General features: G+C 43.0%; 1 long non-coding RNA gene across 1 annotated transcript; it reads left to right on the forward strand.

Annotated features, from left to right (window-relative positions):
* The first annotated feature begins 8198 nt into the window (after positions 1 to 8198).
* Positions 8199 to 68559, forward strand: LOC117366324. The gene is made up of 3 exons (XR_004540558.1): positions 8199 to 8364; positions 55106 to 55190; positions 67295 to 68559. It is a non-coding gene; the product is annotated as an uncharacterized LOC117366324 (long non-coding RNA).
* Positions 68560 to 144179: the final 75620 nt, after the last annotated feature.

Consider the following 144179-nt stretch of genomic DNA (forward strand, 5'->3'; position numbering starts at 1 on the left):
GGAAAAATTGACCAATGGTTAAAAAACAACATGCTTTCCTGGAAGATAGCGAACGTCACGCCGATATTTAAAAAAGGATCGAGAGGAGTGCCAGGAAACTACAGACCTGTGAGCCTCACGTCTGTCCCTGGAAAGATGGTTGAAGCACTGATTAAAGATAGCATAGTCCGGCATTTAGACACACACGACCTGATGAGAGCCAGTCAACATGGATTCAGGAAAAGGAAATCATGTTTGACAAATTTACTTCAATTTTTTGAGACAGTGAACAGACAAATTGATAGTGGAGAACCGGTGGATATTATACACTTGGACTTCCAGAAAGCGTTCGATAAGGTTCCACAAGAAAGACTTCTCAGGAAACTACAAAGCCATGGAATAGAGGGAGATATACTAAGATGGATAGGCAAATGGCTAGAGAACAGAAAGCAGAGAGTGGGCATAAATGGGAAGTTCTCAGACTGGGAGAAAGTGACTAGCGGTGTACCCCAGGGCTTGGTACCTGGGCCCATATTATTTAATATTTACATAAACGACCTAGAAGAGAAAACATCCAGTGAAATCATCAAGTTTGCAGACGACACAAAGCTATGCCGAGCAATCAGATTGCAGAAGGATAGCGACGAACTACAGAGCGACTTGAGTCAATTGGAGAAATGGGCAGAGAAATGGCATATGAAGTTTAATGTGGGAAAAATGCAAAGTGATGCATTTAGGCAGAAAGAATATGGAACACAAGTATAGAATGTCAGGTGCAACTCTGGGAAAGACCGAACAAGAAAGGGACCTGGGCGTACTGATAGATAGGACCCTGAAACCATCGGCGCAATGTGCGGCGGCGGCGAAAAAAGCAAATAAAATGCTAGGCATGATAAAGAAGGAAATCACAAGTAGATCGGAGAAAGTTATAATGCCGCTTTATAGAGCAATGGTCAGACCACACTTGGAATACTGCGTCCAGCATTGGTCTCCATACCTAAAGAAGGATATAAAACTGCTGCAGAGGGTGCAGAGACGAGCAACGAAGCTAGTGAAAGGTATGGAGAACCTGGATTACAAGGAACGACTTAGAAGACTGGGGCTGTTCTCCCTTGGGAAGAGGAGACTGCGAGGGGAGCTGATCGAGACTTTCAAAATACTGAAAGGAATCGACAAAATAGAGCAGGAAAAACAGTTATTTACAATGTCCAATGTGACACGGACAAGAGGGCATGGACTAAAGCTGAGGGGGGACAAGTCCAGGACAAATATCAGGAAGTTCAGTTTCACGCAGCGGGTGGTGGATGCCTGGAATGCTCTCCCGGAGGAGGTGGTTGTGGAATCCACTATTCTAGGATTTAAGGGTAAACTAGATGCACATCTCCTTATGAGTGGCATAGAATAGAAACATAGAAAAAGACGGCAGAAAAGGGCCATAGCCCATCAAGTCTGCCCATTCTAATGACCCATCCCCTCTGTCCACTCTAATGACCCACCCTCCCTGCCCACTCTAGTGTCCCCCCCCCCAGCTTTACCCTCCTAGAGATCCCACATGTACATCCCATTTACTTTTGAAATCTAGCACGCTGCTGGCCTCAATCACCTGTAGTGGAAGTTCATTCTAATGATCGACCACCCTTTTGGTGAAAAAATACTTTCTGGAGTCTCCATGAAATTTCCATCCCTTGATTTTCAGCAGATGCCCTCTTGTGGCCGAGGGTCCTTTAAGGAAGAAGATATCATCTTCCACCTCGATACATCCCGTGATATATTTATACATCTCTAACATGTCTCCTCTCTCTCTTCATCCCTCGAGTGAGTACAGCTGCAATTTATTCAGCCTTTCTTCATACGGGAGATCCTTGAGCCCCGTGACCATTCTGGTTGCCATCCGTTGAACCGACTCAATTCTCAGCACATCTTTTTGGTAATGTGGTCTCCAGAATTGTACACAATATTCCAGATGAGGTCTCACCATGGATCTGTAAAACGGCATTATGACTTCGGGCTTCCTGCTGACAAAACCCTTACAGATACAACCCATCATTTGTTTTGCCTTGGATGAAGCCTTCTCCACCTGATTGGCAGTTTTCATGTCATCGCTAATGATCACTCCCAAATCACGTTCTGCTTTGGTCCTGGCTAAGGTCTCACCATTTAGTGTGTAAGTTCTGCACGGATTTCTGCTGCCAAGGTGCATGACTTTACATTTTTTAGCATTGAAGCTTAGCTGCCAAGTCGAGAACCAGTGTTCCAAAAGAAGTAGGTCCTGCGTCATACTGTCGGGCAAAGTGTTTTTACTTACTAAGTTGCATAGTTTGGCGTCATCGGCAAATAATGATATTTTACCTTTAAGCCCTTGAGTCAGGTCACTCACGAATATGTTGAAGAGGATCGGGCCTAAGACCGAGCCCTGCGGCACTCCACTGGTCACCTCCGATGTTTTGGAAGGCGTACCATTTACCACTACCCTCTGAAATCTACCACTTAACCAATCAATAACTCATGCAGTTAATGTTTCCCCTAATCCCATCGACTTCAGCTTGTTCAATAACTTGAGGTGTGGGACGCTATGAAAAGCTTTACTGAAGTCCAAGTACATGACATCCAGGGACTCCCCTGCATCCAGCTTTCTTGTCACCCCGTCAAAGAAGCCAATTAGATTTGATTGGCAGGACCTTCCCTTGGTAAATCCGTGTTGGTGGGGATCCCGTAGGTTCTCTTCGTCCAGGATCGTATCTAATTTCTGTTTGATTAGTGTTTCCATGAGTTTACTCACTATGGATGTGAGACTCACCGGTCTGTAATTCGCAGCCTCTGTCCTGCAGCCCTTTTTGTGGAGTGAAATAACGTTAGCTGTTTTCCAGTCCAAGGGGACTCTTCCCGTACTCAGGGAGAGATTGAAGAGCACGGATAATGGTTCTGCCAGGACATCACATAACTCTCTAAGCACTCTGGGGTGTAGGTTGTCCGGTCCCATGCCTTTGTTTACTTTGAGTCCTTGATAATTCACAGTAGACGCTGCTGGGCGTGAACTCGAAATTTTGAAACAGGTCTTCCGAGCTTTTCCTTGTCTGTAGCTGTGGACCGGATCCCGGTGCCTTGCAAGTGAAGACTAAGCAGAAGAATGATACGGGTAAGGGTAAACTAGATGCACATCTCCCTATGAGAAGCATAGGGTGATATGGGGACTAAATCTATGGCAGGGTACACCTGGCGGGGCCTCCCATGTGCGGATTGCCGGATTTGATGAACCTAGGGTCTGATCCGGAGTTGGCAATTCTTATGTTCTTATCATGAAATCTCAAACTATTTTGTTTCCTTGGAAGGATAACCTTTCTCTAAAATTTCCCTTAAAAATAAATAATATGCCCCTCCAAAAAGTCACAAAAATCAAAATTCTGGGGGTTACTTTGGATCAGAAACTATCATACCAGGACCATATTAGCCAAGTGGTCGAAAACTGATTTTTCAAGCTCCGCATGATTAGATCATTGGCAAAAGTACTTGACCCCTCATCACACAATATTCTCATTCATTCCCTTATCATTTCTAAGTTAGACTATTGCAACTCTCTCTTCAAAGGCATCACGCAGAAACAAATAAGATACATATAACTTATACAAAATTCTGCTATCAAAATTATAACAAACTCCAAGAAATATGACCATGTCACACCCCTTGTAAGAAACGTGCATTGGTTGCCAATTTCTCATCGAATCTCATATAAAATCACACTTTTAACATTTAAAATCTGTCTTAATCACTTCCCTATCTTCCTCGATAGATTGTTAATTCCCTACTCTACCAGCAGAATACTACATTCAAATGTTCACAACCTCCTTGCAGTTCCTTCTTTAAAAATTATAGCTACAAGGCGCCATGAGATTTTTTCAGTCACTGCGCCCCAGCTTTGGAATACACTCCATAATTATCTTAGAGAAGAATATATATTAGTCAAATTTAAGATGTCTCATAAAACCTTCTTATTTAAGGGCACATTTGAAACCTAAATCTACTTTCCTTAGGAAAATCAATAGGGACACCAGATCTATGGGGTCATGCAGAAAACCCAGTAAAATCAGGATTGCATATCCATTAGGAGCAATCTAGTTTTAGGTGGTAAGAACATGTATAAATGCTAGCATTTCAGCCATTTTTGCTTCCTTTATCCTGGCGCAAATCACACCCCGTAACTATATTTATCCAAGGCAAATTTAGAAAAAAAAAAAAAAAAACACACTTATGTTTTTAACCAACACAGAACAAAAAACAAGATTGGAAAATCACAAATATTGTACTTAATTCTTATAAGCAATTGAAACACATGTTTCAGCCTATTTTTTCATTCATTATTTTTATATAGTGAAATTTTGTCTTTGCTTGATTTAACTGGCTTCAGTCACTGTGTACAATACATTTTATCACAAATTAATTTTTAATGAGCAGCTGGATAGGGAATTAAAAATGATCAGTTTCCTACCAAAACCAATCTTAGCTGACAGCTTTTAATTGAGGAAAATGATTTTATTAATATTTGCCTAGGAGAGAATCAGCATTTGCTGTCCATGGAACAATTCATTTACGCTGATGGCTTCAAAAGCATGATTGGAGCATTTATTCCATAAAGACTAACAGCAACAAAAAAAGGGACTTGTTTTATGTGGATCAATAACCTATTTCTTCTAATTATAAACTCTAGACCTATTAGAGTATTCCTTGCTAGTTCTCTCCAAGGGAAGCAACAGAATTTATGAAATACTGAAGAGATAAGGAAAAATGTCAAGCGATTTACTCATGCAAAAACTGCACTAAGCAACGCAACCACTAAGAAATATCTTTAAAAAAAAAAAAATCTGACATAGTAAACAGGGAGAGTGTGGTTCAGTGATTGAACCCTGAGGCTGCAGGTTCAAACCCATGCTGTTCCTTGTGACCCTGGGTACGCCACTTAATTCCTCCCTCCCCCATTGCCCCAGGTACATTAGATAGATTATAAGCCCACAGGGACAGACAGGGTAAATTCCTTGAGTACCTGAATAAATTCATATAAACAATTCTGAGCTCCCCTGGGAGAATGAATAAAATCTACAAGGCAATATTAAAATAAAACTGTACCCTATATGCAGTTTAAATGAACATGCCCTGGGAATTTCTCTTCCACATATATTCCAAATGTTATTGCTAAATCTCTCTATCTAGATGTTATTACTGTTTCTCTATTTGTGCATATCTATTTATCCATATACAGTATCTACTAGGGTCATTTCATAAATAATGCACACTGTTTTTTTTTTTTAATTTAGATGTTTTATTTTTTATTTTTCATGTATTTCTTTACAATCCTTCAATATAGTCTCCCTGCTTTGCAATGACTGAGTCCCAACATCAGGGAAGCTTCATTATTCCGTCCGAGACACCGTTTTAGTTCAGTTGCTGAATGGCTTGAGTACTGGCGGAAGAAAGCTCTTCCAGAGCTTCAAAACAATGTCAAAGTCTGGTGGTCTCATGTCTGGACTGTAGGGAGCATGAGGTAATACCTCCCAGCTGTATTCACGTAGTTTTTCAATGACATTCCCTATGTGTGGGCGAGTGTTGTCATGAAGAATGAGTGGCCCAGCCAAGAGCAAATGAGGTCGGGTTTTCTGCATTTTTTGCAAAAAATCATGATAATACACTGCTGTGACACTTCTTCCACTTGGAACATTGTCTGTAATGATGATGCCTTCATGATCATAAGCAAAAATCATCATTTGTTTGACTTTTGATTGAGCTCGTTAAAATTTTTTGGTCGCATGGAGATGGAGCTCTCCACTCATGATTGAAAAATTAGTAAATACGGCTGGGAGGTGTTACCTCATGCTCCCTACAATCCAGACACGAGTCCACCAGATTTCGACCTTTTTACAAAGTTGAAACAACCTATGCGAGGACATCATTTTGCATCTCTGGAAGAGCTTTCTTCTGCCAGTACCCGAGCCATTTGGCAACTGAACAAAACGGTGTCTTGGAAGGAATAATGAAGCTTCCCGGATGTTGGGACTCAGTCATTGCAAAGCAGGGAGACTATATTGAAGGACTCTAAAGAAATACTTGAAAAAAATAAAACATGTAAATTTTAAAAGATAGTGTGCATTATTTATGAAATGACCCTCGTACATATATGGATATTTATCCAGAGAGAGAGAGCAGTAATATGTATCTAAATAGATAAATATACACAGGGTGAGGCAAAAAAATGTAATCCTTTAGAGATTTAGGGCTGGTTTCTCTAACCAGCGTTGATATCGGCGGCCACCTTAAAAGTGACCGCCGATCACATGTCAATCACTCATCGGTGCTGGTCTTAGAATTGCACCTATGGGAAAAATAGACACCAGAAATGTAGGCCAAAGTTTTCCAGGCCTACATTTCCAGCAACTATCTTTGCGTGAATCGCACCTATGTAGGTGCTTCAGGCTAGAGAGTTGCGCGGGGAGAGAAATCCCACCCATTCCCGCCTATCCCCGCCAGGATCCTCTCCGTTCCCACCCGTTCCCACCAGGATCCTCTCCGCCCCACCTGTTCCTGTCAGGATCCTCTCCGTCCCCACCCATCCCCACAAGGAATTACCTCCATCCCCGCCCGTCCCCATAAAAAGCAGCAATTACTTCTGACAGGATCACCAATTCCACAGTTTCTTTTGTGTTTGTGCTGATGTTTTCCTTGTGGAATCTCTTTGGTGGAACCCTTTTTTTGTTTTCTGTTCAGGTAATTAACTTATAAACCTCCTCTTTTACTGAGGCTGACATGTCCATTATATTATATGGACGAACCCTGCTTCCAAAGTCTTCCATCCCCGTGGGAGTCCCGTTGGCTAGAGGGGGATCACTGTGGGAGTCCCATGGGCCAGAAGGGGGTCTCCATGGGAGTCCCGTGGGTTAGGGGGGGATTCCCACGGGATTCCCGCTTTCCCCGTTCCCGTGCAGACCTCTACTTCAGGCCTCCTAATGCCACTTCTAGCATTTGCCACGCCTACTTCGGTGTTCAGCAGCCTACTCTTAGAGTACCCCCTTGCCAGTCAGGTTTTCAGAATATCCACAATGAATATGCATAAACTTGATTTGAATGCACTGTCTCCATTTTATGCAAATTTATTTCATGCAAATTCATTGTGGATATCTTAGAAAACCTGACTGGCAAGGGGGAACTCTAGGACTGAGTTGAGGAGCAATGCTCTAAAGCACTTGTGTAGGCGCAATTCTGATGCCTTTTATTTAGGCGCTGGTAGGCACTTCAACCTCGCTATTTTTTGCCTTTTCTAACAGCATTCTTCAATTAACTTACTCCCTATTTTACTAAGGGCCCCTTTTACCAAGGTGCGCTAGCGTTTTTAGCGCACACTAAAGATTAGCACTCGCTAACCACGCACTAAACGAAAAATACTAATGCAAGCACTATGAAGGCGCAAGCGTTTAGCACGTGCGGTATTGTAGCGCGTGCACGCTAAAACCCCTAGCACACCTTAGTAAAAGGAGCCCTTAGTAAAAGGGGTTTAAGCACGCAGTAAATATTAGTGCATGCTAATCATGTGATAAACGCTAATGCATGCATGTTATCCTATGGACACATTAGCGGTTAGTGCATGCATTGATTTAGTGCATGCTAAACGTGTGCTAAAACGCTTAGCGCACCTTTGTAAAAGAGGACCTTATGCATCAGTAGGGCGCTTACTGGCACCTAAGTTTAGGCGCCAGTTTTAAAATTTCCCTCTTTGCCTTTTTATGAGCAACGACTTTGAATTTCAGCAAAAAATATTTTGGATTTAGTCATCATACTTACATGTTACTATTAAACAACATTTAGGGGTCTTTTTACTAAGGTACGCTAGCCGTTTTAGCACATGCTAAATGCTAACATGTCCATTATTTCCTATGGACACGTTAGCATTTAGAGCGCACTAACTCGGCTACCGCACCTTAGTAAAGACTGTGACAGGGATCTGGCTAGTCCTGCTGAATCCAAGGGGAAAGTCCCTGTAAGCCCCAGTAAAAACCCAGTGCTAGGAAACATCCTGAGCGAAGTGAAAATCCTGTGAACAGCTTTAGGAAGGTGCCTGCCCCTTTAAGAGCATCCAAAGCTCAGGCTGTTACTGAAAGGACAGGGTCCTTTAAGAATTTGGCTAACCCTGCTAGGAGGGGGCATAGCTTGTTGCCTAGGCTCCCTTTTACAGAGCTTTCCTCTTCAGATAGAGAGGACAGGAAGCTGGGACAGGAAGCTGAGGAGAAGCTGGGAAGGAAGCCAGTCCTTCCAACTGAACCATGGCCAGCACAAGAAAGTTTCCCTGCAGATTGGGAAATGGAGGAACCAGAAGTCCAGCCTGAGGAACAAGACACGGAATGCCAGGTAGACTATGACCTGCCTAACTGGGAGGAACACTTAATGGAGTGTGAGTAGGCTATTAAGCCCAGAAGTTTTTCCTTGTTTTTTTTGAACTTTTGAATTTATGGTTTGGAGCAGTTTGTGCACTGCTCTGACTTGTGCTGGGAGCTGCAGAAGTTACACCAGAGCTTGTCTATTGGGAGGGCGGCAACACCTGTGGTGAACAGGCTCCTCTTCTCCCAACCTGTTGGGGATTTGGCTCTACCCAACAGGGACATAGTCAGAGCCAGAGCGAACATTTTCCACGAAAGTGGTGCTTGGTGCTTGGACTGTTTTGTTAAGCCATGAGTATGGCCAGAAGACTAAATTAAGGATTTTTGTATTGATAGCCAGGACTAACTCTGAAAGCACGGTTTGTGCTGGGGCGGAACTTATTTGCTTCCTTAAGAAGAGTGAAGGAAATTCTTGAAAGTTTGTTTTCCACTCGTGCCAAAATCCTGACATATTTTTATTGTTTGAAACTTTTGGATTTCATTAAAGTGGTTCTGTTTGAACAACCTGGACCTTTTGTGTACAATTTCTGGGATACAATAAGAAACCTGTGTTCCACTATCTTTATTTTAAACTCAGGACTAGGATTCAGCGAAGCCAGTTGGCCTAGCCAGGATCCTTGTCCCACAAGACCCAGTTAATTCTCGTAAGAAGGGCAGGATTAATTTGTCGAGGGTCCCTAGGCACACAAGTACACTGGGCACTCTGCCCCGCCCCACCCCACCATGCGCCCAGGCGGAAACAGGAAGCTGCGTCAGAGGGAAGCTTTGGGCAAGCAGCATCGCTTGCACAATTACAGTTCCCATTGCCTTTCTTACCCGCGTTGCTTGCTTGTCTTACTTTCAGTTCCGCATTGCCGATCGATGCTGGAGGGGCCCATCGCCATTTGGAAAAAAACAATGTTGATGCTCTCCTTCATCGGGCCCCCCTGACCATTTCGGGCCCTAGGCACGTGCCTACTTGGCCTATTGGTTAATCCTGCCCTGATCATAAGCTAAGTTGGATGTTACTAACATTTTAGCACTACTTTACAAAACTCAGTAAAATAATGTCATTCAAAAATACAAGTAACAATGTGTCAGAATTTTGCAGTCATTCTGAATGCTCAGTGTTCACCCCTAGCTTTAATCTAAGCCTTCAGTCGCTTTGGGAGGTTCTTAACGTCCTTGATGATCGGTCAGGATATCCCAGATCGTCTGCAGTGCTTCAACGAGTTCAGTGTTTGGTTGAGGCTTTGGGTGGAGCTTGTTTTAAATCTCCAACATTGCTTCCCAGACAAAAGTCTACATCGCTGTGATGTCATTCACACTAAACTGGTACCCCCTCCCTTTTAGAGAAAAAAAATAATGCTAGTTTTACAGTGGAAATTTTTTTGAATGTGCAAAAATCACGCCAAAAAATCCGTAGTTTAAAGATAATCTTATTTCACTAATCATTGCAAAAATCGACTATTGTAATGCTTTATTCAAAGGAATGGCCCAAAAAGAAATCAGAAAATTACAGATCATACAAAATACATCTATTAAATTAATTACTGGGGCCAAAAAATTTGACCATGTAACCCCTTTATTACAAAAAGCACATTGGCTCCCAGTGGGACATCGAATATTATACAAGCTATCTTTACTCACCTTTAAATCGTTATCATCCAAAACTCCATCATTCATTTATAAAGTTCTAATTCCATACACTTCTCAAAAAACTTTACGATCCAATCAGCAACTTTTATTGGTTATCCCCTCTCTCAAAATCATAAATACCAGAAGACAGTATATTTTCTCTGTCACAGCACTGCAAACATGGAATTCTCTCCCACTTTATTTAAGGGAGGAGAAAAACCTCGACAAATTCAAAAGCCAACTTAAGAGTTTTCTTTTTAAAGACGCTTTCAATCCTTAATTGAAATGCCAATTACTCTTTACAACTCCCTTTCACTTCAGTCAGCTATATATATATTTTGTTTTCCCATCCATTCTGTGTATTTACCCCTTTTGATCCCTCCTTTCCTATTATAAATTGTATTTCTTCCCCCTCTTTCCCAATGTTTCCTGTCCAAATTTGTCTAGTTTGTTTTAAAATGATTTTTAGATTTTATTATATTATTGTTAATTTTTATTATGTATTTTTTGTTATGTAAATCGCTTAGTAGTTATGATAGGCGATTAATCAAATATTGAATAAAACTTGAAACTTGGCCATAAACATAGTAATAACAAATAAAGCTGTAAAATTTAATGTTGAAATTTCGAGCAGTTGTTGAGAAAACAGCAAAGTCTGGGCAGGGCTGCTCAAATGAGAGACCACAGTCCATGATCCAGACCCTGCAGCCCTAATGGACCACATGCAGGAAGCCAGCACACCGTCATGAGAGGTGGAAGTAAAAAAAAGGGATACATTTATCAGTGTACACTTCTCCCTCCGTATTCGCGGTTTCAGCATTTGCGGTTTCGATTATTCACGGTTTTTAGCTTGCTGGCTCCTCCTCCAGCACTTTGTTCACCGTGTTTTGCCTCTCCTTCAGAAACAGGCCAGGTCTCCCACCAGGTTATTTGCGGTTTCACCATATTCACGATGGTTTTTAATAGAAAACAGGAAATAACATATAAAAAAGTTATTCGTGGTTTTTCAGTATTTGCGGTTCTATTAATCCCCTATCACAACAAATACAGAGGGAGAAGTGTAGAAAAAAAAGCATATACAGTATTTCTTGCTTTTTACATTACATTACATTAGTGATTTCTATTCCGCTTGTGCCTTGCGGTTCTAAGCGGATTACAATTAGAAGAGATCTGGACATTACTGAGAGAATTACATAAACAATGATTCAAGTAAGTTACATGTTATGGTAGAATATTACAAATTTAAAGATATCAGGAATTTATCCGAGAGAGTTACATAGCAAGATTCAGGTAATTAAAGGATACAGTGGGGAATGACATTAAATTCGGGTAACAGAAGAGAGTTACCTATCATTGAGGTTATTAAAAGATACAGTGGGGAATTTTTCTGATAAAATTACATAGCAAGAATCAGGTAATTACAGGATACAGTGGGAAATAACAATATATTCGGGTAACCGAAGAGAGTTACCTAACATTGAAGGTAATTACAGGATACAGAGGGGAATAACAGTATATTCGGGTAAAAGAGGAAAGTTATCTAACATTGAAGGAGTAGAGGTATTTTTCACATTTGCATGATTTACTTGTAGTTTTCCGCCCCCTCCATGGCGCTTGTGATGTGTGCCTAAATTGCGCTACAACAAGGCTTGCCTATGATTGATGCTCATGGATGCCTATGACAATAACTTTTCCTGGCGCATGCGCACACTTATGCTTCTTTCCGTGAACTATTCAGCACACATGTCAGTTGCTTTCTCCAAACGACTGGTTTAATGAAATTTCCATGAACGTCATTTGCATGCAAAGTCCTTTGAGTATCGCTCGTCATTTAGAAATCGGAAAATTTACCGGCACGATAACTAGGGTTACCATACTTCCGGGAAAACTCAGACATGTCCTCTTTTAGAGGACTATCCAAGTGTCTGGACGGGTTTTTTTTTGTTTTTTTTTTAATTCCCCAATTTGTCTGGGTTTGGCAGGGCTGGCTTACAGGGAGTCTGGTGGCTCTCCCCCAGGCCCCTCTTACCTTCTCGGCAATTCAGTTCAATTTTCTTTGGGCTGCCTGCAGCTCAGCAAGGTGAACCTGCTGCCTTCAGCCTGCCCTGGACGCTGCAGAGAGAAAGCTTCTGGGACAGGCAAAAGGCAGTAGGCTCATTTCTCTGAGCTGCCGGTGGCCTGAAGAAAATTGAATTGAAGTGCCAAGGAGGTAAGAGAGGTCTTGGGGAGAGCCACCAGACTTACTATAAGCCGACCCTGCCAAACTGGGTGCGATTGTGGGTCGGCTCTGTGGTGTGGGGGGCTGCAGAGAGAGAGAGAGAGAGAGGGAGGGAGGCTGTAAACATAGCTTTGTACTCTCATTACTTAATGTGGATGGGTGGGGCCAGGAACAGGTCATGTGTCCTCTTTTTTTTTCCCCCCCATCACAAATATGGTAACTACAAATACATACAGGATTTTAATGGAGACTTTTGAGCACTGGGTCCTCAATCTTGATTGTAAAGAGGCACAAAAACAATGACACCAAACTTCTTTATCCACAAGATGTAAACTTTTATAAGAGTCCAAAGGAGAGCAACGAAACTGGTAAAAGGGCTGGAACACTGCCCATACACCGAGAGGTTGGATAGGCTGGGGCTCTTCTCTCTGGAAAAAAGGAGGCTCAGGGGAGATATGATAGAGACCTTCAAGATCATGAGGGGCAGAGGGTGGATAGGGACAGATTCTTCAGACTGAGGGGGACAACAAGTACTAGGGGGTATTCGGAGAAACTGAAGGGAGACAGGTTCAAAACAAATGCAAGGAAGTTTTTCTTCACCCAAAGGGTCGTGGACACTTGGAATGCGCTACCGGAGGAAGTGATCAGGCAGAGTACGGTACAGGGATTCAAACAGGGATTGGACGGATTCCTGAGGGATAGGGGGATCGTGGTATACTGAGAGAGGTTCTGGGATGTAACACAGGTATAGAAAGCTAACCAGGTAATAAGTACAGAAACCCAACCAGGTCGTGCATGTGCAAGGCCGGAGGGTTAGGACTTCGATTGGAAAATAGGACTTCAATGAGAAAACAAGGTGGCAAGGGGGCCCCTTCTGGTGATTCAGACAGGTCGTGACCTGTTGGGCCGCCGCGGGAGCGGACTGCTGGGCGGGATGGACCTATGGTCTGACCCGGCGGAGGCACTGCTTATGTTCTTATGTTCTAAGAATGGAACCATCTTCAAATACATTTTATTGAGGTTAAAATTGTAGCTTTATACCTACAGTGGTAGACGGCTTCAGTTCTTGAGGGCTGCCAGCCTTTCTTGTTTTTAGAGTCAGCTCAACAATTTAGATTTGTGTATGTGGTCTATGAATTAGGCCAATTTGCATGCCTGTATATCCCTAAGAGCAGACCTGTTGGCTACCTCTATGTTTATGGTAAAACGCCTTTGCAAACAAAGCACTCCTTATTTCTAAAACTGAAGGATTTCATTGTTCAATATGAGATATTAATAACCAGACTTTTTTCACATTGAACCAAATGTATTTGCCATTACTTATGAAAATCCATGAAAAGCTAAGACCTTCTTACTTGCTTCAATGCCCATGGGTTTGTTTGAATTGCTCCTGAACCGTACTGCTATGAGCAAAAATGCATTTTAGCATCATAAACATGTTTCTTTGAAACATGTTTATGTCAGCAAAGAAATCAAAGGACCTTCAGCAATGACATTTTCATAATGCTTAAAAGAAATATTTATTTGTATAATGGGAATCCTTTAGATTTTTCACTGGATGCATTTTCATGGCCTTAGATAGCATGCAACTTTTTTTTTTTTCCACTTATATTAAGACACTGCTAATTTACAGAAGAGCTCTTAGATCACTCTCACTGTTAATACAAGAACATATACAGTATAGGTGCACAGAAACCTAAACACCTAATATTTGATGCTTTATTGTTTGTGAACCGCCGTGAACTTCGAAGAGGTATTGGCGGTATACTAATAAAAACAGTATTGCATTGTATTGTATTATCTCAGGGTACACTGAGGCATCCTGTGATAATTTTGGGATATGCAAGTGCTATCGATGCACTAAAAAATAAAAAATTACACCCCCTCAGATCGCGTTTTTGCACTATTTTGCACCATTTTTGCACCATTTGGTTAATCACACACATCACCAGTTCCAGTTATTTGGAAATATAATCTGCAGAGCCACGGCATCAAACCATCTTATAAGATAAGTGCAATATATTTATTTATTTATTATTTTATATTATTTAGAGCTATTAGATATTATTAACATTAGGTAGGAAAATATTTTGCACCAGGGACTGAAAAGTGATATGATGGTCCCTCTATGATCTTCATGTGGCTCGCATGCAAGAGATAAGACACTGAGCACTTTTCATTATCTTATATCTATATATATATTTATTTACAAATTTATTTCATAGACTATTTAATATTTTTTTTTTTAATAATTCTTTATTCATTTTCACAAATTACATTAAGTGTTAATATTTTCATTCACAGTAACAATAAATACATCACTTATAAACAATCATTGGTATATTACATACTGGTGATGTACTGGTGATCTTGTGACCGCCGGGCAGCGCTGTAAGGAACGTCATGAGAGGCGGAGTCGGGACACAGTACATTTTTTTGAAGTTAAAGAATTTTTATATTTAAGATATTTTTGTATTTAAGATATTTTAGTAGAAGCTGGTATTTAACCTGTGTATTTTCATAGCATATCGCTACCAGCAATTTGATTATTTTATACTTCTATCACTTTATAGGCCTAAAGTTAGACACACACAAAGGGAATCCAGCAGTTGAGTCCACAGTTAGCAGGGAAAACCAAAAAAATAAGGGACACAATGATCTTGATGAAATAAAGGCAGTCCCCGGGTTAAGAATGAATTACGTTTTTAAAGCTGTTTTTAAGTCAGATTCGTATGTAACTCAGAACTTGTAGATTTTAAGATTCTTGCTGCTTACCTCTGCTCCCAGCTGACGAAAGGGCCAACTGTCACAGTGTTCCCTCTAAGGTCATGCAATAATGGCACAACGGCACTCTGTTCTTAATGTGGCCATGTGTCATTCCTGAATCTGCTGCAGGAGAAGTGTAGGAGTCTATGCCATGGAAATACTGCTCAGTGAAATCAAATAAAGCCACAGCCGCGTTCTCAAGTACGAGTCGGGCGTCTGTAACTCGGGGACTGCCTGTATTTGAAATCTTCACAAATATAAGCGACGCAGGCAAATAACATAAGAACATAAGAACATAAGCAGTGCCTCTGCCGGGTCAGACCATAGGTCCATCCTGCCCAGCAGTCCGCTCCCGCGGCGGCCCAAACAGATCACGACCTGTCTGAATCATCTGAAGGGGCTCCCCTGCCACCTTGGCCTCCCAATTTGGTCCTGCCTTCCCATCGAAGTCCCAGCCCTCCGGTCCTGCACATGCACGACCTGGTTGGTTTATACTCATTACCTGACAAACTTTCTATACTTTTGTTACATCCCAGCTCCTCCCTCAGTATCCCATGATCCCTTTATCCCTCAGGAATCCGTCCAATCCCTGTTTGAATCCTTGGACCGTACCCTGCCTGATCACTTCCTCCGGTAGCGCATTCCAAGTGTCCACGACCCTCTGGGTGAAAAAGAACTTCCTTGCATTTGTTCTGAACCTATCTCCCTTCAGTTTCTCAGAATGCCCCCTTGTATTTGCTGTCCCCTTCAGTCTGAAGAATCTGTCCCTATCCACCCTCTCTATGCCCCTCATGATCTTGAAGGTCTCTATCATATCTCCCCTGAGCCTCCTTTTTTCCAGAGAGAAGAGCCCCAGCCTATCCAGCCTCTCGGCGTATGAGCAGTGTTCCAGCCCTTTTACCATTCTCGTTGCTCTCCTTTGGACTCTCTCAAGTACCGCCATGTCCTTCTTGAGGTGCGGCGACCAGTACTGAACGCAGTATTCCAGATGCGGACGCACCATCGCTCGATACAATGGCATGATGACTTCCCGTGTTCTGGTTGTTATGCCCTTTTTTATGATGCCCAGCATCCTGTTGGCTTTTTTCGAGGCTGCTGCGCACTGTGCAGATGGCTTCAGTGATGCATCCACCAGCACACCCAAGTCTCTCTCGAGTCTGCTGTCTCCCATCAATACCCCCCCCCAATTTGTAGCTGAACAACGGGTTCTTTTTCCCTATATGCATGACCTTGCATTTGTCCACGTTGAAGCGCATTTGCCATTTGTTTGCCCAGTCTTCCATCTTGTCCAGGTCTCTTTGTAGGTCCTCACACTCCTCCCTGGTCCTAACTCTGCCGCACAGTTTGGTATCGTCTGCGAATTTTATAACCTCACACTTTGCCTCCTTTTCCAGGTCATTGATGAATATGTTAAAGAGTAACGGCCCCAGCACCGATCCCTGTGGCACACCGCTCGTGACTCCCCGCCAGTCAGAGTATTGACCCTTTACTCCAACCCTCTGCAGTCTACCCGACAACCAGTGCTTGATCCATCTGTGCACATCCCCTCCCACCCCGTGGTTCCAAAGCTTCTTAAGTAGCCTTTCATGTGGCACCTTGTCGAAAGCCTTCTGAAAATCGAGGTAAATGATGTCTATGGGCTCCCCTTTGTCCATGCGACTGCTTATTCCCTCAAAGAAGTACAGCAGGTTCGTTAGGCACGATCTCCCCTTACAGAATCCGTGCTGGCTTGTTCTCAGTAGGCCATTCCTCTCAATGTGCTCGCAAATGCCGTCCTTGATCATAGCTTCCACCATCTTCCCTATAATTGAAGTCAGGCTCACCGGCCTGTAGTTCCCGGGGTCACCCCTCGATCCCTTCTTGAAGATGGGTGTGACATTTGCCAATTTCCAGTCCTCTGGTACCTCACCCGTTTTCAAGGATAGGTTGCAAACATGTTGGATTGTGCCCGCTATTTCCTGTCTTAGTTCCTTCAGAACCCTTGGGTGGATCCCGTCCGGGCCCGGTGATTTGCCGCATTTTAACCTGTCTTATCTGTTTGAGGACATCCTCCTTACTTACCTCTATGTGTTCTAATTTCTCAGCCTGATCCCCACTCATGAGGTCCTCTGAGTCCGGTATATTAGAAGTGTCTTCGCTCGTGAAAACCGACGAGAAGAACGTGTTCAACCTCTCAGCTACCTCTTTATCCTCCTTAATCACTCCCTTCCTGTCCCCATCGTCCAACGGCCCCACCTTCTCTCTCGCTGGTCGCTTCCCCTTAACGTAACTGAAGAATGCCTTGAAGTTTTTCGCCTCCCTGGCCAGCCCCTCTTCGTATTTCCCTTTTGCTTTTTTAACTTCCCGGTGGCATTCCTTTTGGCATTTCCTGTGCGCCTGACGGTTTTCCTCTGTTGGGTCCTTTTTCCAACTCTGGAAAGATACTTTTTTGTCTTTTATCGCCCTCTTTACTTCTATTGACATCCAAACCGGGTCCTTTGATCGCTTGTTCTTGCAGCCTTTCCTGAAACTGGGGACGTACATTCTTTGCGCTTCCTGCAGGGTGTCCCTGAATAGGGTCCAGGCGCTTCCCACAGTCTCCATCCTAAAGATGTTTCTGAGCTTCCTCCCCACCATTTCCCTCATAGCAACATAGTTCCCTTTCTTGAAGTTCAGCGCAGTTGTTGCGGTCCTCCTAACTATGGGTGTCCCTCTTTCTAATGTGAATCTGATCGTGTTGTGATCACTGTTTCCTAGCGGTCCTCCCACTTCTACCCCTCTTGCAGGCCCCCCTAAACCGTGTAGGATGAGGTCAAGAGTAGTACCCCCTCGCGTCGGTTCTTTGATTAGTTGCTCCATGAAGCAGTCCTTCACAGCTTCTACAAATCCTGTCTCCCTCGTGCAGTTGGAGTGACCCGTACTCCAGTCTATCCCTGGGTAGTTGAAGTCCCCCATCACTGTTACACTTCCAGTCCTGCACTCCTGTTTCAGTTCCGCTTCCAAGTCGTGTCCGACTCCCTCTGGTGTACCAGGTGGTCGATAGTAAAGCCCCAGTTTTATGCCCGCACCCTTGTTTCCCGGTAATTTGACCCATAGCGATTCCAGATCCTCTGCCTTTGTTGCCATATCCATCCTGATCGAGTGGATAGAGTCCTTTATATATAGTGCTATGCCTCCCCCCTTTTTGTGGGTCCTGTCCCTCCTGTAGAGCTTGTACCCCGGCAGCGCTACATCCCATTGATTTTCCTCTGTCCACCAGGTTTCTACAATCCCAATTATATCCAGGTCCTCCTCTTTGGCCACGACTTCTAGTTCACCCATCTTGGCCGTGAGGCTTCTTGCATTTGCGTATAAGCCCCGCAGGTCCCGTCGTTTTTCTTCCACCTTTGTATTTACCTGGGCCACTTGCCCTTGGATTTCTGGCAATTTTCCCACTCTCTGTGTTTCTGCTTTGCCCTCAGCCTTTACCCTCTTGGCTTCCTGCTTCCCCACATTCCTGCCACCCCACGTCTCCGCTTTTCCTCTGGGATTCCTAGCCCTACCGTCCCCCTCCTGGGCTATCATCCCGCATAACACACAGGGAAAATGTAGTATGGACCTGGTGCGATCTGTGTTTTGCTCATAAAAGGCCTTCATCTGGGGTCCAATCCTGCATTACCGCTACAATTATGGAATGCAGAAAAAGCATCCAGGGAACTGTGTGATTGTAGACGAAAAACCGCTAGCATGGGTAGCTCTATGCTGCTGATTGCTGACTAAGGGCTAGATTCACTAAGCAAACCGATACTGATCGGTTTGCGACCCCTTTGCAACCTGATTTTACTCCGGCCCGATTCACTTACCTCTGTGCCGATCCGATTCCGATCTGTGCATGCAAATTAGGGGAACAGCATGCAAAGTAGGCAGGGACGCGATTCACCAAAGAAATTTTTGAAACCGACTGGGCTGGCCGATCAACACAAAAAGCAACGGCTGGAGACCAGTCGCAAACGTCCTTTCCGACTGTCCTCGGGCCTGAAATCCCAGACCTGCAGCCTATCGCTGCCGAGCCCTGCTCTTGCCGCCCCCAACTCTCCTGCTCTCTGCCGCCCTTTCCCGCAGTGCAAGCCCGTGGTTTTAAAGCGAGGCTGCACTGTGGGAAGATTGGCAGAGAGTAGGAGAGTCAAAAATTGCCTGCATTTAATAGGCTGCTGCCGCCGGGGATCTGGTGCTGGGGAAAGCCAAACAAACAGCTCTGCCACCTTCCCTCTCATCAATCTGCTTTACTGTGCGGGGCAAAAAATTAGGGCGATGAGCCCTGTGACCCACCTCATCTCTCTGCCTAACAGCCAGCCTTTTAAATTAAAGTTGCCATCTTTCTACAAAAAGTCGGGAGAGCAGGAGAGTCGGGGCCCGTAAAAAAAAAAGCAAAAATGGACACAAAACGCATGCGCAGACCATTTGCAGGGAAAGCAGATGGTTTGCGCATGCGTCAGGATCGCACACTAGTGATCCATGCAGTCGGAGGGGGGGCGTTCCTCCGATCACCCTCATTTGAATTTTTGAATGTTGTGAATTGGTCGGGCCTGCTGGGATCAGCCACGGATTGGGCACAGAAATGAGGTAAGTGAATCCAGCCCTAAAAAGCCTAGATTGATATGCCTAAATGATCTAGGTGCCTAACTTCATTTTCTTAATTGGTTTAATTGGCATTGAAAATTGAAAGTGCCATTTAAAAAAAATCATTAAAAAGTAATTAGCTGGTAGGCACCTAATTCAGTAGGTACCTACCTCTTCGATGTAAGCATCGACACCGAGGTGCCTACCAGTAAGTAGGCATAGTTGTAGGGTTACCAGATTTTCTGTTTGGAAAATCCGGACCCGCCCCCAGGCCTGCCCTGTTCCTCCCATCCCCCGACCCATCACGCCCCCAATCCCACCCTAGCCCTGCCCCCATTGCCTGATCTAGTCAAGCATAACGGTATCCGCGCATGCATTACAGGGATCTCAAAGTCCCTCCTTGAGGGCCGCAATCCAGTCAGGTTTTCAGGATTTCCCCAATGAATATGCATTGAAAGCAGTGCATGCACATAGATCTCATGCATATTCATTGGGGAAATCCTGAAAAGCCGACTGGATTGCGGCCCTCAAGGAGAGACTTTGAGACCCCTGCATTATAACATTCCTCAGTCTTATTTACCATCCTTTTTAAAAATAATTCCAAGCATCCTTTTGCTTTTTCTGCCACACACTGGGCAGAAGATTTCAGCATAATGTCTACAATGACACCCCGATTAGCCAATATACCGTGGATTCCCTTGGTATATCCAGGAAGTTTATGCTTGTCTCAGTTTTAAAGTTATGACGCAAGAAAGTACCTTAGAAATTTCCAGATCAGTTTTAGTACACAGGGCACACTAACTAGCTTGAATACTTGCATGTAGGATATAATCTGACATAACTGATTGCATGATCTTCAGTAACATATTGAGGATAAAATCTTACTGTAATTGTTTCTCAGGAGTACTTAATGTGATGAGTAACACTAATGATATTTGTGCTGTAGAATCAGATAAAAGATGTTAAGTTTTAAATCACTCACCTACTCATGGTGCTATTCTCAGCTTAATAGGATGTGAGTCAAATATGCCATCTGAGTCAGCAGTCTCATCTTTATCTAAATTAGAGGATTCATTCCCTATTTATTAGCTTCCTGAAGAGAAGCAAAAGTCATATACTGAAGAAAGAAGCTAGGTTTTTCTATTGAAAGACACAAAATGTTACATGCTGTGCACTAGAAAAACAAAGCTCTGTGTGTGTGTGTGTGTAGAGAATGACACAGGAACTCAATTTTCCTGCCCGTCCTTGTCCCTGCCCCATTCCTGTAAGCTCTGCCTTAACCTCACAAACCTCGAACGCTTATGATTTTAAAGAGTTCAAGGCTTGTGCAGAGGAGGACAGAGTTTAGGCACTGGTGGAATGAGGCATTATGACATCACAATCTGAGCTCTAGAATGTTGCTACTTATGATTTTAAAGTGTTTGAGGCTTGTGCAGATGAGGACAGAGCTTAGGCACTGGTGGAATGAGGCATTATGACATCACAATCTGAGCTCTAGAATGTTGCTACTTATGATTTTAAAGTGTTTGAGGCTTGTGCAGATGAGGACAGAGCTTAGGCACTGGTGGAATGAGGCATTATGACATCACAATCTGAGCTCTAGAATGTTGCTACTTATGATTTTAAAGTGTTTGAGGCTTGTGCAGATGAGGACAGAGCTTAGGCACTGGTGGAATGAGGCATTATGACATCACAATCTGAGCTCTAGAATGTTGCTACTTATGATTTTAAAGTGTTTGAGGCTTGTGCAGATGAGGACAGAGCTTAGGCACTGGTGGAAAGAGGCATTATGACATCACACTGTGAGCTCTAGAATGTTGCTACTTTATGATTTTAAAGTGTTTGAGGCTTGTGCAGATGAGGACAGAGCTTAGGCACTGGTGGAATGAGGCATTATGACATCACAATCTGAGCTCTAGAATGTTGCTACTTATGATTTTAAAGTGTTTGAGGCTTGTGCAGATGAGGACAGAGCTTAGGCACTGGTGGAATGAGGCATTATGACATCACAATCTGAGCTCTAGAATGTTGCTACTTATGATTTTAAAGTGTTTGAGGCTTGTGCAGATGAGGACAGAGCTTAGGCACTGGTGGAATGAGGCATTATGACATCACAATCTGAGCTCTAGAATGTTGCTACTTATGATTTTAAAGTGTTTGAGGCTTGTGCAGATGAGGACAGAGCTTAGGCACTGGTGGAAAGAGGCATTATGACATCACACTGTGAGCTCTAGAATGTTGCTACTTTATGATTTTAAAGTGTTTGAGGCTTGTGCAGATGAGGACAGAGCTTAGGCATTGGTGGAATGAGGCATTATGACATCACAATCTGAATTCTGGAATGTTGCTACTTATGATTTTAAAGTATTTGAGGCTTGTGCAGATGAGGACAGAGTTTGCAGAAATGGGGCAGGGACAGGAAAAGTACTCGCGGGGACGGAACGGGAAATTAAGTTCCACATATGCATCAGAGACTTTTAAAAATTAACCCTTTACGATCTGGTTTAATAACAGGATGCCTATGTGAGAAGTCCAAAAATGTGCCAGTTTTAAGCCTATTGTAAGGGGTATGCCCTATAGCTCAATAGCACTCTTGCTGTTGCACAATAGGGCATCTATTGATAGTGTAAATTCTTGAGTAATAGTGTACCCTATTGAGAAATAGTGCAATATTGAACATTAATGCATACTAAAAATGTATAGCAAAAAATAACGGGGTTTGATATTCAACACAATTTAAATGGGCAGAAGCAGCTCCAGGCTAGCTAAATCACATGTTTGAGACTAATTGGTCATTTCCAATAGCACTTAGTTAGCACTGCTGAAAATACTGTAACCAGTTAGGGGCCGATTCTATAAACGGCACCTAAATTGCCTAGATCACGAAACTTATAAACTGCCTCTCGGAAATTAAAAACTAGATGTCCATCAACAAATTACAAGTAAAGGCCTCCAAAATGGAACTCCTTTGGATCCGCAAAGCACACTGTAATTACACCCGTCCCCCGCTATGCTGGGACTCAACTACCATAAATGCAAAAGACCAAGCATGCAATCTAGCAATATGCCTTGACTCCAACCTATTGCTTTCCAACCATATTTCTCAAATGATATCTTCCTCATTTTACTACCTGCGACAACTCTGAAAAATAAGGAACTACTTTTCTGAATCTGTCCACCCAGTTACTCTATGCCTTAGTCCTATCCCACATGTCCTCCCTCCTAGAGTCCCATCTTGTCCTCCCCCCACTCCCTAGAGAGTCCCATCTTGTCCTCCCCCTAGAGTCTAGGAGGACAAGATAGGACTTTCTAAGGGGGGAGGATAAAATGGGACTCTCTAGGGGGGTGGGGGAGGACAAGAAGGGACTCTCTGGGTGGGACAAGATGGGACTCTAAGGGGTGGGGGAGGACAAGATGGGACTCTCTAGGGGGGAGGACAAGATGGGACTCTCTAGGGGCTGAGGGGTGAACAAGATGTTCTATTCAACAGTCTCATGGCGAAGAACATCTGACGTCTCCAGTGTGTACAAAACACAGCAATCATACTTCCAAAAAAAACCTTCTGTGCTCATGACCCTGTCTCCCAGACTCTATCGTCATCTCACCGGCAGCCCACAGCCAAATGTTGTGTCTTCAAGGGCCTGATGCTAGCATTCAAATCCTTACACGATATGGTCCCTCCCCTCCTAGGATGAAATATGCCTCAAAACGCCCCCTGGTCATACCCTTCAACTGCAAACTGACAAATGACGTTCCTGCTCCCACTTATACCAATCCACTGGAATCAACTGCCGCCAAAGATTAGATCCCTTGAAGGACTCCTCAACTTTAGGAAAGCAATAAAAAAAATACCTCTTCACCTAACTTCCCCGCCCACAACCGATAGATTACAAAAAAATGTATATTTCTACAAGTTCCTCGGTATGTGATGCATTAGGATAAAAACTTGTATTGAAAAATCTCGCACTGTAACTATGACCAATTTAACCTGTAAACTGTATATTGGTTTTAGATTCCTAGTTTGTGTTGAGTTAGGACAAAAACGTGTATTGAAGAGCCATGTGCTGTAACTATGTAAAATTTCAACCTGTAAACGGTATACTATGGGGCTCATAATCAAAAGAGAAAAACGTCCAAAAATCGGCTTAAGTCGGCACTTGGATGAACATTGTCAAAACATGTCCAAATGCCGATAATGAAAACGGGTTTTGGACATATTTCTAAACAACCTAGGCCTTCATAGTGCCGCTGAATGACCAAAGCTAAACGGCGCATTTCAGGAGGAGTGTCGAGGGCGGGAGTTGGGTGGGAAATGGGCCGGCTTAGACTTTATTGTACAGTATGTATAAGCGAAAGTTATACAGCCCAGCATAGACGAAACTTGGATGTTGTAACTTAGACCATTTAAAACATGGTTTAAGTCACAAAAAAACACCTAAAGTCACCAGATAAGCACTGCAAACACATAATAAATATCTCCACACACTACCCCAGTGATCATCGACCCCCCCCCAACCCCATAAAAATTGTAATCACACCTTTAAAATTCAGCCAGGCAGCCTGGCATAGGAAAGCCTAGTCGTCCAGCACAGAAGCGGCTTAAGCCATCTTGGGGGTGGGTTAGGGACCCATGGAGAGGAGAACCCATGCCCATAAGCATAATCACTGCATTGATACTTAAACATGTGCACTCCCTTATACACTCCCCAAAACCCTTTTGTACTGCCATATAAGTGGCTCCTGCAGCCATAAGGACTATTGGGGTGGTAGATAAGTGGGTCTAGGAGATTCTGGAGGTGGTTTGGGGGGCTCACCATGACCTATAAGGGAGCTGTAGTGAGATGTAGTACCCTGTAAGGTGCCCCACTATTTAGGTGCCATGTCTGGGTGTTCAGTCCAGAAAAAAACGGTGGGTATTCAGTCCATCACTTTTCAGACTCCTCCCACGTCCAACAGGGCTTGTTCTAGGCGTTTGTGACTTGGACGAAAAGTTGGACGAAAATGTGGTATAAAGATGGACGATTTAGCGACTTGGATGATCAGATCAGCAGGACGTATAGTTAGATGATTTTCGAAACAAAATACATTTTGGATGTATTTTACGAATATGTGTCCTAGGTTGTTTTTTACTTTGGACAACTTGCAAATTAGACGAAAACGGACTTAGACGTTCCTTTCGATTATGCCCCTCCTTTAGCCTGTAACCCTTTCTGAACTTTTTGGGGAGGATGGGATAGGAAACAAAATGAACAGATCCATAAATAAATTGGCAGGTGCCTAGAAAAATGGTGCTGGCCTTGTGTCAATCACACTTAGATGCCATTTACAGAATTACAGCAGGCAGCGCCTACGTGTGTAAAACCTTAGGCGCCTGAAATGTAGGCCAGGGTTTTAAAGGCCTACATTTCAGCTGCCTAAGTTTTTGGAGAATCGGGCTTAGTAGCACCTAAGTCATGCTTTGTCCATAGAAATGCCCACTTAGGCGTTAGGCACCGCTAATCACCATGTGATGCCTATCTTTTATAGAATCGGATGGGCGTCTATCGCTCAATTAAATTTTTTTATTACTAATTATTGAGGCTATTAGGTATGTAATAATTGCCTAACTTTAGACACCTTTTATACAATCAGCCCCTTAGTGCTTAACTGCAAGCCAGCTATTTTGGGGGTATTTGTGGGGGCATACATGGCTCTTGACTGGTTAATAATAATAATAATTTTATTTTTGTATACCGCCATACCCAGAAGAGTTCTAGGCGGTTCACATTGGTTAGAACAAATTACAAGTGGTTACATGCCAAATTGATCATAGAGTTGCGAACAGCAAGGAGAAAGAAGTTACGAGTGGGTACATACCAAAATTGATCATAGAGTTGCGAACAGCAAGGAGAAAGTAGGTACAAGTGGTTACATTCCAAATTGATCATAGATTTGCGAACAGCAAGGAGGAAGAAGGAGGGAGAGGAGGGAGACGGGGTGGGGGGGAGAAGTTTTGGTAGGAGGGAGGAGGAGGATTGAAGAAGGGGCATTAAGGGTCTTGGTCTCGGAATAGGTGGGTTTTAAGAGCTTTTCTGAAGTCAAGGTAGTTGAGGGCTTTGAGGACCATTTGGGCAAGCCAAGGGTTTAGTTTGGCGGCTTGGAAGGCATAGGTTTTGTCAAGGAATTTTTTTGAGTGGCATAGTTTTAGGGAGGGGAAGGTGAAGAGTTGAATTTTGCGGGAGTTCTTATAGTTGTGGTTTAGGGTGAAGTGAGGGTTAAATGCCTATATTCAGCCTGTCTTTATGCGGTAACCTGTAGTTGGTTATGTGCTGAATGGTTTAACTAGCTATGCATTAGCCAGCTCTGCAAACCAGATATTGAATCCCAAAGTCTGTTCATTGAACACCTGGGAATAACACTAGCAGTGGGCAATAAAATATTGATTGCCGCCAGCTGAATATCGACCCCCCACTATGGTTTTTTTCCAGGTGTTTTAGCTCACATATGACATGATGCAGGTAGCGTAGTTAGACTGTGAGCTCACCGGAGCAGATAGGGAGAAATACTTGGAGTACCTGAATGTAAACCACTTCAAATAGAAATGATGTATAAGAAATGTAAATAAATAAATGTTGTTTCAATTGAATGCACCTCATGACCAAATAAGAACAGAAGTGAGGTAGGCCGTAAATGAATTTCAGAAGACTGTGTTGATAAAGAGCTAACTAAGACCCTCTTTTGCTAAGCTGAAGTAGAGGTTTCCACCATGGCCCGGGGTGCTAGAAGGTCTGACGCTCATAGGAATTCTATGAGTGTTGAAGCAGCATTGGAGCATTTAGTGCTCCAGGCCGCGGTAGAAACCTCTACCGCAGCTTATTAAAAGGGGGGAGGGGTATAAACTAAAAGTAGACACGCTATAGGGCCAAATGAAATACATCTGAGAGTACCAAAGGAGCTTAGTGAAGTTCTCACAGCTCCACTATCTGACCTTTTTAATGCTCCTTAGAGTCTGGAGTAATTCTGGAGGAAAGGAGAAGGGTAGATCTCCTTTTAAACAAAAGTAAGGAGTCTGAGAACCACAGGACAATTAGTCTGACCTCTCTGGTGAGTAAATTAATGGGAATTCATTTTAAAAAGAGGACAGTGAGGGTTCTGGATTCCAATAGACTGCAGGACCTGAGGCAGCATGGTTTTATTAGAGGTAGGTCTTGACAGACAAATCTAATTAATTTCTTTGGCTGGGTGACCAGACAATTGGATTGATGTGGTATACTTAGATTTTAGCAAAGCCTTTAACATATGAGCTTCAGGAGCAGCGTAGAGCATTCAGTGCACTGGCCTGCACTAAAAATCACTTCCACAGTTTTGTAAAAAGGGGTAAAAGTTAGAAACTGGATGAATGGAAGGCAACAAAGAGTAGTATTTTCCCTGGCAACTAGATTTCATCCTTAAGCAATGACAATCATGATTTATCATTAATAATAAAACCCTAAGCGCGCTTTCGCACTCCTACCTGCGTGATCCCTGCCTCCGTGATCAGTAGCTTCGTGGCCGGCAGAGAAATGTTAGGGCGAGTTTGTTGCGTTTGGCACATGTGCACATTCGGCGCGTGCGGCTTGTGGCAGTTTGCAGCACATGTGGTGCTGTCCTCACCTTCCTCCAGGCTGCTGGGATGCCTCTTCTTCCATCCCCGACGCCGGCTGACTTCCTACCGCTGCCGGAATGCCTCTTCTTCTCACTCCTGGACCAGCAGTGGCAGCAGCCATAATCTCCTCAAGCAGCCGTGGAATATTTACTAGGCTGGCCCACTTCAATATTGTGAGTCGGGCCGGCCTAGCAAAAGACCTGAGGCTGCACAGCCTAGCAGATGCTGAACAGGGGGAGCAGGTAAGGAAAAAAATGTACTACAAGGCTATTGCTGCACAGGGGGAGCAGGAATGCTGCTGCTAGACAGGGGAGAGGTAAAAGGAAGGGAGAAGGGCTGCTGCTGGACAGGGGGAGCAGGGAAGGGCTGCTGCTGGACTGTGGGGAGGCAAAAGAAAGGGAGAAGGGCTGCTACTGGACAGGGGAGCAGGGAAGGGGTGGTAGTGGGCAGCCGAGGAGAGAGACAGACAGAAAAAAATGACAGATAGCGGCCAAGGAGAGAGAGAGACAGACAGAAAGCGGCCAAGGAGAGAGAGAGAAAGAAAGACAGACAGACACATCTATTCTAGCACCCGTTAATGTAACGGGCTTAAAGACTAGTGATTTAATAAGGCTTTATATACTACCAAACATACAATCAAGGTGGTGAACATCATATGAGATAGAGGAAGAAAAGAAATACACTAATAGGAAAATGCTCATATTCAGACATAATAGAACTATTTAGAGCACGGATGTCCAACCTTTTGGTTTCTCTGGGCCGCATTGGCTAAAAAAAAAATGTTTCTGAAGCCGCGCAAATGCTACAGCAAGACAGAGGAGGGAGCCGGCAAGACGGTAAACACCCGGGGGCAGCAGAGAAAAACACTGCATTGCCCTCGACCGGGGCTGCATAAAATACTTCACGGAGCCGCATGCGGCCCTTGGGCCACAGGTTGAACACTCCTGATTTAGAGGTACCCTGAGTTAAGTCAGAATCCAAAAGTGATGTCCCAAAAGGCCCTGAAAAAAAAAGTTTTCAATAAGGTCTTAAATTTCTTAAAATAAACCTCAACCCAATGGGGCTCAAAAACTGATTCCAGAAAGTAGGGGTGAGACAAAAAAGGCATGTCCTCTAGTAGAAATTAGGTTAGCCATAGCAGAAAAGATAATCTAGAGGTCTGTGGCAGAGTCCAGTCCAGGTTTTCTTGGATCCTGTGCCCATTCTAATCTAATCTAATCTAAACCTTAAGTTTATATACCGCATCATCTCCATGAGAATGGAGCTCGACACGGTTTACAAGAACTTAAAATAGTGGGTAGAGAAGAAGAAAAAGGATTACATGAACTTATGTGTAGAAGGGGGGAGAGAAAGGGGAGAAGGATAGAGCTACAATTTGCTGAAAAGCCAGGTTTTCAGTTTTTTGCGGAATAACTGAAGGGAGCTCAGGTTCCGCAGCGGGGTGGTGAGGTCGTTCCAAAGACCTGTGATTTTGAAGAGAAGGGATTTTCCCAGTTTGCCTGAATAGTGGATGCCGCGTGGAGAGGGGAAGGCTAGTTTAAGCCTTTGGGCAGTTCTGGAGGACAAACAACACAAACAACCTGGATGCTTTTGCAGATATAATAGTTTTTGTGTTGTTGTTTTTTTTTAATTAAGTACAAACCTGAGCCTGTTACCTCAAAGGCTGGTGGTAAGTCAAAACCCTTTCTCAGCTCAAAAATAAATAATTTTTTCTTAAGCAAGGTACAGGAGCTGGTCTTAGCCAGCCCTATACACAGTCCACAATCCTCAGTTTAATAAGGTTGTTTTACCTTAGCCAGTACCATAAGTCTTGTACAGTCAGCTCTTCTAATAGTTCTTACCAGATTTATTGACTTCTGCTCCCCAGGGCTCTTCTCAACCCCCTGCTAGGGAAGGGCTTTCTAGTGGAAGTCTCTTCCTCAGGATTTCCTCTCTCAGGGACCTCTCTTGAATAACTCTGAGCTAGGCATATATCTTTTTCCTTGCCTAAGTCCTGCCTTTCTGTCTCAGCAGGGCTGTATTACTTAATGTGTTTCAGCACTAAGCTGCAAAGCTCAGTGCACTCTGGGACAAGTAGTTCCCCCAGATTTGTCTAACGCCACCTGCTGCCCAGAGGCATAACTGCAGCTTCAGTGAAGGAAAACCCCTGAATCTCAAACTGTGCGGCAGAGTTAGGACCAGGGAGGAGTGTGAGGACCTACAAAGAGACCTGGACAAGCTAGAAGACTGGGCAAACAAATGGCAAATGCGCTTTAACGTGGACAAATGCAAGGTCATGCATATAGGGAAAAAGAACCCGTTGTTCAACTACAAATTGGGGGGGGGGTATTGTTGGGAGACAGCAGACTTGAGAGAGACTTGGGTGTGCTGGTGGATGCATCACTGAAGCCATCTGCACAGTGCGCAGCAGCCTCGAAAAAAGCCAACAGGATGCTTGGCATCATAAAGAAGGGCATAACAACCAGAACACGGGAAGTCATCATGCCATTGTATCGAGCAATGGTGCATCCACATCTGGAATACTGCGTTCAGTATTGGTCGCCGCACCTCAAGAAGGACATGGCGGTACTTGAGAGAGTCCAAAGGAGAGCAACGAAAATGGTAAAAGGGCTGGAACACTGCCCATACGCCGAGAGGTTGGATAGGCTGGGGCTCTTCTCTCTGGAAAAAAGGAGGCTCAGGGGAGATATGATAGAGACCTTCAAGATCATGAGGGGCATAGAGAGGGTGGATAGGGACAGATTCTTCAGACTGAAGGGGACAGCAAATACGAGGGGGCATTCTGAGAAACTGAGGGGAGATAGGTTCAAAACAAACGCAAGGAAGTTTTTTTTCACCCAAAGGGTCGTGGACACTTGGAATGCGCTACCTGAGGAAGTGATCAGGCAGAGTACGGTACAGGGATTCAAACAGGGATTGGACGGATTCCTGAAGGATAAAGGGATCATGGGATACTGAGGGAGGAGCTGGGATGTAACACAAGTATAGAAAGCTAACCAGGTAATGAGTATAGAAACCAAACTAGGTCGTGCAGGTGCAAGACCGGAGGGTTAGGACTTCGATAGGAAGACAGGACTTAAATGAGAAACCAAGGTGGCAAGGGAGCCCCTTCTGATGATACAGACAGGTCGTGACCTGTTTGGGCCGCCGCGGGAGCGGACTGCTGGGCAGGATGGACCTGTGGTCTGACCCGGCGGAGGCACTGCTTATGTTCTTATGTTCTTATGTTCTCTCACAAGGTGATAGCAGAACAAAGAGACCATCCAGATACATAGATATGAAATAAAGTTGCCAGTTAAGATGGGTTCCATTGAAACAAGGCCTTATGTGTCAAAATGAGAATTTTAAAGATCTTATCATCATTGCTGCCCTAGCTCCCCCAGTCTGTTGCTTTCCCAGTCTTAGCCAGCCTAGGGAGCTGAACACCAAAGACAAGGAACAAACTAGGATCATTTCACAAAGCATCTCCACCGGGCTGACAGAGGACTGCCATTGTAAGCAAACTTCCTTTTTGTCTCCTCTGACATGCCCGTTACAGATTTAAACATATCTTTCACAAAATATGCTTTCAATAATGATAATAGTAAAACAGATAGTGGCCAGTGTTAAAGATGAAATAAATATAAATCCCATGCTGAACCATAATGGACTGAGAGGGCATCCAGACACAATTATATTCTTTGATTCCTAAAGCCACCAAATGAAAGGTAAGAAATGCAAACCTACGGCTCAGCCATAAAATATGAACACTTGTCATGTTATCTGCACTCATGTGTGCCTTTGTACTTGCAGCTGCATTATGGAATTTGCATTCTTTTGTAGATAATTCTTCTGGTGCCAGACTACAACAATTAAGGGACAGCTGGTATTAAAAAAGCATATGCACAAGATATATCGTAAGAGGAGCAAGGGAATCATCCATGCATTACAGAAGCATAAATGTGTGAGAACTTTCTAGTGCTGACAGAATATTTCTTAGGCTGTTACTCTAATTGATTTAAGAGACTGTTAGATACTTGTTTCCTAATGAATACCGCGTTTTTAATTCTGACCGAACAGTAATATTCAGTACATTAGGACAGTACTGTTATAGAAAACATGTAATACATAAGAGGTCATTCGGGTATATTTGTGTGGCTTTAACAGATTTAACTAAACTAAAAAAATTGGTAAAGCACCCCTTTTGGTTCCTATAAGAATTACACCTGCAGTTTAAATTTAGCAAGATTTAAGCCATACAAATAAAGGGATTTCAGTACGCGATCAATCAACCCTCCGAATCACAAAAAGCCCCGGGCAGATGTTCATAGGTGACTAGCACCAGACCTAAGGTCTAAATAAACCCTGCCTCATACATCATCTATTCCCTTGTTTCAAAACAGGTATCTTATATAAATAAATATAAAGTGCAGGTGATGTACGGGGCAGGGTTTATTTAGACCTTTGGTTTGGTGCTAGTCACCTATGAACACCTGCCTGGGGCTTTTTGTGATTCGGAGGGTTGATTGATCCCGTACTGAAATATCTTTATTTGTATGGCTTAAATCTTGCTAAATTTAAACTGCGGGTATCATTCCTGTCGGGAGCTAAAGGGGGTTCTTTACCAATTTTTTTAGTTTAGTTGTCTATTGTATTGGTAAATATTTTTGGATTTTTAAAGCCTCCCCACCCCCTACCCCCTCCCTTCAACACAGCAGAGGTTTCTTCCACACCCTGGAGCTAAATGCCCCGACGCTGCTTTGATGCTCATATGAACATCGGAGCAGTGTCTTAGCACTTAGCACACTGGGCCTCAGTAGAAATCTGTACCATAGCTTAGTAAAAAGGGAGGTGTTTAAATAGTAAGATCTAAAGCGCCTCCAAAAAGTCCAGAACTCATCAATTCGACGCCTATACAACCTCAGCTACTATAACCCCATTACTCCAGCACTTTATGCAGCTCACTGGTTACCAGTCAAAAAGCGAAGCATCTTCAAAGCCCTGGTCATGACACACAAGAGATCCTACAACAAAAAACCCCAGCCTACATAGCATCCAAGCTATGCATATACACCCCTAACTGCCCCCTCCGCTCCAAAGCAGAACAAAGACTCAGCATTCCCGCAGGGAGATCCCTCCGAATGAGTACGGCGTACAAAAGATCCTACAGCCATTTCCTGCCTCAGCTATGGAACCGACTACCCACACAGATCAGGTCGCTAGACTCACTAATGACCTTCCACAGAGCAGTAAAGACCTTCCTCTTCTGCTAATTGGGCCATTAAAAACTGCCTCCTCAATATACTTCATCCAGTACTCTTCGCTATGACCAGTCTGGTCTCTAGAATAAGCTCTGTTATTGTCTACTGTAACCTATTTGTTGTCATGACTAGTCTGTTTTCAAACGATTGTGAATGTCTACTTGTAACCCGTTCTGAGCTTCTGGGAGAACAGGATAGAAATAAAAATAAATAAATAAATATTAAAGGCCAGATTCAGTAAATGGGGCCAAAGTTAGGTGCCAGAAAGATCCACACTAAACTAATATTTTATAAAAGGTGCTCCGTGCTGAGCGCTCTTTAGAGAATACTAACATAGTTCGGATTTCAGGCCTGATTATATAAATGGTGCCAGGGTTAGGCACTGTTAGGTGCCCTTCTCGAGGATGCCAAGTGATGCCTAACTGAATTCCGTGTGAAACTTAATTTGTTTATTGGCATGTCAATTGACCATACCATTACAAACTATTTTTTTTTTCTAAAAATTCATTAGTTACCTCGAAATCCCATGTGGCGCCTACCAATGTCTAAGTCGAGGCACCTAGTGGTGCCTATTGATATCTACCTGAAAAGTAGGCATGGTTGAGGTGGAGAGTAGGTTGACATAGGCATCGTTGGTTGACATAGGCATTGTTGGTTGACATAGGCATCGTTAGGCATCTGTGGTAGGAGCCAGTAAATTAGGCCAGGATAACCCTGACCTAATATAGCAGCGCCTACCATTAGGATGTCTAGCTACACCTAAGTCTGCTTAGGAGCCACTCAGCATCATTCTATAAACAGCACCTAGAGGTTGATTGACGACCATGCCGAGCAACGCATAGGAGTTAGGCACCGTTTATAGAATCAGGCCCTTCATGCATAACTTTGGGCACCAGCATTTGTGCCTGCTGAAACCTGAGGTGACTGTGAGCCTCCGGGACAGATAGGGTAGTTTTTCTCAAGTACCTAATTTCATTTTAGTTTGGTACATTGTAAATCGCTTAGGTCAGTAAAATGCAGGAGCGGTATATCAAATCTTAAATAAACATAAAAATAAATGCTGGCACCTAAATTTCAGCAGTTGGATGTGCAAATGACAGTGTTCTATAACATTGTGCCAAACTTCTAGGAATGCCCCTTGATCTACCATGGTCATGCCCCTTTTTAGTTGTGCATTAGAAAACTTTATATACACATCCAAGCATTATAGAATAGTGACTAGGGCAGATGGGCATGCAAATCCAAATTGTTGCCAATTGAGTCCAATTATTGAATGTTGATATCCAAATATGAGTAATATGTGCATGTTTTCCAAAAACAAGTAATATGTGCATGTTTTCCATGTTATAATGAGGCTACATATATAGCCTGTTGGCATTTACATGTGCTCCATGGCAAACAAGTCTGCTTGTTTGGACTCGGGCTTCCACCAGTGATTGTGTATTTTTCAAAACTTTTTGAGTCCCTGTTATTCCATCCCCCAACACATATTTAAAAAAAATTACCTACACCATAGAGCTCATAATCGAAATGGAAATACATCTAAAATCCCGCCTAAATCAGCACTTGGATGATCAAAATGACAAGTTATCTAAGTGCCGATAATCAAAATGGGTTTTTAGACGTATCTAAAAACAGCTCATGCATATTTACTACAAATATGTACCATATTTATAAAGCTTTTCAACATACATTGCAATGTTTAAATATATATTAAGATACTGTACAGTCCTTGCTCAAGAGAGGTTACAGTGTAATTAAGACAAATATACAGGGCAAAGGAAACTCTGAGGATTTTCTTAATTAAGGAAAGGGTTAAAACTAATAAGGCCACAAACAAAATAAAATAGATACAATGAATTTTTTAAAAAAAACTGAAATGTTCTCGGAAAGCTAATGTGGTTCATAGACAAAATCGCGCGAGACAATGGCGCGCCGACAACTGAGCGCAGACAACTGAGCCAAGGTTGACGGCGTGCTGAAGAAAAGCACTGTTCCGACGGGGGGTGTTGGTGGGGAACCCCCCTATTTTACTTAACAGACATCGTGCTGGCGTTGTGGGGCGTTTGGGGGGTTGTAACCCCCCTCATTATACTTGAAACCGAACTTTTTGCCTGTTTTTTAGGGAAAAAGTTCAGTTTTAAGTATAATGTGGGGAGTTACAACCCCCCACAACGGCAGCGCAATGTCTGTTAAGTAAAGTGGGGGGTTCCCCACCAACACCCCCCGTCGGAGCCCTTTAAAATAGTGCTTTTCTTCGGCGCGCCGTCAACCTTGCGCTCAGTTGTCTGCGCTCAGTTGTCGGCGCACCGTTGTCTCGCACGATTTAGTCCCGTCACCGCTAATGTATTAACTAGAAGTATGCTCACTTAGAAAACTTGAACAGCAAAAATATAACATCCACTGCTTGTGAGGTACAATATTATTGTTCTCCAATAGGAGTGAGAGAGCTCAGAGTATTAAATGCATTCGTGTTTTATGTACTGAGGCTTTTATTGTTTAAAGTACATGGCATGTAAATTTGTCTAAAAATAATCATATCGTTATGTAATGAAAATTCTCAAGAGTGAGAAAATCTGTCAGTAATGGCAGAGGACGATCTCAGGAAAGACATTTGCTGTCACTAGAAGGGAGTAAAGGACCGTGACGGCTATGCTATCCTCTTAATTTCATTGGCAATTACAAAGCACACCACATTTTGCTGCTCATTTCAAAAGAACTCTTTCTTCCTTCGTTGTTGAATTGGTAGTTGACATAAAATATGACCATCTCCAAGTGTTTTGTCTCTTAGAAATATAACGGCAGATACAGGCCAAATGACCCATCCAGTCTGCCCGTCCACAGAATCCACAATCTCCTCCTCTCCCTAAGAGATCCTGTGTGCCTGTCCCACGCTTTCTTGTCCTGCATCAACTTGTTTTTTTTTTCAAAATATAATTTAAGGAGTTACAAAAACTAAACGTGCCCTCAAGATATCTCAAGAATTAGAACATAAGAAAAGCATCTAGCCCTGTATCCTGATTCCAACAGATCACAGGCACTTGGCAGAATCCCAAAGAGTAGCCAGAGATTATGGAGCTTCTTCCAGGAACTTGTCCAAACCTTTTTATTATTATTAAGGGCCAGATTCTATAAATGGTTGACAATCAACCACTTTTCCTCTTATTCTATAACTTGGTACCCACATTTAGTTGCTGAGTGTGCTATAAATTACATAATGCAGTACTTGCACATGTCACTGTTACAGTTAAGAACATAAGAATAGCCTTACAGGATAAAATCAATGGTCCATTTAGCCCAATATCTCGTCTTCATGGAGGCCATTCCAAGTCACAAGTACCTGGCAAGAACCCAAATAGTAGTAGCATTCTATGCTACCGATCTAGGACAAGTAGTGGCTTCTCCCATGTCTGTCTCCCCAGCAGATTATGGACTTTTCCTCCAGGAACTTCTTCAAACCTTTTTTTTTTTTTTAAACCAGCCACATTAATCACATAAGTGCTAGTTGGACACGGGACTAATTCTATAAATGGGCCTAACTGCGCCTAACTTCTAGGTGCCAGTAGGCTCGGTTGCCAATCAACCACTAGGTGACACTTATATTATGTCACCCAGCAGCACCTAGGCATGCTTAGGCATCGCTAGGTATCCTGGAGGTAGGTGCCAGTATATTAGACCAGGTTTTACTGGGCCTAATTTACCGGTGCCTAACTCAGACACCTAGCAATGCCTGTCTACTACATGCATTGTCCGCTCCTAAGCATGCCTCTTTTTCAGTTACGCATTGTTAGGCGTGGGAAGGCGGCTTAGCTTAGGCATCGCTAGGCATCACGCGGAATTCCACACCTAACTTTTAATTTAATTTTATTAATTAATCAATTAACTTCAATGGTATGGTCAATTACCATGCCATTTAAGCTAATTGATTTAATTTAGGTTAGGTGCAGATTTTAGTTAGGCGTCACTAGGCGGCCTTAGTTAAGATGCCTAACGGATAGAAGTGGGGAGGAGAGAATGGACAAATGCTGAATTGGAGCAGGGAGGAGAAAGAGCAGTTACTAGATGGATTTGGGAAGGAGAGGGCGCAGATACTAGATAGATGTGGGAAGGGGAGAAAAAAGGGCATATGCTGAATGGTATTGGTGAGGAGAATGGCCATTTGAGAGATAGCAGCAGGATGTGTTTTGAAGAAAATGGCCTTTTGGTTTTACAGAGCTAAGTGACTTTTTTGTTCTTGTTTCTCCTGCTTAAATTGGACACCTGATGAGAGTGTGTGTTTTGTACTTCTGAACTGCACGCAGGTAATGGGAGTCTGTCTACAACATTTGATTATTATACAGTGGAGGGGGTTTTTTTTGCCTGGTGATTAAGCTGCACTTAATATTTTTTTAGCGTTGCTATTTTAGTGGAGTGCAGATCCTACTGAAGTCTTGAGAGTAGAGGACATTTGAATTGACTGTTTGATTGTTTCCTACTCTTACCTCAAGTTATTCATTCTGAGGAGAGAAAGGGCAAATGCTGAATGGAAGTGGGGAGGAGAAAGGAGCAGATGGATAGAAGTGGGGAGGAGAGATAGGGCAAATGCTGAATGGAAGCAGGGGGGAGAGAGGGCATAAGAACATAAGAATAGCCTTACTGGGTCAGACCCCAGTAGCCCGTTCTCACGGTGGCCAATCCAGGTCACTAGTACCTGGCGAAAACCCAAGGAGTAGCAACATTCCGTGCTACCGATTCAGAGCAAGCAGTGGCTTCCAACATGTCTTTCTCAATTACAGACTATGGACTTTTCCTCCAGGAAATTGTCCAAACTTTTCTTAAAACCAGCTACGCTATCCGCTCTGACCACAACCTCTGGCAATGCGTTCCAGAGCTTAACTATTCTTTGAGTGAAAAAAAAAAAATTCCTCTTATTGGTTTTAAAAATATTTCCCTATAACTTCATCGAAGTGGGGAGGAAAAAGGGGACAGATGTTGAATGGAAGAGGGAAAAGAGAGAGAAGATGCTGAATGGGGAGAAGATACAGTTAGGGAGAATAAGAGGAATAAACTAGAAGTGCCAGGGTGAATGAAAGAGGAGGCAAACTGTAAGTAGAGTGAAATTGAGAATTGGATAGTAAGAAAAAAAATAAATCTGGACAGAGGCAGAAAATAAATTGACACAGCTGAAAGGAATAGAAGGAGAAAAAATTGTCAGATGAACAGGAAGTCATGGTAAGAAGAAGAAAGCAGAAAACTGAGACTGATACCAACAGAACTGATAAAAGTAAATAGCCAGACATCAAAGGGAGAAAAAAAAGAATGTTATTTTTAGTTTTAAGATAAAATTGTGTGATAGCTGTATTACTAAGGGCTCCTTTTACTAAGCTGCACTAGCGGTTTTAGCGCGCGCTGCAATGCAGCGTGTGCTAGATGCTAACGCCTCCATTGATCTGGCGTTAGTTTTTGGCATATAGCGCGCGGCAATGAAGCACACGCTAAAAATGGAGCCCTAAATGTTAATAAGTAAAAATAGAAAATGGAAATAAAGGTGTTTTTATTGGATTAATTTTAATATGTTTTTGACTAACTTTGAGCCCAAGATCTCTCGCCAAAGGTTAGGGCAGGACACTATAACTATGTATACTATGCTACTATAACTATGTATACTATAACTATGTATACTATGCTGATATAAGGAAAGAAGTTTTGGCCTCTGAAAGCTAATTGAAAAAAATATATTTAATCCAATAACATGGTATCATTTTCCATTTTTTTATTTGCACTTGTTAATTTGTTATGTAATATTTGGTATATGCCAGTTTTTGGAAATTTGGGTCTGCTATCCTTATATTTGCATAGTACAGGGGGACATGCATTACCTTCTCTTTGTCTGGTGTTGCACTGTATGAACATCCTTGAGCAAGAGATATGGTTCTGTTAGCACTGACTGCATGATTGATGTGTTCTAATCTGGTTTGTTTAGTTTTCCATTAGGTTTAGTAATATTCTAGTGTTCACTGTACACTTCTCCCTCCATATTCAAGGGGTTTAGGGGCACCAACATGCAAATATGGAAAAATCACAAATAATTTTAGGGCCGACTCTGGCCCAACCCTCCTCCTTCCTGTCTCCTGGACCTGTCCATTGTACTTACTTTCTAAAGCCTGGTGGCTAGCGGTGAAGCGAGGCAGGAGCGATCTTCCTAAGCTCCTGCCCCTTGCAGAGCCGGGAACAAAAATGGCTGCCGTGAGTTCCCGCAAGACCATGGGAACTCATGGCAGCTATTTTTGTTCCCAGTTCTGCACAGGTATATCACTGACAGGAGGGATGCCCAGTCCCTCCTAATGGAACCCCCACCCTCTCCAAAATATAGCAGGCATCCCCCTCACTGGAACCCCCTCCACCCCTCCCAGACTTCCCCAGCCGCCCCATAACACCAGTACCTTAAATCGTTAGCTTGCCGGAGGCATCCTTCTTGCCTCCAGCCTGCTGGCTCTTCTTTTCAAGAATGGCAGGCCTGCCCCTTCCCGGTGCATCATGTAGGAGGGGACTTAGGCACCTGGGTCAACTGGAATCTTAGGTACCTGGGCCCACTGGAATCTTAGGCCCAATTTGCAGTGTATTCTGGGATGCACTGAGAGTGGCCTATGATTCTGATTGGCCAGATCCCTTAGGCCACCCTTAGGCCACCCTCCACCCCCATCATTCATCTTCAGTGGCGTACCTAGCATATGTGGTTGAAAGTGGTTGCGCTAGGCAGGTTAAAAAGGGAGATAAATCCTTTTTCATGTACATCAGCGACAGGAAGAAGAACACAAGTGGCATCGGGCGCATAAAAAAACCCGACGGTAACTTCGCAGACTCGGATGCAGACAAAGCAGAACTGCTAAATAACTACTTCTGCTCACTATTCACTTGTGAAGCACCGGGATCTGGACCTCAGCTACAGACAATGGGGAGCTTGAAGGATCCATTCCGGGACTATGAATTTACCCTGAGCAGTGTCTACCAAGAACTGACAAAATTAAAGATCAATAAAGCTTTGGGTCTGGATAATTTGCACCCCAGAGTGCTTCGTGAATTGAGAGATGTCCTGGCGGAGCCGTTAGCCGAGATTTTCAATTTATCCCTTAGCAAGGGAAAAGTTCCCTTGCCAACGTTATTCCTCTTCACAAAAAGGGATGCAGGTCAGAGGCTGAGAATTACAGACTGGTAAGTCTCACTTCAATAGTGTGCAAACTAATGGAGACAATGATCAAAAACAGATTAGACACGTTTCTGGATGAGGAAAAATTAAGGGACCCCCACCAACATGGTTTTACGAAGGGAAGGTCATATCAATCCAACCTGATAAGCTTCTTTGACTGGGTAACAAAAAAGCTGGACTTGGGAGAGTCCCTTGACATCGTGTACTTGGACTTTAGTAAAGCTCTTGATAGTGTTCCACACCGCAGGTTATTAAACAAGATGAACGCGATGGGACTAGGAGGAACGCTGATTGCATGGGTAGAAGACTGGCATAGCGACAGACTTCAAAGGGTGATGGTAAACGGTACTCGCTCTAAATCGTCCAAAGTGACCAGTGGAGTGCCGCAGGGCTCGGTCTTGGGCCCAATGCTATTTAGTATCTTTGTAAGGGATCTGACTCAAGGACTTCAAGGCAAAATTGCGTTATTTGCGGACGATGCTAAGCTATGCAACGTTGTGGGCAGGGCAACTAAACCCAACAGCGCATCCGCGCAAAACACTATGGAACAAGACCTACTTTTGCTTGAACAATGGTCCAGTACTTGGCAACTAAACTTTAATGCCAAAAAATGTAAGGTGATGCATCTTAGCAGCGGGAATCCTTGCACTACATACACCCTAAATGAAGAAAACTTAACAAAAACTGAAGTAGAAAGGGACTTGGGAGTAATCATCCGTGAAGACATGAAGGCTGCAAATCAGGTGGAGAAAGCCTCAAAAAAGGCTAGAAAAATGCTTGTCTGCATCAGAAGAAGCTTTATCAGCCGAAAACCCAAAATTATAATGCCATTATACAGATCTATGGTGAAACTGCACCTGGAGTACTGTGTCCAGTTTTGGAGGCCACATTACCAAAAGGATGTAAAGAGAATTGAGTCAGTTCAGAGAATGGCCACAAGGATGGTCTCAGGACTTAAAGATCATTTATATGAAGACCGTCTGAGCAGTCTGTGCTTATACTCGCTCTAGGAGCGCAGAGAAAGGGGGGACATGATAGAAAATTTCAAGTACATAACGGGCCGCATCGAGGAGGAGGAGGAAATCTTCACTTTTACGGTTCCCACGGTGACAAGAGGACATCCGCTATAACTTAGGGGAGGAAGATTTCATGGGGACACCAGGAAATACTTCTTTACCGAGAGGGTGATTGATAGATGGAATGGTCTTCCACGTCAGGTAGTCGAGGCTAGTAGCACGCTCGACTTCAAGAGACGATGGGACAAACATGTGGAGTCGCTACAGAGGTATGATAGGGGATAGTTTCTCGAGGGTGGAAGGGATCATGATTGGGCAGACTTGTTGGGCCGTCGGCCCTTTTCTGCCATCATATTCTATGTTTCTAAGTTTCTGTAACAGCTGCTTTAATATTAGGAGTCTTTTCTCCACTGGAAGGTGCAAGTGGTGCTCTGAGGTCTGTAGGTGAGTCACAGTTCTGGAGAATTTACCAGGGTTGAGGTTTTGAGCTGCTGGATCTGTGTGGCTCTGCAAAGAGTGCACTAAACACGTTTTTGGAAGGCATGTTTATTGGAATGGAGACAGTGCCCCCTCATGGCCACCAGAAAAACAGAACAGGTCTCAATAGGGACAAAGCCAACCCCAAAGTTTCTTATATAAAGTGAGGTGATTCAAAACAAGATAACCTAAAGCACCAGCAAAGTGAAAATGACTCAAGGTTGAAGAACCTTGCACTGGAACTATGGCAAATTGTAACCTATAAACTATATACCACGTGTATTGGTATTAAATCCCTAGTGTGTCAAATTAGGATTAAAAAATTGTATAAAAAAAACTCGTACTGTAACTATGGCAAATTGTAATCTGTCAACCTGTAAGTCGTTCTGAGCTCTTTGAGGAGAATGGGACAGAAAAAAAATAAATAAATAAAAATAAAAGCCAAATCTCTTACTGTAAAAAAGAAAGGAAATATGGACAATCACGTGAATAAGGCGAAATAGCTTAAAGCAGTGTATTATTGTGATTTTTTTTTTTTTTTTTCAAAAAATACACAGAAAAATGCACAAAACCCGACCTCGGTTGCTGTTGGCTGGGCCACTAATTCTTCACGACAACGCTCGCCTGCACATAAGGAATGTCATCATTGAAAAATTATCTGGACTGTAGGGAGCATGAGGTAACACGTCCCAGCCATATTTGCATAGTTTTTCTATGACGACATTCTTTATGCGCGGGCGAGCATTGTCGTGAATGAGTGGCCCAGCCAAGAGCAACTGAGGTCGGGTTTTGTGCATTTTCCTGCGTATTTTTTGCAAAAAAAAAATTACAATAATATACTGCTGTGACACTTCTTCCACATGGAACTTTGTCTGTGACGATGATGCCTTCGTGATCATAGGCAAAAATTATCACCTGTTTGACTTTTGATTGAGCTTGTCGAAATTTTTTGGGTCTTGGGGAAGATGGAGCTCTCCGCTCGTCATTGAAAAACTACGCAAATACGGCTGGGAGGTGTTACCTCATGCTCCCTACAGTCCAGACATGAGTCTTCGACCTTTTTCCAAAGTTGAAACAACCTATGCGAGGACATCGTTTTGCATCTCTGGAAGAGCTTTCTTTGCCGGTACCCGAGCCATTCGCCAATTGAACTAAAATGGTGTCTTGGATGGAATAATGAAGCTTCCTGGACTTTGGGACTCGGTCATTGCAAAGCAGGGAGGCTATATTGAAGGATTGTAAAGAAATACTTGAAAAAAAATAAAACATGTAAATTTAAAAAAATAGTGTGCACAATTTATGAAATGACCCTCATACGATAGACAGTCAATTAGGTATATGGGGGCCAACCTATACAGACTTTGATAGACTGGCAACAGCAGCTTTTACCTGACATGGAATTCCTTTTTAAGCCAATATAGCTTGGTGTAATAATGTTGGTATGATTCTATTAGCATATAAGTATCATGGTGCCTCCATGTCTAGAGGGTGAGGGCCTTCATATCCTTGAATTCCGTGTTGTTTTGGTAGTTAAAAATAAAAACTGCCGAGAAAGAGAGAGCAAAAGAATCACAAACATACCCATGTGGTCTGTAAACCTTTCAGAAGGCACACATTAGCAGACCCCCACCCCCCCCCACCTCGTTTTAACAATTAGATCTATTTCCATTTCTGTTTTGTACCTTATCCCTTGAGTCTTTTAAGCACAAAGACCTCTTTCTTGCTGCTAGCTTCCTGATAGATAGGACGTACTGTGTACTGTGCATTAACCACAGCCTTTAGAAACAGATATTGAACAGCAGATATGCTGTAGTAAATTGAATACCTGTACTTACAAATGCAGTTCCATATTGTTACAGTAACTAGCTAGAGACTGCAATCAATTTTCTTTCAGCACAGATTGATATAGCATGAAGACACATTATTTTTTTCAGGAATGGATAAGGTTTTCTCCGTACAGAAATCATTGTTCTAATTTATAAATAGAAGATGTCTTGCAGCTGTTAGTCACTCAGGTCCTGATTCCTTAAATGGCACCTTGATCTTAGGTGCCATTAGGAGTGATTGTCAATCATCCTCTAGAGACGCTGTTTATAGAATTGCACCTAACAGGCTCATTATCCAAAAAAAAGATAGGCGTCCATAAGACAGTATAAACCAGCACTTGGACGTCTTACTAATCAAAATATCCAAGAAGGCATTCTTAAAACAGATTTTCTAGATATCTCTCTGGTTGTTTTGTGTCCAGCATGTAAATCTTAAGGGGGCGTGTTAGAGGTGTGTTTTGGGCGGGTTTAGGCATTAGACATTCATCAGGCATAATCAAACATTTTGGAAATTAATTATTCTACTTTTTCCAAATTAGATTTCTTTTCTTCTGTGCTTTTGTATTACTCTTATTTGTAATGTTAACCGAGTTGAGCTCCAAATTGGTTGATGATCCGGTGTATAAAACTAAGTTTTAGTTTAACAAAAATTTCTGGGCTTTTCTTTTAGACGTTTGAAGCTAGACCTGTTTTAGCAGCGTCTACATGCAAAATAGATGCCCAAACTAACCAGATGACTACTGGAGGGATTAAGGCATGATTCCCCCTGTACTCCCCAGTGGTCACTGACCCCTTCCGCCCACCCATCTCATTGCCGATTGTGAGCGTAAAGCACAATTTGGTATGTACTTTCTCAAAGCTTGGATCAAATACGGTGGTGCCTCTCCATAAAGTACATGATGTATTATAGTCAACATTTTATATTCAATTCAAAATTCAATGGGCAACCAGAGAAATTTTTTCAGTACTTGGGTTATTTGGTCATAACGAGACACCCCAGTAACTAACCATGCAGCTGTGTTCTGTATCACTTGCAAGGAATGCATCCTAGCTTTTGTAATACCTAAGAATAATGCATTGCAGAAATCTGTTTTAGCAATAACAAGACTTTAGATTACTGTTTGAAAATCTAACGCTGATAACATTAGCCTCACTCTTGAAAGTATCCTCATTTGCATAAATCCACTCTTAATAACGTGCATAATATAACTTTCCTTTGATAAATGGCTAAGTAGATACCCAATAATCTCGTGCATGAAGAAACTGTCAGACTTTTATGTCTTTCAATTGCAGTAAGCGATCGTCATTACCTATAAACATCAATTCTGTTTTCTTTATAAGAAGCTACCTGGTTTTAGGTGGCAGGAACATGCATAAATGATGGTATTCTAGTTATTTGTGTGTGTAAGTGGCCACTTATGCAGGTAAATGGCCTTGTGTAGAATACCGACTAGTGGAAATGTATGCACCATAATTTCAGAGTATATAAATGCACGAAACTCCTCTTATAATCATTGTAAACCGCATAGAAGTTCACGGTCCTGCGGTATATAAAACTATTATTATTATTTTATAATTCTTTATTGATTTTTAAAAAGGAACAGTGTTATATAAATAAAAGAACAGTACATTATTGCATTCATTCATAACACTAATATCTATATAGATAACAGAACTATCATTCAATAATTACATTATTTTGCATATAGAAATAACATAAGAACCAAGTAAATAATATAAAATGAAACCAAGTTACCTAAAATATCATTATCAATATTTCCTCCCAACCCCCCACCCTCCCTGGATGTGTAAAGATAAATAAACCAAGAAAAAAGTAAGATAAAATGCAATATTATATTTGTACAAATGTAGTCATTATTATTATTATTATTATTAATTAAGGCCGAAAGTCAACTCATACAGAAGAAAAGCCTCAGGCCTTTATCAGTAGAGCTTATAGCTCAAACCACCTCCACCCACATCATTGTCCAAAAACTTCCGTAAAGAGTGACTAAATGCCACTAAAGGACTGAGATTCTTAAACAACTCTCTAATGACTGTGTTTAAAAACTAAAGGAGTCTTCTATATCGCCAATGTTTCACGGAACAAAGCCATTTCTTCAGGGCTTTCAGACTTCCTGTATATCCACACAGCTTGAGTCGTTGTGTTCATGGTCTCACCAGCGTCTGTGAACACAATGACTAGTTTAGATTGTAAGCTCTTTTGAGCAGCGACTGTTTTCTTACTCTTTGTGACTGTACAGCGCTGCGTGGGTCTGGTAGCGCTATAGAAATAATTAATAGTAGTAGTAGTCTGCTTACGCCGGTGCCTCTCCTCCTCTCCAGCATCTCGCGGCACACCTGAAATTTCAGGAGGCACACTAGTGTTTCGCGGTACACGGTTTGCGATACACTGCTTTATAGAATAGTCATGAAATAGGTGCCTCTTTACCCTGCTATCTTAAGTGCTGTGCTATACAATTACCCTCCAAGAATGCAGAAAGACAGTCTTCTTATTTTCAATACATTATGTACTCAGTCATAAAACTCCCTAAATTATCAACTAGAAAGACGAACATGACTGGATAAAATCCTTATTGTGACAATGTTAAGTTGGCACCAACAAAGTCAAAATCTAGAGTTTATTGAAATTATACTGCTTCTTTCAAAATAGCTGCTCTCTGTGCTATCCCATGAATACACTCTTATATTTTCACAAAAACTATGTAAATTTTAATAAATTAAAATAACAAATTCAGGTTAATATAGTGAACAGCTGAATTTTTAAGGCTTGATCATCCTAATTGCTGATTGGAAGCCTTTTACTATGTAAATAAAGGATAGGCTTCATTTTGCCTTTTTAGGTAGCACATTTGATTGAAAATCAGCATTTGAATTACATTACATTACATTAGTGATTTCTATTCCGCTTGTGCCTTGCGGTTCTAAGCGGATTACAAATTAGAAGATATCTGGACATTACCGAGAGAATTATATAACAGTGATTCTTGTACATTACATAATATAGTTGAGAAGTTACATATAAAGATTCAAGTATGGCACAAAAAAAAAAGGCATGTTAGTTAGGAGAGAGCATCTTGCTAAAGTGACTAAATTGAAGTCACAGTTTTAGTAACTGTATTATGTGCACATCTTTGGGTTTAAACCAGTGCCGTATTTTTTTGGACCATAAGACACACTTTTTCCACCCCCAAAAAGGGGTTGACACCCATTACTGACATCATCCAATTGTAGCATGAATATTACGCATCCTACCATCTAAGCTCAATTTCATGATGTTTTCAGACCTTAGATTTCTTCTAGGTTGGTAAATTTCAAATAATTTTTGCAGTACCCTTGGTATAGAGTTGTGATGCTCTCCTGCTGGACAGCTGTCTTTGGAAGCAGAGCAGTGCAACGCAGGAGTGCGACCTTTGCTCTTCCTGCCTGGTCCCGTGCCGCTCAGTGATTGGCTGATGTCAGTTTTCCTCTCTGTCCCCCTTACTACGTCAGTGCAACTGGTTACCAATGAAATACCAGAGAAAAAAAAAAAAAAAAAAAACTCTGTGGAGTGACGATGTTCCTAAATGGACTTTATTTGAAAGAGTCAAAGTTCCAAAGTTACACCAAAATCATCCACATAAAATAATTTCATCCACATAAAAATAGGTTATCCATATAAAAGCCTTAAAGGACCTAGTCCGCTAGGGATACAGGACCCAACACAGTCCGCATTTTGACAAAAAGTCTTCTTCAGGGGTCTAGGTGCTTTAAGGCTTTTAAGCGGATAACCTATTTTTATGTAGATGAATTTATTTTTATGTGGATTAAATTATTTTATGTGGATTACATTACATTAGGGACTTCTAATCCGCCTATACCTTGCAGTTCAAGGCGGATTACAAAAGAGCTAACTGGACATTTCCAGTGAAGTTACAACAGTTTTTTGTTTGTTTGTTTGTTTTGGTTACAAGGGAGGAGAGGTAGCTGGATTAATTCCGGAAGAACTTGCAAATTGAATATTAAATTAATTGTACGTTACTGTGTGATATAACAAATAGATTACAGTTAGAGTACAAATAAGATTACGTTAATTTCAGGGATCTGAATACTTGGTTGGTGTTTTGGGGAGGAAGAGATTATTTAAGTGGAGGTTTTGGGGGAGAATTTATCTAGGATGATTTTGGTGTAACTTTGGAACTTTGACTCTTTCAAATAAAGTCCATTTAGGAACATCGTCACTCCACAGAGTTATTTTTGGTTTTTTCTGGATTTTCTTCTCTGTGGATATCTTGGGGTCAATTCCTTTTGTTTTTTACCAATGATATACAGAATATGGTTAAGCTCATATCTTTAACGTGTAAGATATATTATACTTTACTGTCCTGGTTATCTGCAGACAACGGTTATGCCATATTCATCTACCAGAGTATAGAGATCATTTCAAGATTTTAGATTGACTAGCCTGGCCTAATTTACTGGTTCCTGCCTCTAGGACACCTAACAACTCCTAAGGATTCCTAGGCACCACTAAGCATGATTGTATAAGTGTCGCCTAGAGGTTGTTAGGCCACCGTGCCTACCGGCACCTAGAAGTTAGGTGTGGTTATGCGCCATTTCTAGAAACAGGCCCATACTGTCAGATTCTCTAAACAGCGCCAATGTCAGCAGTCGCCTTAAAAGTGGCCATCGATTGGTTATCAATCTCACGATGGCGCTGTTTAGTGAACCGTGCCTCTGGGAAAGATAGGTACCAAAAATGTAGGCCAGAGTTTCCAAGGCCTACATTTCCGACACCTATCTTTCATATGACTCACACCTACGTAGGTGCTTTAGAGCACCTAACGCCACTTCCGGTACTAGCCATGCCTATAGTTTCAAGTTTCAAGATTATTGACTTTTAATATACCGACCATCAACAAGTATCTGGCCGGTTTACAATAAAATATTTAAAAAGAGATAAAAATAATACATATTTTAAAAATAATGAAAGTGTACATCAAGGACATTAACTGGACAGACTTGAAAGTGAGGGGAAAAGGGAAAGGAGGGGAAAAGTTACATATTTTGAAGAAAGAAGGAAAAAGAGGGAATAGGGTAAAACATATGGGGTGGGGTCGCTTTATAAAAGCGGTTGGTTGAGTAAGAGAGAGAAAAAAAAAAGGAAATAAAGATGCTCTAAACACAAGTAAAAGCGTCGCGAAATAAAAAAGTCTTCAGGCTTATCTTGAATTTATCAAGTTGTTGTTCGAATCGGAATTGCTGTGGCAGAGCATTCCACAATGTTGGAGCGACTATTGCAAAATTTATTTTCCTGGTGTAAAAGAAATCTTTTATGGAAGGAATTAACAAGAGTTTCTGATCTGCTGACCTCAGTGTACATGTTGGGCATTGAGGAATGAGAAGCTTATCAAGATATGAAGGCTGATGAGAGAGTTTTATTTTAAAGGTCAGCAAGATGGTTTTATAGGTGATACGATGTGTGATAGGGAGCCAATGTGCTTCTTTCAAAAGTGGGGTAACATGATCATATTTGCCTATTTTGTAGATGAGTTTTAGATATTTTAGATAACCTATAGTGGCATTAGGCACTGATAGGCACTTTTGAAGGCATGTGCCTTTTGTTTACAGTTAATTGGTGTTTCAAATGGCATCTTCGTGTTAACTTAGGCGAAAATAGGAGGGGCCTACCAGCACCTAAGTTAAGGCACCATTTATATAATTTTTCATTCAGTGTCCAAGTAGCACTTATGCATGTAACTATAACAGTCACATGTGAAAGTACTGTATTCTATAACTTATGGCACACTCGGCAACTAAATATGGCTGCTGAGTTCTAGAATAAGGGGAAAAGTAGTTTATCCTAGAAAATTAGAGAGGTCTGAAGAGAACACTGAATGCCAAGATTGAAGATGCTCACAGAGAAAGGGCGCGGATTTAAATTAAAAAAAAAAAAAGAGAACAACAAAGAAAAATTAGGTGCTTTGTTTTCTTGCTTCCAGAAATTGATAAATAGTTACTGTTTAGGCTCGCCCTTCCCTCCTCACCCTCCACAGCTGTGGAGACAGTTCTCCTGGTGCTTTGCTGTGACTGAGGGATGTGACTGCTTGCCAAACACCAATTCCTTCTTTACTGTCTGCTTTGGAGAGGGGGGGGTGGTGGAAAGGCATTTTTCTTTTCTTTTTAACTTGATGATCTCATAGCATAAATTCAGCTTTTTTTTCCTCCCCAAAGAAGGGGATCTTTTGTGATGGTAACAGAGAGCTCTTACAATCAGCTGAGAGTTTTCCTTCCTGGGGCTCGAATAAAACAAATACAGTGAAGAATTGACAGGGTTCCAGCAGCGCTTAGACCATGGCAGCACAAAACAGCTATTTGAAGAGTAACAAAAAAACTAAAGACACATTTGCTCTGAGGTAATGGTGACATAATTTCGGGCTATAATTCTTGGTTATGTTAACCTATTTTCACCCACTGCTTTCAGTAGCCAACTTTGAATGGGCCAAAGATGCACGTTTTGCATGGAGACTGGTTGTCTCACAAACCATGCTGAGGTCCTGCTACAGAAGTCCCTTCACCTTGAAATTAAAGGTTGGTCTGATAGTTTATTTTCTTTTTCCTACAATGAGGCTATTGAAGGCACCCTGGTTTCTATTCTGTTTTCAATGCCTTACAGTTTCAGATGCCTAGTCGAGGAAGTAAAGTTACAGTAGGCAGTTTGGAGGCTGTGAATGAGATCTTGTTTTTGGAGCAGTTCATAATCGTTTCAAGCATTCAGATTTAAATTCCACTTCAAATTGCAGTCTCCGGATTGTTGACATAAGACTTCCAGGATTCCTTATTTATTAGCTGGAGACCCAAAGCACTCTGACTTTCTTTAGTCTATCTCTCGTCAGCTGTGTTCTTTCATAGGGTAAGAGATATTTTTTTTCTGGTCACAGTGGGTTCGATTTACCCACAATCTTTTTCATCACCGGAGGTTGAATATCAGGAAAAAAATAAAAATAAAAAAAAGAGAGAGAGAGAACAGCAATTGCAGCACAATCAAATATTTGCGCAAAATTATTTTTAAAAAAAACAGAGGTTTGTTATGGTCTGATAAAGGATTTGGAAGATGCAAGAGGAACGTGGGGAACTGGGTTTGATTCCCACTGCAGCTACTTGTGATTCTGGGCAATGCACTTAGGGCTCCTTTTACAAAGGCACGCTAGCGGGGTTAACGTGCGCGAATTTTCATCACGCGCTAAACCCCGCGCTGGCCAAAAAACTACCACCTGCTCAAGAGGAGGCAGTAGCGGCTAGCGCGTCTGGCGGTTTAGCATGCACCATTACGTGCGTTAAACCGCTAACGCGCCTTTGTAAAAGGAGCCCTTAACCCTCCATTGCTCCATATACAAAATAAAAACCTATGTATATATGTAAACTACTTTGATTGTAACCACAGAGAGACGGTATTTATTTATTTTAAACATTTATATATCATCCATATAAGAAACATAATAAAAACAAATAAACTATGTAACAAACATACTCCCCCCCCCCTTTTTTTTACAAACTGTAGCGAGGTTTTTAGCACCATCCGTGGTGGTAGCACTTCGGCCGCTCATAGACTTCCTATGAGTGTCGGAGCTGTTACTGCCACAGCCAGTGCTAAAATCCGCACTATGGTTTTCTAAAACAGGGGGATAATAAAAGCAAAGATATCAAGTCCTATCCCCTTCTTTTTATTTAGTTACCATATATAGTAATTGCCTAAGTGGTTTACATTCAGGTACCGATTCATTTGTCCCGGTGGACTCGCAATCTTTCTAACATACCTGGAGCAATGGAGGATTGAGTGACTTGCCCTCGGTCAGAATGAGCAGCACAGGGCTTGAACCCTCAACCTCAGGGTGCTGAGGCTGTAGCTGTAACCTCTGGGCCACTCCTTTCTTAAACCTACAAACTACACTATCGTGGAGTCCCCTAATGGGAAAGAAATCATAAATATTTATTATCTGAATAATCCCATATATATAGAATAAAGGTGTATGACACCAGTAGTTAGACTATATTTAGGAAGAGACCTCAGTAACGGAGCCCACGCACAGTCGTTTTTCATAGACCGAAAAGTTCAACGTGGTCACATGCTCCTTTGCTCCAATCATCGGTCTCCTTCCCAAGTGTATTCTATCCTATACTCTAAATGTGCTCTAGATATTTTAAAGAGAATGTAACTATTTATTTTTTATTCTTTGTGTTTTATTTTTTATTCTTTATATTTTCTGTTTTGTATTTTATTTCTAGTAAAACATCCTATCAATTCTTACGTTAAAAATAATTCCTCTGATGTGATATATCAGGTGTCTACACTCATTCATTAGAGACCAAACTGACATCACTTATATTCTTCTAATTTTAAGTTGTTATTAAGCATTCAAATGAAAGAATAGGTGCTTAGCAATAATATTTTTAGAAAAAGTACTTAGCTTTCATTTTTTAGCAGCGCTCGTATATCATGCGATACCAACGTGGCCAGCGTTTCGTAGACCTAAATTTTTGTCTACTGCTTCAGGGCCAATTCTCATGTGTAACAAGCCACTACACAAAAAAACCAAAGGAACCTACAAACCCCTTAGGCGTGCAAGTATAGGTCAAACAGTTAGCATACGTTCAGTTTATTAACAAACCGTAAAACTTTTCTGAAAACACCAATTTGATTTAATACATGTCCAATAAATATTCCCGAGGAGCAAGATTCACGTTAATCTAGTATTCCGAAAAGGGTATCCCATGCAGAGAACCCTTTGCAGAATCCTAGTTTAGTACAGATCATCCTGACACCTAAGTCTGAGCATCAGTTATAGAATCCCAACCTCCCCCTTTATGTCACCTTCTATCATATATACAGATTAAGATGCTAAAAAATATGACCGTGTAACCCCTTTCCTCAGAAAAACTCACTGGTTACCTATTTCACATAGGATTACTTTTAAAATACTACTCCTTCCTTTCAAAATCAAATCTAATCACATTCCCTCATTTATAGACAGATTGCTGATCCCTTATGATTCGCATAGGACACTACGCTCTTCCAGACAATATCTTTTAGCGGTCCCTTCATTTCGTCAGTTATTTTATGATACAACACGTAAAACAATCTTTCAGTAACCGCACCCACACTGTGGAATGCCTTACCTTTGACCCTGAGACAAGAAAAGAATCTCAACAACTTTAAATCTAATTTCAAAACATTTCTTTTCAGGGATGCTTTTGAGATTTATACTTAGCTTTCCTTATTCAAAAACCTCAAACATCAGGTCTTACATTAAAGATCCCTTTTATTCCTTTTGCGTTTTGCCTCCCCTTTCTTTTATTTTAAGCAATGTATCCTCCCCATCTGCCCATATGTATCATGTTATGTCTGTACCGTAACTGTGAATTTGTTCCCCCTATTTTATATTTTAAAAAAAAAACTTTTAATACTTTGTATAAATTGGAATCCACTTTGTTTATAAAAGTGGTATATCAAGACCGAAATAAAATTGAAACTTGGAAAAGTTTGCATGTGAAATTGAATCAGGTATAAAGATCATTTTTTTGCAGCCCCTCCAAATTGCATTCAAACAGAAACTAATCTCGAATGTTTTAAAACATTATTAAAAACTTTCCTGTTTATAGATGCATTTGTCTAATAATTTGCAAAATGAAATAAGGAGCCTCACTGAGACCAATCTGAAACAGGGAGCACAAAATCAGCTTTTAATTCTTTATTTTCTGGCCTTTACTATTGATATTGTAGTTCTACCTTTATTTATACTATTTTAATTATTAGTCTTATACGTAAACCGCATAGATCAGGGGTGTCCAACCTGCGGCCCAAAGGCCACATGCGGCCCCGTGAAGTATTTTGTGCGGCCCCGGTCGAGGGCAATGAAATGTTTTCCTCTGCTGCTCCCAGGTGTTCACCGTCTTGTCAACTCCCTCCTCTGTCTTGCTGCAGCATTTGCGCATTTGTGCGGCCCCAGAAAATTTTGGGGGGGCCAATGCGGCCCAGGGAAGCCAAAAGGTTGGACACCCCTGGCGTAGATGTTCTTCCATTGCGGCATATCAAATATCAAATAAACTTGGCAATCTGAATCGTAAGAAAGCCAAGCTGATGAAGCAATGAAATCCATTTCACATTTTCACAGATTCATCGATTTTTTTAAGCGAACCTGGTTCTGTCTAGGATATACTGCGATAATAAGGTCCATGGCTCACAAGGCTTTAAATTTGAGAAATGTTCTTTTTATTTTTCAATAAATATGTTGGTTTTTTTTTAACTTTTAATTTTTAATGCCAACAAAAAGTGCAATATAATTTATATATAAATAATAATAATCAACCAAGCACTTATAATCAATCAGTATCTATACAAAAGATAAAACTTCCCTCCCCCATCCATCATTACCATCAGGAATAATACCAAAACAAAAGATATACCCCCATTTCCCGCTCCCATACTGTAGAATCTGCAGTGGACTTTAGGCTTCAAACCTCAGCCTCTTATGCCTCCTATTCTTTGCCAGATCTGTTGTCAACTGTTTTTCTCACTGACAAGATTATGATATAATTTACGCTCTTCATATGACCACTGGCCTTAAGTGAAATGAAGCAGAACAATCTTAAATGTTTTGATTTTAGCTTACATATACCGGTATGTACAACTCGCAGTATGCAGTTAACTCTTTTGCTTTAAAACTCAAACAACCAATGCCCCTGAAGTCTCAGATAGACTTCTAATTCCCTCAAAATCACTCCGATCACAATCCCAACATCTGCTATCAATTCCTTCACTACGCCATATAAACTATGACACAGCTCGATCTTCTATTTCTTATTCGACAACTTCCCCCCAACTTTGGAATTCCATCCCAATCCATATTAGAGAAGAACCTCTACTAGACCACTGTACATCAAAGTTGACGTCCTTCTTGTTCAAAGATGCCTTTGATTTATGAACCCCTATTTCTCGAGTTTCTTCCAGACAGGACCCCTCCCTATTGTACTACCCTTAATCGTCTTACTTTTCTAATTACCGATGGGGTTCTTCTCCCCCCCACTTTTGTTTTCTTTTTGTCTAAGTCTAAGGGCTCCTTTTACTAAGGTGCGCTAAGGCTTTAACGCGGGGAATAGCGTGCGCTACATTGCCGCACACGCTAAACCTTAATGCCAGCACTGAGCTGGCGTTAGTTCTAGAAGTATAGTGTGCGGTGATTTCCTGCGTGCGCTAAAAACACTAGCGCACCTTAATAAAAGGAGCCCTAAGTCAACACTTTTGTCTCAGTCTAAGTCAACACTTATGCTTATCACCTTATTTTATATTTATGTACTCTGCTTATAATATAATAAGCGGAATAACGAATTTAAAATAAACTTGGAAACTTAGGGCTTCTTTTACAAAGCTGCGCTAGCGGTTTTATCGCACGCACCGGATTAGCACGCGCTATAGCCTGCACTAGCCGGAAATCTACCGCCTGCTCGTAAGGAGGCAGTAGCGGCTAGCACGTGTGGCAATTTAGCGCGCGCTATTCCGCACGTTAAGGCTCTAGCGCGGCTTTGTAAAAGGAGCTCTTAGTAAGTGCTTTGCTTTTTATGTTTGTTTTGTGTGTGTTTTTTTACATTTCTCCATGCCTCTGGATGCATTAAGAGCTATGCCTGAGTCAGTGGCACTGTAAGGAGTGGGGGTGGGAGGCAGACAGCCCCAGTCACTATCTTGGCTGAGGCGCCGGCACTTCTCCTCCTCTTTGCCCACCCTTCCCTTTGAAATCTTCATCGGCAGCAGCGAGCAACATCTCCGACCTGCTGCTCGTACTGATTTGGCTCTCCCTATGATGCCACTTCCTGGTTGCAGAACCATAAAGTGACATTAGAGGGAGAGCAAAGGCCAGCATGAGCAACAGGTTGGACATGTTGCTTGCTACTGCTGGCGAAGATTATCAAGGTACCAGTGGGAGGGTGGGGGGTGCACATGGGGGGGAAGGAGAAAAGAGTGGGCGCGGCATGAAAGAGTGGGGGGGGGGGACGCATGGTTCAACAGTCATGGGAGTCTCCTTCCCTTCCTATACTGCTGACCTCATTGATGCTGTGAGATTTTTCCGAGTCAGGTTTCAGTGTTTTATTTATTTTTTTCTTTTTTGCAGGCTGACTCCTAGTGGTAAAGGATCAAGGATTCGACATGCTGCCTTTCTGTGGTAGAACCAAAGCAGTTTACATATATGATATAAGGTACTTTATCTGTCCCAGGTGGGCTTACAAACTTTGGGGCCCTTTTTTCTACGCTGCACTAAAAAGTGGCCGGCGCTAACCCCAACACAGGTCTTTCCCAAGCACCGAGCCACTTCTAGTACAGCAGTAAAACGGCCAATTTTCCATAATTCCCATTAATGGCCAGGTGCTAATTTTAATTATGCACAAAAAAAGTTCAGTAAAAAAAAAAAAAACAAACAATATATATAGTAAGGATCAAAGGCTCAGCTATCCAGGTCCCAGCACTGAATATTACCGGCACCTGCATAACCCCCAGTTCCTCCCTAATGCCACCCCCTATACCAGGGGTCTGCAACCTTTAAGACATAAAGAGCCACTTGGACCCGTTTTCGAAAAGAAAAAAAAAACTTGGAGCCGCAAAACCATTATAAAACAAATCTAACACTGCATATATTGTTTCTTATCTTAATGCTATATACAGGATCACTAAATTGAAAATAAAATCATTTTTCCTACCTTTGCTATTTGGTGATTTCATGAGTCTCTGGTTGCAATTTCTTCTTCTGACTGTGCATCCAATCTTTCTTCCTTTCTTTCAGCCTCCTGTATGTTTCCTCTCCTCCAGACCTCATTCTCTCCCCCAACTTTTTCTTTCTGTCTCCCTGTTCCCCCTTCTTTCTGTCTCCGTGCCGTCCCCCAAGACACTCGGTTTGCTGCCACCGCAATCGGGGAACAGCCCCCAAGCCACCGCCGTCCCAAGCTTTCCCTGCAGAAGTGTTGCGCTGACCAGCATTCCGCTCCCTGACGTCAATTCTGATGTAGGAGAGGAAGTTCCGGGCCAACAAGGCATTTCTCCTCATTCCATCCAGCCTGAGCCCCATCTCTCCTTGATCCAGCATTTCCCTTCTGTGTCTGTCAGAATTACCATTCCACCTATTTTCCAGCATCCCCCTTCTTTGTGTCCATCTCACCTATATCCCTATCTCACCACTTTTTCAGAATCTTCATTTGTCTCTGTCCTTATCTTTACGCCATGTTCACCATTTGCCCTTTCAATGTCTTTATCTCCCCCCCCCCACTTTTTCAGCATTACTTCTATGTCTCTATTTCACCTCCTCTTCATGTCCCCTCTGTATCTCTATCCTTATTCAGTAGGTCCTGCTTACCCTTTCTCTTCTTTGTGTCACTATCTCCATTTTCAGCTTTCCCCCCCTTTTCCTTTGTTACTGCACCCTGTAGCTAGAATCTTTCCACCCTCCCTCCACTCCGGCCCAGCCCAGTATGAAATATTTCCTTTTGTTTCCCTCCCCTCTCTCTTTCTCTCTCTCTTCCCCTCCCTCACCCACGAGTCCTGCATCTGGCCCTCTCCCTTCTACCTGCACCTGGCAACACCCCCCTGCTCCGCGGATCTCTTCAGCAACTTGTCAGCAGCAGTGATCAAGACAAGCTGCCGACATCGAGGCCTTCCCTCTACGAGTCCCGCCTTTGTGGAAAAAGGAAGTTGAAACAAGCGGGACTCGCAGAGGGTAGGCCCCGACGTCAGAAGCTTGTGTCGATCGCTGCTGCTGAGTTGCCGAAGAGAGCCGCGGAGCAGGGGAAGGGAGAGGGAGATAGGAAGGCTGTAGATCTCCGGAGCATGACACCGACCCTGGCCAGGATTTCTTTTTCAGCGTGCACCTTACAAGTCCGGCGTCGCGGCGGGAAATAGCCATGCTGAGCAGTGAGCTCAGCACTACACAGATGAAAGCCTTGCTTGCTGATTGGTCCGGCGGCACGGCGGGGCGGGGCGGGGCCGCCGGACCAATCAGCAAGCAAGGCTTTCATCTGTGTGTGCTGAGCTCACTGCTCAGCATGGCTATTTCCCGCCGCGACGCCGGACTTGTAACTGCATGCCTGCGTGACACACTACCGGAGCCGCAGCAAAGGTGGAAAAGAGCCGCATGCGGCTCTGGAGCCGCAGGTTGCCGACCCCCGCCCTATACTAATCCTGACACCTACTTTTTTGTTGGACAGACTGTGATGACTTAGAGCTAGATTCACTAAGCAAACCGATCGTGTACCGATCGGTTTGCGACCCCTTTGCGACCCGATTTCCCTCCGATCCAATTCACTAACCTCTGTCCCGATCATCCTCCGATCTGCACATGCAAATAAGGGGGAACGCCATTCAAATGTAGGCAGGCAGTGATTCACTAACCAAAAACTGCAACACCGACCAAAAACTGCAACACCGACTGGGCTGGCCGATCAGCAAACAAGCGACTGCTGGGGACCAGTCGTTCGCTGCTTTCTGACTGCATCTCCTGCTATCTGCCCCGACTTTGCCGCTCTGTGCCCCGGACTGTCCTGCTCTCTCTGCCCCGACTTTGCAACTCTGTGCCCCGGACTCTCCTGCTCTCTGCCCCGGCCTTCCACCATGGGTTTAAAGCAGGTTAAAACCATGGGCTTACTGGGCTGACTAAAAAGTTTAATAAAGTTTTTTTTTTAAAAAAGGTTGCTGCTCTTTAAGCATGCGCAGACCCTCTACAGAGGGTCTGCGCATGCATCGGGGTCACTACAGAGGGCATGAGGGCGATTCGTGAATCAGCCCCCCCCGGACATGGATCGGATCCCTCAAGGATCGGATCCGATCCATGCCCTTAATGAATCTAGGCCTTAATATTTTAAAAGCTTAATTGACGCTGATAACTGGTAATTAACAACTTGTAACTGATGTTAATTGTACTTAATTGGATGATAAGTGCCTAACTCGGTAGGCGCCTACCATTTTCAGTTAAACGCCCTGTCCAAGGCACCTACCATAAAGTAAGCATGGTTAGGGGGGCAGATCATGGGCATGTTTTACATGTAGGCACCTGATTTGGACTTAGGCAACAGTATTTAGGCCAAGAAAACCCTGGCATAAATGTGGTGCACCTAAGTTAGGATGCCTAGCGATGCTTAAGACTATTTTAGGTGCCACTAGGCACGATTCTATAAAGTGCCCAGTCAAATCCCTTTGAGGTTAGAATGGGCCCAATTCTACAAATGGCACTTAAAATGCAGGCGCCTAGTAATGTGACACATTTTTTAAAAGTTGGACGCACTTTATAGAATCATGACTAGTGGTACCTAAAGTGGCCTTAGATATGAATAGATGTCCTAATCTAAGTTAGGGGCTTAAGTTAGAGGTCTACATATAAAATACGCCCATGATCTGTCCCTCTAACCATACCTACTTTATGGTAGGTGCCTTGGATTAGGCACCTATCTGAAAATGGTAGACGTCTGACACCCAATTAAGTGCGAATAACGTGAATTACAAGTGGTTAGTTGCCAATTATCGGTATTGATCTTTTTAAATAATTAATTTATGTGCCTAAATTGGCTAGGTGCACTAATTTAGGTGCTTAACTTTAGGCGTCATTTATAGAATCTGGGCCAATTTGGATAAGGTCAGAGAAGGAGCATGACCGACTCCCTCAGGAAGTGTGTTCCAGGTGTACAGTGCAGCAATTAAAGAAAGGTAGAAAGAATGGAGTCTGAGACTGACAATGGAGGAGAAATTTTTCCCCGTCCCTGCAGAAACTCAATTTCCCCATCCCATCTCCGCAAGTTTTGTCACTGTCCCTGTCCCATTCCTGCAATCTCTGTCCTCATCTGCACAAGCCTCAAACACTTTAAAATCCTAAGTAGCAACATTCTAGAGCTCAGATTGTGATATCATAATGCCTCATTCCACCAGTGCCTAAGCTCTGTCCTCATCTGCACAAGCCTCAAACACTTTAAAATCCTAAGTAGCAACATTCTAGAGCTCAGATTGTGATGTCATAATGCCTCATTCCACCAGTGCCTAAGCTCTGTCCTCATCTGCACAAGCCTCAAACACTTTAATATCATAAATAGCAACATTCTAGAGCTCAGACTGTGATGTCATAATGCCTCATTCCACCAGTACCTAAGCTCTGTCCTCATCTGCACAAGCCTCAAACACTTTAAAATCCTAAGTAGCAACATTCTAGAGCTCAGATTGTGATGTCATAATGCCTCATTCCACCAGTGCCTAAGCTCTGTCCTCATCTGCACAAGCCTCAAACACTTTAATATCATAAGTAACAACATTCTAGAGCTCATATTGTGATGTCATAATGCCTCATTCCACCAGTACCTAAGCTCTGTCCTCATCTGCACAAGCCTCAAACACTTTAAAATCCTAAGTAGCAACATTCTAGAGCTCAGATTGTGATGTCATAATGCCTCATTCCACCAGTGCCTAAGCTCTGTCCTCATCTGCACAAGCCTCAAACACTTTAAAATCCTAAGTAGCAACATTCTAGAGCTCAGACTGTGATGTCATAATGCCTCATTCCACCAGTACCTAAGCTCTGTCCTCATCTGCACAAGCCTCAAACACTTTAAAATCCTAAGTAGCAACATTCTAGAGCTCAGATTGTGATGTCATAATGCCTCATTCCACCAGTGCCTAAGCTCTGTCCTCATCTGCACAAGCCTCAAACACTTTAATATCATAAGTAACAACATTCTAGAGCTCAGATTGTGATGTCATAATGCCTCATTCCACCAGTGCCTAAGCTCTGTCCTCATCTGCACAAGCCTCAAACACTTTGAAATCATAAGTGTTTGAGGTTTGTGCGGTTAAGGCTGAGCATAGTGGCCTGGGGCAGGGACAGCGACAGTGAGAAAACCTGCGGGGACGGGATGGGAAATTGAGTTGCTGCAGGGACGGGGAAAAATTTGTCTCCATGTAATTCCCTAATGCCACTTTAGGTGTGGCTAATGTCAGAAGTGGTGTTAAGCATCATAAAGTGCCTCCTTAGCTGTAATATATGTGAAAGCTATATTACGGCCTTCATTTCCGGCGCCTACCTTTCACAAAGTCACGATTCTATAAATGGCGTCGTCGTGTGATTTCTTTCAGGCAACCGCCAACAGCGCTTATAGAATCTGGCCCTAACTGCAGTTACGCAAAGAACTGCAGATGAGTGTCAGTTAGTTCTAATTAACTCTAATTATTGCCTATTATTGGTTATTAGTGCAATTCACACCAAATACAGCAACTATCGTACACATGTAGCCTCCATTTTAGTGCTAGATAACTGCAATTATCAGCTATTATTGGTTATTAGCATCAATTCATGCCTAATTAAGAATTAACTTATGCACATTACCGCTACTATTTTATTAACTACTCACCCTAATGTATGTCTAAGGAATGAACATTTGCACACAGGGGGACTGTGACAAAAAAGTGACTCTATATAACTAATATTCTATGAATATTTTAGTAGCCATGTTAAAGACCCAGACAGGAACTGATATATTGCACATTTCTGGTCATTATTTCCTTGCCTGGATTTTGACTGGTAACTCATCCCAGACATTCTTGCTTACAACTGTTTTCCAGAGAATTTTTTTTTTTTTTTTTCCTTTTTTTTTGTGGGTGGTTTAATCTTCTGAGAGCTGGGAGAAGCCCTGCAATTCAAACATTCTTCAGTGATAAGCTCATAGGTTTCTGAAGGAATTGGTTTACTGTCTGCAGTCTTGTAGAGTCAGTTCACTAAGCATCAAACCTCAGAACCTTGACAAGGGGTGACCCCTGAGCTCGTACAGTAAAAACCTTAACAGTGTTATATGGTCTTTTACTTAAACAGAATTCCCTAGGCATTACAAAGAGTGTACTGGTGCTGAGGTGGATTAAGGCTAACCTTTAAAAACAAATGTAAGTACTGAAGTGCAGTCAAATACGACAGGGAACAGACAGATCCATCTTAAAAACTAGCCAAGCCTCGCCAGCACATTCCCTTCTGTGTTTTCAGATTCTAATGCAATCTATGTATCGTAGAAAGCAGAGAAGTGAATCAAATTGCATATGATAAATCAATTTTCTCTCTCTCTTTTTTTAACAGCACTGCATGTAGACTACAGGGATGGGGGTGGGGAACTATCACTTCTGAAAAAAAAATATGTTTTCCGTCTTTCCCATAATCACAATTTCTCAGCTGTTGTATCATAGAAAGGTCATCGGCGGGCTTTGATTGTGGCAGACCCAGCTCCATGCTTTTATTTTCTTTGGCAGGAGGATTATAGAACATCATGCCACATCTGCCCCTTCCTCTGGCAGCTACAATCTAAAGCAGTGGTTCCCAACCCTTTCCTGGGGGACCCCCAACCAGTCAGGTTTTCAAGATATTCCTAATATGCACGGGAGAGATCTGCATATAATGGAAGTGACAGGTATGAAAATCTCATGCATATTCATTAGGGATATCTTGAAAACCCGACTGGCTGGGGGGGGGGGGGGTCCCCTAGGATAGGGTTGGGAACCACTGATCTAAAGTATGACCCACGGAACCCCACAGTTTCTGGGACTCATAGACATTGTGAGTAGAGAATGACACGGTGGCGGTTTACCCGCGGCCACCGCATTTTAGCCGCGGGTCACCCGCCGAAAACGGGGAAGAAAACTAGCAGTCACTGCGGCGACGGGGACAAGGCCATTCACCGCCCGCGGGGCGGTGAATGGTCTTGTCCCCGCAGTGAGGCATGAAGGATCGCGCGGTCCCCGCAGCTCACACCCGCCTGCCCAATCGATTCTAGTGTTTAGTCAGCTCTCTCCCTTCTCCTCACCTTAGTTTGTAGATTTTCTTTTTCGGCGACCCGCACCCGCACCCGCTGCTGCTGCTCAGTTTCTGGGACTCATAGACATTGTGAGTAGAGAATGACACGGTGGCGGTTTACCCGCGGCCACCGCATTTTAGCCGCGGGTCACCCGCCGAAAACGGGGAAGAAAACTAGCAGTCACTGCGGCGACGGGGACAAGGCCATTCACCGCCCGCGGGGCGGTGAATGGTCTTGTCCCCGCAGTGAGGCATGAAGGATTGCGCGGTCCCCGCAGCTCACACCCGCCTGCCCAATCGATTCTAGTGTTTAGTCAGCTCTCTCCCTTCTCCTCACCTTAGTTTGTAGATTTTCTTTTTCAGCGACCCGCACCCGCACCCGCTGCTGCTGCTCAGTTTCGATCTTCTGCTCTGACGCAACCGGAAACAGGAAGTTGCAGCAGAGCAGAAGATTGAACACTGAGCAGCCGCGCGTGCGCGGCTCTTTGGGAAAGCGTGCAGGTCGCCAAAAAAGAAAACCTATAAACTAAGGTGAGGAGAAGGGAGAGAGCTGGCTAAACACTAGGATCGATTGGGCAGGCAGGTAGTGGCTGCGGGGACCGTGCGATCGCTAGTGTTCCCGGCTCAAATTGGAAGGAGGGAGTGAAAGGGAAAAGGATTCTGGGCCAAGGGGATGAAGTCGGAAAGAAAAACCCACAGCAGGAAAGAAAGGGAAGGACAGGCAGGTGAGCCAGATGCTAGAAGCAGGGTGGGGGGGAAGAAAGAGGGAAAAAAGCTAGATGGGGTTGAAAAGAAGAGACACACTGGTATGGAAGAGGAAGATAGGGGAAATCTGGACACAGGAAGGTAACAGAAAGAGGGGAAATTATGTGCATGGGGCATAGGGACAGAGACATAAAGGGGACATGCCATGGGGATGGTATATGGACACAGGGGGGGCAATGACAGATACATAGGGGAGATATTAGAAATGGAGAAAATAGGAGCACAGAAGCGAGATGGTTTGTGGGGATGGGACAGGGACCGAGCTTGCAGGCTCCAGTGGCTTGCACAAATTACATTGTAACGTGCCATGAAAATAAGAGGAAGGAAGGTAGATAGGCCACGCGAGAGGAGCTGAAGGGTAGTAGAAAGGAACAGATGGTAAAGGAGGGGGGGGAAGGGTGATGGTGGAAAGGAATAGAACAGACATTGAAGGAGGGTGGAGAGGAACAGACCCCGAAGGGAAATGTGGAAGACAGAGTGGGAAGAAGACAGATGCCAGACTATGGGGGAGCGGAGGGAAGAAGATGGGTGCTAGACCAATTGGGGGGGGGTTAAGGGAGAGGCACAGTAACAGCAAATGGAAGACGCAGAGAGAAGACACACAGTGGATGGAAGGAATTCAATGAGAAGATGTGGAAAGCAGAAACCAGACAACAAAGGTAGAAAAAAAAAATTATATTTATTTATTTATTTTTGCTTTAGGATAAAATAGTATATTAGTTGTGTTGATAAAAATTTATAAACATCTCTTTCTCTAGTTCAGCAGCAGGAACTTTGATTTATAAGAAAGGAATAAGCTAAATATTACAGTACTAAGGCTTATATGGATGCAGCGGGGACGGTGACGGGGCGGTGAATGGGATGGTAGTGGCGGTGACGGGGCGGTGAAAGGGATGGCGGTGACGGTGACGGGGCGGTGAAGGGAACGGCGGTGACGGGGCGGTGCAGAGGATGGTGGGCCGGTGACGGGGCGGTGACAGGGACAGATTTTTTCCCCGTGTCATTCTCTAATTGTGAGTTCAATCATCTGAGGAACTGATGGAGGAAAAGGCAGACCTAGGTAAGAAGTGCCACTCTTTGCCTGTAGGAAGGAGGAAGCAAGCAATGCACTGGGGCTGGAGATGCCACTGGAGAAGGTGAGAAGATGGTATCCAAGGAGAGGAGATAAATGGAGAAATGTGAGGGAAGAGAAGGTATTGAGTGTGAGCAGGTATTGAGTCTGTAAGAGGGAGAGACATTAATGTTTAAGTATTTGAGGAGGAGAAAAAGGCTGAAATCAATGTTTATAAAGTACGAATGTTATTTCGCTAGAAGAATAAAACAGAAAAAAAAATAAGGTGATACCTTTTTCTTTGGATGGGGGGGGGGATAAATATATTTTTAACAAGTTTTCTAAGGTAGAATCTTCTGAAGAAGATTATGATGACAAACGCTTGTCAAAAATGGGTTTAATTAGTGCAATAAAATGGTATCACCTTATATTATTTTCTTTTATTTTGCATCTATTTATATGAAGGGGGAAAGAGAGTAATATATGCCATTGTCCATGAGGGTAATAGTGGAAAAGAATCTTGAAGGGGAGAGGAAGTAAAAGGAAAACAAAGGCTAGGATTGGGGGGAGTGGGAGAGAGAGAGAATTATAGAGATAGGTAAGAGGTATGAAGGTAAGAACCCACCCCCACCCCTGTTGAAACCCCCCCCCCAAACAAATGCCATCCAAGGCATCATGCAGAAACTGACAATGATAACTGCATTTGCATTATTATTGGGGGAGCAGTGTTTTTGGAAAATAGTGCCCAGCAAAAATACGAGGGTTGCAGAATCTGTCACCAGTTCAGCTGACAGGACAGTCTCTTATCTCCAGTCACGGTACATGGGCTCGTCATGCCACTAGGGATTGCGTACATCTGAGAAGCTGAAAGCTATGCCGTTGGTAGTTTCACCACCGGCAGGGCCTTCCAAGGCAGGCAGGTTTCAGCGGAGATGTCACACTAACGCTGTATCACCCATCTGGGCAACAGCAGATGGGCAGTGTTGGAAGCGGAAGATCGCATTTGATGCGACAATGGTGACAACATCGAACTTATACTGCGCAGAAGAAAGGGCCGGCAATCTACTGCTGTATTCTGCCATGAAAACTTGATATCATTATCAAGTTGCTAGGACTCAAATTTGAGTCGAAGGCACCTAAAAACAACAAATTAAAAAATGCAATGATATTGCAATGATATTGTGACATATAGTTCATTGTACGATGGCTGGTTGAAAAATAAAGAGACCGTTGGGTTGTTTTTTATTCAGAATCAGATGACTACGCAGGATTTGAGCATTTTTATTTTACTGAGTAGTATCCTTCACATTCAATACATTTTTGCAGCATTTCAAAAATGACTCAAACAGGTGCAGTAGACTATTTTGTGACATCACTTTTAGCACTGCGGCTGTGGCATTTGTCATTTCATCATCTGGAGAGAACTTTTTCTGCACAGCTGTTTTTCCAGTGTTGGGAACATTTCAAGAATTTCATTACTGCTCTTTCCAAGTTTAACACAAAATTCAATCATACACCTCTGGCGTACTCTCACAGACACTCATCTGCCATGTCAAAACGTATAAAGTTCTTCTCACTGTGACCCTGGAATGAAGACTATGGCAGTCCAACTGCAGGTTCAGAAATATCGATGTATGAGCTTCACAGTAGAGAATGACACGGGGAGCGATCCCCGCAGCGAACCGCTGCGTGGCTGCGGTTTGGCTGCGGGTTATGGTGACCTCATTAGCAAATCGCCGCAGACGCGGGGACAAATCCTTTCACCGACCGCAAAAACGGTGAATAGATTTGTCCCCGCAGGCCAATGTCCCCCCCTCTAGGAACCGCAATTTACCTGTGTTTTCACCGTGCTCCTCATTTGTCAGATCAACCCTTCCTGCCAATAGAACCCGCCCCCCCCCCCCGACGATCGCCCTCACTGGTAGGAGGGTGCCCAACCCCTCCTGCCGGCACCCCCAACGGCCCCCTATATCGCCAATAGGAGGGTGCCCAACCCCTCCTGCCGGTCCCTCCCCCAACAAACCCCGCCATCCCGAAACACCACCCTTAGTCTTACTTTCCAAGTTGGACCGGACAGCTCCTCGCTCGTCTGGCCAGCAGGCCTGCCTCCATCCAAATGAGGCGGGCCCGCCCCTCCCCTCCCCTGCCTAACCCACAGGATCCTAGGGCCTGATTGGCCCAAGCACCTAAGGCCCCTCCTATAGCGGGAGTGGCTTTAGGTGCCTAGACCAATCAGGCCCTAGGATCCTGTGGGTTGGGCAGGGTAGGGGCGGGCCCGCCTCATTTGGACGGAGGCAAGCCTGCTGGCCATACGTGTGAGGAGCCGTCCGGTCCAACTTGGAAAGTAAGACTAAGGGGGTTGGGGGGGGGGTCCAGCAGGAGGGGTTGGGTACCCTCCTGCCGGCGATCTTAGGGGAGGCCATTGGGAGGACCGGCAGGAGGGGTTGGGTACCCTTCTGCTGCGATTGTCGGGAGGGCCTTTGGGGGGGTCTACAGGAGGGGTTGGGTGCCCTCCTGCCGTGATCGCTGGGGGGAGTGGAGACTTGCAGCCGTAGCCGCGGTCACTATGCTAATCACGGCAGGGAGATCTTTGCCGCGATTAGGTACAGCGGCCGCGTCTACTTACCATATAGGCTAACATTGTAAGCATTTAAAGTACATGTCGTGTTTGTTTTTGCATTGCTAGCCCCAGGGGTGGTGGAAGATTAGTGATTGAAAAACTGTATGAAAAATAATTATTTTAAATTTAGTGATCAAAATGTGTCAGTTTTGAGAATTTATATTAATTAATTTTTTCTCTGCGTGTTTTGTTTTTGTATAGTTATTAACTAATATTTAACTAAGTTTTAAAGTTTTAAAGAATGTTTCCTTTATACGTAAATAAAGAAAAGTGAATGGGATTGCAGTGGCGGTGACGGGGCGGTGAATGGGGTGGCAGTGGCGGTGACGGGGCGGTGAAGATGATGGTGAGACGGGGACGGGGCGGTGACGGGGATGGTGAGACGGGGACGGGGCGGTGACGGGGATGGTGAGACGGGGACGGGGCGGTGACGGGGACCAATTTTTTCACCGTGTCATTCTCTACTTCACAGTTTGTGGGATGGTGGTACAATGGGGCAGTTGAGAAGCAGTAGTTTTTCAGAATGTGGGCAATTTGTGGGATGGTAGTGCAGTTATGAGGAGTAATATTCGGGGGGGTAGGCAATTTGCAGGGTGGTGGGACAATTTGCATGGGTACATTTTGGGGACAGAGATGCCTAAGTGTGGTGTGGCAGGTTATGGGGTTAGTTTTTGAGACAGAACAGTTTCTGGGGTGGTAGGCCAATTGTTCTTTTTTTTTTTGGGGGGGGGGGATCAAAGCAGTTTGCAGGGTGGTAGGATGGTTCCAAGGATAATTTTCAATGATGGGTAACAGTTTGCATGCGCAGTGGTGGGATAATTAAGGTAGAACAGGTCCTCGTCGACTTACAACCGCAATTGGTTCTGATAGGTTGCAAGTTGATCTGGACGTAAGTCGGCCTATGTTAATACAGTATGTGTATCCCGTGCAAAAATAAGGTGATACCCTCTTTTTATCAACCTAATTTAGTATTGTGCAAGATTGGTGGAGTTAAATAAATAATTTATAAAACTAACTATACTAACTATTTTTTACCCCTCCCCCGTGTACCTTTTCCCTGGTGGTTCAGCGGTGTATCCTGTACTGAGTCACCTCCTGCTGATGTCAGCAGTCAGAAGCCAGCAGCGGACCCAGGCCGGCACCCGCAGGAGCAAGCTTTTGGAGCTCCTGCCCGGCCCTAAGCAGCTTTCTGAATGGCTGCCGCGAGAACCGCAAGTCCCGTGAGAACTGGAGGCAGTGTTTCAGTGAGCGGCGCAGAGCGGGACCGGAGTATTTTATTTATTTAAAATCTAATAAAATATTTATTGAATATTAAAAAAAAAAAGAAAGAAATGTAAATTGGGCCTCAGGACTTATATTTGGCCTTCTATATTTCATGTGCCTTGTTCTATTTCTAATATGCAGAGTTTATTTTTCCTAACACATAGCCTCCAGCTAATGAATACCTATTAGATCGCATGCTATAAACTCAACATATACTCAAATGTGTTGGTCTTGTAACTCTGAAATTGTCTCTTTTAGACATATTTTATTTCAATGCATGCATGTTAAATCATTTTGGCCCTCTATATGGGCTCCTTTTACAAAGGTGCGCTAGCGTTTTTAGTGCACACGCCGGATTAGCGCGTGCTAGCTGAAAAATTAGCACCTGCTTAAAAGGAGGCGGTAGCGGTTAGCACGCAGGACAATTTAGCGTGCGCTATTCTGCGCATTAAGGCCCTAACGCACCTTTGTAAAAGGAGCCCTATAAGTTAAATACTTCATCTCAATACTCCACTTACCTATAAGGTCATAATTTTAAAGTCTTCATTAGTTGCTACTATTTTATCTACTGATGATTGTCTTTTATTAGATGTATTATTTGCTTTAGTTATTAAACATATCTTACACTTTTGGAAAGTTCTTACCCAAGTTACATACTTGAAATGGTGGAATATGGTTTACTTGACCTAAAGGTATGAGGCATGCATATACAGTATAGTCAAAAAAAGATATGAAATACCATCAATTTCAGTCAAAATGGAAGTCCATAAAAGTGTACTTATTCACTCATGTGTGGATCCTCTTCTTGATATCGCAACTGTTTTTTGTATCTATGCTAATCTTTTTCTTTGTTTTCTCTGTTCTTTTTGCTTGTGGTTTGATGTTGTTTAGGTCAAACATTTGCATTATATTTTATTGTACAATGAATATGGTTTATTGTAAACTTAAGGCTCCTTTTACCGAGCTGCGATAGCGTTTCTAGCGCGCGCTAAACCCACGCTAAGCGGCTAGAACTAATGCCAGCTCAATGCTGACGCAATTCTGTGCATGCTAAGCATACGCTAAAACCGCTATCGCAGCTTAGTAAAAGGAGCCCTGATTTTATAAACATACAAATAAAGACAAAAAGATATATTAAAAACAAACAAACGTGGATGCTAGTTTATCACTTATTACAGCAGGAAAGGTATGTAAGAAAATGGCCTTGAAATCAGGAAAAATAATAGATGCTGCACCTGTCTACTTTTTTCTTCTCTCTCTCTCTCTCTTTGAAATTGTTACTTTTATTTCCAATTTCTTCTATTTTATTTTAAATGTTAGTATGCATTATAAACCACTCAGATTGATGGGTAGTATACCAATATGTACTTCCTATGTTACACTTAACTCTAAGGCCCATATTCTATAAATGGCACCTTAACTTAGGCATCCAAAATGCCATTTAAAAGAAGACTTGAAAGAAAACTCAGGGAGCCTAAAAAAATGGTGTCGGAATCATGCCTAACACCACTGTAGATGTGGATAACACTGGAAGTGGCATTAGGTACCTTAAAGTGCCTACATAGGCATGATTCAAGTGAAAGGTAGGCACTGGAAATGTTGGCCTTGAAAACCATAGCCTGCATTTCTGGCGCCTACCTTTGCCGGAGGTGTGATTCTCTAAACGGTGCCATCGTGTGATTGGCACGTGATCAGCAGCTGCTTTCAAGGCAGCCGCTGACAATTGCACCATGTAGAGAATCCGGGCCTAAATATCCCTCCAATTATCACCCCATCTCCCTTCTCCCCTTCTTATCAAAGCTACTCACCAATGACTTTCTTTTGTCTCGAGCTATCCTCGACCTACTTCAATCCAGCTTTCACCCTCTTCATTCTATGAAACTGGCCTTGCTAGAGTTTCCAGTGACCTGCTCCTGGTCAAATCCAAAAGCTGTACTCCATCCTCATCCTCCTTGATCTATCTGTGGCATTTGACACTATAGATTATCACTTACTCATCAATACGCTGTCCTTGCTTGGGTTTCAGGGTTCTCTTATCTCTGTCCTGGGACCTCTTCTTTTCTCCATCTACATTTCTTCCTTGGGGCTCTAATCTCCTAATCTCTTCCCACAGCTTCTACAACTATCTTTATGCTGACAACTCGCAAATCTACTTCTCTATGCCTGAAATTTCTACTACAGCAATCCAGGGCCGAGTCTTGGCCTGCCTGTCTAATATTGCTACTTGGATGTTTCATCATCATCATCTAAAATTAAAAATGGCCAATACTGAACTTCTTAACTCTCCTCCTAAACCCTCCTCTTCCCTTCCTTCATTCTCTATTTCAATCAATAATGCACTTGTCCTCCGTGTCTCATTGGCTTACAACCTTGTGGTCATCTTTGACTCATCTCTTTCCTTCTCTTCACATTCCAACAGGCCTCAAAAACTTGTTGCTTCTTTCTCTACAATGCTAAAATCTGGATTTTCCTCTCTAAGCACTCTGCCAAGATCCTTATCCATGCTATTGTCAACTCTCATCTAGATTATTACAACTTGCTTCTCGCAGGTCTTCCGCTAAGCTCTCTCTCTCCCCCTTCAATATGTTCAGAATCCTGCTGCACGCCTCATATTCCACCATAATCATTAAGCTCATATTACCCCTCCTCAAGTCACTTCACTGGTTTCCTATCCATTTCCGCATTCAGTACAAACTCCTCTTACTGATCTACAAGTGTATTCACTCTGCAGCTCCTTAGTATCTCTTCTCTTTTATCTTGTCCCAGGAATTCCGCTCATTGGGTAAGTCTCTCTTGTCAGTACCTTTCTTCTCTACTGCCAACTCTCAACTTTGTCCCTTCTGCCTCGATGCGCTGCATGCCTGAAACAACCTGCCTGTCTTGGTACATTGGGCTCTTTCTTTGGTGGTATTCAAATACAGACTGAAAGCCCACTTTTTCGATGCTGCATTTTAAGTCCTAATGCTACCAACTTGTACAGCACAAAAATCTGTTTGTCATTTCCTCTGTAGTCCCCTACCCTATCTACCTCATTGTTCCCTCTGTAATTCCATACCCATCCATGACCCCTAGTAGTCTCTGAATACTTTAACTAGGAATCATAGGCACCACTTTAGAAATGGGATCCAAACAGAACTGGAGTAGACTGTTCCTAGACCACAAGGATCATCACCAAGTAAGTTCCGGGGTTGGTGAAGTTCTGGAACTCCTGGGGCTACGGGGGGGGGGGGGGGGGGCAAATAGAGGAAAGGTTTGTAATTGATTGGACAAGCTTACCATCGTGGCAGAGGGAAGATGGGGTTACAAGAAGGATCAGGGATCAAGGGAGTGAGTCTCTTCCAGAGGGGGGATCGTATCTGTAGGTTTCTATTGTAGTGCAAGGGAGTTCTGAATCCTGCAGTTTATGTCTGTGAAGGAGGTTTGTGGATAGAGGAGGGGAGGGGGTGATTTAGGAGGGTTCTGAACTAGGTGGTCTGAAGTTGATGTGAGAATTCTAAAAGGTTGTTGTGAATGGGGAAGAGTTCCAAACTGAAAAGGTATAGTTCTTGGGGAGGAGGGGATGCAGTTTGCTTCACATACATGTTGTGGTAAGGTGCTTATTTAGGTAAGGGGTACTACAGTCATATCTCCTGCCCAACTGAGCATCTTACTGCAACATGTACTGGGATTGGAACACATGTAACTCCTGATGCCAGTGTCAGGACATACATGCTTATTCCACTTCTGAGTTGGAGAATACATGAGTAAAACTGTGTCCTCCCATAATCTTGCTCACTGACTGCCTAAACAACCCCACCCTTTGAATATGAACGTATACTATATAGGACATACAGATTGAAATACCATTTCATTCTAAAAGCATGTTTTATACATGTATGTTATATACACATGTAAAGCCCAGAATTTCCATGTGTATGAGCTTCTAAAACAAGGGTCTTACCTAATAGCACATGTTGCATAAAATAGAACCAGCAGTATATGGCATGCTTTAATACAAACACATTAGCACGTTAATACAGTAGCACCTTTCAGTAAATTTATCCATAGTCCTCATTTCATGTTCCCTAAAATCTTCAATAAAGCTCTGCCTTGTTCAACGGGTTCACCTCAAGTGCCTTTGATATGTAAAAGCTAGTCTTTTTTTGTTAGTTATTTGAAGGGAAAAGTCAAATGAGGATTACATGAAGTGTACTGTACTGCAGATTCATTCCAGGTTATCAAGTGTGTTCTGCATGGCAGTTCTGAGATTATTACTCTGCCAAAGAAATCACTGCCATTCCTGTTTGCAATTTTCTGGCTCATTTCATGATGACCTGTATCTCGGGCTTCCTCTAGTGCTAAAGTATTGCCCCAGATTTCTGTTATGTGTTTCTGAGATGCTTTTAGCAGAGGAGGGAGAAATTGCTACTTTTTCCTTCTGTGTTAACCTTCTAAAAAGCCAAATCAGTTGAAACCTTAACCTACAAGGAGTAACAACTTTATAGTCTGGATTTAGCCCTTCCACGAGGGATTTTGTTAACCACTGTTCATGTAAATTAATATAATGCTCTCACATCCATTATTCAATGTCTTTATCCAAATTTAAAGAATGTCTATACCATTTGCAGTTCATTGCCTAAGGAAAAGACCCTTTGTAACCCTCAAAATTGGCGGTCTCTAAAGCAGTGTGTCGCGAACTGTGTGCCACCCCCAGCCCCGCCCCTTTAACCTGTTTGCTCGTCGGGACGGCATCTGCACATGCACAGCAATCAGGTCACAGACGGACAGCGAGGAACTCCAGAGAGATTTGAGACAACTAGAAAAATGGGCAGAGAAGTGGCAAATGAAGTTTAATGTAGAAAAATGCAAGGTGATGCACCTTGGCAGGAAAAACAAGGAGCACCAGTATACCTTGTTTGATGTAACTTTGAGCAAAAACGAACAAGAAAAGGACCTGGGGGTAATGATAGACAGGACCCTGAAGCCGTCGGCTCAATGTGCAGCGGCGGCAAAAAAAGCAAACAGGATGTTGGGCATGATCAAGAAGAGTATCCCAAGTAGATCTGAAGATGTCATGATGCCGCTTTACAGAGCGGTGGTGAGACCACACTTGGAATATTGTGTCCAACATTGGTCTCCCTACCTAAAGAAGGTTATAATACTACTGGAGAGGGTGCAGAGGCGAGCGACGAAGCTTGTGAAAGGTATGGAGAACTTGAGCTACAAAGATCGCCTCGGAAAACTAGAATTATTCGCCCTCGAGAAGAGGAGACTGCGAGGTGATCTGATCAAGACTTTTAAAATACTGAAAGGATTCGATAAAATAGAACAGGAAACAACTTTATTCACATTACATTACATTAGTGATTTCTATTCCGCCATTACCTTGAGGTTCAAGGCGGATTACATCCAAACTAAAACAAAAATTACATTCAAAATTTGAAGGAATAGAATAAGCGATGACATAGAATTTTTAAGGTAATAGATTTTGGGTAAAGAGTTACCAAAGGGAAGTGGAGGTCTTTAGGAGAAATTATGGGTTTTAGATAACGTTTGGTAGATAAAAGAGTATTAGAGAGATCTAAGGGTAAATAGAGTAAATATTCACATTGTCAAAGGTGACTCGGACAAGAGGTCATGGACTGAAGCTGTGGGGGGATAGGGCCAGGACAAATGTCAGAAAGTTCTGCTTCACACAGCGAGTGGTGAACGCCTGGAATGCTCTCCCGGAAGAGGTTGTGGAGGAAACCACCATTCAGGGATTTAAGGGCAAGTTGGATGCACATCTTCTTGAAAGACACATTGAGGGATATGAGTAACTAAGGAATTTGCCAGGGTAGGCCTGGCAGGGCCTCCGCGTGTGCGGATCGCCGGACTAGATGGACCCAAGGTCTGATCCGGTGCAGGCATTTCTTATGTTCTTAAGACATGCATGCATGTGACATCACTGCATTGCATCCGCGCATGCGCAGATGCATCCTGACATCGCTCATAGCTAGAAGCTTGTCAAAACCCAAAGGGCCGGGTTTTGAAAAGCCATACGGACACCCAGACATGACCTCGAAAAGGAGGACATGTCTGGGGAATCCAGACATCTGGTAACCCTATTGCTAGAGGCTCTAACAATGTTCTTGTGGGTCTGCTGTGGATACTTTCTCTCATATGTTGTACACTTAGGTGAATTTGAAGCAGTTTGGGGGAGAAAATTATTTGTGTGTTAGAAATGTGCTCTGATTTGAGTTATGTAAAAGACCAGAGTGGAATTGTCCAAATCAGAGAGATGTGCACTCGATGCCGATCGATAGAACTCGATGTATACGCGATATGATATTCTTTCATGATTGATCTTTTAAGTCAGATCCAATTGAGTGCCACTGTATTGTGCATTTCATCCATCACGTCTTTTAAGACTCCTGAGGAAGGCCTGAGGGCTGAAACATGTACATGTCAAGTCATTGAGTCGTGAATGTGTCATTTAGATGTTTTGAACAATAAAGATCTTCATATCATCAGACTGATTGGAGGACACTTTTTCAAGTGCACATCTCTCTGATTTGGACAATTCCACTCTGGTCTTTTACATATTCAGTTTTGTGGTGTTGTTTTCCCCTCTTTTTTTTTTCTTCTGATTTGAGTTAGAACATAGTTATTTGGTGGTCAGCCGCTTCATCTCATCTAATCAGTAGAAAGAGGGCTAGATTGCTTGATGTACTTATGGCTATATCAATACGGACTATATTATCTATGTGGAAGGAAAACACTGCATTACCATGTTTGCTTGGTGGACTGTTGTATGTCTCATTAGAAAGTATAAGGAGGCTGCTGCAATTAAAAGGCAGAGCTTCTCAGTGCCTAAAAATGTTTGGGCTCATTTAGGACAAGCAGCATAAAATCTGGGTTTCTATTTATTTATTTTTATATCCAGTCCTTCCCAGAGAGCTCAGAACGGGTTACACTTTAACATTCACAGTGTTACAATATAATATTACATATGGTTACAACCTCTCCAACCCCACACCGGCGCTGTGGTGTAAACAAAATAAACCAAAAAGACTTTTCCTCTCTCTGTTAGGTCCTAGCTCACGATCGCTGTCTAACACCAGTTCTGGCAGGATACACATTTCAAATCTGATATATTGTAATCACAAAATAGAAAATACATTTTTTCCCTACTTTTTGTTGTCTGGTCATTTTATTATTCAAATCATATTGGTCCCAGGCTCTGGTTTCTGTTTGTCTTCTCTTAACTCGCTCGCCAGGGTCTCCTGTTTACTTGACGTTTTCTTCTTTCTCTGTGCTCACCATCCATCTTCCCTCTCTGTACCTTCCCTTCCACTGCCATATCCAACATTTCTGTTTCTTTCTTTCCCACTGTCTATCTTTTCTCTCTCTCTCCCAGCCTTGCACCCTGGGTCAAACATCTCTATTCCCCCTCCACTCAGCATCTCTCCCTTCCTTCACTCCATTATCATGTACAACATTTCTTTCTCTCTCCCTGCTCTCCACCCTATGTCCAACATTTCTCTTTCCATTCATGTATCCCTCCCCTCCACCATATGCAGGATTTCTCCCTCTCACCCCTTTATACCTTTTTGTTGCATCTCCCTTCTTCTTCAGCCCATGTCCAACAATTCTTCATCTCTCCCTCCATGTGCAGCAGCTTTCTATTTCTCCCTCCTTTACTGCTTTGCATTTTGCCATGTACTTCTTACCTGGGTTGATCACTGTTGGAAAAAGGATACTGGACTTGATGGACCTCTGATCTGTCCCAGTACAGTACTCCCCCGATATTCGCAGGGGTTCCATCTCAGGAATACGTTTTTTAGTGGGGGAGATAGGAGAGGGTAGCCAGAGCACCAGCGAGTTAAGGAAATCACTCGTGGTATGCTCCGACCACCTCTTCCTGCACTAAAGTCGGGCCTCACCAATCAGGAGCTGCTTTGACATGCACTCTTCCCCACCCCCATCTGCTGCTTCCCCACCCCCTCCTGCCACGCATGCATGCCCCTTCCCTTCCCCCATATCTTTTTAATGTTTCCGGCCTGAGCAGGGACCCCAGTTTGCTGCACACGCCAGCGTCGGCTTTTCCTCTGACATCACTTTCTAGGTGTGGGTCCAGTAAGTGACATCAGAGGAAGAGCCGACGCTGGCGCGAGCAGCAGGATGGAGTTGCTTCTTACACCGCAACCATTAAAGAAGTGTGAGGGAAGGGAAGGAGCGGGGGAGGGGGGCATAGAGGAGAACAGGTGCCGGTGCCCTCACCATGAAGGCGCCCGGGGCGGACAGCTCCCCCCCCCCCTACCCTTGCTAAGCCACTGCATAGAGGGTTACCAAGATGAAGAGAACTGGGAGAAGACTGAAGAGAAAAAGGCATGGGATTGATAGAGTGTAACAGGGAGAAGGACTGGGAGACTGGGAGGAGCACAAAATGAGAGGCTTATTACAAATGGAGCTGCAGTTCATTTCAAAGCAAAAGAAGGGTCAGGCAGTGGCGTAGTGAGGGGGGGAGGGACGGACCATCCCAGACACTGTATTCAAAGGGACCACCGGCGCCTCTCCTCCTCTCTGCCCTCCGCATACATCTTTAAATGTTCACAAGCGCAAGCGACATCTTACCCTCGCTGCTCGCTCCGCCATCGGCCCCCTTCTGACATCACTTCCTGGCTGCGAGACCAGGACGTGATGTCAGAAGGGAGCCAAAGCGGGCACAAGGAGCTGGTGGAAGGTACTGCTTGCGCCAGCGAACGTTTCAAGAGGTGGTGCTCAAGTGGCGGGAAAGAGTGGCGAGGTACCCAAATGTCAAGGGTTATGGCGCTGCGATGCTGGGCGCCACCCTCCCAGCGCCAACCTTCCTTGCTACATCACTGGGATCATTTTGTGAAAAAACTCGAGAACCTCTGTTCTAAAGCATAGGATGCAATGCTAATGTAAAAACACAAGGATTTATGTTACAACCATTTTCACAGTGACTGCATGAGAAAACAAAATCACTTTCTTTTCTTTTTTTCTTTTTTTCATTGTGGCCCTGTCATATTTAAGGTCACTGAGAGATGGAGACCTTGTCAGGGCTAAACTGTAAACCTGTAATAGGATAATCTTCCCAAATGTGTTTTCAACGCCACTTTGATGCCAGTGTAAATAATAAGAGGAGACTATGAGGAGAAAAATCTGAGACATGACATGAGTTTCAGAAGATGAAAAAGAGCTAGAGCCTACTATGGAAAGATCTTTTTGTTTCCTTCTGAGAGAGCTCTGTGACCTTATACTACCTCATGAGGCCAGACTAAGGGAGTCATAGCCAGAAACAGCTCATTAGAGCCCCCTGCTGGTTGTCATGGTTTATTTATATAAATAACTGCTATTTTTTTGCAAGCTTTATATTTATTTTTAATTTGGGGGGCTTAGTGGCACGTTATTCTGCTTGTCGAGCTGGAGGAAAGTGTGTCACTTTTACCATTTTTAGCAATGGGAGTTTTGGTATGCAGTCAGTTATACCTCTTGTTCTACCCAAGCAAATATTTGCCACCTCCCCCCCCCCCCCCCCAAAAAAAAAAAAACAGAACAGAAGGAATGCATGACTTATCCTTGGGTCTATCATTTCATGAAGTTCCAGAAGAGACCTCCAGTAAAGGATTTGGTTCTATTGATTACCTTCTCCAAAACTTCTTAAATAGAGTATTAGACATTTACTGCCTGTTAGAAGACAATTTGATAATCTTGGGTGAACCAGCAGATGCCCAAAATTGCTCACTTTTTAAGGCTAGCATGTTTGGACTAAAATGTGAAGCCCCCCCCCCCCTCCCCACCAGAACAAAAAGCTGTTCTCTTCTTTCTCTTTAGAGCACAGCACAGTTGGATGTCTGCCATGAATGGAAAAGCTTGTAACATAAATCTTTGTAAAGCAATGTTAACGGAGTGGTACCATAGAATTACTGTATATTTCCTAACACCAGACCTACTGTCTAAGAGAGCTGCTGTTTAAAGAAAACTAAAAATGAGTGTTCTGTTGCCTTTTATAGGAAATTGTATTTCAGGGACTTCACTGTATCTAAGCACCTGAAAAAAAAAAAATCACATTCATAGTCTCCTAGATCAGAGGTGTGGCCATGAGAGGGGATTGGGTAGGCAAGAGGTATTTCCAGAAATTAGGTGCAATGTTACAGAACAGGGTCATTTATATGTTCAACTGCCATTAGTTGCATGCTAGCATTTACTCCAGGTTTGAGAAGGCATAAGTGCTAGTTTAGCATGGATCTTCCTGGTGCTTAACTTTGGGCACCATTTATATAATGCTCTCCCATGATATCCTTGCAATGATGTTTCATTCCTTTCTCCATTGTAAGCCTGATACTTTAATGTGGAAAAATAAGAAGCAAAAATCATGATGCTAAAGGGTAGAACTGTGCTATATTATGATACAATTTTTATGCCCTTTGTGGCACTTAATCTTTACGCCAGTAAAAGACTGAAGCTAAGAATAAGTATTACAGCAAAGAGTCTTCTTAGGTATGGTTCAGTACTTCACCTTGGTTGATTCGTTATAACAGATCTCTCAGATTGTCTAAGTGGGACCTAGATCCCTGACCCCACAAAAATATCCCTGATGGCCCAGGTTGACCTCCGCCCCCTGGCCCCACATCTTCTGATACACAAGGACATCTCTAGTCGCCAAAGTATGCCTATGGATCCCTGGTACCTGGCAAGGTCCTGGTTTCCTTGGCTCTCTCCACAATCTGCCATCCACATTTGAGTTAGAAGGCAAGAATAATGTCCAGCCAATACTGCCTCTGATGTCTCCATTATGTAAAAAGGCATAGCAAGATGGTAGTGCCAGAGGAAGGAGCGAGTGGGAATTCCTCCTGTGTCCCAACTCAGAAGTGAATAGTGAAATCAGGGAAAGGAGATGGGGTCCAGGGATAACCGAGCCACCAGGAGTCTCTATGCTGGGTTCTACTTTGGCCACCAGGGTAATGTTTTTGGAATGTGTATTTAGAGAGAGGGGAGTCAGAGGGTCAGGGTCTAGCACCCAAGGAGACATCAATGATTTTTGACTAGGCTTTTTCACTTGTCTCCCTTCCTGTCAGAGTGAGCCAATCCTAATTGTGTAACCATTAAACATTTGTTTAAGGAATTGAGATGGTTGATCATAGAGAGGATTCTAAATAACTTTAAAGGCAACCAACAGCCCATTTACAATTATGAGAACAGTTTTGGATCTTTGAGCTTCAAGTCACTAACTCTCAAAGACTAAATGAGTCACTTGAATGGCATAAAGCATTATGAATAATTTTTTCAAGTTTTGGTCTTTACCAGCTTTGATTGTTATTTTGTTTTTCTTTGTGAATGATTACAGCATCAATAAAGTTTTTCACTGTGATGTCATCACAGCTTCCTTTATCTTTGCAGGAAGTTTGAATCAGCGTTCCTCTCCTTATACGCCATTAAGCCATGCAGAAATTCATAAAGATGCTCCAGAAATTTTACAAGTTGGGTTCTTGATGAAGGAAGTAATGGTTACAAAACAGAGCTCTGTTTAACCCTTTGAAGAAGTTGATATGAGAAAGAAAACATAAACACCAGACAAGGAGAGTGTGTGGCATAGTGGTTAGAGCTACAGCCTTAGCATCCTCAGATTGTGGGTTCAAATCCCAAGTTGTACCTTGGGCAAGTCACTTAATCTCCAATTGCCACAGGTACAGTAGATATAGTGTGAGCCCACCAGGACAGAAAAGGAAAATACTTCAGTACCTGAATGTAAACCACTTAGACTATAAGTAGTATATAAATACTGAGAATAAAGAAACTCTCTTTTCACTTTGATTTTGTTGTTATGAAATATGAGTTTGTTTTGATTCTCACTACAAGATTTGGTGGCAAATTTTCATATTGTTTTGAGAGGGACTTTATTTTCACATCCGAGTAAAAAAAAAAAAATTGAATTCCTTAAATGGATTTTTCAATGTGAAACCTGTTGATGTATCTGTGACTGCCAAAGAAATTTTGGGAGACCAACCAGTAAGAGTCTTGCTGTGGAGAGTTTTCATGCATAGGTTCTGATAACTGGGATTTTGAGATCGGTTATTTATTTCACTATAAAGAGAAAATCCAGATAAGAAGGGGAGACACTTTGGGCCCAAATCTAAAAACAGCCACCCTACCACCGCCTAATTTAATTGGCTTTAATTAGTTTAATTGGTACATTAATTGGCTATAACGGGAGGGGCCTTAGGCGCCTGGACCAATCAGGCCCTAGGATTCTGTAGGTTGGGCAGGGGAGGGGTGGGCCCACCTCATTTGGATGGAGGCGGGCCTGCTGGCCGGCCGTGCGAGGAGCCGTCTGGTTCAACTTGCAGGTAAGCCCAAGGGGGGGGTTCATTGGGGGGATCCGGCAGCAGGGATTGGGCACCCTCCTGCCGGCGATCTTAGGGGGGGACCATTGTGGGGGTCGGCAGGAGGGGTTGGGTACCCTCCTGCCACGATCTTCGGGAGGGCCATTGGGTGGGTCGGCAGGAGCATTTTTTTTTTTTTTTAAAGTGCCTCCGATTGGCTGATTAGACAGCTATAGGACGCCTACAGCTGCCTACAATCGGGAGCACTTTGCAGAATCAGGGCCCTAATGTCTTTAAAATCCTGGCCTACATTTCCAGCACCTACCTTTCATGTAGCAGTGATTCTGCAAATGGCGCCATTGCGTGATTGACACGCGATCGGTAGCCATTTTTTAGGCGCCCACCAATGACAGCACCGTTTACAGAATCCAAGTCTTTTATGCCTGATGCAGTAAACTTCGGTATGTTACTGTTTGTGGTATGTGGCTGGTTTTTTTTCTTCCAACGCACATTAGTTTACTGCATCGGCAGCAAAGGTTTTCTAATGTGTATTTGCTACAACACTTTGCACTGAAGTTCAGTGTTTTCTTCTAACATCAGCCCAGTATCTGCACAGGCTGCTTCCTATTTGACCCAAAGTGACATCAGTAAGACAAAATGGGGAATCAGGATAGGAAATGCTGGGACAATAAGAAAATAAGAACTTGCCATACCGTGACAAACTGAAGGTACATCAAGTCCAGTATCTTGTTTCCAACAGTGGTCAACCTAAATCTCAGGTACCCAACTAGATCCCAAGTAGTAACACAGATTTTATGCTGCTTATCCTAGGAATATGCAGTGGATTTCCTCAAGCCATCTCAATAACAGCCTATGGACTTCTTTTTTAGGAAATTAGCCAAACCTTTTTTTAAACCCTGCTAAGCTGATTTCACCACATTCTTCAATAATGAATTCCAGAGTTTAATTACACATTGAGTGAAGAAATATTTTCTCTGATTTGTTTTAAATCTACTACTTAGTAGCTTCATCGCATGCCCCCTAGTACTAGTATTTTTGGAAAGAGCAAACAAGTAATTCACATCTACCCTTTCCATTCCACTCAGTGGAGAGAAAGGCCTCTATCATATCACCCCTGAGTCATCTCTTCTCCAAGCTGAAGAGCCCTAGCCACTTTAACCTTTCCTCACAGGGAAGTCGTCCCATTCCTTTTATCATTTTCATCACCCTTCTCTATACCTTTTCTAATTCCGCTATATATATATTTTTTAGATACAGCGACCAGAATTGCACATAGTATTCGAGGTGCAGACATATTTCGTGTGGCTGAATTCCACTTGTCCCTCTAAGAAGTTGGATGCCAACTGCTGGAGGTTGTGTAACTAGTTAGCATGGAGGAGTCTTGTTCGTTATTGGAATTAACCAGACAAATCGCTCCACCAACTAAGAACGGCTATGCACCACCACCCTCAAAATTGAGTAAGAGCTATCAATCTGTCAATCCTTTCCACATCCTCACATGTTCAGTGTTTCCCCAAACTTTTCCTGCCTGTTGAGCAGGTTTCTGGCTTGACTTGTTACATTTGTTAGATATGTAAGAGAACCCAGAGTTGAGGAACAAGAGCAAGTACTAAGGAAAATGAACACTGATCTGTCAATATTCAACCCGTAGCAGTCAGCCTAATTTTGTTTTATGCTGACTGCTGTGGGAAGATTTAGCCCCGAATCTTCAGTGCCAGGCTATGTCCAGGCACCAGCATTCAATATCCAGAGCTTTTCCCCTCCCCCCCTCACTCCACTGGTATTTAAGAGCCAACCAAGGCCATACCCTGACTCACCCATAGGCACTTTCCTCCCCTGGGCCTTCTTGTAATTACCTGATGGTCCTATGGGATCCTATGGGCAGCAGTAATGCTCACTTGCTCCTGCCCCTTGTGGCAGCCAATGTAAAATGGGTATCGTTTTAAAAGCACAGAATGATATACAGCTAGATATGAAAATGAAGTTTTGTTTTACTGTAATCTAATTTTTTTCTGTCACTTAAGTGGAAGTTGCATTATATAATGAGAAAATGAACATCAAATGTACAAAACTTGTGAAACAAGATGGTATCATTACACTTGGTATGGTGCGACTCATTAAAGTCTAAAGAGTAGGAGTTACTGACTAATGATTTCAATTGCACTGACACTAAAGAACAATTTTATTCCTTTGTGGTTTTCTCTAGAGGTTTGTGAACGGAAGATTATATTTTTATCTCGATAATCTTCTTTCTGGTAACTATGGCTAGGAGCCCTGACTACAGGTAATATCCCCCTGCTTGTGAGTTGTGTTGCAGAAGGATTAAATTTACATTCTTCAACTCTGCCTTCTCCAGTAGCTGCAGTGCCCCTTTCAGTTTGTACCAAAGCAATCAATCATCTCTACAACATAAGAAATAGGAAGGAGGGATATGGGTATTATCCGAAAATACATGTCTGTTTTGCTCTGTAAGACAAAAATTACACCAAGCTAATCAACCCATAACATAAATCGAGGTGGAACAAACAACCCACTTGTCAAAGTGCAACTAGCACTAACACTTATGGAGCTCTGAGAGATTCAGGTTTTTTTGAGTTTTTTTCACACTCAGTATTTGGCTCTTCAATGCAGACTGGCAGGAGTAGATCTCCAGCTGTGGACATATACTCTGTCTGAGGCAGTAAGCAGGCAAATTCTATCTGACAAGGCGGGGCATCAGGACTCTTAGACACATCTACCAGAAAGAAGATTATCGAGGTCTAATCTTCTGTTCTGGTGCGATGTGTCAAGGAATCCTGACTATAGGTGACACACCTAAGCAGACTCCTGAGTGTAAGGCGGAACAGAGGAGCCTGCCCTTAAAACTGAAACATAGAAACATGACGGCAGTTAAAGGCCAAATGACCCATCTAATCTGCCCATCCACAGCAACCATTATCTCTTGCTCTCTCTCAGAGATCCCATGTGTCTATCAGAGATCCCACGTGTCTATCCCAGGCCCTCTTGAATTCAGACACAGTCTCTGTCTCCACCACCTCTTCCAGGAGACTCTTCCATGCATCTACCACCCTTTCCATAAAAAAGTATTTCCTCAGATTACTCCAGAGCCTCTCACCTCTTAACTTCATCCTATTCCCTCTCATTGCAGAGTTTTTTTTTTAAATTAAAGAGACTCGACTCATGCACATTTATATCATGTAGGTATTTAAATGACTCTATCATATCTCTCCTCTCCCGCCTTTCCTCCAAAGTATACAGATTGAGATCTTTAAGTCTGTCCCCATATGCCTTATCACGAGGCTGTATCCTCTTATGCTGCCACATCCATTCTGTAAAACTTTGCAAATGTATGGAGAGTGGATCACATATGACTCCAGTAAAAGGAGGATGGATTGTGACATCCGGATTTTACTTCCATTGCTTTCAATGGAAGTAAAACCCAGATGTCTCTATCCGTCCTCTTTACTTCCATTGTTTAAATTAAGTAACACCTGGATATCTCAATCCGTCCTCTTTTTTTCTGGAACCATATGGTAACCCTACAAGTAGCTACCCTACAAATCTCCTTGCCCTCAGAATCCATACTGGTCAATGGTGTATCTGTATTCTGTATGTATGAAAAGGACATGATTTTCTGTTAGCAATGGCCATGCAGGATCGATCTGACTTGTTTAGTTTTACAATGGGTGAATTGATGTTCTAGTGCTCACTGCTTTTTACTAGGTGCATCCTTGTGTAAAATTCATGGATCATTACTAAAAATATTTTTGTATATAGAGACGGGGGTGTTAAAAAATGATCGGCCCCGGATGTCAAATATACTAGGTACGCCACTGGCGCTCCCCTATAAAACCTGGCTACGTCAGGATGTAAAACCAAAGATCTCTTTTCTACTCGGTCTCTGAAGCATGAGAAAACTGCTACCTGCATTTTCATGAATCCCACTGCCACTCCTTTGTCCAGGCCATCCTGAAGAAACGTCAAAACCACTGACACCATGGCCTTTAGCAGCTACACCTTGTCCAACGTCGAAACAACTTCCAGGTCTTTTGCATAGGCTGCAATTGTTATTGGTCTCTTGGCCATGATGTCACGCACTGGCCACCCCCCATCAGTGCACTATACAGTCGAGTGCTTTGTGGGACTGAGACCACTCCCCCGGGTCCAAGGTCTGGTTAGATAAGATAGTCGTTTTGCACTTTGCTCCCATTATATGAGCTGCCAAGAGCGCCTGCAGGTGAGATTCTGTCTACTGGAACAACCACTTTGCCTCCAGGTGAAGCTGAGCACTTCTGGTGCCTCCCTGTCAATTGACATAAACCACTGCAGAATGAATATTCATGAGAGAGATTTGTATGCACTGCCTACATCACATGTAAATCTTTCTCATCAGTGTCCATTCTGGATATCCTAAAAACCTGATGATCTGGGGAGCCTCCAGGACAGGTTTCAGAACCACCGGTTAACCAATTTACGGGGTCATGCTCTTAGCGAAATGGATTCCTGCCCTGGAAAACTCATGCCATCATAAATTGGTTAACTCTAACTGTGGCTTTCAATCTGATCATTGAGACATACCCAGACAGCCTAACTTCAAGTAGACCAGTAGTGAATAGACATGGCACTGTATGCAAATTTATGCATACTCATTGTTGATACCCTAAAAATAGAACCAACTGGCATGCCCCAAAGATTAAGTTGAGAATCACAGTCTATAGCAGGGGTCTCAAAGTCCCTCCTTGAGGGCTGCAATCCAGTCGGGTTTTCAGGATTTCCCCAATGAATATGCATGAGATCTATATGCATGCTCTGCTTTCAATGCATATTCATTGGGGAAATCCCGAAAACCCGACTGGATTGCGGCCCTCAAGGAGGGACTTTGAGATCCCTGGTCTATAGGCTGCATCAGTCTCTGTTTGGTTGCTCTAAACTAACACTATTATTATTTATTTCAATTTATATTCCGTGGTCCCCAAAGAGCTTAGAACAGGTTACAGGTTAAACATGCATAGTATACTTTATAGTTAACAGGTTACAATTTACACTAGATTTGCCATAATTTCAGTACAAGCTTCCAATACAAGTTTTATACCTAGCTAGATAAATATTAAAGGTCTACTAATATGCCTAATATACAGTTAACGGTTACAATGTAGCCTGGTTATTCTTACAGTGCAAGTTTTCCAGTACAAGTTTTATCCTAATTGACACACAGATAGTTTATAGGTTGGATTTGCCATAGTTATAATGCAAGATTTTACCTTATAAGCTTCCCTTACGTGATACATATATACTCCTCTGAATGCTCCGTGAATGTGAATATGCTTGGGTTTAGTGACTCTTGTAGAAGTAGGAGGAATCCAGACATTTCGGTCAGTAAATAAGGTAAAACATATCTACCTCTTGTTTATGTTCATAACAGCCATAGGGCCTTTTTACCAGACAGTAGTAAAGAGTGGCTTTAGCACGCCCTTGGACAAGCTGAGCTCAATGTGCGGCAGCTGCTAAGAAAGCAAATAGAATGTTAGGAATTGTCAGGAAAGGAATGGAAAACGAAGATGAAAATATTATAATGCCCTTGTATCACTCTATGGCAGTGCTTCTCAAGTCAGTCAGGTTTTTCAGGATATCCACAATGAATATGCATGAAAGACAGAGGGCATCCGCTGAAAATCAGGGGAGGGAAGTTTCATGGCGACTCCAGGAAGTACTTCTTCACCGAAAGAGTGGTGGATCATTGGAACAAACTCCCACTCCAGGTGATAAAGGCCAGCAGTGTGACGGATTTTAAGAAGAAATGGGATACTCACGTGGGATCTTTAAGGGAGTAAATCCAGGGGGGGGGGAATACTTGCAATGAGCAGACTTGGTGGGCTATAGCCCTTTTCTGCTGCTTTTTTTCTATGTTTCTATATTCATTGTGGATAAACTGAAAACCTGACCGGCAAGGGGGTACTCCAGGACCGACTTAAGAAACACTGCTCTATGGTACAGCCACACCTCGAATACTGTGTATAGTTCTGGTCACCATATCTCAAAAAAATATATAGTGACATTAGAAAAGGTACAGAGAAGGATGACAAAAATTATAAAAGGGATGAGATGACTTCCCTATGAGGAAAGCCTAAAGTGGCTAGGGCTCTTTAGCTTGGAGAAGAGACAGCTCAGGGGTGATATGATAGTGGTCTTTCAAATAATGAGTGGAGTGCAAAGGGTAGATATGAATCACTTGCTAACTTTTTCAAAAAATACAAGGACTAGGGGACATGCGATGAAGCTACTAAGTAGTAGATTTAAAACAAACCGGAGAAAATATTTCTTCACACAACATGTAATTAAACTCTGGAATGTGTTGCTAGAGAATGTGGTGAAATCAGTTAGCTTAGCGGGGTTTAAAAAAGGTTTGGATAATTTCCTAAAGAGAAATCCTAAGCCATTATTGAGATGGCTTGGAGAAATCTGTTTTACTACTTGGGATCTAGCTAGGTACTTGGAACCTGGGATGGACACTGTTGGAAACAGGATACTGGGCATGACGGACCTTCGGTCTGTCCCAGTATGACAATTCTTATGTTCTTTTGTAATCCTGAAAATAAAGAGCAAATGAGAAGACAGAAACTGTAAGATAAATGAAAATATTTGAAAAGAAAAAGAATAATGATAAAAAATTAATAGCAAATATGAGATGATTTTTTAACGTATTTGATGTAGCTTTGTCCTTTGCAGTTGATGTTGGTAAAGAGTCCAGTTAATCAAGGTTATCCCATAGGTAAAGCATGAAGAGGAAAGCCTTGATAAATTGAATCATTATCGTCTCTAAGAGATTCTTTCAATAAGATGCATGCTATAGTGTCAAGCAGGCCATGCATCATTTAATTTGTTTGTATCTACGTTTGAACACTTACAGAATTGGTAGTATAGAATTTGCATTCAATTTTCACAAGCTTCTAGGGCATATATTGCAAAGAGAAATTAAATATTTTGAATCACTTTATTAAATTATAAGATCCCCTAAGGAATTCAATGTTAAGCACTGGAAGGAGACTGACTGGAGGTATTATGGTCCCCAATAGACCATATTTTTAGCCTTAGAGACAATGGTTTTCCCTGTCTCTAAAAGCGATTACTCTTGTACTTCACGATGCCATATTACCCTCTACTGAATTAATGCACCCTGAATACCATTCAGGGGAGCTCAGAGGGTAATAAAGCATTTTTATGCTTCAAATGGATGGAGGGGACTCAATTGAAAGAAAACCAATGAAGAAGCGGAAGCAAACAAGGAACTTTATTTAAAAAACACTTGGAACAAAATTGTTGTGGAGGAGGTAGCTTGGAAGTGTGACAGATGAAACCCCCCCCCCCCCCACACACACACACACATATTTGCTGCATACAATGACCCCCGGCATGAGGCACATAGCTGCATGTACATTGAATACACTAAAGACTTCACTGACATATTAACAGGTTAGAGTGAGGTCAGGCATAATAGAAGTTATCGGTATCACTATTAAACACAATGCTTTTCACCATGCTAGCTAGATTGTATAATTGTCTTGTGGTTGCATCTTACCTGAATAGTTTTATTGCTTTTTTTATGTTCAACAGTTGTCAAAAATTGACATTTTACTGTTTAAGAAACTGTGATGCATTTCACAGAAATATTCCAGCCTCTTGAAAATTTTAATCGACATACTGTGGAACTGTTCAGGCTTTTAATGGACTATTTGATGATATATTAGTATTAGTATTATTAAATTGGTTGACGTTCTCTTCTCACAAAGCACTTTATACAGAAAAGCATAAGATATTGCAGTATATGCCACAGCCTTTAGTGCAGTTCTCTCTGGTAACTCAGCTATTCAGGCCCTTCACTGAATATCACCAGCTTCTCTTACACCCCGGATCCTCCTCAAATTCACACCCTGACTGCCCCTCCACTGCCCAGTTTTGACATGACAAGTTAGATCCTATATTCAGACAGGGACGTGAGCCTGCTATTACTACGCAGGTGTGTGTGTGTGGGGGGGAGGGGTCAGAAGGAGGAGAGGCACCTGCGCGGGTGCAGGCTGACTGACCACAGGATGTACCTCTTCGCTGGCATCTCGTGGCATACCCACATAAGCACATAAGCAATGCCTCTGCCGGGTCAGACCTGAGGTCCATCGTGCCCAGCAGTCCGCTCACGCGGCAGCCCAACAGGTCCAGGACCTGCATAATAATCCTCTATCTATACCCCTCTATCCCCTTTTCCAACAGGAAATTGTCCAATCCTTTCTTAAACCCCAGTACCGTACTCTGCCCTATTACATCCTCTGGAAGCGCATTCCAGGTGTCCACCACCCGCTGAGTAAAGAAAAACTTCCTAGCATTTGTTTTGAATCTATCCCCTTCTAATTTTTCCGAATGCCCTCTTGTTCTTTTATGTTTTGAAAGTTTGAAGAATCTGTCTCTCTCCACTTTCTCTATGCCCTTCATGATCTTGTAGGTCTCTATCATGTCTCCTCTGAGTCTCCGCTTTTCCAGGGAGAAGAGCTCCAGCTTCTCCAATCTTTCAGTGTATGAAAGGTTTTCCATGCCCTTAATCATTCGTGTCGCTCTCCTCTGGACCCTCTCAAGTATTGCCATATCCTTCTTAAGATGCGGTGACCAATACTGAACACAGTACTCCAGGTGCGGGCGCACCATTGCCCGATACAACGGCAGGATGACTTCTTTCGTTCTGGTCGTAATACCATTTTTAATAATACCCAACATTCTGTTCGCCTTCTTCGCGGCTGCTGCGCATTGCGCCGTTGACTTCATTGTTGTATCCACCAGTACACCCAAATCTCTTTCAAGGTTACTTCCCTCTAATACTAATCCCCCCATTTGGTAGCTGAACATCGCTACCCAGAATCTCACTGCAGCACACAGTCTGCAATACACTGGTCTAACTCATGTTATTTCACCAATTTTTATACGGTACGATCCCTGAATTCTTTAAGGGTTTGGTATCTGAGTATCAACCATTGAGATCATTGCGCTCCGATAGTTCAGCATTGCTGAAAACGAAGGCTAACCCCAAATATGTGGAAACGAATGCCAGGACTTACACATGTGCAGGAGTTAAGTTGGTCAAATTTGAAAATGTAGAGACAGGAAATGATTTAGGAAAATGTTTTAAAAAGCACAACTATTTGTAGATCCATTTCTTTGAGCAATTGACCTTATGTAAAGATTGAATCTGTCTGTTTTTGTTCTTGTTCTGATTTTTATATTTTATGTATGTAACTTTTTGTAAACCGTTTTGGAAAAACACGGTATAGAAATTTTAAAAATAAATAAATAAATATTCTATAAGTTATATGCTAAACTTGGAGACATAGCCATACTAAGCACTAGAACCTGGACGCTTGCCAACTTTTAGGTGCAAGGATTTATACCAAGAAAATTTGAGAGCAAATTCTCGCACCTAAATTATTTGCAGATCTCCCTTATTCTATAAAACTATGTGTAAAGTCCAAGAATGTCCCAAACTGCCTATGCCCCTCCCATGGCCACATCCCCTTTTTTTGATCCCTGTCTAAAATGTATGCACAGATCCTGGTGCCTAAAAAATGTGCATGTAAATTTTAATGAATGCCAATTAGCAGCTTATTAACTCGGTTTTGCAAATAACTGACCCTATTCTACGATGTGCATATGCAGCTTTCTGCACCAGTCGCAAAGTTGGATGTACAACTATAAAATTAGGGGGTTACGGTCTAATTCTAGATTTGGTGCTAAAAATTGGGTGTGGAAATTCGGGTGCATGCTCAATTTCTGCATGCAATATAATTGAATAATAAGAATTACTGGTGATAATTAGGTGCTGATAATCAATTATTGATGCTACTGGGCATGAACAATTATTGGCAGTAATCGGCAGTTACATACATAATTGCCCTTAGTATCCTATATTGTGTGCATACAAATTCCATAGCATGCAGAGGTAAGGGGTGTGGTTCTGGGAGAAGCTTGAGCTGGTATGGGAGTACCTAGCTAGAGTTACCAGATGTCTGGGAAAACCTGGACATGTTCTCTTTTTAGAGGACTGTCTGGGTGCTAAGATGGGCTTTCCAAAACCTGGCAGTTTGTCCAGGTTTTTGAAAGTCCCTAGCTCCAGCCACATCTCTGAGCATGCATGGATGCTGTCACATGGGTCCGTGCATGCTCGGAAGCCTTCCAGACGCGGCCTGGAAGTCGAGAATGAAGATACGAGGTTTTGTGGGGTAGGGCTAGGGGTGGGACGGGGCAGGGCTGGAGGTGGAATGGGCGGGGCTGGAGGTGGAACAAGGCGGTGCTAGGGAAGAATAGGGCGGGGCCATGCATAGAGGATTTTACTTTGCAAAATATGGTAACCCTATGCCTAGCATTTACGCACACGAGTTATAAAATACTTGCAGTTACATTCCTAACTGTCAATGTGTGAACATTTACACCAGCCAGTGCTCCCACCTAAAGTTAGACTGCAAATGCAGACTTAGGGCTCCTTTTACGAAGTCGCGCTAGCGGCTTTAGCGCACGCACATTTTTAGCGCGCGCTAACCCCCGCGCTAGCCGAAAAACTAGCACTTGCTCAAGAGGAGGCGGTAACGGCTAGCGTGGTCGGCAAATTAGTGTGCGCTATTACGCGGCTTCTTAAAAGGAGCCCTTAGACTAGTAACAGTCATTTTGCACGCAATTGGTATTATAGAATCCAAGCTTAGGGCACAGCATTCCAGTATTCCAAATTTGGGTGACCTATAGAGAATTACCCTTAAGGGCATCATGCCACATTATATATTAGCAGGTGCACTTATGTGCATAAGAGCTGCTATTCTGTGCATTATACAGTACATGTAAGGCATAGGTAACAGAATTGCCCTTTACATCTTTCCTTCTTTGCTGAAGGTTTTTACTAATGAAGGAGGATTTTATCAATGGGCGCTAACCACATTAGCAAGTGCTAAAAGCTAAAGATGCCTATTATATTCCAGTATGTCCGGAACTGCGGGGGCATTCAGTGAGATACGGCAGAAAGTAACATAATAACATAGTAGATGACGGCAGATAAAGACCCAAATGGTCCATCCAGTCTGCCCAACCTGATTCAATTTAAATTTTTAAATTTTTTTTTTTTTTTTTTCTTCTTAGCTATTTCTGGGCAAGAATCCAAAGCTTTACCCGATACTGTGCTTGGGTTACAACTGCCGAAATCTCTGTTAAGACTTACTCCAGCCCATCTACAACCTCCCAGCCATTGAAGCCCTCCCCTGCCCATCCTCCACCAAACGGCCATACACAGACACAGACCTGCAAGTCTGCCCAGTACTGGCCTAGTTCAATATTTAATATTATTTTCTGATTCTAGATCCTCTGTGTTCATCCCACGCTTCGTTGAACTCAGTCACAGTTTTACTCTCCACCACCTCTCTGGGGAGCGCATTCCAGGCATCCACTACCCTCTCCGTAAAGTAGAATTTCCTAACATTGCCCCTGAATCTACCACCCCTCAACCTCAAATTATGTCCTCTGGTTTTACCATTTTCCTTTCTCTGGAAAAGATTTTGTTCTACGTTAATACCCTTCAAGTATTTGAACGTCTGAATCATATCTCCCCTGTCTCTCCTTTCCTCTAGGGTATACATATTCAGGGCTTGCAGTCTCTCCTCATACGTCTTCTGGCGCAAGCCTCCTATCATTTTCGTTGCCCTCCTCTGGGCCGCCTCAAGTCTTCTTACGTCTTTCGCCAGATATGGTCTCCAAAACTGGACACAATACTCCAAGGAAGTCTTTAAAAAAGTTGTCTTCTTGTTTTGGCAAAACATGTTGGGTGTATTCCCCCGGACTGACGGACAGAATGTTTAAAAGATAAGTGATTGCTGTCTCTATTGATTCTTTAAAGATATTTAGAGTTATGGGAAGACTAAAAGAACAAATAAGATGTTAAAAGAATGGCATATGAAAGACTCATGACGAGGTGGGCATGTAAATTTCATGGCAACAAGAGTTCAACTGAGCTCTGAGTAACACTTCTGAGGTCTTTTTGAGTCATATGAATGATAGAGCTGTGAAAGGTCACCTGATGATATCCTGAGAATTAAAATGGTGGCAGTATATTCTATTCCTATGGCCATCTTTAACGTTTAGCACTCGCTAATGCGGTTAGCACCAGTTGAAGAATTATCCCCCTCCCTCTCCCAAAGTTAAACGGAATATATGTATATGACCTAATATTTCCACATGGGAAATTTTAACTGGTCCCTAGCAGGAAAGGTTTATAAAAAGTGTTCAATTCAGTTAGCCCTATATAGGAAGGATTAAGGGAGATATCTCAAAAAAAGATATAGTGAAATTAGAAAAGGACCAAAGAAGAGCAACTAAAATGATAAAATGGATAGAACTCCTCTCGTACGAGGAAAGAATGAAATGGATGGAGCTCTTCAACTTGGAAAAGAGATGGTTGAGGGGGGATATGACTGAGGTCTAAAAAATCCTGAGTGATATAGAATGGTAAGAGTGAATCAATTTTTCACCCTTTCAAAAAATACAAAAACCAGGATACACTCAATGAAATTATAAGGGAATACTTTTAAAACAAATAGGAAAAAATATATATATTTTTTTACTCAAAGAATAGTTATTCTCTAGAACTCGTTGTCAGAGGATGAGGTTAAAGCAGTTAGCATAGTTGGGTTTAAGAAAGGTTTAGATAAACTACTAGAGGAAAAGTCCATAGTCTGCTATTGAGACATACATGGAGAAGCCGATGCTTGCTCTGGATCAGTAGCATGGAATGTTGCTACTATTTGGGTTTCTGACAGGTACTTGTGACCTGAATGCCTGACCACTGTTAGAAACAGGAGACTGGATTAGATGGGCCATTGGTCAGACCCAGTATTGCTGTTCTTATATTGTTAATCCCCTACAGTTTGCAAAATAGCTGGCATAAATATGTAGGTGACTACAATTAAATGTACAAATTGTGATTACTATCTTAAATTTTGTGTAAGATTTGTGAAATGGCTGCTCCTGATAAATAAATGTGCACTCAAAACACTTGAACATCAGCAGATCCTTTTCTAAAATACCACTGGAACTGAGCACATTATGATCTGGATGTTTCAATTCTGATCTCCACATCTGTGCACAGAAGTTTATCTGAGTATCTACAACCAACCTTGATAGACAAAAGAGATTCTGTACAGAAACTAACTTGATAGTTGTTTGTTGTGTCAGACCTGAAAATATCATGCATTCATACTTGCTCATTTCTTTCGAATTCCTTCTTGTTCTCTTTCTTTATGCAGTTGTCCTAAATGAAAGTACATCAAATTTGTATTCAATAATTTAAAAATTGCTAAAAAGGTTTTACTGTAAACAAGCAGCACTAAACATCTTTCATAAACCTGGCTCCTTTACAGTCGGTAAGGTAACCCCTGTGCCCTAATTCAGAAAATGAAAAAATTACAGAACAAGAAAGGAGTTTCCCTGCCTGATAGGCAGTAACTGTGCAAGTTTATCTCACAATTCCTGCTTGCGTAAATGAGCCAGCACTCCTACAGAGCAGGTCTTCCAGGAAATCCATCAGAAATGAGACCTGCATTCCAAGTAGGGTAGATCATGTCTCTTGAGATTCTGCCTACGCTGCCTGCTTTCCTGCAGAAAAAAAAAAAGGTCTCAAATTCTTGAAGCACAGAGGGAAATGCTGATTCATTCAATGTTCATCATTTGCCTGTACTTGACCTTAGGGGTCCATTTACCTATGATATGTATAACACATATTAATGTAGGTTACTTACCACAGCTTCCATTACTGGCAATGGGGACAGGTTCCTAATAATAAGCAATGATATACATTAGCACAGTTAATATATAGACCTCAGTATTGCTGGGAGTTGCAAAAATTCAGCTCCACCATTTCCCTTCATGCCTTCCCCACCCATGACAATCGGGTAAAGAGAGAAATATCCTTTATTAAAACATTCATATTGGCTAGCTGTACCACATGCCATATTAATTTGAAGCAAATTTAAAATCAGTCCTGTATGTCAATTTTAAAAAATGCACGGATTTGATCAGCTTTTGCCTTTATTAATATAAGAATATTGGCTCATAATTAAAGCTCTCATCTTGGTCCATAAGGCCTACGTCTCTGACATACAGTGGCGTATGTTCAATAGTGAGGGGCAGCCATCTCTGCGGAACTTAAGGGAATCTGTTTCTAGCAATTGAAAATACAGTATTGAAGCACCACCCCCACTGGCAATAATCAGGTGTAGAGAGGGTAGGAGGCACCCAGAGTGGTAGTGCCCCCTACCCTCACACCCTCCTCTCCCCCACCGCTCCATCTCATCCCCCACTCCACACTCATGCTCTCCCTCCCCACCCACCCCCACGTACCTCTATAAATCTTTGCCAGCATGAGTGGCTTCTCCAGCATGCCGTTTGCACCAGCGTTGGGTTTCCTTCTGATGTCAATTCCTGGCCCCACAACCTGGAAGTGATTCAGAAGGGATCCAGGCTGGCACGAGCAACAGGCAGGAGAAGTTGCTCGTGCTGGGGAAGATCTATAAATGTATGGGGTGAGGGGGATGGATGGCGCGAGCGGGGTGTGGTGCGGGTGGAGCAGTGCAGGCACCCCCATCGAGATGGTGCCTGGGGCAGTCCCCCACCCCCACCCCCTCACTATACCACTGGCAGCAATGCAATTTGAGGACTCCTGCTCAGTTTAGCGGGAACAGTGCTCATAAACCGCTCATTCTCCTCTTCCCTCAGATCTCTTAGGCTCCTCCTTTCTTAGCTCTTTAGTTCTCCATTATGCCCTTTCCTTTCCCTCTCGCTCTCCTCCTCTCCTTGCCATCCATGTTATAGAAACATAGAAACATGACGGCAGATAAAGACCAAATGGCCTTTCTAGTCTGCCCTCTTTGAACTTCCTGCTGCCTCCTAGGTCCTGATTAGGGCTAGATGCATCTTTTTTCTATTTCTAGTCTTTGAGGCCTTGTTTCCCTGTTCCCAGTCAGGGTGATTTCTTCTTTCACAGCTAGCTCTGCCGTCCTATATCCACTCGGGGACTAGTAGAAGATGGTGTTCCCTGTATAGAGATCCACTACCTTACCTCCTTTTCTCATCTGGTACAAGATTCTTCCCTGTGGCTGGCTGGTTATGGCGGATGCTCTCGCCTTTCACGTGAGCAGGAGTTAATGTCATTCCATTTGCTTGTCAGCAGTCACAAATCAACCACCAATGGCAAGTGAATTTTTCAAAGCCTGGGGATAGATATAAAGTAATTATTAGAGAAATGTTAATATAATAAAATTGTCTGAACTGTGCGGCAAGATCAGCATATTCAAGGGCATACTTTCCAGAATTATTAAACCCATATGCCACAAGAGGAATGTATTGATGTCTAATTTTTGACAGAACTCTAATAGTCCAAATTGCCCAAAGCCAACAGAATGTTAAATGATTCAGTGTCTGAATCTGAAGTCAATTGCAGCAAAGACCTAGCATGTTATTTATAGGAAGCTGCAGTAGGAAACAATTTCCGGAACTCCACTAACAGGCCTTATTTGTAAAGACACATGAGCAGCATAATATAAGCTGAGGACGTGCACAGATACGTTTTTGATTCACGTGGGCTTTTTCTTCAAATTTTCAGATTTTTTTTTTTCACACGTGTATTTTGCATTACACAATTAGCTGAATCCTCCAGCCAGACGCTATCAACAGTTTTTCTACCCTGTAAGTACGTTAGTGTTTCATTCATACTCACATGGTTATTTCATCTTCTGTTTCCTTTTTATTGTCCTTGAGCGGTTCCTTTCATTTATGTTTTTAACATGGCGTTTTTTTTGGCGGGGTGGTTTCATTCCAGCTTGGTCTTTTTAACACAGCAAGTTTCAGGTACGTGCCCAAATAGGATGTGTTTCTGCCATTTTCTTTAGCACCCACGTGGTGGCTATTTTAGGGCTGTTGGGGTTTATTTGGTTCTCATTTTCCAATATCTCTTGACTACGCAGTAGTCTATAAGCCTGGGCACCCAAATCCCATAGTGTGCAACTCAAAAGGGGGCATAACCATAGGACAGGGATGGGTGGGTCATGGATTTTCTCAAAAGATGAGTGCAGTGTTATAGAATTCCAGGGATCAGTACCCATCTTGTGCACCAGGATTTATGCCATGTTTCAGCTAGGTGCTAGTCCACACAGAGCTCTTTGCATAGAATGCTACTGAGGGCTGATTTTTCCAGTGCCTATTTTCAGTGTCATTTCCTGACTCTAGCCTTAAGGCCTTGGTTAAATAAATGGTGCCTAGAAGTTTCTGGACCCCTGTTCGTTTACAAAAGTTAGACAATTCTAAATCTAATAGATGCTGGCACTGTCATCTAGACATTGGGATACTGGATCATCTGTTGTTCTATTGTCATAAGAACATAAGCAGTGCCTCTGTTGGATCAGGCCAGAGGTCCATCATGCCCAGCAGTCCACTCATGCGGCAGCCCATCAGGTCCCGGACCTGTATAGTAATCCTCTATCTGTACTCTTCAATTCCCTTTTCCTTCAGGAAATCATCCAATCCCTTCTTGAAACCCAGTAGCATACTCTGTCATATCACACCCTCTGGAAGCGCATTCCAGATGTCCATCACCCTTTGGGTGAAGAAGAACTTTCTAGCATTGGTTCTGAATTTGTCCCCTCTTAATTTTTCCGAATGCCATTTCGTTCTTGTAGTTTTCGAAAGTTTAAAAAATCTGACCCTCTCTATTTTCTCCATGCCATTCATGATCTTGTAAGTCTCTATCATGTCCCCTCTAAGCCTTCACTTCTGCAGGGAAAAGAGGCCCAGTTTCTCTAATCTTTCAGCATATGAAAGGTTTTCCATACTCTTTATCAGTCGCGTCGCTCTCCTCTGAACCCTTTCGAGTATCGCCATATCCTTTTTAAGATACGCCGACCAATATTGGATGCAGTACTCCAGATGTGGGCGCACCATCGCCCGATACAACGGCAGGATAGCGTCCTTTTGTTCTGGTTGTAATACCTTTCTTGATAATACCTAGCATTCTGTTCGCCTTCTTAGAGGCCGCTGCGCACTGTGCCGACGGCTTCATTGTTTTGTCCACCAGTACCCTTAAATCCTTCTCTAGGCTACTTTCACCCATTACTAGCCCTCCCATTGTATAGTTGTACATAGGGTTTCTGTTTCCTACATGCAAGACTTTACATTTCTCTTCATTAAACTTCATCTGCCATTTATTTGCTCACTCTCCCAGTTTGTTCAGGTCCCTTTGTAAATCTTCACAGTCCTCTTTATTCCTAACCCCACTAAAAAGTTTTGTGTTGTCAGCGAATTTTATAACTTCGCACTTCAGCCCTGTTTCTAGGTCATTTATGAATACATTGAACAACAGCGGTCCAAGTACCGACCCCTGCTGAACACCACTCATGACCCTTCTCCAGTCCGAGTAGTGGCCCTTTACTCCTACCCTTTGCTTCCTACCCGCCAACCAAATTTTTATCCATCTATATACATCCCCTTCCACCCCATGTCCTCTGATACTCAGCTTCTGGAAGTCAGATTAATGCTATACTCGAGTCATCAATACCATTGACATATGTGGAACATTATTGCAAATTAAGCCCCCCATGGACCTCTATAAATGCCGGCTTTTCATAATTATGACTGGGATAGCTATGGAGATGGTAACTCATAATTGGGAAAATTATGATCGCCTCAATTTTCCTTTTTGGTGGGCGAATTTATGCTCCAGCTATAGGTATGAAAAAATGAATGCTGATATGTTGGGGCATAGTAATTTATTCAAATTGGTTTGGGGCCCGTTGACATCTTTTGTTACTTCACTATAGTTGTATTTTGTATTTAATTTTTGGTTTGTTTCCATACACATCCAGGGTGGGGGTGAGATTACATCACTATTTTAAATGAGGGAAGGTTATACTTAGACTTAGACTTCCAAAAAGCCTTTGACAAGGTACCCCATGAGTGCCTACTTAGGAAACTGAAGAACCATGGGGTAGAAGGAGACTTACACAGATGGATCAGGAATTGGTTGGCGGGTAGGAAACAGAGGGTAGGAGTGAAGGGCCACTACTCGGACTGGAAGAGGGTCACGAGTGGTGTTCCGCAGGGGTCGGTGCTTGGACCACTGCTGTTCAATGTATTTATAAATGATCTAGAAACAGGGACAAAGTGTGAAATAATAAAATTCGCAGACGACACCAAACTATTTAGTGGGGCTAGGACTATAGAAGACTTCAAAGATTTACAAAGGGACCTGAACAAACTAGGGGAGTGGGCGACGAGATGGCAGATGAAATTCAATGTAGAAAAATGTAAAGTCTTACACGTAGGAAACAGAAACCCGAGATACAGCTACAAGATGGGAGGGCTGTTATTGAGTGAGAGTACCCAAGAAAGGGACTTGGGGGTAATAGTGGACAAGACAATGAAGCCGTCGGCACAGTGCGCAGCAGCCACTAAGAAAGCAAATAGAATGCTAGGTATAATCAAGAAGGGTATTACAACTAGAACGAAAGAAGTTATCCTGCCGCTGTATCAAGCGATGGTGCACCTGCATCTGGAGTACTGCATCCAGTATTGGTCGCCGTACCTAAAGAAAGATATAGCGATACTCGAGAGGGTTCAGAAGAGAGCGACACATTTGATAAAAGGTATGGAAAACCTTAAGACTAGAGAAACTGGGGATCTTTTCCCTGGAGAAGCGGAGACTTAGAGGGGATATGATAGAGACTTACAAGATCATGAAGGGCATAGAGAAAGTGGAGAGGGACAGATACTTCAAACTTTCAAATTCTACAAGAACGAGAGGGCGTTTGGCAAAATTAAAAGGGGACAGATTCAGAACTAATGCTAGGACGTTCTTCTTCACCCAACGGGTAGTGGACACCTGGAATGCGCTTCCAGAGGGCGTGATAGGACAAGGTACGGTATTGAAGTTCAAGAAAGGATTAAATGATTTCCTTAAGGAAAAGGGAATAGAAGGGTATAGATAGAGGAATACTATACAGGTCCTGGACCTGATGAGCCGCTGTGTGAACGGACTGCTGGGCATGATGGACCTCTGGTCTGACCCAGCAGAGGCACTGCTTATGTTCTTATGAAAGAATATATGTATTTGTGTTTTTATTTATCAATCAATGGGAGGGTGGGTGAGATAAAAATGGTTGCTTATATATTTCTGTAAGATGATTATGCTTTTCTTGATTTATTATATGTTTATATACCTGTGTATTGCACTGTTAATATATAGAAAATCAATAAAGATTTATAAATTTTTTAAAAAAAATGATGCCTACTGGTAGACTCCTAACTTAATTTTTTTTTCAGTTATGTAAAATCATTTGAATTGTGAGGGCGATGATAATATTAAAAAGGAACTGTTGCCATTTATCCAGCTCATCAGTAAGAGCTAGGGGTCTAAATATAATGATGTACGGTTTAAGCTAGGAGTGAATAGGTAGGATCTTGAGAATGGACCGCCCAGACTTGAGACCAAAAATCTTGAATAATAGGATAGGAATATATCATGTGTAATATATCTCCAAGATCAGCAGCACAATGCCAGCAGGATCTGTTATCTCGAAGCCCAGCCCGGAGCATTTTACTAGGTGTTCAAAGAGCTTTATAATGGAGGAAAAAGAGATATTGAGAGAGGCTGGTGGATATGGTAGGGCGGAGAATCTGCTCCACATGTTAACTCTCTCTCTCTCTCTAGGTTTCCTGTTTGTTATGCGGAGGATTGAGCATGTATGTCACCCTTACTTCTTGTATCCTCATGATAGTTAACTTTTTCGTATGATTACGATGTATATGTTGATCTCCTCCATTTTCACTGGATTTGTTCTTTTATCTTTTGTATTTCAAAATTCAATAAAAAATTTTATGAACTAACTTAATTTTTTTTTTCATTGGTTCATTCAACACTATTAATTGAACAGCACCATTTAAAAAAATCAATTTTTAAAAGATTTTTAAAATTTAATTTTTGTGTAGGCAGTGGTGTAGTAAGGGGAGTCGGGGGGGTGTGCGGTCTTCCCAGGCATGGTCTTTCTAAGGGCACGGTGGCACCCCTCCTCCTCTCTGCCCCCCTTGATCGCCCGCCCGCTTATTCCCCGCTCTTCTCCTTACCGCGCATGCCCCTTGCCTTCCCCCATACCTTTTTGATGCTCTCTCTGTCACTTCCAGGACCCACCCCCAGGAAGTGACGTCAAAGGGGAGCCAATGCCGACGTGGACAACGTGCTGCTCACACTGGAGAAGTTTAAAAGGCATGGGCCTATGGGGAAAGGGAAGGGAGCACGTGTGCAGTGGGGAGAGGGGTGGGTAGGAAAGGGGCGCCACCGCCCCGGGTGCCGCTCACCCTCACTGCATCACTGCATGTAGGCATCCACACTTTGAAATGTACTGCTTCAATTGTATGCAAATAGATCTCATAATCACAGTAACATAGTAGATGACGGTAGATAAAGACCCGAATGGTCCATCCAGTCTGCCCAACCTGATTCAATTTAAATTTTATTTTATTTTATTCCTTCTTAGCTATTTCTGGGCAAGAATCCAAAGCTCTACCCGGTACTTTGCTTGGATTCCAACTGCTGAAGTCTCTGTCAAAGCTCACTCCAGCCCATCTATACCCTCCCAGCCATTGAAGCCCTCCCCAGCCCATCCTCAACCAAACGGCCATATACAGAAACAGACTGTGCAAGTCTGCCCAGTACTGGCCTTAGTTCTTCAATATTTACTATGTTTTTCTGATTCTACATCCTCTCTGTTCATCCCACACTATCTTAAAAATTCAGCTGTTATAGCCCTTGAAGACAGTTCTAGGTATACCCATTCTATGCCAGGCATTTACCAATATGGATTTGAGTCGGACTAGTATGTGTGTTAGTATATCCTGAATGCCCTGTTTCAACATTTAAATGCACTAAGTCACCCCCCAAAACAATGTTCTCAGGTGCGTTTAGCATTGAAAAATTAACACTAGGTCTGGATCAGTGTAGCAGGGTTGGATGAGAGGGCCAGGTGTATAGCAGCAACCCTTCTCTCCTGGCCAACCCAACTATGTCAACTGACATGGCTCCCCTCATCCCCTAATTTTTTTTAAAAAATATATCCCTGGTGGTCCAGTAGCCTCCCTTGCCCTTACCTACCTACTTCCTTATCTAATTCCAGTCCAAAAATTCCCTGATAGTCTGTGACCCTCCCCTCTCCAGCTAGGCGAAATCCAGCCTAGCCCAGCAGCCTGGCTAAGCTGTGGCTAGCCCCCCCAGACACCATTGGTCTGGAAGTCTAGTGGAATCCCACCCCCATCCCTACCAGACCCCCTCCATATCTTTTATTGTACGTGGCGGGAGCAATGCCCACTCACGCCTACCTCTGGGCGCCGTCGCTTCAAAATGGGATGCTTTGGGCAGCGCCTAACTACCATATATAAGTTGGATTGTTATTTTTGATTGCTTTATAAATTTCTATCTGTCTTTGCTCAAACACACAAAAGAGAGAAACAACTACAAAAGAATAGAAAATGATTTAATATTTCAGCATTTCATGCCTAAATAGAAGTATAGTAACCCTAATCTACCGGTAATTCTTAACTTTTTTAATAACTGAAAATATTAAATCTTACTCAAATAGTCATTTATAATAGTTAATGGCCTATAATGTTTTAATTGCAACATAAAATTCACACAATGATTTAATAATAATAGCAAAGTTATTTGTTACTAATTGCAACACATACATTATACTTGAGTTTATAATTGTATGACACGCTCCATTTGTCATTGTGGATGTGCACATAATATTATGCTTTGCCACAATATTAATAATACTATAGATAAACTGTCAGCATCATCATTTATGTTTATTTTGCACTAATTAATTAGTTAAACCCTGCAAAGAAGCATCAGGTTAGGATCAGCCCACCACAAATGTCTAATTGTTCTGCAAGAAAGCCAACAGCTCTCACCAATAGGAATACAACCAAAAATGAAAGATAACATAAGCAACCTATTCCGCTTTGAATTTTAATAAGGCGGTATATCAGATTTTTAAATAAACCTGAAACCTGGAAACAAAGACAGGTTGGTGTAATATGGTATCATTCTGTGTACAGGTTTTTAATTCCAGGCTTCAATATTCAAGTTTGGTTTCAGAATAGTCAAAATGTGCTTTTTATTCCAGCTCTAGGACCAGCTGTATAAAATCAATTGCAGACATCCTAAAAACCAGGCTTGTTTGTGACAATCAAACATCGGTGTTGAGAATCCCTGGCTTACAGTAGATGTGTATTATAAATGATTCAGGTATACTTATTGAACTCTGGTGGCAACTATTCTGTTACAGCTGAATGGTTTTCTAGCTGAATGTGCCATCAAATATTTTACTTTAATCCCTTGATGACAATACCAGCAGGTCTTATCCTCGAGCAAGATGTATTATTCTTTCACTGCCAAAGGCTCATTAAGTGAAGTACTGGCTGCTACAGATGATTCAAGAATCACTACACATCGAGCAGGAATGGGAGTGTAGACTGTATTCTACCTCCAATTTAATCTCACTCAATGCGTCATAGTTCAAACATTAACCAGAAATTGAGATAGAAAGAAAAGAGAAAGAGGACAGAAATAAGAACATAAGAACATAAGCATTGCCTCTGCCGAGTCAGACCATAGGTCCATCACGCCCTACAGTCCGCTCCCGCGGCGGCCCTCCAGGTCAATGACCTGGAGTGATCTATTACTCATTATTCCCCTGGATCCCCTTTCCCTTCAGGAACTCGTCCAATCCCTTTTTGAAACCCAAAATCGTACTCTACTTAACCACCTCTTCTGGAAGCGCATTCCAAGTGTATTAAAGAAGGAAATAGTATAGGGTAAAGAAGAGGTTGACAAAGTAAGAGAAAGAATGCAAGATAAGATTGAGGGATTTTTAAGGGAAGTTTAAGAAAGAAAATGGGAACAAGGTAGTAGAGAGCTGGGTGATGAAGGAAGAAAGAAAGAATGTTAAAGAAAAAAGAAAAGAAAAGTGAATCAATAGAAATAAAGACTAGCTGGTCATAAGAACATAAGAATAGCCTTACTGGGTCAGACTAATGGTCCATCAAGCCTAGTAGCCCGTTCTCACGGTGGCCAATCCAGGTCACTAGTACCTGGCTAAAACCCAAGGAGTAGCAACATTTCATGCTACCAATCCAGGGCAAGCAGTGGCTTCCCCCATGTCTTTGTCAATAACAGACTATGGACTTTTCCTCCAGGAACTTGTCCAAACCTTTCTTAAAACCAGCTACGCTATCCGCTCTTACTATAACCTCTCGCAATGCATTCCAGAACTTAACTATTCACTGAGTGAAAAAAATATTTCCTCCTTAGGTGTTAAAAGTATTTCCTTGTAACTTCATCTAGTGTCCCCTAGTCTTTGCAATTTTTGACAGATTAAACAATCGATCCATTTGTACCCGTTCTACTCCACTCAGGATTTTGTAGACTTCAATCATATCTCCCCTCAGCTGTCTCTTTTCCAAGCTGAAGAGCCTTAACCTTTTTAGTCTTTCCTCATATAAGAGGAGTTCCATCCTCTTTATCATCTTGATCGCTCTTCTTTGAACCTTTTCTACTGCCGCTATATCTTTCTTGAGTTAATGAGACCATAAATGAATGCAATACTCCTAGCATCTTGTTTACTTTTTGGCCGCCACCACACATTCAGCAGAAGGTTTCATCAAATTGTCTACAATGACAACCAGATCTTTTTCTTGGGTGCTAACCCCCAAGGTTAGCATCCGGTAGCTGTGATTTGGGTTATTCTTCCCAATGTGCATCATTTTGCATTTGTCCACATTAAATTTCAGCTGCCACTTGGATGCCTAGTCTTCCAATTTCCTAAGGTCTGCCTGCAGTTTTTCACAATCCGCATGTGTTTTAACAACTTTGAATAGTTTAGTGTCATCTGCAAATTTAATCACCTCACTTGTTCCAATTTCCAGATCATTTATAAATAAATTAAATAGCACCGGTCCTAGTACAGATCTCTGCGGCACTCCACTGTTTACTCTCCTCCATTGAGAAAAATGACCATTTTTGAAGGCAATGGAAGTAAGAAGGACAGATTGGGATATCTGGGTGGTAGTTCCATTGAAAGGAATGAAAGTAAAACCCAGAAGTCTCAGTCTGTCCAGAGAAGAGCGACTAAACTGATAAAAGGTATGGAAAACTTTTCATACGCTGACAGGTTGAAAATGCTGGGGATGTTCTCCCTAGAAAAGCGGAGACTTAGAGGAGACATGATAGAAACCTTCAAAATCCTGAGGGGCATAGAGAAGGTAGACAGGGACAGATTCTTCAGACTGTGGGGAACCACAAGTACAAGGGGTCACTCGGAGAAACTGAGAGGGGACAGGTTTAGAACAAATGCTAGAAAGTTCTTTTTTACCCAGAGGGTGGTTGACACATGGAACGTGCTTCCGGAGGTTGTGATAGGCCAGAGCACATTACAGGGGTTCAAGGAAGGTTTAGATAGGTTCCTAAAGAATAAGGGGATTGAGGGGTACAGATAGAAGTAGAGGTAGGTTATAGAAATGGTCAGGAACCACTTCACAGGTCATAGACCTGATGGGCCACTGCGGGAGCGGACCGCTGAGCGCGATGGACCTCTGGTCTGACCCAGTGGAGGCAACTTCTTATGTTCTTATGTTCTTATTTGGAGCCTTATAGTAACTCTAGCCTGGGGAGTCTACCTGAATAGCTGGGGTGGGGGTGGAAGTTCTTCAGGAGGAAGGATGGCTTTTGCAGCGGGCTGGAGAGAGGGGAGGGAAAGAGGGGGATCAGGTGAGACTTCCAGAGACAGGGAAAAAATGCCTCCTGTAACTGTCTCAATAGCCCTCAGGCTTGCAGGTATCTTTAATATTTAGGTACAATAGGTATAGCTCTGTTTCTGGAGGGTTCACAGTTTAAAGATAAAACAAGAGAGTTGAAATGGGATTTGAACCACAGTCCCCTAGTTTACAGTTCATTGCACTGCCCTTCAGACTTGCTTGTTGCTGTTTTCAGGTTTGCCCATAATACCTGATATTGTCAGGAAGCCTAATTTTCCTTTGCAGTGTCACTTTCAGGGGTGAGAGAGGGGGGAAATAACCACTGGGGTATTAAGGAGGGGCCATGCCTTAATCCCTCCAGTAGTCAGTTACTCAGAGCATCTTTTTTTGTATCCTGGACATGAATAAAATAGATCTAAATAAATATCATTTGATTGCTGTTCTAATTTTAGGCCCGCCCTAATCACACCCAAAACATGCCCACAACATGTCCCCTTGCAATTTGGGCATAGTATAGTATAGGATGTCCAAATTCTGCCATTCCAAAATTGCAATTTGGACATTTTAGACAGATGGACTTTATTTATTTATTTATTTTGTGGGAGGGAGGGCATTTTGAGACGTCTTTCTGCTTTGAAAATGAGCGCCATAACCTTTTTCAAAATCCTTGGTGATACTTCATCGAAAGCCAAATCTTGAAAAATGTACGGACAAAGTGGAGACTGTCAGAAGTCAGGATGCCAAAAATTGGGTTGAGCCTGCACCATATGACTTATAAAGCAAGATTTCATTCTAAGGAAGGTTTGGTAACCATGACTAATGAGGTATGAGCTTCCATCCGGCTGTGGGATAGGATATCTGATGTCGTTACTCTAATATAATTTAAAAGTTGATTTGAAGTTTATTTCCTCTCTTGATCTCATTTATTGTGGGCTAAATAAGAGAAAATATTACTCATTTATAATTTGTTTTCCTTTTGTTAATATTAAATTTCTTCATCTCTGATCTGTATCAAGTGATGACTGTCACACTTGTGTACTATATTAAAAAAAAAAAAAATTCAATAAATAAAGCAAGATTTCAGAACAAACTCCCACTGCAGGTGATTGAGGCCAACAGCATGTCGGACTTTAAGAGAAGATGGGATATTCACATGGGATCCCTAGGGGAGTAAAACCAGAGGGCGGGTATTTGGAATGGGCAGACTTGGTGGGCTATAGCCCTTTTCTGCCGTCTTTTTCTATGTTTCTATGTTTAAGGGAAAGAAGGGAACAGAATAAGTAAGGCAGAAGACTAGAGCATTTTTCTTTGAAAGTGAATAATTCGAGCAAATGGATAGTATGGAGCAGTAGTCTAGTGCAGTGTTCTTCAACCTTTTTACACCTATGGACCGGCGGAAATAAAATAATTATTTCGTGGACCGGCAAACTACTAAGACTGTAATTTTTTTTTAAAAAACCATCGCCGCCCCGTCCCTTGCAAGCTCGGTCCCACAAACCATCTGATCCCATCCGCACAAGCCTCAAATAGTTATAATTTTATATTGAACATATTTTATTAAAGTATAAAAAGAAACAATATTCTATACAATTGTCATTTTATAAATACAAATAATACAGGGCAAAGATCAACAAAACCACTGTCTCCCCTCCCCTTCACATATATCCCTTCTACTATCAAGAAAACTGAATAAGCCAAATTATTACAGAATGCTACACAAATATCAAGTAACAGAATACCACAGTCACACATGACAGGAATGGTGTTAGGGGAGTGGAACTAGGGCAACTGCCCCCTGGTCAGAGAGAGCCGTAAGCCAGCTGGAAGCTAAAGAAGCACTGCCTGGGCTTTGCACTCCCCAATTATGTCTAGCAAGATACATATTTCAAATCTGATATATTTGAATCACAAGATAGAAATAAAATTATTTTTTTCTACCTTTTGTCGTCTCTGGTTTCTGCTTTCATTGCCTTTTCACTCTCTTCCAGCCAGTGTCTGCCCTAAGAACATAAGAACATAAGAATTGCCACTGCTGGGTCAGACCAGAGGTCCATCATGACCAGCAGTCCGCTCACGCGGCAGCCCTCTGGTCTAAGACCAGCACCCTAACAGAGACTAGCCCTACCAGCGCACGTTCTTGTTCAGCAGGAACTTGTCTAACTTTGTCTTGAATCCTTGGTGGGTGTTCCAGCTTTCTACCACAGAACTTCCTTACGTTTGTACGGAATCTATCCCCTTTCAACTTTAGAGAGTGCCCTCTCGTTCTCCCTGCCTTGCAGAGGGTGAACAACCTGTCCTTAGCTACTAAGTCTATTCCCTTCAGTACCTTGAATGTTTCTATCATGTCCCCTCTCAATCTCCTCTGCTCAAGGGAGAAGAGGCCCAGTTTCTCTAATCTTTCGCTGTACGGCAACTCCTCCAGCCCCTTAACCATTTTAGTTGCTTCTCTCTGGACCCTTTCGAGTAGTACCGTGTCCTTCTTCATGTACGGTGACCAGTGCTGGAAGCAGTACTCCAGGTGAGGGCGTACCATGGCCCGGTACAGCAGCATGATAACCTTCTCTGTCTCTTCAATCCAGCATCTGCCCCTTCCATTCACTGTCTGTCTTTCCCTGCCATCTCTCCTCCTGCCCCCCCCCCCCCAATTTGGTCTGGCATCCATCATCTTCCTTCTGTTCCCCTCATGGTCTGGCATCTCTATCCTTCCCTCCCCCCTGTGGTTTTTAGCATATCTCTCTTCTCATTTCCTCCATTCAGATCTGATATCATTCTCTGCTCTCTCTTCCCTTTTCTTCTCTGGTCTTCCTTCTCTATTTTCTGCCTCCATCTAAATTATATTCTTTCTTACTATTTAGTCCTGTTTCCCTCTTTTCACTGTGTCTACGCACAGCTTGTCACCCCTTTCCCTCACCCCTCCATTATCTTACTATTTTCTTCCCCCTTTATTTATCTCCTCCTTCCATCCAGTATGTGTTCTTTCCCCACTTCCATTCAGCATCTGCTCTCCCCTCTCAACTGACATCCATCTGCCTTCTGCTCTCTCTCCCTTCTTCTCACTTCCATCATCTGTCCCCTTCTCTCTCTCTTATCTCCTCCATTCCATCATCTGCCCCTTCTCTCTCTCTCTCTCCCCCCCCCAACTTCCATCATCTGCCCCCCTTCCCCTCACCTTTGTGGGTCACTTTCTTTCCCCTGAGGGTGGCTCATGTCAGAGGGGAAGCTTTGGCCGAGCAGAACCGCTTGCAAGGAACAGTGGAACTTACTTGATTGATGTCGATGCTGGGGCCCGTTGCCGTTTGAAGGAAAAAAAAAAGGGACCTGCAAAGGCGAGAGGAAGGGAAACCTCCAGCGCAGCTGCTCTTTGCCCTCCTTCAGCGGCCCAAGAGTCCAGACCACCAGCGGCAGCTCTGTGTACTTTTAACTTCGGCACAGAGCTGTCCCTAATCATTAGTTTAGTGCGGTTTCATGAGGCAGCCTCGGGGCCTTTGCTAGGCCGGCCCACTTCGATGTTGCGATGTAGGCCGGCCTAGCAAAGGCCCCGAGGCTGCTTCATGAAACCGCGCTAAACTATTGATTAGGGGCAGCTCTGTGCCAAAGTTAAAAGCATACAGAGCTGCCGCTGCTGGTCTGCAGGTGCGGAGACAAGGCAGGAGTCCCGGCGAAGGCAGGAGTCCCGGCACAACGACTGCAACAGGAAGTTGCAAGTCAGCTGACACCGGCTTTTCGTTGCGGTGGGGACCGAATCCTTCGCGGACCGGCAAGATTTTGTTTGCGGACCGGCACCGGTCCACGGACCGGCGGTTGAAGAACTGTGGTTATGGCTGAGAACTAGGGAGGCCAGTGTATAAGTCCCACTGACACTCGCAATGGCCTTGGCCAAGTCACTTAGCTCCCCACTGTGCCTCGGGTCCCAAAGCCTATTTCAAATTGTAATTTGTCATCCTTGATCTAACTCACAATATTAGACTGAACAACATGAAAGCAAATCCCAAATTACAAGGCTTCTGGACTGCAAATCTCTGAATCGCAACTGTTGAAAGCTGAATCGGCCTGTCTGTACCGAAATACGGAAACATAAGAGAAGCCGCCGTTATACTATAAGATGAAAACAAACCAGGCATTACATCAAGGGCTATGGAATTAGGAAAATAATTCCTTTGATTAAGGAAGTTAACAAACATGCTACAGATGAAAGTTTGTGTATCTTTTGTGGCACAGTGCATGTAAGCAAAACAATAGAGCTTGACCTGTGCCACGTCCAGTGTTTAAATTCCTGTCTTCTCAGCTGAACAAAGGTTTAACTTATTCTTCCTCTGTAGTAAACTTTATATTAGCCTTTCTATAAGAAAATGTACTCTGTCTTTTACAAAAGCTGGGCTCATAAGATCTAACATTGCGAATGTACTAGTACGAGGGTTCTTATCCAGCTGGCATCCTCCAGGCCAAATTGTTTACAGCCCTCTTGCGGACTTCCAACCCCGACTGAATCCATGCTGTTTATATCGCTTTTGTCAAGCTGAGAGCAACTCTGTCACTGCACCATAGGCCTCTGCGTAAGGCCCAGCACTCTAGCAAGCTGCCTCGGTACCCCTCGCACTGCCATAGGTTGTCTGACATTTAACTGGTGTCCAGGTCAGATTTCCTGGCAGATATAGCCAAGAAAGGTTATGTTTTCTTTAAAAACGCTTCTGGAAAAGAGAGAAAGAGAGAGAAAGTTGCTCTTAGCCTTACTTAAAGTAACATGAAGGCTATACATGATGTGGGTGTAGTAAAGTTATCAAATCTGGAATGATTCCTGTTACGGTACACAGGGCTCCTTTTACGAAGCCAGGTTAGCGGCTTTAGTGCACGCACCTTTTTAGCGCGTACTAACCCCCCGCGCTAGCCGAAAAACTACCGCCTGCTCAAGAGGAGGCGGTTGCGGCTAGTGCGGCCGGCAAATTAGCGCACGCTATTACGCACGTTAAAACCGCTAACGCGGCTTCGTAAAAGGAGCCAACAGTGAAACAAAAGAACCGTATGAAATTGTTAGTGCAGAAAAACAGAATAAAAGTGTTTAAAATCCTTAAAAATGAATTCTAAGTGGGAAGCGGAAAAAAAAAATAAAATCTACTAATGTTTTTGAATTATTATGAAGGAGTTGAGTCGGACACAACTTGGAAGCGGAATTGAGACAGGAATGCAGGACTGGAAGTGTAACAGTGATGGGGGACTTCAACTACCCGGGAATAGACTGGAGTACGGGTCACTCCAACTGCACTATGGAAACAGGATTTGTAGAAGCTGTGAGGGACTGCTTCATGGAGCAACTAGTCAAAGAACCGACGCGAGGGGGTGCTACTCTTGACCTCATCCTAAACGGATTAGGGGGGCCTGCAAGAGGGGTAGAAGTGGGAGGACCACTAGGCAACAGTGATCACAACGCGATCAGATTCACATTAGAAAGGGGGACACCCATAGTAAGGAGGACCGCAACAACTGCGCTCAACTTCAAGAAAGGGAACTATGTTGCTATGAGGGAAATGGTGGGGAGGAAGCTCAGAAACATCTTTAGGATGGAGACTGTGGGAAGTGCCTGGACCCTATTCAGGGACATCCTGCAGGAAGCACAAAGAATGTACGTCCCCAGTTTCAGGAAAGGCTGCAAGAACAAGCGATCAAAGGACCCGGTTTGGATGTCAACTGAAGTAAAGAGGGCAATAAATGACAAAAAAGTATCCTTCCGGAGATGGAAAAAGGACCCAACGGAGGAAAATCACCAGGCGCACAGGAAATGCCAAAAGGAATGCCACCAAGAGGTTAGAAAAGCGAAAGGGGAATACGAAGAGGGGCTGGCCAGGGAGGCGAAAAACTTCAAGGCATTCTTCAGTTACGTAAAGGGGAAGCGACCAGCGAGAGAGGAGGTGGAGCCGTTGGACAATGGGGATAGGAAGGGAGTGATTAAGGAGGATAAAGAGGTAGCTGAGAGGTTGAACACGTTCTTCTCATCGGTTTTCACGAGCTAAGACACATCTAATATACCGGACTCAGAGGAGCTCATGAGTGGGAACAGGCTGAAAAATTGGAGCACATAGAGGTAAGTAAGGAGGATGACCTCAAACAGATAGACAGGTTAAAATGCGGTAAATCACCGGGCCCGGACGGGATCCACCCAAGGGTTCTGAAGGAACTAAGACAAGAAATAGCGGGCACAATCCAACATGTTTGCAACCTATCCTTGAAAACTGGTGAGGTACCAGAGGACTGGAAATTGGCGAATGTCACACCTATCTTCAAGAAGGGATCGAGGGGTGACCCCGGGAACTACAGGCAGGTGAGCCTGACTTCAATTATAGGGAAGATGGTGGAAGCTATGATCAAGGACGGCATTTGCGAGCACATCGAGAGGAATGGCCTACTGAGAACAAGCCAGCATGGATTCTGTAAGGGAAGGTCGTGCCTAACGAACCTTCTGTACTTCTTTGAGGGAATAAGCAGTCGGGTAGACAATGGGGAACCCATAGACATCATTTACCTCGATTTTCAAAAGGCTTTCGACAAGGTGCCACATGAAAGGCTGCTTAGGAAGCTGTGGAACCATGGGGTGGGAGGGGATGTGCACAGATGGATCAAGCACTGGTTGTCGGGTAGACTGCAGAGGGTCGGAGTGAAGGGCCAATATTCTGACTGGCGGGGAGTCACGAGCGGTGTGCCACAGGGATCGGTGCTGGGGCCGTTACTCTTCAACATATTTATCAATGACCTGGAAAAGGAGGCAAAGTGCGAGGTTATAAAATTTGCAGACGATACCAAACTGTGCGGTAGAGTTAGGTCCAGGGAGGAGTGTGAGGACCTGCAAAGGGACCTGGACAAGCTGGAAGACTGGGCAAACAAATGGCAAATGCGCTTTAACGTGGAAAAATGCAAGGTCATGCATATAGGGAAAAAGAACCCGTTGTTCAACTACAAATTGGGGGGGGGGGCATTGTTGGGAGACAGCAGACTTGAGAGAGACTTGGGTGTGCTGGTGGATGCATCACTGAAGCCATCTGCACAGTGCGCAGCAGCCTCGAAAAAAGCCAACAGGATGCTGGGCATCATAAAGAGGGGCATAACAACCAGGACGCGGGAAGTCATCATGCCATTGTATCGAGCGATGGTGCGACCACATCTGGAATACTGCGTTCAGTATTGGTCGCCACACCTCAAGAAGGACATGGCGGTACTTGAGAGAGTCCAAAGGAGAGCAACGAAACTGGTAAAAGGGCTGGAACACTGCCCATACGCCGAGAGGTTGGATAGACTGGGGCTCTTCTCTCTGGAAAAAAGGAGGCTCATGGGAGATATGATAGAGACCTTCAAGATCATGAGAGGCATAGAGAGGGTGGATAGGGACAGATTCTTCAGACTGAAGGGGACAACAAGTACGAGGGGGCATTCGGAGAAACTGAAGGGAGATAGGTTCAAAACAAATGCAAGGAAGTTTTTTTTCACCCAAAGGGTCGTGGACACTTGGAATGCGCTACCGGAGGAAGTGATCAGGCAGAGTACGGTACAGGGATTCAAACAGGGATTGGACGGATTCCTGAGGGTTAAAGGGATTGTGGGATACTGAGAGAGGTGCTGGGATGTAACACAGGTATAGAAAGCTAACCAGGTAATAAGTATAGAAACCCAAAAGGTCGTGCATGTGCAAGACCGGAGGGTTAGGACTACGATGGGAAGATAGGACTTCAATGAGAAACCAAGGTGGCAAGGGAGCCCCTTCTGGTGATTCAGACAGGTCGTGACCTGTTTGGGCCGCCGCGGGAGCGGACTGCCGGGCAGGATGGACCTATGGTCTGACCCGGCGGAGGCACTGCTTATGTTCTTATGTTCTTATGTTCTTATTCCTCAGGTTGTAACTGAGTTTAGTATAATATGGTAGCAGCATGCACTGCCATCCACTTAAAATTGTCGAGCAGCTGCGAATAAAAGACAACCGTGACCACCTCAATGAAATCAATGTGGCTGAGCATCTGGCTGCCCTACCCCCAGACCTCCACCACTATGCTCAAGTGGAAAGGAATGTAACTGGCTGTAATCAAATTGCTATCATTTCTCAGTAATTTCACAGCGGAGAGCTGTTGAACAGAAGGCACAGGACCAGGGACTGAAAGACACCGCCACACAGATCAGGACTGGGACATAACAGGAAAATGTTTTTTTTTTTTTTTTTTTAAAAAGGATCCAACAGAGTAAGAGAGAAATAGACAATAAAGGAAAAGAAAAAGAGAAATGGAAGAAGATTCAAAGTGAGAATGTGGGTTTAGAGAATGACACGGTGACAAAATTCATCACCGCTCCCTTCCCCGTGGATAACTGCGGGAAACCATCTTCATGTCATTCTTTAAAGAGAGAGGGAAGAATCAGAGTATGAATGGCCACAACCACTGACCCGCAAGCTTTGCTTTGAAGAATGCTGGTGTAGAAGGATTGAAGTTGAGATAGACACTACAGAATGACAGTCTCTGGTATCCAGAGCAGATATTGTGATGTCATAATGCCTCATTCCACCAGTGCCTAAGAGCCAATCACATCAGTGATGTCACAATGGCTTCATTATCCTTGGCTCACATAAGAATCAGAGTATGAATGGCCACAACCACTGACCCACAAGCTTTGCTTTGAAGAATGCTGGTGTAGAAGGACCGAGGTTGAAATAGACACTAGAAAATGACATGCCATTATTTCCCGCGGTTATCCGCGGGGATGGGAACGGTGATGAATTTTGTCACCATGTCATTCTCTATGTGGGATCACAGGAGAGACAGAGAATGATACTTCATCTTCCCTACAAGGTTTCTGTTGGACAATGTCTACTGAACTGCACTATTCATTAGGGTTCCCAGATTTTACATTCGTAAAATCCGGACCCCCCCCCTAGCCTCACTCCGGCCCACCCATCCCCACCCTGCCTCTTCTTTTGTTGCTCTAGGTCAGGGGTAGGCAATTCCGGTCCTCGAGAGCCACAGGCAGGTCAGGTTTTCAGGATATCCACAATGAATAGGTATGGGATGGATTTGCATGCACTGCCTCCTTGAGATGCAAATCTATCTCATGCAAATTTATTGTGGATATCCTGAAAACCTGACTTCCCTGTGGCTCTCGAGGACCGGAATTGCCTACCCCTGCTCTAGGTGAATGTAGACCAGAGAGATGAGTACTATGGATGAGAGACAGATGAAGAGCAAGGTCTTACAGGATGGACAAGAGTGAGCGGTGAGCAAAAAAAAAAAGTTGAAAGATGATGGCACTTCAGGTTAGAGCGCCATGCTGCAAATCAGGTTGTGGCGACATTGTGACTTGCAGTGCAGCGCAGTTACTATTCGTCTTTGTGTGATCAATTTTTAAATTTCTTTGGCGTGCAATTTTCACTCTGTGCAAAATTCTCTGCATGAAAACCGAAGATGCTGCTTCTTCCAGCAGTGACTAGGCAAAAACCAGTCGCAGAATGTAAAGGGAACGAAAAAGGTGAAAAGAGGTAGCAAAGAGCAAATGCTGCTTGTGAGTGTGAACAGCATGGAGTAGGAGGAATGGAAAGGAAACGAAGGGATGGTGGGGAAGAAAGAAACAGAAGGGAAGAAAGAAGAGCAGCTGACAGACTAGGAATACAGAGGAAGCTGGAAGCTTTGCAACATAAAGCCACGTTGCCAGGCTGTATTCTGCTGCCAAGATCTGAACAACTTAACTTGGAATTAATGTATTTATTGATATGGTATGATCACCACGCTTGTGGATCACAGAACACATAAGGCCAGCGTGAGCAACAATATAATTAATATGATGCCCTGCAAATTATCTTGCAGAAACATGCCTTGATAGGTACTCTGCTTTTCCATATGGAGCAATGACTGAAGGCTGCACCATAGGGGAAGTAATTAGCTGAACTTACATGCCATCATTATCAAGGCAGAATGACTGTGCATCACTACAAATCATAAAGCAGGTGCATTTATGCAAATAAGGCACAACCGCTACTCTCCCTCCCATGGAAAATCACGGACACCGCGCCACCCTTTTTCTGTATACGTTATCTAATGTCATTGGGCTTGAATTGGGAAACAAAGCAACAGAAAAAGGGTAGGGCAAAAGGTCACGTTTTAGAGCAGTTTTTCACTGTTGTACAGAGAGTCTCCGTTTCATGTTGCCATTTGTATTTTGAAAAGTCATTTTGGCTGTTATCACTTCTCGGTCAAACATTCCAGTGAACTCCTCCTCCACCTCCCCATTAATCACGTTAAACGGGTCCTTTTACTAAGACGCGATAGCCATTTTAGTGCGCGGTAAAGCTAGCGCGTCCATAGACTACAACGCTAAAATGGCTAGCGCGCCTTAGTAAAAGGACCCCTAAGTTTCAAGCTTATTTTAAAAAGATTTATACCGCCTAATCAGGCTTCTAGGCAGTGTATATCAATAAAAAATAATATGTAAGGTACAATAAAGGCTCCTTTTACTAAGCTGTGATAGCGTTTTTAGCGCACGCTAAACCTGCGCTACACAGCTAGAACTAATGCCAGCTCAATGCTGGCATTAAGGTCTAGCGCGCACGGCAATTCAGCGCGCGCTAAAACCGCTATCGCAGCTTAGTAAAAGGAGCCCTAAAATAAAAATAAAATAACTTAGTGGATAAAACATTACTAGGGTAGATTAGTACACGAAACAAACAGAGGAGGCGTATGTCCACAGAGGGGAAGGGAGGAATGAACTACAGTATAATCTCGTTATAACGGACTTCAAGGGACCTGGAAAAATGGTCCATTATATCCAGAGTCTGTTATATCCAGAGTTGCATATTTTTTAAACTTTATTTAGGTCAACTTGAAACAACGTTCAATCACTGCACAACCATATCAGCAACATCAATAACAAAACTCAGCAAAACATTGGTGTGGTACGAAATGATTGCAAAACCAGAACACTAAAAGATGTTCTAAAGCATTATGTTGTACTGTACTGGAAACAAACATACTCTCATTTCCTTCTGGGCTGCATTTTGATACTATATCACTGGCATGCCACACGCCTTGGAGGCGGAGCCTGCATGTCCATTATAGCCAAAGAAAATTACAGCTAAAAGCGGCTCTGGGGACCAAATTGGTTGTCCGTTATATCCGAAAGTCTATTATATGTGAATCCGCTATATGCGATGATTTTCTGTATGTTTATAATGGCGCACCGCCAGGACCAATGGACCTCGTCCACTATAGGTGAGGTTCCGTTATAAGCAAGTCTGTTATAATGAGATTATACTGTACAATATATAGTGAAAAGGAACATAAACGGGAAGCACGAGAGGAGGGGCGTGTGCATTGTATTGTTCTTATAAGAGCATTTATAGACCAAAAGCGCCAGTAAAGAGAAATGGTTTTAGTTTTGATTTAAAATGGTTCTGTGTTGTTTCTTCACGTAAATAATTTGGTATAGAGTTCCAGAGTGAGGGAGCAGTAACTGTGAAATTATTGGATCGCAGAGTATTTATGTGTTTTAGGGAAGGAATAGTGAGAAGATTTGGGGGGACTGAGTGAAGGGACCTGAGTGGAGTGTAAGGAATAAGACGTTTGTTGAAAAATTCTGGTTGGTTACTGGAACGTGTTTTGAATGTTAATAGGAGGATTTTTATAGGTGATTCTGTGCTCTACGGATAACCAGTGGGATTTGATTAGTAGTGGCGAAATGTGATTGAACTTTTCTGCATTGTGGATAATTTTAATGGATGTGTTTTGCACAATCTGTATCCGTCTGATTTCCTTTTTTGTTAAGCCTTTATAAAAAGCGTTGCAATAATCAATGCAAGAGATCACCAGTGAATGGATCAGGTTATTTATGGAAGATTGTTCAAGAATTTTGGAGAGAGAGAGCTAATTATTCATCATCTGCAAAAACATTTCTGTACAACGGCACTGATTTGATCATGGATGCTGAGCTTGCTGTCAACGATGACTCCTAGCAATTTTTAAGTTGTACCGATTTGGATTGGAGAAGAGTCTAGTTTGAAAGGGGTATGTAATGATAGGCCTTTTTTATAGGGAATATCATCATCTTAGATTTATTAATGTTTAAGGATAGCATGTTATTGCTTAGCCAATTTTTGATTTTTTTTAAATTTTAGGTTTATAATGTTTGTCTCTTCAGGATTATTGAGGTTGATGGGGTGAATTAATTGAACATCATCTGCATAGGCGTACACGGTAAAGTTGATGGAAGTGGTGCCAAAAAGATAATGGAAAGTAAAGGTGATAGAATCTAATCTAATACACAACGTATTAATCACACCATACCAAAAAGGTTCAAGGCGATTTACATTCAAAGAGGACATAAAATCTACGGGAAAATACCAAAGCAAACAATAATTAAAATATCATCATAATATGAATATTACAAGTCATATAAAAAGGTTTTCACATCATTCCTCCAGCTCATACACATTCATATGCAGGGCAATCGATGAACCCCAAAAATACTAAAAGCGGAAGGGCCACAAATAGGATAAGAGCAGGAAGTCCAAAATCAGGCCACTTTATCAAAAAGAATGAAGCAGCAAAATCCAGATAGAATGGATATATTAGGGACCCAACATGGTCCATGTTTCGGTAACATATATCTTCCTCAGGAGTCCTTAGGTTGTTTAACATAATTAAATATTAAAGCTAAAATATGTGTAACATAGTGAGATGAGATATTAATGCTAATAAATGCAAGGTTATGAATTTGGGCTGCAAAAAAACGAGGGAACGGCACAGTTTAGGGGATGAAGAACTTATGTGCATGACAGAAGAGCGGAATTTGGATGTGATTGTATGTGATGATCCTAAGGTGGCCCAACAGGTTGAAAAGGTGACGGCAAAAGCTAGGTTGCATAGGGAGAGATATGGCCAGTAGCAAAAAGGAGGTATTGATCCCCCTGTATAAGACTTTGGTGAGATCTCATTTTGAATATTGTGTACAATTCTGTAAGCCACACCTTCAAAAAGATATAAAAAGGATAGAGTCGGTCCAGAGGAAGGCTACTAAAATGGTACGTGGTCTTTATCATGAGGCGTATGGGGACAGATTTAAAGATCTCAATCTGTATACTTTGGAAGAAAGGCGGGAGAGGGAAGATAGAGATGTCTAAATACATACATGAGTTGAGTCTCTTTCATTTGAAAGGAAGCTCATGGTGATAGGCTCATGAGTAATCTAAGGAAATACTTTTTTACAGACAGGGTGGTAGATGCATGGAACAGTCTCCTGGAAGAGGTGGTGGAGACAGAGACTGTGTCTGAATTCAAGAAAACATGGGATAGACACTTGGAATCTTTTAGAGAGAGGAAGAGATAATGGTTACTGCAGATGGGCAGAATGAATGGGCCATTTGGCTTTTATCTGCCATCAAATTTCTATGTTTCTATGTGCAAATGAATAGTGTGTTGTGTGAAAAGGCAAGCACCATGCTGAAGAAAGTGAATGGTATAGTTACCAAATAATTAAGTTGTAAAGTGTAAATCTAAAACTACAATAGGAGTATAAATTGAATTGCTAACTAGAATTTAAAATGTTGTTGCGAGGTTAAGAAAAACTTATGTGACAAGTTGAAGCCAAGAATTAGACCAACTAAACTATAATAAAGTGAGAATGTGAAAGCTAGAAAGTAAAACCAGATAATAATTAAAAATAGGAGTGAGAAAATGTAATATACCATAAATCTTGTGCTGCACCATACTAAATCTAAAAGCAGATGTAATCTTAAAAATAAATTTTTTAAAAAATACTTTAAATGGTGTATTATAAAAGAAAAATACCTGTTAACTAAAAAAGTATCCAAAGACTGGACAAAATCTGTATATTTAAAAGCAACACTTAAAAAGGGGTTAAAACTAAAAGGATCTAAAAAAAAACAACATAAAGCATGGCTGATACGCAGCCAGTCTTACTCACAAAGCTGACCATCAAATAAAATTACCTATAAACAAAAAATCGCCAATGAGCCTTACTCAAACTACTTACCCCCTCTTTTACTAAGGTGCGCTATGCTTTTTAGCGCGCAGTAAATATTAGCGCGCGCTAATCATGTGCTAAACGCTAACACGTGCATGTTATCCTATGGACACGTTAGCAGTTAGCGCATGGGTTGATTTAGCGCACCTTTGTAAAAGAGGGCCTTAATATCAAAGAAAGTTGCTCAGATAGAAAAAAATGTTACTTAGGTAAACAGAAGTCAAATGTTGCTTCAGAAACCAGAAATAAAAAGTATAATACATACACTAAACAGCCACACAAATATTTCACATAAACCTTTCGCATATATCAAACCCAACATAAACGCACTTTAGAAAGAAACAGACTTTACCTTTTGCGAAACACACAGAGCAGTACGTGACTCTCCTGCAACAAGGCTGAAAACTGCCAGATTCGTTACTGCCATGTCTAGTACACTCCAGAGGAAATAACAATTCTATAACACGGTGCCTTTAGTTAGGCTCCCAGGGGGGCATCCTTTATAGGCACCTAGATACTTTCATAGAATAAACTTAATTGGTTATATATTTTTATTTAGCATTTATATACCACTTATAACCTAAAAGGTTTACATTCAGGTACTCAAGCATTTTTCCCTACCAGGCTCACACTCTATCTAATGTACCAGGGGCAATGGGGGATTAGGTGACTTACCCAGGGTCACAAGGAGCAGCATGGGATTTGAACCCACAACCTCAAGATGCTGAGGCTGTGGCTCTAACCACTGCACCACACACTCCCCCATGGGTATATGCAGTTAGGCATATGCACTTTTGCCAGGCCTAGAGCTGGTATAAATGTCAGTGTTTTAGTGATACCTAATTGTTCCATATCCTACAGATACTGCAGAAAGAAACAGCAGAGGAATAGGCTGGCAGATGGGGAATGCTGTCCCTCTACATTAGTATTCCAGGGAAGCCTTCTGGGTCACCTGGGGTGGCCCCACAGTCCGGGCAACACCAAGCTAATTCCAGAGATGAAGAGCCCTCCGTCTTCTGCTACCCTCCCACTACCTGTCAGGGAGCCTGGAGTCTATAAAAGGACTGGGACTAGCACTAGCTTAACTGTTGCAGAGCCTTCGAGTCTATCCGCTCATGAGGCCCTGTTGATACCGCCCCTCTGATGCAAACGTGTCAAAGTGGGTAGAGCCGACAGGACCTTCCTGACCACGTGGACGTGAAGGCTCTTCAGCGGAAGGGGCATGTCGCTGGTGAAAGGGGGAAGGAGACCCGTGCTGAATACCTCCTACAAGCGGCTCATGTACCCCTAGGGGTATGCATACCGCGTGTTGAGAAACACAGTTGTAAACCACTTTGGGTGAATCTCTTCATGAAAGAATATTCATATAAATATCATAAACACACTAATTTTCTCAGATGCGAAAGCCGGACACTACGGAAACAAGACAGAAAGAAGATTGACTCATTTGAGCTTAGGTGCTGGAGAAGGACCAGCAGAAGGACTAACAAATTGATTCTGGAAGAGATCAAACTGGCTATATGTCACTCGAAGCCCAAATGATGAAGTTATGACTGACATATCTTAGTCACACCATCAGAAGAGAGATATCACTGGAGAAGGACATCATGTTTGGGAAGGTCAAACAACCGTGGGGATGACGCTGGAGGACCTTTCCGGACTAGCACAAAAATGATTTTTTTTTTTAGATCCAGAATTCATCAAGTCTCTAGGACTCATGTTAATGAGTCGATGGCACCTAGCAACATTGTAAACCATTTTGGGTGAATCTCTTCATGAAAAGGCAGTTAATAAACCTCAATAAATAAATATGGAATATCCTAGGCTAGGGTATGCAAGAATCTTTATATCCCTATGTTTACATATTTTCAGGGGAGTCATTCTAGCTTAGCTTGCTACAATTTTAAAAATATTTAAAGCCTGACAGGATGATGAACCATAATAAACCAGGTCTCTACTTTTTAAAAAAATTACGCAGAACATGGCATATTTTTGCCTCTGTACTGCACAGTCTGGAACACTGTACGTGAAATGCAGATCAACAGTCTGTACTCAAAATAGAGATAAAGTGAAAATGAACATCCTCGAGCATTGCTAATGAAAGACTGTTGCATTTCTGCTTATTGGCAATTCATAATCTCTCTCCATCCCAGTTTAAGTGTCTTCCTTGCAATGTGCTGTTATAGCAGCAGTTCATACGTTTCCTACAGATTTGAATGTTATTCTGTGTTAAAGTGGCGATCAATATCTATGCATTGATTACTGCAAAAGGCCATTGAAATAACAATAAAACAAGATGGCAAAACACAGCTCTGCAGCTGCTGACCTCCTGTGTAATGAAGGCAATTCCATTCTTGTCATTTCACAAAGATTTTTCAAAGCCATGAGTCAGTCAGATGAGTAGAGTTTCTTAGATCAGGCTGAAACATAGGGGGAGGAAGGGAGGGGCAGGTCATTTTCTAAAGCCATTATGAGCTGAGTGGACACAAATGTGCAACATTTTTAGTCATGAAACATAAAGAAGAGTAAAACTGATATAATAATGCATCTTTTCTCCCTCCTGGATCTCTCCCCGCCTTTTACTTTTTGGTGGTTGAGTTAAAATTAATGATTAATTTGCACAACTGACCCCTAAATGCAAAGCAAAACACATATAGACTCTTTTGCTAATGAAATTACATTCAGTAGCTAGTAGTTTCTAAGGAAACCAAGCTGATCCTGAATCACATGGGCCAGCTGTGCTTACTCCTGTTGCAGGGAGTACTCGGCTGTCACATGGAATTCTGTTTTCATACAGTGTGTCTGTCAAAGGCTTATTTATATATGACTAAGCCTAACCTCAGCCCTATAATGTTTTGATATGCCAGTAATGATTAAAAACATACATTTATGGCTATATACAGTAGTCTTTTCAAATTAGGTGATAGTGTGTCTGCTTTTCCTTTACCCTGTTGTTCTGTATGGAAAAAGTATTCTATTTTAGCAAACAGCCCTCTCAGTGTTAATAACCTGTCAATATGGGACTGTTTCAAAGAAAAGTCCACAGTCATGAAGCATGCAAGATTTGAAGAAACTTACATTACACAGTTTCCTCTAAGCTGGATAGGAGTTCTCCAGCCAGTAGATGGCAGTGCTTCAATGTTGTGTTATCCATTTGCTAGAGACAAGCAGATTCTCTGAAGCCCTGGTGAGCTCGTCTGTCCCTCACTATTGAAAATGTGATTGTTAAACAGCATACCCCATTGGGAGGAATGTAGGTGGAAGACTCTCGCTCAGCTTGGAGGGAACAGTGATTGCAGACTGTGGTGCCACCCTGTTGCCAGTAGCGTAGAAAGGGGAGTGCAGGGAGAGCGGTCTACCCCGGGCATGGTCTTCCTAAGGCTGCAACGCCCCTCCTCCCTTATGCCTCCCCCTGCTCCTCTCCTTGCCACGCGTGGACCCCTTGCCTTCCCCCATATCTTTTTTTTCCTTCCCCGGCGCGAGGTTGCTGCCCGCATCTGCATCGGCGTTCTCTCTGACGACACTTCCAGGACCCACAACTAGGAAGTGACGTCAAAGGGCAAGGCGATAACAACGTGGGCATGCTGCTCACGCTGGAGAAATTAAAAAGGTACAGAGAAAGGGAAGGGGGCAGGGAAGGGGTACCACCACCCTGGGCGCCGCATACCCTCACTACGCCACTGCCTGTTGCAATTAGAAATATGACACGTTTTAGAAAGGATATCCAGGTCAGTATATCTCTGGTGATTGCTAGTATTTTAGGACAGGCTTTGCCAACATACAGCCTTTCTAAACATACAGGAGACATGGACAACCTGGTGCTGATTATATTAAGCATGAACATCCATTTTACAAAATGAAATGTCCAAACTATGAACTGGAAAAACAAGGGACATCATTGTGACATAGGATTACAAAATAGCTCCAGGAAAAGGAGGACGGATTGAGACATAAGAATAGCCTTACTTGGTCTGACCAATGGACCATCAAGACCTGCTCTCACGGTGGCTAATCCAGGTCCCTAGTAGCTGGCAAAAATCCAAGGAGTAGCAACATTCCATGCTACTGATCCAGGGCAAGCAGTGGCTTCCCCCATGTCTTTGTCAATAACAGACTTTGGACATTTCCTTCAGAAAATTGTCCAAACCTTTCTTAAAACAAGCTACGCTATCCAATCTTACCACAACCTCTGACAATGCGTTCCAGAGCTTAACTATTTTCTGAGTGAAAAAATATTTCCTCCTATTGGTTTTAAAAGTATTTCCCTGTAACTTCATTGAGTGTCCCCCTAGTCTTTGTAATTTTTCATGGAATGAATAATCGATCCACTTGTACTCGTTCTACTCTACTCAGGATTTTGAAGACTTCATTCATATCTCCACTCAGCCGTTTCTTTTCCAAGCTGAAGAGTTCTAACCTTTTTAGTCTTTCCTCATACGAGAGGAGTTCCATCCCCTTTATCATCTTGGTTGCTCTTTGAACCTTTTCTAGTGCCGCTATATCTTTCTTGAGATATAGCAGCAGCACTAGAAACATCCAGGTTTTACTTCCATTGCTTTCAAATGAAAGTAAAACCCAGTTGTCTCACTCTGTCCTCCTTACTTCTATTGCTTTCAACGGAAGTAAAACCCAGATGTCTCAATCTGCCCTCCTTTTTCTGGAGCCATATGGCCATATGGCCTATTATGACAGCATAAAAATGTCCATGTTATGAAATAGCTACAGAATCAGCCATGTGGAATGGAGGAGAAGCCCTAAGGACTAGATCAATAGGCTGAGAACCAAGGGAACCTTGGTTCAACTCCAAGTCTTTATGATTTTTTTTAAATTGTGAACCCTCTAGGTAGAGAAGAATACCTCCTGCATCTGAATGTACACTGCCTCAATACCCTTCAGGCTTGCAGGTGATATTTAAGAAATTTTAATTAAAAAAACAAACAAACTAGTACTGGGAATGCCCATTGCTATAAGGACATTTTGCAGTTATAGACACTGTATCTCAGATTTATAAAATTGGGATTTGAGCATTCAAAGCATGAATAAAGATTCTAAAATAAGGTCCATTGTAATGCAATATAGTACATGAAGGCACATAAAGATTAGCATGGTCCATCCAATCTACTCAGAAAGAAAACCAGGGTCGTATCTGCCGCTCTATGCCCGTTATCCCCTCCTCCTCACCCCCCCTCCCCCAACACACGCACACAGACTCTTGTGTTATAAAAGTGTGAAAGTTATTTATGTTTTGTTTTGAGAGAAATTACTCTTCAGATAGCAGTGGTCAGTGTTCTCTTAAACACCAACCGCCACCACTGAAATTAGGCCTGGATATTCAATGCCAGTTGTAAATTTCCAGTCCTAAATGTCAATCCGAGTACTGGCATTAAATATCCGGATATGTTCGGAGGTCTGCCAATATTCAGTCCTTAACCAGATAAGTAAAATCAGACAAGGCTATTTATGTGGTCCTATCCAAGGGCAGCAGAATGCTGTCTTGTTAGGGGGGGCCAAGGCGCTCCGCCCTAGCCGCGGCGAAATCGTATGGCAGCTTCAGTTTTAAATGATCGGGCATCAAGAAGAAGGCCTGCCCCCGGAAGTCTTCATTCTACTTCTGGGGGCAGGACTGTTCCTTGAAGCTGCGTGGCGGCAGCTTCCTGGTAATTTAAAGTTAAACCCTGGGAGTCGGGAGGGTGGGCGGACACCAGTTTTTAGGGAGGCTATGGCCCATGTGGACTCCCCTGTTCCAATGCCTATGGTCCTTTTTGCCCAAGTAACTGGTTAAGAACCACTGTGTTGGCACTAATCTACTTAAATGCTAACTCCACCCCGACTCTGCTCCTGGACCACCCACACAATGGCTGATTTCGGCTTTAGTAGTTAGAGGGGAAATTCAGTTGCAATATTTAAGTGCCACTGAATATTCCCTTAGGGACTGATTCGACAAACATGAATCCTAATTGTAGATGGTGGTACACGTCCTACCGCCATCTCACAATCGGGACGCACATTTAAAAAAAAAAAAAAAAAAAAGCAGGCACCTACAGAGACACAAAGAGACACTTACAGATACCCAAGGCATGGCATATGCATAGTCTTCACTGGAAATGGCCTTGGGCTTCTGTAAGTGTCCATACGCATCTCTGTAGACAGATGCCTTAAATGTAGGCCTGTAAAATGCTGGCTTACATTTAAAAGACACTGAAACGCTGCCACGCCTGTAGATCCATAGAGATGGATGATAATAATGGCCTACATTTAAGGCATCTGTTAGTAAAAGTAGACACGATTCTCTACAGGACACCGATGCATGATTGACACGCAATCAGTGGCCACTTCTTAGGCGGCCGCCAAGATCAGCGTCCTTTAGAGAATCAGACCCTTAGGGTCCAGTCAGCATAAGTTGACCAAATAGGAGTCCCCCTCTGTGGAAAAGTATTTTCTGATCTTGCTTTTAATTTCCTCTGCATGAAGCTTCATTTCGTGCCTTCTAGTTCTGTAGGCTCATTAATATCCTTATAGTATAAATGTCTGTATCATATCTCCCCTGTTCCTCCTCTCTTCCATTGTATACATATTTACATCTTCAAGTCACTTTTCATATGTCTGCTGGGTTAGACCCCCATACAGTTTATGTCACCTTCTTCTGAATGGCTTCAGATCTTTTTATATCCTTGACAAAATGCGAGCTTCAAGTCTTTTTATGTCTTTGTCAAAATGTGATCTCTAAAATTTAACACAATACTCCAAGTATGACTTTCTGCTGGCTCTACTCTTTTTCTATGCAACTGAGCATCCTTCTGGTCTTGCCCACTACCTTGTCATATTGTTTCACCACTTTAAGATCCTCAGACACTTTCATGCAGGGGTCCTTTTCCTGCTCCATACACATAAGCCTCTCTCATCCTCTTTGGATTTCTACACCCCAAATGCATCACCTGACATTTCTACATATTAAAGGTAAACTGCCAAATAGTAGTCCAAGCTTCTGATTTTTGTCGCTCACTACTTAAGCTTTTTCTAGGGCGTCTATTTTGCTCAGTGGCATACCTAGCATGTGTGACACCTGGGGCCCATCATTTTTTGACACCCCCCCCATCTATATGAAAAACATGATTTTTAGTACCAAGAGTGTACCTAGCAAAAGGCAGTATCTTACATACTGCAGTGAGCAGTACATCAATACACCCATTGTAAAACTAAACAAGCCAGACTAGTACAGATCAATCCTACACAGGCAATCCTAACAGAAAACCATGTCTTTTCAAACACACAGAACACAGAAAACACCTTCTCCTAGTATGTAATCATAAACTAATCCCTCCCCCTTTTACAAAACTGTAGTGTGGTTTTTAGCCACGGTGGTAACAGCTCAGATGCCAACACTAAAAAATGCTCTACAGTTTTGTAAATGGGGAGATAGAATAAAAATATGTAGACAAAGGTTAAACTGAAGCACCAAGAAGCTGGACTCTGCATACAGTGCAACACCACAGAAACAGCGATGCATCTCCCCTAAAGCAAAAAAAATAAATAAATAGAATTTTTTTTCTACCTTGTCTTCTCTAGTTTCTGCTTTCCTCATCTTCTTGTCACGCTATTCCTTTCATCCACTTCTACCCTCTCTCTGTCCCTTCTATATGGCATCTTCTCTCCTTCTATTCCCCTTCCAGAAACTTTATGCCTCCCCCTTCCATCTCTCCCTTCACCTCCATTGGTCTGGCATCCATCTTCTTCCCTTCCCTCCTCCAATGGTCTGGCATCTCTCTCCTCTCCTTCCCTCCCCCACACCCCCATGATCTGATATTTCACTCTCTCCTCTCCCTTCCCCCCACTTCCATCAGCATCTGCCCCCTTTCTTTCCCTCCAACCCAATTCCAAGCAGTATCCTTCCCCCTTATGTCTCTTTCCTCTTCCCCTGCACACCAATTCCATCAGCATCTGCCCCCTTTCTCTCCCCCCACCACACTTCCATACCACCTTGACCCCCTTTCTCTCCTTTCACCACCCTTCCATACCACTCTGACCCCCTTTTTCGCCTTCCACCACACTGCTATGCTCCTTTCGCTCTCCATCCAAATCAGCAAGGTCCCACGATAACTACTTCTGCTGCCTCTGCTCCGGAAGAGGTAAGTGATGTCGGAGGGGGGTGGGCCAGCAGACGCAGGGAGTTGCGGTAAGGTCCCGTGATGACTGCAGCTGCTGGTCTACCCCCTCCGACATCACTTACCTCTTCCGGAGCAGAGGCGGTAGATGCAGTCATCACGGGACTTTCCTGCTCTTCAGCGCGGCTGCCAACTCTGCTCTGGAATAATACAGCAGCCGCGCTGAGGTGCCATTTAGAGCAGCGTGGGAGGTTCCTGACCCGACTGGCTGTGCACCCCCTTGTTGTGTGCACCCGGGGCGAACCGTCCCCACCCCCACCCCCTTGGAATGCCACTTACTTTACTGTTAATCTTTGTGCCATCCACAAAAAGGTATAGTTTTCATTTTAACCCTTCAGTTTTAAGGTTTGGATACATTATGAGGTGACTTTCTTTGGCTTTTCAATAACAGTTTATAACATATAAACAGCAGGAATGCGAGTAGAAATGTGAAACACTCAGGAGAATTTTTATTTTTCTAAAGTTAACTCATACATTTCTCATTGATAGCTCAAAACAAGTTACATTCAGCTACAGTAGAATTTATTCCCAAAGGACTTAGTCTAAGGCCACAATTTACTAAGATGTAGTAAAATTGTACTTTTACTTCCGAGTCTGGGGTCAAGACATACTGCTAAAAGCCATGAGGTGACATTTTGAAGAACGCATTGCCTGGGCAGAATAATAATAATAACTTTATTCTTTTATACCGCCATAACCAAAAGTTCTAGATGGTTTACACTACAAAGAAGTGGCTGAAGATCACTCCTGCACTCACCCACCTAGATTACAAATGATTTGGAAGTGAGTGTCAGGGAATTTTTTTTTTTTGCATAGGATTTTCACCCATCTCCCCCTTTCACACTAGCCCACAAAGGATTACTAATAGATAGGGGAAATCAGTTCCAAGCAATTATTCTGTGAGTTAGGTGGAGAGGAAGAAGATCCTTCACATCAAGGAATAAAATCAGAGACCATGAAAATGTGACAGGAAGATATAATTTAAAATGAAAAAAACAGAAATATTTCCTATTTGCTTGAGAGCCATAGGCTTAATTTTTAAGCACACTTGGATCGATTGGCTATACATTTTATGAACTCCAGAAGGAAGCTTTAGCCTCATAGAAACAGGACGGCAGATAAAGAACAAATGGCCCATCCAGTCTGCCCATCCACAGCATCCACTATCTCCTCCTCTCCCTAAGAGATCCCGTGTGCTTTCCCCACACTTTCTTGAATTCAGACACAGTCTTTGTCTCCACCACCTCTACCGGGAGACTATTCCACGCATCTACCACCCTTTCAATAAAAAAGTATTTCCTTAGATTACTCCTGGGTCTCTCACCTCTTAACTTCATCCTATGCCCTCTTTCCCAAAGTTTTCATGCAACTACTACAGTGAACATTAGGAAATTTGAGAGACTGTGATCATCCCCTGCATACCCTTGCTTAGGAGTTGGTGGGGGCAAGGCACCCCTCTTCCTCTCCACCCTCGCCCATTCCCATTCCTCCCCTCCACACGCATGCGTCTCCCCCTTCTCTTCCCCCATACCTCTAGTTAAAGTTGTTGTTCATGGCAGTCAATCCCCTGCCTAAAGGCACTCCATTTTGTGCCTTTTCTGCACTGATGATTTAAATGTTGATATGACACAAATATATATCTATATCCATCCATCTATATTTTCTTACCTTTTCCTGTGGAATCAAATATAGATGGATAGATATAGATATACACTTCCCCCTCCGTAATCGCAGTTTCCATATCTACAGATTTGATTATTTGCAGTTTTAAAACAAAAAATGCTTTTTCATTTTCAGGCTATTTTAAGCCCTGCAAGCCCCCCCCCCCACCCCCTTAAGCCTTACCTGGTGGTCTAGCGGGTTTTCAGGGCAAGAGCGATCTTCCCTGCCCCATGCAGATCGCTCAAAGGAATGGCTCGAGAGACTACGGGAGCTCAAGGCAGCCATTTTCTGTGAGCGATCGGCACGAGGCAGGAGCGTGGGAAGATCGCTCCTGCCTGAAAACCTGCTAGACCACCAGGTAAGGCTTAAGTGGGGCTTTCAGGGCTTAAAATAGCCGGGGAAGCGGTGGTTAGGGGCAGAACCGGCCCAAATATTATTCGCGGTTTTTTAATATTCACGGGCCTGCTCTGCCCCTAACCACCGCAAATACGGAGGGGAAGTGTATAGGGGAGGGGGTAAGAGCATATTGTGTATGGAGGAGTAAATTAGGGCCCCTTTTACAAAGCTGTGGTAGTGAGTCCCAATGCAGCAAATGCGACACAGTCCATAGGAACTGAATGAACTGTGTCGCATTTGCCACACCAGGACTTGCTACCACAGCTAAAAGGGGCCATTAGTGGAAGAGCTGCAGACTGTGAACTCGAGAGACTACAGCTAAAAGGGGCCTTTAGTGGAAGATCTCCAGACTATGATCTCGAGAGACCAGGGTTCAAATTCCACTCAAGCTACTTGTGGTCTTTAGCAAATTACTTAATTTTCTGTTCTCTTAGGCTCAAACTGAGATTGTAAAATCTCTGGGAATAGGAGAACATCTCCTATAGCTGAACATAATTTGCCTACTGCTGCAGAGATATACACTAAATTTTACTATCAGAAGGGTATTTTTCCTATGTGTATCCAAGAAACATCTATTTTAGGGCCCTTTTACAAAGCCATGGTAGCGATTCCAGCTTGGCAGATGAAGCGCAGCCCATTCAATTCCTATGGGCTGTGTCACATTTGCTGCGCCAGTACTTGCTACCATGGCTTTGCAAAAGGGGTCCTTAATGGTTTTTCCATCAAGGGTGCTTTATCAATTTTTATCAGTTAAAATGTAAAATCACAAGCCTCATAAACTGGAAAAAATGCCAACTACTGCATCATTTTTACAAATCACCCTTCGAGATTATAATTGATTCAGGAGTGTTTATTCCTATATCTCATGTGCATGGGCTGCATACAGATTTAGATTTTTTTCCAATTATAAGCAAACAGACATACAGTTCAAGCTGAAACTCTTTTGAACTTTTCTATTTTCAGTCATTTCAAGGGTGCCCAATACATAGAGTATTGGTTAAGAATGCATGAGAGAGTTTAGATCAAAATGAATCCCTCTCTCCGCCAACATGCTAGTAAATCCTCAATATACACAATCCTAATTCATTTTGCCATATATTTGGATTGGATATGAACCCCTTAACTTTTAATCCATTGCATGAGCTTGCATGCGTTCAGCTGTCATTATTCTTCCAAAACTTGGTGGGCCATGTTTGGTAGGTCATGTGCTATTATAGCTGAAACCTGACCCGTGTCAAAGGTCTAATAACAGACAGTCCAAATCTCCCTAATCTTCCAGGAGACTCCCAAGTTTTCTAACATCATCCTTCTTCAGAGCAGGGAGGAGAAGTTTCATGTTTATTAAGTATTTGTTACTCTGCTCATTGAAGAACTATCTGAGTGGTTTACAGAGTTCCATTCTAAGGCTAAGAGAGCGAGAAAGGAGAGGTAAAGTAGGGTGGAAGAAATGATTGCCACTTTACATAGGAAAGATTAGATAAATAGACTGAAACAGGAGCTACAATCATTGATAAGAAAGGCATAGCAAAGTTCAAAAAAAAGGAGGGAGTCTCAAGCAGGTCATATTACATCAAAGGATCAGTAATTGGCCAGTTGGGATAATTTACAAGAAGCATTGCTAAGAAAAAGAATTACTGATGGGGAACATTTCTAGATCAGCTTTAAAATTTTCAAAAGAAATCTCCAGGCATAAGTGATGGGGCAGCGCATTCCATAAGTTGGAGCAAGTAACGGTGAAAATGGAATGTTAGATGGTATCCTATCAAATCCGTCTGAAAGTGTGGAATACTAGGTGGTTCTATTGGGAGGGTCTACTGAAAGAGCATAGATTTGGAAATAGGGGATCATGAGACCTGAGAGAGAAAAAGGGGAAACAGTGGCGTAGCGAGGATAGGAGGCCCTCCTCTCCACCTCCTGCCACTTCTTCCCCAGGCCCCACAGGCCATACACTCGCATATCATGTCCTCCATTCCACCCACCTACCTCTTTAAATCTTTGCCAGCACAAGCAGCTTCTTTGGCCTACTGCTCGTGCACATGTTGGCTTTCCCTCTGATGTCACTTCCTGGCCCTGCAACCAGGAAGTAATTTCAGAGGGGAGCCAGGCCGGCGCGAGCAGCAGGCCAGAGAAGTTGCTGGTGCATGTGAAGATTTAAAGAGGTATGGGCTGGGATAAGGGAGGGCACAAGTGTAGTGGGGGGGGGTGCAAAGGTGCTGGTGCCCCCACCAAGATGGTGCCCAGGGCAGTCTGCCCCCCTCTGACCATCCCCCCCTTTACTAAGCCACTGAGTGCATAGTGGATCTTAGGTTCTAGGAGTAGGATTTTATACAGGACCACTGTGCTTCTTAAAGAAATGGAGTTAAATATGATTGAATTTTCTGGCTTCATTGTCAAGTTTAATAACTGTGGGGTCCTTTACTTAGCGCGTTAAATATTAGCATGCGCTAAACGCTAATGCATCCATTATATTCTATAGACGTGTTAGCGTTTAGCGCATGCTAATATTTAGCGTGAGCTAAAACGGCTGGCGCACCTTAGTAAAAGGACCTCTGTGTTTTGTAGAAACTGTAAGCATTGTAAGTTCTATGAGGCGCTTATATAGCATGTTGCAATAATTTTGGTGACTAATGACTAATGAGTGAATCAAAATTTGGAGTGCTGATTGCTAAGGCAGGTGTCTAATGGAATTCATCATCTGTAATAACATTGTTGAACAACTGAGGAGATTTGGGACTGAAAATTGAGGGCACAATCCAGTATGACACGGAAGATTTTGAATGAAGATATAATAGGAACCTAGAGGCCACAAAGAAGAATAAGTGCTGGAAGGGTCAATCTTCCTTGTTCTGATACAAAAGAGCTTTAGATTTACCGTATTTTTCATTCTATTAGACGCACCCGACCATGGGACACACCCCACTGTAGAAGAGGAAAACCCAAAGAAAAGAATTCTGCCCACTGCCCTGCCCTGTTCCCCATCTGGTGATCTAGTGGTAGGTCAGGACAGGGTACAAGGCAGGTCTAGTGGTAGGCAGCCCCCCCCCCCCCCCCAGGTAGGTCTAGCGGTAGGCAGTGGAAGGCAGCCCCCTGGTAACTTAAAAAAAAAAAAAAAAATACAGGCGGTCCAGAGCACTTCCCACACCCCTGCCTCATTGTATGGCTGCTAGTCTCTTCCCCTGATCTCTTCCGGCAGCAGCAGAGCAGCGCACAAGGAAGGCGCATGCTTTTTGCACGCCTGCCTGGTCTCATGCTGCTCTATGAATGGCTGCCATCAGTTCTCACGGAACATTTTAAACATCCACTTATCACATGTGAAAACACCCATATGTGAAGACACCCACATATCACATGAAAATACCCACTTATCACATATGTGACAACACCCACATTTTAAAACACCCATATATCACATGTGACAGCATCCACATGTGAAAACACCCACTTATCACATGTGATAGGCCCCCCAAACCCCGCAACACCCCCCCCCTTATCTAAAATCCATTGTCCGGATGAATGGGTCCCAAGCCTGTCTGCCTGACAGGTCCGCCATCCACCAAATGGTGGTCCTTAGGGCCTGTTTGGGCCTGACGCCTAAGGCTCCGCCCATAGGAGGGGCCTTAGGCACCTAGGCCAACCAGAATTTGCCCATTTGCCTTAGGCCCCTCCTGTGGGTGGGGCCTTAGGCACATGGGCTGGGTTGGCCCCATGTGCCTAAGGCCCCACCCCCAGGAGGGGCCAAAGGCAACTGGGCCAATTACGGTTGGCCCAGGTGCCTAAGGCCTCTCCTGTGGCAGGGCCTTAGGCGCCTGGCCCGATCAGGCTCTAAGGCCTGCCATTTGGCAGATGGTGGGCTTGCCGGGCGGACGGGCTTGGGACCCATAAGAATATAAGAATTGCCGCTGCTGGGTCAGACCAGTGGTCCATCTTACCCAGCAGTCCGCTCACGCGGCGGCTCTTAGGTCAAGTACCAGTGCTCTAAATGAGTCCAGCCTTACCTGCGTACATTTCAGTTTAGCAGGAACTTGTCCAACTTTGTCTTTAATCCGTGGAGGGAGGGGGCCAATGGACTTTAGGTAAGGGTGGTGTCAGGGGTGGGGAGTGGGGTGTTGCTGGGTCGGCGTATGGGGGGATGTTGTGGGGTTCAGGGGGCGATTGGGAGTTTGGGGTGGTCATGGGGGGGTTCATCGTGGGCAGGAGGGTTGGGCTCCCTCCTACCTGGATTGGTTCAGGGAGGGGTGTGGGTCACTGGGGCAGGAGGGGTTGGGCTCCCTCCTTCCCGTAGTTTAGTGGGGGTGGGGTTATCATGTTGGGGCAGGAGGGGTTGGGCTCCCTCCTGCCCGGATCCGATCGGGGGGTGGGAGGCTGCATTGGGGCAGGAGGGCTTGGGCTCCCTCCTGCCTGTATTTTAGTGTGGGGAGGGTGTGTCCTGGCAGGAAGGGTTGGGGTCCCTCCTGCCCATATTTTAGTGGAGGTCACGTCTCGGCAGGAGAGATTGGCTATCTCTCCTGCCGCGATAGCGATCTCCCGAACTGCCGCCAACTGCAGCAATTTGGGAGGAGGATTGCGGCAGGGGAGATGAGGCATCTCCCCTGCCATGATCGTTGCGGTGGAAGGTGGGCAGGTAGCCGGGGCCACTGAGCTGATCGCAGCAGCCGCAATCAGCTCAGCAGCCCCTTTTTCGGCACTTATATCTGTTTTGACTTGGTCTAAGTCAAAATGTATAAGTGCCAACTAGGCAACTTGTTAACACTTTTGGTTATACGTGCTGTACTACTCTGTCTAGGTCAGCCCACCTCTCGGCCTTTCCCCTCCTTTAAAAACGCCTCTTTTCGCTCTATGCGTTTAGAGGCAGGGGAAAGGCTTAAGCTGGTTTTAGATACGTCTAAAACCAGCTTTGATTATCGGTACTTGGACGATCTGGCATTTTGATCATCCAAGAACCCATTTAGGCCACTTTTTAGACTTTTTTTTAATTATTATGAGCCCTAGAGTGTTTATGTTTATTTAAGATTTGATCTACCGCTCCTGCATTTTACTGATCTAAGCGGTTTACAAAGTATCAAACTAAAATGAAATTAGGTACTTGAGAAAAACTATCCTATCTGTCCCGAAGGCTCACAATGTAGCTAAAGTACCTGATTAAAATAAAAATATGTAATACATTTCTAAGATCAAAAATCAAAGAAATAGAAATAATGAAAGAAGATTAAAAAAATTAAAAATAAAATTTAAAAAATTTAAGAGATAGAAAAGTCTCTGAAGCGGCCTGATAGCAAACAGTCATATTTTAGTGCAAGTCTTAATACAACTTCCGGCACAGCCCACTTCACAGATCCGTCACTGGCAGAGCTTGAGAGCATCAAAGAAATTAACATTTCTAAAACATATCCACTAAAACTGTTATATGAAACAAATAAATGCAAATCAACACGAATCAGTACAAATTAAGGCAGATTGCGGTCCCCATTCCATTATTCAATTCGGGAGAGCCATTTGAAAAAAAAAAAAAAAGTGCTTTTAGATGTCTCTTAAAATTTTGAAATGATTCTTCCTTCCTTAACTCTACTGGTAAATTGTTCCACAATATTGGAACCAAGTAGAAAAGTGGAGGCAGTATTAAACACATAAACCCCTACTATCAGAAACTCCATTGGCCGCCCCTAGAGGCGCGGATCCTGTTTAAGTTCTCCTGTCTGTGTTACAAATCAATATTTGGCCTAGCCCCCACTTACCTCGTTTCCCACTTCAATCTGGCCAGTTATCTTAGACCCACACGAAGAATACATCTGTTCTCCTATCCGACAATAAAAGCCTGCCACTACAAAAGATTCTTGGACAGAACTCTTGCTTTCCAGGCAGGCAAATGGAACGATTGGCTTAGTAACGTTTTCACGCTCTCATCATCCTACTTCAATTTTAGAAAACAGGTAAAAACGAGTTTGTTCAATCGATTTGTTAACTAAGAATCTTCTCAGCTCTGCTTAATCAACCAGTATCCTTAATGATCTAAACAGCTTTCATATTCCTTCTTTATGTGAGATTGTATAACTCTCATATTCCTTCATTATGTAAGATTGTATTGCTAACTTTGATTGTAACCTCTTCGCTGACTTTGACTGTAACCTCTTCGCTGATTGTCCAGCGGCTTCTTGCTGTAAACCGCCTCGAACTTCTATGGCTTTGGTGGTATATAAGAATAAAATTATTATTATTATTAATAAAATAGTGCTCTAAGGAATTTGCCCAAGTAATTTAAGAGTTAACAGAGTGAATTCTCTGGGCTGAAAACATTAGTGACAGCGAACGTCTCCGTTCCAGCCCTTATTTTCAAAGAGAAGCTCTATTTTATATGAGACTGTTCTCACCAGGGACAGAAGCATACGCAAATGTGCGCTAGTACTATTAATTATTTCTAAAGCGCTACCAGACGTACGAAGAGCTGTAGAGTCCAAAGAAGACAGTCCCTGCACTCTCTAGCTCTTTTTTCTCATGCTGTCCTGCTGCTCATGTGCTCACTCAGGCAGAGCCCCCACAACCCATCAGGTCTGCCCACCATCATATAAGGTTCTTATATTTACTGCCACTTCTTTACGTTCTCTAAGAGTGCACTTAATGATCTAGGACGTGATTTGAATTTGCCTAAGGAATCTGCAGAACTACTTGGTTCCCAGCTTAAAAGTAAGAATCTTCTGGAACCAGGAACACATTATTCATGGCACAGACACAGAGAAAAAGAGCTAGTTCCTTTATTCTCACAGAACGATTCCTTGGTTTACTGCAATAACATAAACGAGTTAATGTAGTTCTATGGCAGGTGCTTTTTATGTTATTTGCTCATTTTTCCTTACTCTCCATGTACACTTCTTCAGAAAAAGTATTTCTTAGTAAATGTTTCATTTTGGGGACGAAATGTATCTTATGTTGTTGGCTCTCTTCTGAAGGGAAGGGGTAAAACGCGGACCTCACGGACCTCGCGGATCTAAACCCGTACGGCCTTAAAAATCTGAGGTCCGTGTCGGTCCGTGTCCCTGCCGCTTGTAGTTTCTGTCACTGACAGACCTTGATTGAGATTTGAGCGCTGACGGATCCGTCTCAGCATAGGGAGGGAAAAGTGTTAGGATCCGTCAGCGCTAAAAATCTCTTCGAGGTCTGTCAGAGCCAGAGACTAGTGCTGGAGCGGCAGAGCAGAAGCCAAGAGAGCGGGGAAAAGAAGTCTCCCAAACTCCAGCACTAGTCTCTGGCTCTGACAGACCTCGAAGAGATTTTTAGCGCTGATGGATCCTAACACTTTTCCCTCCCTATGCTGAGACGGATCCGTCAGCGCTAAAATCTCATCAAGGTCTGTCAGCGACAGAAACTACAAGCGTCAGGGACACGGACCTCAGATTTTTAAGGCCGTACGGGTTTAGATCCGCGAGGTCCGTCAGGTCCGTGAGGTCCGCGTTTTACCCCTTCCCTCTTCTGAACCCTCCTGTTTTTGGCTTTGGAGGAACCGACTACATGAGCTTATGGGCTTGGAGGCCCGTTTGGCCTGTTCTTCTCGTTGCCAGAGTAGAGACTTTGTCAACACCTGGACTCCATATTTGAACATTTTGTCCCCTGCAAGTCATAGCCATATCCTGAATAGACTCCAATTGTATTCTGGTATACCTGTTTGACATCTAACCCCCCCCCATCTGTGAACTGTAGTATTTCTATTGGGGAAGGGGGTGGGTGGGGTTCTTTCTGTGGGGTAGGGGTGTTAATCATGACCGTGGAGGTCATAAGAGTCCAGTCCTCCGCGGTAGCTCGTTGCTATTGTAAACCTTGTCTTATGCTTTTGTTGTTCTTGCTGTTGTCACTGTTTAATAAACAGATTTAAATATATAAACATAATCCTACTCAGTGGAGACTTCTTATAGACTCATCAAAGAGGAGCCTCAAAGGTGTGCTACTGCATAAAGGGAATGTGTATGGGGCCCATTCCTGTGGCCCATTCAATTTAAATGAAAAATGTGTCCCCATATCATTCTCTGGTAACCAGTTCTGTGGGTGCTTGAGCACCCCCAATATTGAACAAAGTTCTTGACTATGTCAAGGGAAAGGTAATTTTGATTTAGCACCCCCAACAATTCTGAAAAGTTGTCTCCCATGCAACAACATAACATTTATCACTGGCATCTCTTAAATCATTGCAAATGACAGCCCACCCCTAGTATCTTCATGCACAGTTTTCTTCCCTTGACCTAAAATTCCCTCAGGAAGGCCTCTTCTCAATGCGGCTGAGAACATGTGCCTTGTGGAACCAAGTAGCGACTTTCAGCGCATTGAGGGAGAGCAGTTCCTAACGTAAGTCACGCTGAAAATGATTCTCCTTGAGCTTGCTTAATGTTTTAAAAGAATTGCACACCATCTTGACAAACACTGCATATTATGGTTATAATACTTTGATAAGATTCTCACACGAAATAACACATTATTCCTATCTATGCGTTATTCACACTGTTCAGACATTCTCATTAACAAGTAAGAATATTTGTCTAAGAAGCCACGACTAAGCATGTAGCAAAAGAAAACTTACCACACAATCAATGCCTGTGTGTTTATGGCACTTGAGAAAGCAGGAGGGCCTTAATGTGTTTATAAACAGACTGTTTCAAGAAAAAAAAAATACCTGAGAGCTGCCACAGACTTGGGGAAAACCTCTGCTTATCCTGGCGGGTAGACAGCATAGAATCTCGTTGCTTTCGGGGATCCTGCCAGAGAGGGGAATAGATACCATTTAGCAAGCCCAGCAAAATTTCCCAGGGTCACTCAAAAGTAGGGGCTGCCTGCAGCTGAACACTCCTTTCTGTGCCTCCGGTGTAAAGCACCTCTCCCCTCCCCCACCATGCCTAACTGCTTACTCACCATCGGGTACTCCAAACGTTACAGTGGCAGAGACAGCACTAAAGACTGCCTTTCTGGCCAGTAGAGCTTTTCAACACAGTTTATAATATAAAGTCCATCTTGAGTAAGGGTTTTAAAACTTGGTCTAGAACAAGCCTAGATTGTCCCAAACTAGGATCCCGTAGATGCTTTCATTAGGGGATGAATGGACACTGCGCTTTTGCCTTCTCCGCCTCATGTGGTGGCCCTTAGGTCAAAGACCAGTGCCCTAACTGAGACTAGCTTTACCTGCATACGTTCTGGTTCAACAGGAAACTTGTCTAACTTTATCTTGAATCCCTGGAGGGGGATAGTAGTAGCTAATTTAAATTAGTTACTGAGCTTTATGATATAGAGACCTTTTACGGCTAATTCCGCTGAAGAATCTTACTCCAACTGTAGATAGTTTGGCTGACTTTTTCAATTCTAAAATACAAAAACTAAGGTCTAGTCTAGTAGTTCCTGTTTATCACCATTGGTGTTTTCCTATCTTTCAGGATTCAGATGTTTCCAGAGTAGATCTGTGTTGGGACAAATTTACTGTTATTGATTGGCAAACTTTCAGTAAATTCTACAAAAAGTATGTAAAATCATATTGCAGACTTGACAGCTGTCCGCCAAATGTCATGAAAGCTTCTCCAGTTAATTTTAAGGCCAAACTGCTACTCTGGATTAATTTTTTACTATCCAAAGGGATGTTCCCATAGGAACAGGGTCAAATTGTGATTACACCTATTAGGAAAAATATTTAAAAACCCGCTAGCATTGCATCCAATTTAAGACCCATAGCTAGCATTCCCTTGGCTATTAAGTTGATGGAGGGGGTGGTAAATGCTGAACTTGACATACATCTAAATAAGTTCAGTATTCTGCTTGACAACCAATCTGGTTTTCGGTTAGGTTTTAGTACCAAAACTATTATGGCCTCCTTGTTAGATCACTTACACTCACTTTTTAGCCAAGGTATAAGTGCTTTAATTCTGCAGTTCGATCTGAGCAGCGCCTTCGACTTGGTTGACCACAATATTCTTCTGGATTGCTTGGAATCCATTGGAATTTCGGGAGATGTCCTGAACTGGTTTCATGGATTTCTGGGTAAAAGATCGTACCAGGTGTTCAAGGATGACAATTTGTCATATTGCTTGGAAAATTATTGTGGGGTGCCGCAGGGTTCCCTTCTATCCCTCACTCTGTTCAACATCTATCTTGTTTCTTTGGGAAACCTGCTGCAAAGCTTAAAACTCAAGTTCTACATTTATGCTGATGACATTACTATTGTCATTCCATTAACTTGTTTGACACCAGAGTTCACAAGTCTTCTTGTATCCATCCTAAGCCAGATTGAGCTCTGGATGACGGCTTTTAAACTGAAATTAAATAAGGAAAAAACCAAATTATTTTTAGCATCGCCCAATGACAAGCTCAAAGAAACAAGATTCATGTGAATGGTTTGGATTATAACATAGACCAATCCATAAAAATATTGGGAGTAACGTTGGATAAACATCTTACTCTGGATAAACAAACCGATTTATTGATTAAGATATATATATATATACATACAATTCTGCTCCTGCGTGGCTACTACGTGTCAAGGGGATCTGAAACTTCAACAATTCTTATCAATATATGATCTACCTTTATGTCATATGTAAACTTATTTTGGATCCTCAAATGTCTGCTGCCGGCAAAAAGCAACAAGGGCTTAATATCCCATTTCAACATCTCAATTCTTCATAGGTTCTTCCATTTTATATAAATTTTCTGCTCAATAATATCCATTTTATATAAATTTTCTGCTCAATAATATTCATATTTTTAAAGTGATGTACAATTTATAAATAGTGAAAAACACTTATCTGTTTTATCAAGGCTTTCCCTTCTGACATGACCATGTTGCAAGTCCTTTCTTACTGATAATAGCCCATCCTCCCAAAGGAGCTCAAAACAGGTCACAAATCAGGTACTTGAGCATTTTCCCTATCTGTCCAAGTGGACTCCAAATCTATCTAAACTACCTAGAGAAGTGAAAGATTAAGTGACTTGCCCATCTAGAATACTGCGTCCAGCACTGGTCACCGTACATGAAGAAGGACATAGTACTACTCGAAAGGGTCCAGAGAAGAGCGACTAAAATGGTTAAGGGGCTGGAGGAGTTGCAGTGCAGTGAGAGATTGGAGAAACTGGGCCTCTTCTCCCTTGAAAAGAGAAGACTGAGAGGGGACATGATAGAAACATTCAAGATAATTAAGGGAATACACTTAGTAGATAGAGACATGTTGTTCACCCTCTCCAAGGTAGAGAGAACGAGAGGGCACTCTCTAAAGTTAAAAGGGAATAGATTCCGTACAAACTTAAGGAAGTTCTTTTTCACCCAGAGGGTGGTGGAAAACTGGAACATTCTTCTGGAGGCTATTATAGGGGAAAACACCCTCCAGGGATTCAAGACAAAGTTAGACAAGTTCCTGCTGAACCAGAACGTACACAGGTATGCCTAGACTCAGTCAGGGCACTGGTCTTTGACCTAAAGGCCGCTGCGAGAGTGGACTGCTGGGCATAATGGACCACTGGTCTGACCCAGCAGTGGCAATTCTTATCTTCTTATGTTCTGTATGCCACACTCTCCTCTCCTCACAATTTTTGATTTATTGCCTTGTGTTCTTTGATGTTTAAATGTAATTAGCCCCACCCCCTTTTTTTTTTTTTTTTTACAAAAGTGTAGTGTGTTTTTTAGCACCAGCCACAGCGGTAACAGCTCCTACGCTCATAGGAATTCTATGAGCAATGGAGCTGTTACCACTACAGCCAGCGCTAAAATTTGTGCTATGTTTTTGTAAAAGGTGGGGGGAGGTGGTAAGTGTCAAAACAGTGCCCAAACTGACCAGATGACCTCTGAAGGAATAAAAGCATGACCCCATTAATCTCCCAATAGACACTGACCCCCCCTCCCACCTCCCCTAAGAGGTGAAAGTGACAGTATATACCAGGCTTTATGACAGCTACAGGTATATAGCAATGACCATTCCTCTTAAAGCAGCAAGCAAGTCCCTAGAGTAAACTAGTCGTCGGTGCAGTGGACTGTAAAGAAAGGGATTCAAATGCAAATCCCACTCTAACTGATACACATGTGGTGCCCCAAAAAAACACACAAAAAACCCCTTCTGAACCCCCAATGGCATAGTAAGAAGGGGAGGGGCAGAGTGCCCTGAACACTATCTTAGCAGGGGTTCTACTTTGCAGCAGCACTGTAGTAAAGTGGCTGAAGACTCTCAGCATTTATTCTCTCCCTACTCCCTAGTAACGGGGCTGGAGGTGGGGGGGAGGGGGGTTGTCTCTTAACAGCACTCCCCTACCCAGTGCCTCTTAATTTTTTCTATTTTTCAGCATCAGTGAGCAGAGACTTCTACCTACTGCTCACACTGGCCACGGGTTCTCCCTCTGATGTAACTTCCTGTTCACTTGAGCACTTACTGCTACCCATTTTGTTCATTTAAGGAATCACGTGATAACCCTGCAATAACCGGCTACTGAAATGCCCACTCTCTGCCCCAAATAGCACTTGAATTATCGTGCACTAAAATGATACTTACAGCAGGATGTCACAAGAAATGTGGGAGACAACCATAATTATTACAGATGGTCACACAAATTTAAGAAAAAGCAGTCACACTTTTTAAATGACCGAAGATGATTAAATGAAAAGCGGGGTACTCCAATGAAAAATATACTGTGCGAGCAGGACTTGACATTGTGCGTGTTTGAGCAATTATCGCCTTCCTCAAGATTAGAGAATGACACGGTGATAAAATTCATCACCGTTCCCGTCCCCACGGATACCGCGGGAAACCATCTTCATGTCATTCTTTAAGGAGAGAGGGAAAGAATCAGAATATGAATGGCCACAACCACTGACCCCTCAAGCTTGCTTTGAAGAATGTTGGTGTAGAAGGGCTGAGGCTGAAATAAGACACTAAAAAATGACATGGGATTATTTCCACGGTTATCCGCGGGGACGTGGAACGGTGAATAGAATTTTGTCACCGTGTCATTTTCTTCTCAAGATTCCAAACAATCCACTATCCAGTCAAAGACATCTGAGATTAACATTATATTACTACTATAAATTATTTCTATAGCGCTACCAGATATACGCAGCGCTGTGCAGAGTCACGAAGGAGACACTCCCTGCTCAAAAGAGCTTACAATCTAAACAGGACAGACAAACAGAATGCCAGGGTGGGGGATGTAGTTAGGGGGGGTGGATGGTCAATATACTGGCTAGGGTGGTGGGCAGAGGGAAGTAGGGTTATGGATTGAAGGCTGTATCAAAAGGGTATGTTTTCAGCCTGCTTTTAAACAAAGTAAGGCAAGGGGCATGATGGACAAATTCATCCATCGTTCTGTCTTACGGCATGAAAATTTGTATGATCATCCGTATATCAAAGAAACAGAGAAAAATTAAAGCAGATAAAGACCATATGTCCTATCTAGTCTGCTTAACCATGTCATCTACTATCCCTTCCTCTCCCTTAGAGATCCAGTGTACCTGTCCCAAGCTTTCTTGAATTCAGATACATATTTTTGTTTCCACCACCTCCGCCGGAAGGCCATTCCAAGCATTCACCACCCTTTCTATGAAAAAGTGTTTTCTGAGGTTATTTAGAAATCTTTCTCCTTTCACCTTCATCCTATACCTCCTTCATTCCAGAGTTTCCTTTTCAATTGAAAGAGACTCGCCTCATACGCATTTATCCCAATGTAAGTATTTAAATGGCATTAGTAACATAGTAGATGACGGCAGATAAGACCCGAATGGTCCATCCAATCTGCCCAACCTGATTCAATTTAAATTTTTTTATTTTTTCTTCTTAGCTATTTCTGGGCAAGAATCCAAAGCTTTAACCGGTACTGTGCTTGGGTTCAACTGCCGAAATCTCTGTTTAAGACTTACTCCAGCCCATCTACAATCTCCCAGCCATTGAAGCCCTCCCCAGCCCATCCTCCATCAAACGGCCATATACAGACACAGACCGTGCAAGTCTGCCCAGTACTGGCCTTAGTTTAATATTTAATATTATTTTCTGATTCTAAATCCTCTGTGTTCATCCCACGCTTCTTTGAACTCAGTCACAGATTACTCTCCACCACCTCTCTCGGGAGCGCATTCCAGGCATCCACTACCCTCTCCGTAAAGCATATCTCCGTAAAGTATGTCTCCGTAAAGTATATAAAATATGTCTCTGCCATAGCTCCCCTCTCCTGCCTTTTCTACAAAGAATATACATGTATATTGAGATCCTTAAGTCTGTCCCCATATGCCTTATGACGAAGACCATCGACCATTTTAGTAGACTTCCTCTGGACTGACTCCATCCTATTTATAATTTTTTGAAGGTGTGGTCTCCAGAATTGTACACCAGAGTCTTATACAGGGGCATCAAGACCTCCTTTTTCCTACTGCCCATTCCGTCCCCCTATGCACCCAAGTATCCATCTAGCTTTCACCGTTGCTTTTTCAACCTGTTTGGTCACCTTAAGATCATCACATTTCTTGTGTCTTCCTTATGGATTTCCTGTGGGATACGTTTTGGTTCCTGTTCTATTTTGTACTCACCACATGACACCTATGCACATTCTGCACTATACTTCCCCCTCCATATTTGCAGGGGTTAGAAGCAGAGCCGGCCCGCGAATATTAAAAAACCGTGAATAATATTCGGGCCGGCTTTGCCCCTAAACCCCGCTTTTCCTGGTTATTTTAAGCCCTGAAAGCCCCACTTAAGCCTTACCTGGTGGCCTAGTGGGTTTTCAGGCAGGAATGATCTTCCCACTCTCCTGCCTCGTGCAGATCGCTCACAGGAAATGGCTGCCTTGAGTTCCCATAGTCTCTCGAGCCATTTCCTGTGAGCGATCTGCACGGGGCAGGAGCATGGGAAGATCGCGCCTGTCCCGAAAACCCGCTAGACCACCAGGTAAGGATTAAAAGGGGGGCTTACAGGGCTTAAAATAGCCCGAAAAATGAAAATGACTTTTTTGCTTTAAAATATCGAATAAGCGAATTCGTAGATACCGAATTCACGAATACGGAGGGGGAGTGTATGCCATTTTAAGTTGCGTTAGGTACATGTTAGCGCCTGATGCAACATAATAAAAGGGCCCTCGAGTGACCTATCATAAACTTTCTTGATACCTAAAGAGTAGCGTGAGGGAGGACAAGGTGGTTTATATCCATGCTCCCTACCACAATTATTTTAATACTTCGCAGAAAGGAAAGTGAAATGGAGTAGAAATTAGAACATAAAAGAAAACTTGCACCATTTCAAGAGTGATGCTGCTACATTTAAACACAGCATTTTATCTCCTTATCTCC

This window comes from Geotrypetes seraphini, chromosome 9 (genome assembly GCF_902459505.1).
Source record: "Geotrypetes seraphini chromosome 9, aGeoSer1.1, whole genome shotgun sequence".
NCBI lineage: Eukaryota > Metazoa > Chordata > Amphibia > Gymnophiona > Dermophiidae > Geotrypetes > Geotrypetes seraphini.